At 35.7% G+C, this 112,176-nt stretch overlaps 45 non-coding genes across 45 annotated transcripts; all 45 read right to left on the bottom strand.

Annotated features, from left to right (window-relative positions):
* Positions 1–1,676: 1,676 nt before the first annotated feature.
* On the bottom strand, positions 1,677–1,748 carry TRNAP-CGG (transfer RNA proline (anticodon CGG)). The gene has a single exon. It is a non-coding gene; the product is annotated as a tRNA-Pro (tRNA).
* A 30,272-nt stretch (positions 1,749–32,020) lies between these two features.
* Positions 32,021–32,092, bottom strand: TRNAP-CGG (transfer RNA proline (anticodon CGG)). The gene has a single exon. It is a non-coding gene; the product is annotated as a tRNA-Pro (tRNA).
* A 1,705-nt stretch (positions 32,093–33,797) lies between these two features.
* On the bottom strand, positions 33,798–33,869 carry TRNAP-CGG (transfer RNA proline (anticodon CGG)). The gene has a single exon. It is a non-coding gene; the product is annotated as a tRNA-Pro (tRNA).
* A 1,705-nt stretch (positions 33,870–35,574) lies between these two features.
* TRNAP-CGG (transfer RNA proline (anticodon CGG)) lies at positions 35,575–35,646 on the bottom strand. Its single transcript has one exon. It is a non-coding gene; the product is annotated as a tRNA-Pro (tRNA).
* A 1,704-nt stretch (positions 35,647–37,350) lies between these two features.
* TRNAP-CGG (transfer RNA proline (anticodon CGG)) lies at positions 37,351–37,422 on the bottom strand. Its single transcript has one exon. It is a non-coding gene; the product is annotated as a tRNA-Pro (tRNA).
* A 1,713-nt stretch (positions 37,423–39,135) lies between these two features.
* On the bottom strand, positions 39,136–39,207 carry TRNAP-CGG (transfer RNA proline (anticodon CGG)). Its single transcript has one exon. It is a non-coding gene; the product is annotated as a tRNA-Pro (tRNA).
* Positions 39,208–40,914: 1,707 nt separating this feature from the next.
* On the bottom strand, positions 40,915–40,986 carry TRNAP-CGG (transfer RNA proline (anticodon CGG)). Its single transcript has one exon. It is a non-coding gene; the product is annotated as a tRNA-Pro (tRNA).
* Positions 40,987–42,699: 1,713 nt separating this feature from the next.
* Positions 42,700–42,771, bottom strand: TRNAP-CGG (transfer RNA proline (anticodon CGG)). The gene has a single exon. It is a non-coding gene; the product is annotated as a tRNA-Pro (tRNA).
* Positions 42,772–44,476: 1,705 nt separating this feature from the next.
* On the bottom strand, positions 44,477–44,548 carry TRNAP-CGG (transfer RNA proline (anticodon CGG)). Its single transcript has one exon. It is a non-coding gene; the product is annotated as a tRNA-Pro (tRNA).
* Positions 44,549–46,252: 1,704 nt separating this feature from the next.
* On the bottom strand, positions 46,253–46,324 carry TRNAP-CGG (transfer RNA proline (anticodon CGG)). Its single transcript has one exon. It is a non-coding gene; the product is annotated as a tRNA-Pro (tRNA).
* A 1,704-nt stretch (positions 46,325–48,028) lies between these two features.
* Positions 48,029–48,100, bottom strand: TRNAP-CGG (transfer RNA proline (anticodon CGG)). Its single transcript has one exon. It is a non-coding gene; the product is annotated as a tRNA-Pro (tRNA).
* Positions 48,101–49,814: 1,714 nt separating this feature from the next.
* TRNAP-CGG (transfer RNA proline (anticodon CGG)) lies at positions 49,815–49,886 on the bottom strand. Its single transcript has one exon. It is a non-coding gene; the product is annotated as a tRNA-Pro (tRNA).
* Positions 49,887–51,600: 1,714 nt separating this feature from the next.
* On the bottom strand, positions 51,601–51,672 carry TRNAP-CGG (transfer RNA proline (anticodon CGG)). The gene has a single exon. It is a non-coding gene; the product is annotated as a tRNA-Pro (tRNA).
* Positions 51,673–53,377: 1,705 nt separating this feature from the next.
* TRNAP-CGG (transfer RNA proline (anticodon CGG)) lies at positions 53,378–53,449 on the bottom strand. The gene has a single exon. It is a non-coding gene; the product is annotated as a tRNA-Pro (tRNA).
* A 1,701-nt stretch (positions 53,450–55,150) lies between these two features.
* Positions 55,151–55,222, bottom strand: TRNAP-CGG (transfer RNA proline (anticodon CGG)). The gene has a single exon. It is a non-coding gene; the product is annotated as a tRNA-Pro (tRNA).
* Positions 55,223–56,935: 1,713 nt separating this feature from the next.
* On the bottom strand, positions 56,936–57,007 carry TRNAP-CGG (transfer RNA proline (anticodon CGG)). The gene has a single exon. It is a non-coding gene; the product is annotated as a tRNA-Pro (tRNA).
* Positions 57,008–58,708: 1,701 nt separating this feature from the next.
* Positions 58,709–58,780, bottom strand: TRNAP-CGG (transfer RNA proline (anticodon CGG)). The gene has a single exon. It is a non-coding gene; the product is annotated as a tRNA-Pro (tRNA).
* Positions 58,781–60,484: 1,704 nt separating this feature from the next.
* Positions 60,485–60,556, bottom strand: TRNAP-CGG (transfer RNA proline (anticodon CGG)). Its single transcript has one exon. It is a non-coding gene; the product is annotated as a tRNA-Pro (tRNA).
* A 1,705-nt stretch (positions 60,557–62,261) lies between these two features.
* Positions 62,262–62,333, bottom strand: TRNAP-CGG (transfer RNA proline (anticodon CGG)). The gene has a single exon. It is a non-coding gene; the product is annotated as a tRNA-Pro (tRNA).
* A 1,892-nt stretch (positions 62,334–64,225) lies between these two features.
* On the bottom strand, positions 64,226–64,297 carry TRNAP-CGG (transfer RNA proline (anticodon CGG)). The gene has a single exon. It is a non-coding gene; the product is annotated as a tRNA-Pro (tRNA).
* A 1,714-nt stretch (positions 64,298–66,011) lies between these two features.
* On the bottom strand, positions 66,012–66,083 carry TRNAP-CGG (transfer RNA proline (anticodon CGG)). Its single transcript has one exon. It is a non-coding gene; the product is annotated as a tRNA-Pro (tRNA).
* A 1,894-nt stretch (positions 66,084–67,977) lies between these two features.
* On the bottom strand, positions 67,978–68,049 carry TRNAP-CGG (transfer RNA proline (anticodon CGG)). The gene has a single exon. It is a non-coding gene; the product is annotated as a tRNA-Pro (tRNA).
* A 752-nt stretch (positions 68,050–68,801) lies between these two features.
* On the bottom strand, positions 68,802–68,873 carry TRNAP-CGG (transfer RNA proline (anticodon CGG)). The gene has a single exon. It is a non-coding gene; the product is annotated as a tRNA-Pro (tRNA).
* Positions 68,874–70,765: 1,892 nt separating this feature from the next.
* On the bottom strand, positions 70,766–70,837 carry TRNAP-CGG (transfer RNA proline (anticodon CGG)). The gene has a single exon. It is a non-coding gene; the product is annotated as a tRNA-Pro (tRNA).
* A 1,714-nt stretch (positions 70,838–72,551) lies between these two features.
* Positions 72,552–72,623, bottom strand: TRNAP-CGG (transfer RNA proline (anticodon CGG)). The gene has a single exon. It is a non-coding gene; the product is annotated as a tRNA-Pro (tRNA).
* A 1,894-nt stretch (positions 72,624–74,517) lies between these two features.
* Positions 74,518–74,589, bottom strand: TRNAP-CGG (transfer RNA proline (anticodon CGG)). The gene has a single exon. It is a non-coding gene; the product is annotated as a tRNA-Pro (tRNA).
* Positions 74,590–76,290: 1,701 nt separating this feature from the next.
* Positions 76,291–76,362, bottom strand: TRNAP-CGG (transfer RNA proline (anticodon CGG)). The gene has a single exon. It is a non-coding gene; the product is annotated as a tRNA-Pro (tRNA).
* Positions 76,363–78,256: 1,894 nt separating this feature from the next.
* TRNAP-CGG (transfer RNA proline (anticodon CGG)) lies at positions 78,257–78,328 on the bottom strand. Its single transcript has one exon. It is a non-coding gene; the product is annotated as a tRNA-Pro (tRNA).
* Positions 78,329–80,031: 1,703 nt separating this feature from the next.
* TRNAP-CGG (transfer RNA proline (anticodon CGG)) lies at positions 80,032–80,103 on the bottom strand. The gene has a single exon. It is a non-coding gene; the product is annotated as a tRNA-Pro (tRNA).
* Positions 80,104–81,808: 1,705 nt separating this feature from the next.
* TRNAP-CGG (transfer RNA proline (anticodon CGG)) lies at positions 81,809–81,880 on the bottom strand. The gene has a single exon. It is a non-coding gene; the product is annotated as a tRNA-Pro (tRNA).
* A 1,706-nt stretch (positions 81,881–83,586) lies between these two features.
* On the bottom strand, positions 83,587–83,658 carry TRNAP-CGG (transfer RNA proline (anticodon CGG)). Its single transcript has one exon. It is a non-coding gene; the product is annotated as a tRNA-Pro (tRNA).
* Positions 83,659–85,372: 1,714 nt separating this feature from the next.
* On the bottom strand, positions 85,373–85,444 carry TRNAP-CGG (transfer RNA proline (anticodon CGG)). Its single transcript has one exon. It is a non-coding gene; the product is annotated as a tRNA-Pro (tRNA).
* A 1,704-nt stretch (positions 85,445–87,148) lies between these two features.
* Positions 87,149–87,220, bottom strand: TRNAP-CGG (transfer RNA proline (anticodon CGG)). The gene has a single exon. It is a non-coding gene; the product is annotated as a tRNA-Pro (tRNA).
* A 3,474-nt stretch (positions 87,221–90,694) lies between these two features.
* Positions 90,695–90,766, bottom strand: TRNAP-CGG (transfer RNA proline (anticodon CGG)). The gene has a single exon. It is a non-coding gene; the product is annotated as a tRNA-Pro (tRNA).
* A 1,714-nt stretch (positions 90,767–92,480) lies between these two features.
* Positions 92,481–92,552, bottom strand: TRNAP-CGG (transfer RNA proline (anticodon CGG)). The gene has a single exon. It is a non-coding gene; the product is annotated as a tRNA-Pro (tRNA).
* Positions 92,553–96,042: 3,490 nt separating this feature from the next.
* On the bottom strand, positions 96,043–96,114 carry TRNAP-CGG (transfer RNA proline (anticodon CGG)). Its single transcript has one exon. It is a non-coding gene; the product is annotated as a tRNA-Pro (tRNA).
* Positions 96,115–97,818: 1,704 nt separating this feature from the next.
* Positions 97,819–97,890, bottom strand: TRNAP-CGG (transfer RNA proline (anticodon CGG)). Its single transcript has one exon. It is a non-coding gene; the product is annotated as a tRNA-Pro (tRNA).
* A 1,706-nt stretch (positions 97,891–99,596) lies between these two features.
* Positions 99,597–99,668, bottom strand: TRNAP-CGG (transfer RNA proline (anticodon CGG)). The gene has a single exon. It is a non-coding gene; the product is annotated as a tRNA-Pro (tRNA).
* A 1,706-nt stretch (positions 99,669–101,374) lies between these two features.
* On the bottom strand, positions 101,375–101,446 carry TRNAP-CGG (transfer RNA proline (anticodon CGG)). Its single transcript has one exon. It is a non-coding gene; the product is annotated as a tRNA-Pro (tRNA).
* A 1,715-nt stretch (positions 101,447–103,161) lies between these two features.
* Positions 103,162–103,233, bottom strand: TRNAP-CGG (transfer RNA proline (anticodon CGG)). The gene has a single exon. It is a non-coding gene; the product is annotated as a tRNA-Pro (tRNA).
* A 1,705-nt stretch (positions 103,234–104,938) lies between these two features.
* On the bottom strand, positions 104,939–105,010 carry TRNAP-CGG (transfer RNA proline (anticodon CGG)). Its single transcript has one exon. It is a non-coding gene; the product is annotated as a tRNA-Pro (tRNA).
* A 1,706-nt stretch (positions 105,011–106,716) lies between these two features.
* Positions 106,717–106,788, bottom strand: TRNAP-CGG (transfer RNA proline (anticodon CGG)). Its single transcript has one exon. It is a non-coding gene; the product is annotated as a tRNA-Pro (tRNA).
* Positions 106,789–108,503: 1,715 nt separating this feature from the next.
* On the bottom strand, positions 108,504–108,575 carry TRNAP-CGG (transfer RNA proline (anticodon CGG)). The gene has a single exon. It is a non-coding gene; the product is annotated as a tRNA-Pro (tRNA).
* Positions 108,576–110,279: 1,704 nt separating this feature from the next.
* On the bottom strand, positions 110,280–110,351 carry TRNAP-CGG (transfer RNA proline (anticodon CGG)). The gene has a single exon. It is a non-coding gene; the product is annotated as a tRNA-Pro (tRNA).
* A 1,715-nt stretch (positions 110,352–112,066) lies between these two features.
* TRNAP-CGG (transfer RNA proline (anticodon CGG)) lies at positions 112,067–112,138 on the bottom strand. Its single transcript has one exon. It is a non-coding gene; the product is annotated as a tRNA-Pro (tRNA).
* Between the last annotated feature and the right edge of the window lie 38 nt (positions 112,139–112,176).

Here is a 112,176-nt window from a genome sequence, read left to right as displayed (position 1 = left end):
TACCATTTTAAAGCAAAACTCAAATTATTTAATAAAAAAAATGCAATAAGCTGGAAAAAAGATGTTACATTTTAAAAATACCATAACATTTTAAAAAAATTATTTGTAGCATAGCTAAAATGTTTCCTTAAGGTCAATTTTTGGTCCAAGTATGCATATTTGGAAATTTCAGTGCCAAGATTTATGGGTTCCTATAGAGTTTTAACTTTTCTAATAGCTGGAACCTAAGACTTGTTTCATACTGTGTGCAACTTAAGCATACAGACCAAGAAGAAATAAAAAAACAAAAACCTGCAATTAATTGTTGACCTTTTTGTTTGTCAAAAAGAGACTATTCTTTTAAGCCACTCATTGTTTCTTAGAAAAAAGCAAGGTAAGAGAAAAACCTGGAATTTTTATTTTGACTGTTTTTTATTTGTCAAAATGAGACTTCTTTGAAGCCACTCAAAGTTACTTAGACAAAATGGAATCTACAGTTTACCCAATATACCACCAAATGGTTGACAGTTTACTAAATATGCATAAGTATATACTTTTTTTTATGGATTGGCAAAAGAAAAATTCACTTGATGCTTTTGACTCAGGCAATTGACATCAATCAGATAATGGAACCATGGTATTTAAAAGAACCTGAGAAGATGGGCTCGTCTGCGATTTAATCCCAGGACCTCTCGCACCCTAAGCGAGAATCCTACCCCTATACCAACGAGCCTACTGTTCATGTATTTTCATGTAAACTAATGAAATTGGAAGTGAAACTGTTGGAATACATTAGTATTTTAAAATACTATCAGATAATTGAACTAAGCACTTTTAAAGAACCTGAGAAAACAGGCTCATCCAGGATATGAACCTGGGACCTTTTGCACCCGAAGCAAGAATCATACACCCTGACCAACAAGCCACTAGCCAAATAATTTCTTATTCAGTTTTTAACATTTTTAAAGTAAAACTCTAATTATTTAAGAAAAAATGCAAATAACTGGAGAAAACACACAATTTCATTTAATGAAGATGAAACATTTTAAAAATAACATAACAACTTAAAACAAAAAATGTGTATGTAGCATTGCAAAAATAATAACTTAAGGTTACTTGTTATCCAAGTATGTATATTAGAAATGTGCAGTGCCAATATTTAGAGGTCCCAATAGAGTTTGGACTTTTTTTGATAGTTGGAATCTAAGACTTGTCACATACTGTGTGCAACTCAAGCATGCAGACCCAGAAGAAAGACAAAATAAACACCTGCAATTTATTGTTGATCTTTTTGTTAGTCATAATGATACTATTCTTTTAAGCCACTCAGGGTTATTTAGTAAAAAGAAAGGTAAGAGAAAAACCTGTAATTTCATTTTGACAGTTTTTTGTTTGTCAAAATTAGACTTTTAAGCCACTCAAGGTTACTTAGACAAAATGGAATCTATAGTTTACCCAATATACCACCAAATGGTTGACATTTTACTAAGTATGCATAAGTATATACCTTTAAAAGATGGGGTCATCCGGGATTTGTACCGGGGATCTCTCGCACCCTAAGCAAGAATCAACGAGCCCACTGTGCATGTCTTTTTTATGTATATTAATGAAATTGTAAGTAAAACTGTTTGTATACATTAGTGAGTATTTTAAAATGCTATTAAATACTATCAGATATTAAAAGTACATGAAGAGATGGGCTCGTCCAGGATTTGAACCCGGGACCTCTCGCACCCGAAGCGAGAATCATACCCCTAGACCAACGAGCCATCTGCCTAAGGTCTTCTCATTCAGATTTTACCATTTTTAAAGTAAAACTCAAATTATTTAATAAAAAAATGCAATAAGCTGGAAAAAAAGATGTTACATTTTAAAAATACCATAACTGTTTAAAAAAATTATTTATAGCATAGCTAAAATGTTTCCTTAAGGTCAATTTTTGGTCCAAGTATGCATATTTGGAAATTTCAGTGCCAAGATTTATGGGTTCCTATAGAGTTTTAACTTTTCTAATAGCTGGAAATAAAGACTTGTCTCATACTGTGTGCAACTTAAGCATACAGACCAAGAAGAAAGAAAAAAACAAAAACCTGCAATTAATTGTTGACCTTTTTGTTTGTCAAAAAGAGACTATTCTTTTAAGCCACTCATTGTTTCTTAGAAAAAAGCAAGGTACAGATGTAGCCACCTTTATCTTGAGTGGCCGCGGCGGTTGGCCCGTTCGACCATACGCAGCGCACTGTGGCGTAGCGAGGCGCGCATAGCCACAGAGAGGCTATCTAATCGCACGGAGACAGACATTTGACGTTTGGCGTTACCTTTACGTGTAATACCTGCGATCAGCCACCAGATGTCGCTTTTTACAATCACCACTGCGCATGCGTGTGGTCTCCCGTAAAATACAATACTGACATACATAATAAGGACTACTTTACTAAGGCGTCTCATTACGCTGCATACAGCAAATACTGTACTCATTACGCTGCATTATTTAATACAGTACTGTACAGTATATACAGTACGACACCGACGCAAATACAGTAGTACAGCATACAGTATATGATCCATCTACAATACTTTATGAATACTGTATGTGAGCGTCCGAGTCCCGCAGACAAAACACAGTACTGTAAAACCAGTAGTGTACACTGTCGCAAATGGATGTGTGTTACAAGTTCACTATTGCCTCTCAAGATTAGGAATTTTCTACAGTATGTTATCGTCTTAATCCCGTAGCCATTACAGCATAATCAAAACCAACGGATTTATACATTTGTCTGCGGCGAAGTGGTGAAGTGTTTTGCTTCCTATACTCAGAGTCCAGGGTTCGATTCCTTAAGTACTAATGCATGTTACTGTAGTTTTTTTCACACTTTATTATTTTTTTTATTCACCCCCACCTCGTGGCAGGCAGCAGTTGGGTATGGAATGAGAAATGGCATAAGCTGTGCAGGCTACGGGGCGATGCTGAAGGAGCGTCACAATCCCCTAGCCAAAATACACAGATACTGTAAGCGTATACTGTAAGATACTGTAAGCGTGAGATACTGTATTGAGCTAGGGGATTGTGACGCTCCTTCAGCATTGCCCCCTGAACTGTGAAATGTACAGTATGCCATATTGTATCTCACTACATATCCGAGCGCTGCCACGTGCTGGGAGTTCACGGTCGGCGGCCATTTTGTCAGGTTGCTAAGCGATCCAGCTCGGTATACCGTAATGTGCATAGACCTCGCTTATCCCAATGTAATTGAGCTAGGGGATTGTGACGCTCCTTCAGCATCGCCCCGTAGCCTGCACAGCTTATGCCATTTCTCATTCCATACCCAACTGCTGCCTGCCACGAGGTGGGGGTTCAGGAGGTGGGGGTTCATGGGTAGTGGTCGTTTTGACAGTGTGCTATGCGATTGAGTCCGGTGTACCGTAATACTGTATGCAATCCTACAGTAGCTTATCCCTCCCCTGTGTATTTTGGCTAGGGGATTGTGACGCTCCTTCAGCATTGCCCCCTGAACTGTGAAATGTATGCCATATTGTATCTCACTACATATCCGAGCGCTGCCACGTGCTGGGAGTTCACGGTCGGCGGCCATTTTGTCAGGTTGCTAAGCGATCCAGCTCGGTATACCGTAATGTGCATAGACCTCGCTTATCCCAATGTAATTGAGCTAGGGGATTGTGACGCTCCTTCAGCATTGCCCCCTGAACTGTGAAATGTATGCCATATTGTATCTCACTACATATCCGAGCGCTGCCACGTGCTGGGGGTTCACGGTCGGTGGCCATTTTTAGTGTGCATAGAACTCGCTTATCCACATAGGCCCCTGTGTTTTTAACTACTATATTGAGATGCACATTTCTAGGCCTACAGTATTTAATATACAGTAAGCAGCATTGTTGTTAGGCAATAATTGAAGAATTTACATACAGTACTGACATGTACTGTATGTAATGCTTGTACATCATGTCAGTCGACCCTTATGCTGTACACTACTGTAAGTCTCACAGGGCCCATGCACTTCCAAGGAGGGTTATTTACTGTACTGTATCTGTTTCATACAGGAAACTAATTGCAGTCCATAACACTAATATTAAGCCCACTCCATTATCCACTCCTCCCCTGTGTATTAAACACCCCCTACCACCCTGGAAGTCATGTACCAGGGCCCCTTCATTCAGCACAATGCCCCCTTCTACAGTTTAGTGTTCTCCTTCCTGCCCCATCTGTGCAGTAAAGGAATAATTAGCAGAAATTATTTCTCCAGGTCCTACTGTACATACTGAGCGAAAGATAGAACCCCCCTATCCCCCGCGGAGCATCAAAGCTGCCGCTGATAGCTCCCCCCACCCCTTCCGCTGGTGAGTGGGTAGGGTCCCCAGTGCATTGCTGTGTCCAGGGGCCCACACTGCTGTTAAGATGGCTCTAGTAATTGAGCTAGGGGATTGTGACGCTCCTTCAGCATTGCCCCTGGACTGTACCATACTGTATCTCACTCCATATCCAAGCGCTGCCATGTGCTGGGAGTTCACGGTCGGTGGCCATTTTGTCAGGTTGCTAAGCGATCCAGCTCGGTATAACGTAATGTGCATAGACCTCGCTTATCCCGGTGTACTATGTGCAGTAGTACTGAATGATTGCTATCACTTGTGGTGAAACACCTATCTTATCAAATACAGTAACTACTGTACAGTATAGTTGTTCGCACAGGTGATGGTAATCATACTGTATATTTAAACTGAAGTCCGTAACAGAGCATTCTGTCCCTCCTGCAGAGGTTCTTGTTGGGAGGCACAGGGAAAAAAGGCAAATACTGTACAGTACTGTATTTGCACTTTACTGTTGTGCACTTTATTTGAAAATGTACAGTTGTTTGCTATTTTTAGCATGCTGTGCTTTACATGTTTTCTTATTGTGGTTTTTATATTTTTAGACAAAAGACAAAGAATGCAGACTACCAGATTTTACGGGAGTGCCAAAACCCACCCATCAGTGGCACAGAAACTTGCTGCAGTAGTCCCACAAAAGAAGAAGAAAACTGCCAAGGCGGCTCAGAAAGAAAATGTGGTGAAACCACGAAAAAATGCCAAGGCAAAGAATAATACGTTGGAGCTGATATGTGGTGTGGCAAATGATGTAATTGTTCCATCTCCTGCAGATCACAGTGTTCAGCCAATGAATCTGGAAATACCGGTGCTAGAGGACGTGACAAACACGCTGCATCAGGAAGCTTCTTTTTTGGACCATGTAGCCACCCCTGGACAAGAAGACATGACACATTCACCACGAAGAAGGTTGCATTTCACAGATGTGAACACCAAAGTGCAGGACTGCCAGTGTACCTGTCCTGTTTTACTAAAGGAGCTACTCAGTAAGGTGACCAATATGGAGTCAGAAGTTGGTGGACAGGTCAATCAGCTGCAGACCGATGTGGCTGGCCTTAAAGAAGGCATAAAGGAACAGATGGTAGAAGCCATGAAGAAAGTCATTGAACAAACGAGGGAAGAATGGCAAGTTGGAGTTTGCCGCACCATCATTGCAACACACCACCAAGCGGTTCAAGTCAGCGGCCTGGACGACCGAGGCCTGGAGGACCGCAGAGGAGGCCTGGAGGACCGCAGAGGAGGCCTGGAGGACCGCAGCGGACTGGACGAAGTCAGCGGCATGGACGACCACAGAGGCCCTAGGCTACGGAGCAAGTAATAGTCCAGATTGTACAGACTATGGGGCAATGCTGAAGGAGCGTCACAATCCCCTAGCTAAAATACACAGTATGCATATTATGGTACACCGGACTCGATGACATACTGTAGCACACTGGCAAAATGGCCGCCGCCCCTGAACCCTTGTGCAGGTTATGGGGCAATGCTGAAGGAGCGTCACAATCCCCTAGCCAAAATACACAGGGGAGGGATAAGCTACTGTAGGATTGCATACAGTATTACGGTACACCGGACTCAATCGCATAGCACACTGTCAAAACGACCACTTTGTGCAGGGTACGGGGCAATGCTGAAGGAGCGTCACAATCCCCTAGCTACAATACACAGGGGTGATAGAGATAATCGAGTGGCTGGAGGGGGGTCCCCTTGATTTAAGGGGCCCCCACTCCTCCAGGGTACTCCGGCCAGGTGTGACTAGTTGGGTATTTAATTCCATGGCCGCAGGGACCGGTATAAAAGTCTCCCCCGGCTGTGCATTATCTGTCCAGCTAGTGGAGCCCAGTGCTGATTCAAAAAATATGGGGAACCCCTACGCTTTTTTTGTCCCCCTTATTTTTTGCACCAGGACCAGGCGCAGAGCCCGGTGCTGGTTCTAAAAAGATGGGGGATCCCGTGTCCATTTTTTCCGTATTCCTGCCGGAATTCGACTGCAATTGCATATACAGTACTGTACCCCTTAATGTCACTGCTTACAGTATACAGTATTTAGACATGAGCTTGTGTACAGTATCTGTCATGAGGTGCTTTTTTCACTGACACTATAACTTTTTTCTATTGTGATATACTGTACAGAGGCGGCAAACTAGCGAAACGGGAATAATCAGCTTCTGCAGAATAAAATGAGATGCTACAGTACATGCCTATATTCTGTGAGTGACTGCGGCTCTATGAAATTAAATCAGAAAATTTAAATATGAAATGTATTACTAATGTGTGGCATTACTGTACTGTATGTGTACTGTATAAGGTGTACTACAATATTTTCTGGTGTAACATAAGGAAAGGGCACTACTGCATGGTCTAATGCAGTGGTTCTCAAACTTGGTCCTCAGGACCCCACACAGTGCATGTTTTGCAGGTAAACCAGCAAGTGCACAGATGTATTCATTACTAACTGACACATTTTAGAAGGTCCATACAGTAGGTGGAGCTAATTTTTTCACTTGTGATTCTGTGAGACCTGCAAAACCTGCACTGTGTGGGGTCCTGAGGACTGAGTTTGAGAACCTGTGGTCTAATGTAAATAAAGATGAATGTGGTGGGGTGTAATGTGAATAAGGGGCATTACTGTTAGGAGTAATGTGGTACTATGATATGATGTCATGAGAATAAGAGACACCACTGCATGATATAATGTGAATAAAGTTGCAGTACTGTGTTGTGTCATTTCATCTTCGGGTATTATTGTGTTACCATGCCCCTTCCCAGCAAGAACATACTGTACACTGTTTTGGGCTGGCACTAAATGTGCACATTGTTCTTATTTAGATTATAGGGGGTAGGAGCGCCAAAATGGGTGATGGTGCTGGGAAAGGGGTGCAGGGTTAGAGGCGGAACTACGTAGCATCTGTGCAAGAGGGCATCAGCCAAAATCTAGCCTAGGGCATCATGTTGGTCAGGTTTGGCTCTGATAATACTGTATACTGTACTCTTACTGTACTTTGCATTCAATACAGATACTGTTTGCACACAGGTTTTACATGAATCATTGGCAATGCTGCAGGAGTGTCTCATTAGGCAATCTAAAATATACCACGAGTATGGGTGGGGATACAGTAGGGAAGTTCTGTCACCATAAGCTGTCTGCTGTGTATAGCATATTTCCATCTGAGATGCATTTGTGTGTTTGTAATAAGAAAAAAACATTTTACTGTACATTTAGTGGATACAGTATTTCTCCCCCATAATGACGTATCATACTGTACAGGTACCCTCATGTACTGTACCGTACCATACTGTAAAATTGAATATTTATTGGAAAAACATCAATATTAATGTAAAAATAAAGTATTACAACATCCGATTCCATGTACTGCACTGATCAAAATGTACAGTACTCTTATTCAGGACTTATAAAACTGAAAATAACTGTTCATACAGTACACATCAATAACATTACTACTGTGTAATATTCTACATTAGTTTATGCAATAATCAGACAAAGGCAATTTTATCATTTTTTTTAATAATGCACCAATTTAAAATTTTAAACAGAAAATACAGAACTACATATTTGTGGCTTGACCATTTCTTTCAACTACAACAGGTAATACTTTATACAGGTGATTTATATAATTATTACAATGTTCAGGTGTGAGTACTTCTAGCCAAAATTTCTTTATCCCATCCACCAGTTGCTGTTTTGTTGTTGGCTTTGCAACACTCCTAACGTACCTCTTCAATTGAGCCCACACTAATTCGATTGGGTTCATGTCTGGTGATCTAATTAAAAAAAAAAAAAGCGTATAGAAAAAATTAATTACATTACAGTAAATAGAGAAAATTAAACATACAATATTGTACTGTTTATTAAACAAAATTTTTTTTTACAGTACTAGAGTGCTATCCAAAATTTTACTTGTACACTGTTGAAATAATACTCACTCTGGTGGTGTGCGTTCCCAATTCATACCTTTCTCTTCCATAAATTTGGCTGAGGCGGAGTGTTTAGGATCATTGTCTTGGAATATCCTATGGTGAGTTGGGTAATATTTATTCACAAATGGCACCATACATTTCTCTACTATTGTTTCTTGGAAATATTTCTTATCCATGATTCCTACAGAAATCAAAAAATGTTGTTCATTAATAAGCAACTCCTTTTATTGTGCAGTTACACGTACTCTACAGTACAACATGTATTTTTACAGAACACAGGCACAGAATAAAGTATAGTACTGTACTGTACCTTCGAAAAATAATAGGGGACCAGCTCCTAATCGTGATATGCCTCCCCATACATGGATTTTCAATGGATGCTTTGGGCGTGGTTTTAAAGAGATATGGTTACGTTTCCTGAATGACATTCTGGAGAACCGCTCAAGGGCAACAGACGATTCATCTGTGAAAATGACATCATCAAATGTTTCACCACTCTCAATCCATCGCCGTGCCTGTTCCACTCTCTTTTCTTTATTCACATCTCTTATCATTGGAGATATCCTGTGAAGAGCCAAAAATAATGAAATCAGATACAGTTATGAAATTACAGATTTACAGATTACTGTATATACAGTAGACTGTATGTGCAGTATACTGTATTATATACCTACTGTATACATTAAACTGTACATACAGTACATTAAGTTACATACAGAGTAATATATATATACATACTGTACATACACACAAACACAGTATACAGTATACAGTATGTAATCATCACAATAAGCCGGCAATGCTTCATTGCTGTCTCTGAGTGCCTATACAGTAGGTATCTCTTTTGGGATAGAATACTGTATATACAGTATATACACACACACATACTGTATATAGTATAAAGTACACACTCTGTATAATGATTTATGGCATTATTATATCACGTATCAAGGGATTATTAACAGTGCATTTACTGTATGGTTTATACTGCTTTCAGTATTTTACCTTGTTGCGCCAAAGGTCCATCCCATTTTCCGTCGCATCCTTCTGATGCTGGTGGCCGATATGTCCAGGTCATACTTGGAATGGAGAATTCGTTTTATTTGCAGAGCAGTACGCTCATCATCCTCACGAGTTAGTTCCTCCACAATTTGTTGCACTCTCCTACAGTACAATACAGTATGAAAAATATGAATTCATGAACAGCACAATCACAGTTACAATTGATGAAGTTTTTATTTTATTTCAAAAAAAATTTTATGGTATAAAGCAAGTCATTTAAACATTACAGTAGTGTACAGTACGTACCATGTGCATTTTGTAGGAAATACAAATCTGGGCGTTGTTCTCTCGAATGCATGATAGCGCACTGTTTCTAAAGTGACTATAATGCCACTTTCCTTGAGCCATGCATGGATCTCTTTGATGGTTTTATTTTCTTTTTTCATGTTGGCGATTATCTTGCTCATCGTTTTGTTGATAGTTACTGGCATGTTGTCCAACTATAATTCCTGTATGGAGAGAAAACATTTGTGAATACTGTAGTCTAAAATTTACACATCTGAAAATGCATAAGAGTTTTATGATAGAAGTTAATACTGTACATGTTTACTATCCAGTACCTGATGTTCAAATTTAAGTATTGTATACTGTACAGTACTGAAAATACAACTTCAGTGTTATGGACTGCAATTAGTTTCCTGTATGAAACAGATACAGTACAGTAAATAACCCTCCTTGGAAGTGCATGGGCCCTGTGAGACTTACAGTAGTGTACAGCATAAGGGTCGACTGACATGATGTACAAGCATTACATACAGTACATGTCAGTACTGTATGTAAATTCTTCAATTATTGCCTAACAACAATGCTGCTTACTGTATATTAAATACTGTAGGCCTAGAAATGTGCATCTCAATATAGTAGTTAAAAACACAGGGGCCTATGTGGATAAGCGAGTTCTATGCACACTAAAAATGGCCACCGACCGTGAACCCCCAGCACGTGGCAGCGCTCGGATATGTAGTGAGATACAATATGGCATACATTTCACAGTTCAGGGGGCAATGCTGAAGGAGCGTCACAATCCCCTAGCTCAATTACATTGGGATAAGCGAGGTCTATGCACATTACGGTATACCGAGCTGGATCGCTTAGCAACCTGACAAAATGGCCGCCGACCGTGAACTCCCAGCACGTGGCAGCGCTCGGATATGTAGTGAGATACAATATGGCATACATTTCACAGTTCAGGGGGCAATGCTGAAGGAGCGTCACAATCCCCTAGCCAAAATACACAGGGGAGGGATAAGCTACTGTAGGATTGCATACAGTATTACGGTACACCGGACTCAATCGCATAGCACACTGTCAAAACGACCACTACCCATGAACCCCCACCTCCTGAACCCCCACCTCGTGGCAGGCAGCAGTTGGGTATGGAATGAGAAATGGCATAAGCTGTGCAGGCTACGGGGCGATGCTGAAGGAGCGTCACAATCCCCTAGCTCAATTACATTGGGATAAGCGAGGTCTATGCACATTACGGTATACCGAGCTGGATCGCTTAGCAACCTGACAAAATGGCCGCCGCCCGTGAACTCCCAGCACGTGGCAGCGCTCGGATATGTAGTGAGATACAGTATGGCATACATTTCACACTCCAGGGGGCAATGCTGAAGGAGCGTCACAATCCCCTAGCTCAATTACATTGGGATAAGCGAGGTCTATGCACATTACGGTATACCGAGCTGGATCGCTTAGCAACCTGACAAAATGGCCGCCGACCGTGAACTCCCAGCACGTGGCAGCGCTCAAATATGGAGTGAGAGATGGTATACATTTTAAAATACACCGGGATAAGTTGTACAGGCCATGGAGCAATGTACAGGGACATTCATCATTTACGTATATAAATAATTGTAAACCGTAAATGAAAGAATTACCGGTCAAATACTGTATGACGAAACTGTGTCAATGAGCTGGAACAGTATGGCCTGTGAAGAAGTTTTCGAAGGCAGAAACGGAGAGCAAATTATCAGGAGATTTCTGAAAGGTCGGAGAAGATCCACACAGCAAGTCTGCTTACGAGGAAACAGCTTTGCAAAGTGGGTAGCTGGGCGGTGACTGAGACGCTCTTTTATTCACATTCACACAAAAGGAATTCTTATCGCTGTGATTGGTGCCAATATAGGCGCATTCATCCTTACACCAATCACAGAGCATACTGTACTTTTGAATGTGAATAAAAGAGCGTCTCAGTCACCGCCCGCTACCCACTTTGCAAATCTGTTTCCTCGTAGGCAGACTTGCTGTGTGGATCTTCTCCGACCTTTCAGAAATCTCCTGATAAGTTGCTCTCCGTTTCTGCCTTCAAAAACTTCTTCACAGGCCATACTGTTCCAGCTCATTGACACAGTTTCGTCATACAGTATTTGACCGGTAATTCTTTCATTTACGGTTTACAATTATTTATATACTGTACGTAAATGATGAATGTCCCTGTACATTGCTCCATGGCCTGTACAACTTATCCCGGTGTATTTTAAAATGTATACCATCTCTCACTCCATATTTGAGCGCTGCCACGTGCTGGGAGTTCACGGTCGGCGGCCATTTTGTCAGGTTGCTAAGCGATCCAGCTCGGTATACCGTAATGTGCATAGACCTCGCTTATCCCAATGTAATTGAGCTAGGGGATTGTGACGCTCCTTCAGCATTGCCCCCTGAACTGTGAAATGTATGCCATATTGTATCTCACTACATATCCGAGCGCTGCCACGTGCTGGGAGTTCACGGTCGGCGGCCATGTTGTCAGGTTGCTAAGCGATCCAGCTCGGTATACCGTAATGTGCATAGACCTCGCTTATCCCAATGTAATTGAGCTAGGGGATTGTGACGCTCCTTCAGCATTGCCCCCTGAACTGTGAAATGTATGCCATATTGTATCTCACTACATATCCGAGCGCTGCCACGTGCTGGGAGTTCACGGTCGGCGGCCATGTTGTCAGGTTGCTAAGCGATCCAGCTCGGTATACCGTAATGTGCATAGACCTCGCTTATCCCAATGTAATTGAGCTAGGGGATTGTGACGCTCCTTCAGCATTGCCCCCTGAACTGTGAAATGTATGCCATATTGTATCTCACTACATATCCGAGCGCTGCCACGTGCTGGGAGTTCACGGTCGGCGGCCATGTTGTCAGGTTGCTAAGCGATCCAGCTCGGTATACCGTAATGTGCATAGACCTCGCTTATCCCAATGTAATTGAGCTAGGGGATTGTGACGCTCCTTCAGCATTGCCCCCTGAACTGTGAAATGTATGCCATATTGTATCTCACTACATATCCGAGCGCTGCCACGTGCTGGGAGTTCACGGTCGGCGGCCATGTTGTCAGGTTGCTAAGCGATCCAGCTCGGTATACCGTAATGTGCATAGACCTCGCTTATCCCAATGTAATTGAGCTAGGGGATTGTGACGCTCCTTCAGCATTGCCCCCTGAACTGTGAAATGTATGCCATATTGTATCTCACTACATATCCGAGCGCTGCCACGTGCTGGGAGTTCACGGTCGGCGGCCATGTTGTCAGGTTGCTAAGCGATCCAGCTCGGTATACCGTAATGTGCATAGACCTCGCTTATCCCAATGTACTGTAATTGAGCTAGGGGATTGTGACGCTCCTTCAGCATTGCCCCCTGAACTGTGAAATGTATGCCATATTATATCTCACTACATATCCGAGCGCTGCCACGTGCTGGGAGTTCACGGTCGGTGGCCATTTTTAGTGTGCATAGAACTCGCTTATCCACATAGGCCCCTGTGTTTTTAACTACTATATTGAGATGCACATTTCTAGGCCTACAGTATTTAATATACAGTAAGCAGCATTGTTGTTAGGCTTTACGCTACCCACTTTGCAAATCTGTTTCCTCGTAGGCAGACTTGCTGTGTGGATCTTCTCCGACCTTTCAGAAATCTCCTGATAATTTGCTCTCCGTTTCTGCCTTCGAAAACTTCTTCACAGGCCATACTGTTCCAGCTCATTGACACAGTTTCGTCATACAGTATTTGACCGGTAATTCTTTCATTTACGGTTTACAATTATTTATATACTGTACGTAAATGATGAATGTCCCTGTGCATTGCTCCATGGCCTGTACAACTTATCCCGGTGTACTGTATTTTAAAATGTATACCATCTCTCACTACATATCCGAGCGCTGCCACGTGCTGGGAGTTCACGGTCGGTGGCCATTTTTAGTGTGCATAGAACTCGCTTATCCACATAGGCCCCTGTGTTTTTAACTACTATATTGAGATGCACATTTCTAGGCCTACAGTATTTAATATACAGTAAGCAGCATTGTTGTTAGGCAGTAATTGAAGAATTTACATACAGTACTGACATGTACTGTATGTAATGCTTGTACATCATGTCAGTCGACCCTTATGCTGTACACTACTGTAAGTCTCACAGGGCCCATGCACTTCCAAGGACGGTTATTTACTGTACTGTATCTGTTTCATACAGGAAACTAATTGCAGTCCATAACACTAATATTAAGCCCACTCCATTATCCACTCCTCCCCTGTGTATTAAACACCCCCTACCACCCTGGAAGTCATGTACCAGGGCCCCTTCATTCAGCACAATGCCCCCTTCTACAGTTTAGTGTTCTCCTTCCTGCCCCATCTGTGCAGTAAAGGAATAATTAGCAGAAATTATTTCTCCAGGTCCTACTGTACATACTGAGCGAAAGATAGAACCCCCCCTATCCCCCGCGGAGCATCAAAGCTGCCGCTGATAGCTCCCCCCACCCCTTCCGCTGGTGAGTGGGTAGGGGCCCCAGTGCATTGCTGTGTCCAGGGGCCCACACTGCTGTTAAGATGGCTCTAGTAATTGAGCTAGGGGATTGTGACGCTCCTTCAGCATTGCCCCTGGACTGTACCATACTGTATCTCACTCCATATCCAAGCGCTGCCACGTGCTGGGAGTTCACGGTCGGTGGCCATTTTGTCAGGTTGCTAAGCGATCCAGCTCGGTATAACGTAATGTACATAGACCTTGCTTATCCCGGTGTACTACAGGTATGTGCAGTAGTACTGAATGATTGCTATCACTTGTGGTGAAACACCTATCTTATCAAATACAGTAACTACTGTACAGTATAGTTGTTCGCACAGGTGATGGTAATCATACTGTATATTTAAACTGAAGTCCGTAACAGAGCATTCTGTCCCTCCTGCAGAGGTTCTTGTTGGGAGGCACAGGGAAAAAAGGCAAATACTGTACAGTACTGTATTTGCACTTTACTGTTGTGCACTTTATTTGAAAATGTACAGTTGTTTGCTATTTTTAGCATGCTGTGCTTTACATGTTTTCTTATTGTGGTTTTTATATTTTTAGACAAAAGACAAAGAATGCAGACTACCAGATTTTACGGGAGTGCCAAAACCCACCCATCAGTGGCACAGAAACTTGCTGCAGTAGTCCCACAAAAGAAGAAGAAAACTGCCAAGGCGGCTCAGAAAGAAAATGTGGTGAAACCACGAAAAAATGCCAAGGCAAAGAATAATACGTTGGAGATGATATGTGGTGTGGCAAATGATGTAATTGTTCCATCTCCTGCAGATCACAGTGTTCAGCCAATGAATCTGGAAATACCGGTGCTAGAGGACGTGACAAACACGCTGCATCAGGAAGCTTCTTTTTTGGACCATGTAGCCACCCCTGGACAAGAAGACATGACACATTCACCACGAAGAAGGTTGCATTTCACAGATGTGAACACCAAAGTGCAGGACTGCCAGTGTACCTGTCCTGTTTTACTAAAGGAGCTACTCAGTAAGGTGACCAATATGGAGTCAGAAGTTGGTGGACAGATCAATCAGCTGCAGACCGATGTGGCTGGCCTTAAAGAAGGCATAAAGGAACAGATGGTAGAAGCCATGAAGAAAGTCATTGAACAAACGAGGGAAGAATGGCAAGTTGGAGTTTGCCGCACCATCATTGCAACACACCACCAAGCGGTTCAAGTCAGCGGCCTGGACGACCGAGGCCTGGAGGACCGCAGAGGAGGCCTGGAGGACCGCAGAGGAGGCCTGGAGGACCGCAGAGGAGGCCTGGACGACCGCAGAGGAGGCCTGGACGACCGCAGAGGAGGCCTGGACGACCGCAGCGGACTGGACGAAGTCAGCGGCATGGAGGACCGCAGAGGAGGCCTGGAGGACCGCAGAGGAGGCCTGGAGGACCACAGAGGAGGCCTGGAGGACCGCAGAGGCCTGGACCACAGCAGCGGACTGGACGAAGTCAGCGACTTGGACGACCGCAGAGGAGGCCTGGAGGACCGCAGAAGAGACCTGGAGGACCGCAGAAGAGACCAGGAGGACCGCAGAAGAGACCTGGAGGACCGCAGAGGAGGCCTGGAGGACCGCAGAGGAGGCCTGGAGGACCGCAGAGGAGGCCTGGAGGACCGCAGAGGGCTGGACGACCGCAGAGGAGGCCTGGAGGACCGCAGAAGAGACCTGGACGACCGCAGCGGACTGGACGAAGTCAGCGGCATGGAGGACCGCAGAGGCCTGGACCACAGCAGCGGACTGGACGAAGTCAGCGACTTGGACGACCGCAGAGGAGGCCTGGAGGACCGCAGAAGAGACCTGGAGGACCGCAGAAGAGACCAGGAGGACCGCAGAAGAGACCTGGAGGACCGCAGAGGAGGCCTGGAGGACCGCAGAGGAGGCCTGGAGGACCGCAGAGGAGGCCTGGAGGACCGCAGAGGGCTGGACGACCGCAGAGGAGGCCTGGAGGACCGCAGAAGAGACCTGGACGACCGCAGCGGACTGGACGAAGTCAGCGGCATGGAGGACCGCAGAGGAGGCCTGGACGACCGCAGCGGACTGGACGAAGTCAGCGGCATGGAGGACCGCAGAGGAGGCCTGGAGGACCGCAGAAGAGACCTGGAGGACCGCAGAGGCCTGGACCACAGCAGCGGACTGGACGAAGTCAGCGACTTGGGCGAACGCAGAGGAGGCCTGGAGGACCGCAGAAGAGACCTGGAGGACCGCAGAGGAAACATGGAGGACCGCAGAGGAGGCCTGGAGGACCGCAGAAGAGACCTGGAGGACCGCAGAGGAGGCCTGGAGGACCGCAGAGGAGGCCTGGAGGACCGCAGAGGAGGCCTGGAGGACCGCAGAGGAGGCCTGGAGGACCGCAGAGGAGGCCTGGAGGACCGCAGAAGAGACCTGGAGGACCGCAGAGGAGGCCTGGAGGACCGCAGAGGAGACCTGGTGGACCGCAGAGGAGGCCTGGAGGACCGCAGAGGAGGCCTGGAGGACCGCAGAGGAGGCCTGGAGGACCGCAGAGGAGGCCTGGAGGACCGCAGAGGAGGCCTGGACGACCGCAGAGGAGGCCTGGACGACCGCAGCGGACTGGACGAAGTCAGCGGCATGGAGGACCGCAGAGGAGGCCTGGAGGACCGCAGAGGAGGCCTGGAGGACCGCAGAGGAGGCCTGGAGGACCGCAGAGGAGGCCTGGAGGACCGCAGAGGAGGCCTGGACGACCGCAGAGGAGGCCTGGACGACCGCAGCGGACTGGACGAAGTCAGCGGCATGGAGGACCGCAGAGGAGGCCTGGAGGACCGCAGAGGAGGCATGGAGGACCGCAGAGGAGGCCTGGAGGACCGCAGAGGAGGCCTGGAGGACCGCAGAAGAGACCTGGAGGACCGCAGAGGAGGCCTGGAGGACCGCAGAGGAGGCCTGGAGGACCGCAGAGGAGGCCTGGAGGACCGCAGAGGAGGCCTGGAGGACCGCAGAGGCCTGGACCACAGCAGCGGACTGGACGAAGTCAGCGACTTGGACGACCGCAGAGGAGGCCTGGAGGACCGCAGAAGAGACCTGGAGGACCGCAGAAGAGACCTGGAGGACCGCAGAGGAGGCCTGGAGGACCGCAGAGGAGGCCTGGAGGACCGCAGAGGAGGCCTGGAGGACCGCAGAGGCCTGGACCACAGCAGCGGACTGGACGAAGTCAGCGACTTGGACGACCGCAGAGGAGGCCTGGAGGACCGCAGAAGAGACCTGGAGGACCGCAGAAGAGACCTGGAGGACCGCAGAAGAGACCTGGAGGACCGCAGAGGAGGCCTGGAGGACCGCAGAGGAGGCCTGGAGGACCGCAGAGGGCTGGACGACCGCAGAGGCCTGGATTCAAGTGTGCTGTTGCCAGGAACACCAATGATGACCAGCACACCTGCTCACAGGCCACTTCGCAATACATTCGGAGGCTCTCTGAACAATATTGCCCTGGCTGTCATCTCAACTTCCCTGGACGACCATCTGTACAGAGCTTCAAATGGACATATTCAGAAATATGCATATTCTCTGTTCCAGCACCATGTACGGTACGACAAATACTTGACGTGGGCCAATCGTGTGAACTTTGATGGTTCCAAGGGCAAACTTCCGCTGCCCAAAAATCTGGTACATGACATCATGGCTAGGTGTGAACGCCGCGTGAGGATTGGTGATCCAGAAAAGAGGAAGATAAGGGATACCATAAACTCTGTGCTGAGAACGAAGAGGAAAATGACTTGGAAGCTCGACTATGATGAAACCAGATCATTACCTAACTCCTAGCTTCTGCACATCAGCTTCACACAGCTGAAGTTAAAAAATTGTGTCAATGTACCTGTATTACCTGTACATTTTCTGGGGCTGCATGCACTGTGCTGAATCCACTTGGAGCAGCTCGGTTACTCAAAGGGGAGTGCATGAACTTGGCTCACCACATTCCTGGTAATGTAAGGGCCTGTTACAAGTTGCCCCTTTTATTCCTGTTGATTTTTTCGGCGCTGCTGTATCTATCCAGTAGCAGCCGAGTCCATTGTGCTGTGTCCATCTGGGGCCTTGGGCTGCGTTTCCATCCAGGGGCTGCTGTTGTCAGTCCTCTATTCTGGTGTCCGTATGCGACAGTGTTAAAAAGCAAAAGACAAAAACGAAAAATAATTCAAAAAAGCAAAACCTAAAAATAAAGTACAAAAACCATTACCCCGCACCACCACCACAAAAAAATAAATTATAAAAATGTTAAAGTTGATATTGTTACTGTATTTGTGCTGTTACCTTTTGATTAAAGTACCGTACAGTATGTGTGATGTTGGCTTTATTACAATACAGTACAGTATGTGTGATGTTACATGTTCCAAATGACTTTGTCCGTAAATAAAGTGTTTCTTAAAATAAACATGACGTGGTTTCCAATGTTTGTATTCCCAACTTCCTGTACTGTATAAATTAGTACTACTGTATGATGGGAATTCAATTAAGAGTGGTATACTGTATGTAAAACAACTTGGTTAGGCATCTTGCATTTCATATTTTAATAAAAACCACAGGAAACTTCTATTTTTAAAAGTTTATTGAAGAAAAAAAAGGTGTTTTTTTTTTAAATAAAGTTTGAAAGTTAATTAAAACAAAAAAGTAGTTTGTTCTTCGTTACATTCTTTTCTTGTGTATATAGATATCTGTGGGGAAAAAAAAAAAAAAAGTATTAAAGTAAAGACACTCATGTTCATTTGTTTTCCAAGAAAATTTGTGGAACCACACAGCCCAGCAATAAGTCATGCTGGGCTGTGTGGTTCCACAAAAGGCATGCGGTACAAAGTGAAATAGTGGTGTCAGTGGTCAGCACTTTGACACGCTAACATTTGTGGAACCACACAGCAATGGCTGACACACACAAAATGGCTGACACACACAAAATGCCTGACACACACAAAATGCCTGACACACACAAAATGCCTGACACACACAAAATGCCTGACACACACAAAATGCCTGACACACACATGCTGGAGTGAAAACACATGTTTGCCAAACAGTCGACAGCACATGTCGGCAAGATGTCCGACCAAACTTGCTCCAAATCACCCCAAACTGGCCAGAAAGCACCCCAGCACACTCAGGAGGTACTGTACACCACAGCTAAATTAGGAGAGAATTTCATTACAAACAGCCAGATCTTGCAGATTATCTGCCAGATAATTGTATGGTGTACAGTATGCCTATCTTATACAGTAGAAAAAGATACTATACAATGGAGTACAAGAACAAAATTTTTTATTAAATAAAATTAAATAAAACTTAATAAAATATTAAAATAGTGGTCCACTAGGAGGTGGACCACCACCCGCTGGAGCTGGATGGCACGCCGCAACTGTTCTGTGGGAAAAAAAGGACAGTATTACAAAACAAATACTGAATACTTTACAGTGTAGTAATGGCAATACAGTACTGTACTTTACTCTATATTAGACAATATTGTTATTTACAATGTACAGTACTGTATTGTCAGTACAGTAAATCAAACACTACTGTATGCTGTCGAGGTAATTTAAACATTGCTTTAGTTTACCTCTTGTATAAGTGGGCTGCTGCCTGCCCGCTTCTGGGCCAGCCCACCTATCTTGCCCCTGTCTGGGGCCCCCATAAATAATTGGCACTATATTGGAGAAAAAAAAACATTTAGTCACATTCAAATAGTAAACAATTATTACTGTATACTGTAGGTACAGTATTATACTGTATTGCTGGTATTCAAAATATAAAGTACTGTACAAGAGTTTAGCTTCAATAGGTCATAAACAAATTGTCAAAGGAATTAAACACCACAGTACAAATACTGTAGACATTTACTGTATGTATTAGCAGTCATGACATTTCATGACCGCTTCAGAAAAAAGAGGGTTACAGTACTGTAGGTGGTGTTGTAGGGAGTACTATCCATAATAGTGGACTGTACTCAGAGCCAGCCATAAATAATATGATTCCCTAGTCAAGTTTTTGGATGCTGCCCCCTTGCACAGATGCTATTTCCGCCTCTGAGCCTGTACCCCTTTCCCAGCACCATCACCCCTCAACCATAGCAGTCGTCATTTTGGTGCTCCTCCAACTTACTGTACTGTATGTTTAAAATAGCAACAGTGTGCACATTCGGTGTGCATCCCAAAACGGTGCATGTTCTTGCTGGGAAGGGGCAAGGCCACACAGTAATTCCCCAATCTGAAATGACGCCACACAGTACTGCAACTTTATTCACAACATATCATGCAATAGTGTCTCTTTTTCTCGTTACATCATATGATAGTACCACATTACTCCTCAAAGTATTCCCACTTATTCACATTGCATCACATCATATTGCTCTTTGTTCACATTAGACCACACAGTAGTGCCCTTGCTACAGTATATGTTACACAACAAAGTACTGTATACACATAATGCTGCACATTAGTAATGCATTTTGTATGCACAGAATATACTGTAGGCATGCTGCATATCATATTAATCAGCAGAAGCTGCTTGTGCCCCTGGGCATTTGGCAAGTATGCCTATGCCTAGGGCAGGCTCAGACTGGAGATCAGTACGTAATCCCGCTGGACGGGATCCCGGCAGTCAAAATACAGACGCCGGAATCCCGACCACACAATCCCGACAGGGGCGGCGAGCGGAAAGCAGCCCCTTGCATGCTTGCTTCGCTCGCCACGCGGTGGGCACGGTGCCTCGCTACGCTCTACACACTATTATATCAGTAGTCAGGAAACGCAGCATGCATTTGTGGAGTGAAGAGGGTGAAAAAGGAGAGAAAGTACAGTTTGTACTGTAAGGTTATGTCAGAGGGTGTGAAGATGATCAGCTCAGTGTTATACATGTTACAGTAAGTTAGAATACAGTACAGTGCATTATGTATTTCTATTTTATTACCAGGTGTCTCCTCCACTGGTTGGCGACGGACTGTAAAAAGATAAAATACAGTTAGTCATATCAGTTGGACTTAAAGTAATGTTGGAGAAAAAAAATACTGTAATTGCAGTACCAACTATTGCTACTGTACAGTATATTTATTTACCAAAATGGTATTCTGGCTCGTCGTCTGTGGGTAAAAGAGAAGAATATTATAAGATACAGTATACAGTAAAAAGTATAGTAATAGTAAACTAGTGTCCAGGCCTAGTGACAGGTGGGTAAAAAAAAGGTATGCTTGTGACAGGCATGGTGATTCCAAGGGACCCCACCGAGACCATCAGAAAATTTGTGAGTGGCCCGTATGCCGGTGATTATGACTAGACTAAGGTAGCAACTCTTTTTTGCTTTGAATTATGCATACTGTACAGTACTGTACTGTATGTGCATATTGTACAGTACACTTAAAATATTTAGCAGTTACTGTAGTGGTAATTTGTAGTGGCAAATATGAGAATTCTAACTACAGTATATGAAGATACTTCTCTGACAATTACAAATATTACCTACTGTACTGCATTATCGTCTGTAAGTGTAACTACTGTAGATAAATGTTAATGTGGAATGTGATTGGTTGCTACTGTATGGGCAATATCACCAGTTCAAACAAAAACAATCATCTAAAGTCCCCCATCCACTATTCCGATTTGTGCAATTTTTATCCGATTTCTACGCATTTTCCAGAAAAATCTGATGAAAAGTGCTACTCTGGTGGAATCAAATCAATGTCAGTGATAATTCTTACCACTAAATGCCGCCTCATCATATGCATCATCCTCCTCGGCGGCCTGTTCCAGTGTAGGAACTATGAAAAAACATTAATGCGAAAAAAAAGGTTCATTCCAGGAAATACACTACTTTACACCTAACCGCTAGAATCCTGACTGCTGGTCATGCAAACCCAACCCATTGGTTTAACACAATGTACAGTACAGTACAATACTTTAGTTTACTTACCAAGTTGGGGAGAGGGCTTTTTCTCCCCTTCCTCATCCCCTTCCTCATCACTGTCAATAATCACTGAGTGGAAAATAAAAAAATATTATAAACAAAATACAGTAGAGTACAGTTACTACAAAATTGCACAGTAGTACAGTGCTACAGGAGGCAGAGATATATTCATAATACAGTAGGAGCAGAATGACTGTCCAGTGGTAGGGGACATACAGTACTGTACTGTGCCTGTATTTAACTCGTGTTGGAGGAGAGGCGATTTCGCACACAGAGGCGAAAAGGGGTCTTCACAGTGAGGGAAATACTGTACAGTACATGTTTGGAATTCCCTGCCTGAAAAGTAATAAAAGTGGACTTGGTCAATACTTTTAAGAATGGGCTTGTGAAAATCCTACTGTACTTACTATACTGTGGCGGCTCCGACGACTCAGAGTCCACGTAAGTGACATCTGTGTTGAATATAAAAAAAACAAAAAGAAAAGTCAATGGGATTTCTGCAATCAGGATACCGCTGTCGGTCACTTGACTGCTGGAATCCTGACCACTGGTCACGCAAACCCAAGCCATTGGTACTGTTAATAAATCAATGAATGTAGAATGTAGAGTACTGTACAGTAGATTACAATTCTTACCAGGCTGGCCTGAAGGCTCCCCCATTTCCTCCTCCTCTGTATCAATAACGAGGCGGTCTGTGTGTACAAGATAACAAGTATTGTAAAATAAAAAAATTACAGTAATACTGTAGGAAACTAGTGTGTCTGTAACAAAAATAATGATTACCACTTCCAGAGCTCTGCTGGTCAGACGGTGTTGGTGGTGGTGGTGGTGGTGGTGGTGGTGGTGGTGGTACTGTGAGAAAAAACAACAGTGCTGTAAGTGAAGGTGTCAATTTGAAACATGTACTGTACAGTATCCAGGACACATGTACAGTAGTGTAACAACGATGACAGTAGCACCAGAATTCTCGTTACACAATACCTGGCAGCGCAGCAGCAGGTGGTGGTGGTGGTGGTGGTGGTGGTGGTGGTACTGTGGGAAAAAAAATAACAGTACTGTAAGTGAAGCTGTCAATTGGAAACATGTACTGCACAGTATCCAGGACACATGTACAGTAGTGTAACAACGATGACAGTAGCACCAGAATTCTCGTTACACAATACCTGGCAGCGCAGCAGCAGGTGGTGGTGGTGGTGGTGGTGGTGGTGGTACTGTGGGAAAAAAAATAACAGTACTGTAAGTGAAGCTGTCAATTGGAAACATGTACTGCACAGTATCCAGGACACATGTACAGTAGTGTAACAATGATGACAGTAGCACCAGAATTCTCGTTACACAATACCTGGCAGCGCAGCAGCAGGTGGTGGTGGTGGTGGTGGTGGTGGTGGTGGTGGTACTGTGGGAAAAAAAATAACAGTACTGTAAGTGAAGCTGTCAATTGGAAACATGTACTGCACAGTATCCAGGACACATGTACAGTAGTGTAACAACGATGACAGTAGCACCAGAATTCTCGTTACACAATACCTGGCAGCGCAGCAGCAGGTGGTGGTGGTGGTGGTGGTGGTGGTGGTGGTACTGTGGGAAAAAAAATAACAGTACTGTAAGTGAAGCTGTCAATTGGAAACATGTACTGCACAGTATCCAGGACACATGTACAGTAGTGTAACAACGATGACAGTAGCACCAGAATTCTCGTTACACAATACCTGGCAGCGCAGCAGCAGGTGGTGGTGGTGGTGGTGGTGGTGGTGGTGGTACTGTGGGAAAAAAAATAACAGTACTGTAAGTGAAGCTGTCAATTTGAAACATGTACTGCACAGTATCCAGGACCAAAAAGGGGTCCGGCCAATAAACAATCTGCATCAGAGAAGCAAGATACAGTATGCTTAAAGTATACAGTACTATATACTACAGTAGATCGCCAACAAACGTAAATTAACAAACAACTATCACTGGAATTTACCATCCTCATCCCGTAGCGAAGCACGGGTATTCAGCTATCTACAATGTTATTTATACTTTGTGTTTAATATTTACATTTAGTTTTGTAAACAGACATTCTTAACATTAACGGATTGCAGCGAGTTATCTGTGATGGTCAGGACAGGGGGTTGGGACTATAGAAATCACTATGTACTGTACACTACTGTATTTGACAATACTTACCAGCTTGGCGGCGCCTGTCCCGCCTCCTGTGACGTCGTGCTACCAGCCCTGTAAAAATATATATACAGTATAATGGCAGCATACTGTACAGCCAATGAAATTCAACATTGACAGCATCTTTATGACATCACAATAAATGGAATTGTTCATTCTAGTACCCTGCACCTAATCACTCAGGAGGGCATAGTGTACTGTACTGTCTTCAAAACTTAAGGGGCACATTTCTAAATGTGACAAACAGTACACTTACAGTATCGCTACAGTACAGTAGGTCCAGGGTATTAGACAGAACACTACCTTTATAGACATTGTAACACACATAAGCATTGCCCTTATAAACATTACAGTATGACACACATCAGCATGCAGCCCTCCCACCCTTAACCATCTCAGTACTGTTCATTACATTACAAATTGATTTCATGACAGATGATGCAGTACTCACCTGAATTCATCTTATTCACGTCATGTCACAGTAGTGCAGTTTATTCACGTCACAGTACTGTCCTTGATTCACGTTGTGTCACACAGTAGAGCACCGTATTCACGTCACAGTACTGTCCTTGATTCACGTTGTGTCACACAGTAGAGCACCGTATTCACGTCACAGTACTGTCCTTGATTCACGTTGTGTCACACAGTAGAGCACCTTATTCACGTCACAGTACTGTCCTTGATTCACGTTGTGTCACACAGTAGAGCACCGTATTCACGTCACAGTACTGTCCTTGATTCACGTTGTGTCACACAGTAGAGCACCTTATTCACGTTACTGTACGTCACAGTAGTGCAGTAGTATATCCACATTACGTCACAAAGTAGAGATCTGCCAGTCATGAACCTTATGCAAGAGTAATGCACGTCAGAACACATTAGGCCACTGTAACATCCCTTAGAATAATTTCTGCCAAAGTAACATCCCTTAGAACACTGTACTACATATCTGAAACACAAATTTCGGCACACTGCAATTAAACCACACAATGCACTGCACGACTGCGTGATATGACAAACTGCACATTTCCCTGCAAAATATGATACAATGTACACTACACAAAAAACTGCAATTACCACATGTGTATACAGTACACTGCACGACAGTGCTGGCCCTAGCCAGGTACAGATACAGCCGCAGTCACGCAAAATATAGGCATGCCGCATATCATTTTAATCAGCAGAAGCTGCTGGTGCCCCTAAGCATAGCAAATGCCCTAGGCATTTGCCTACTGTAGTTTGCCTATGCCTAAGGCCTGCTCTGCTGCACGATGTGATTCACTATGTATTACACTCACTGCACAATACCATATTCTGAATGTACACTGCATGACACGCTGCAATTACGCAGCACGATACACTGTGATACATTGCATATACTGTACACTGCATGATACTGTACACTGCACAATCGTAGACCACCTGGATTGTAAAGAACTACTGTACTGTATATACACAAGTTTAAAAAAATAACAATTGTTTTTGTAAAACGCATGTCGATCTTTTTCCATGTCAACTTAACGACCATGTCAACCTACAGTAACTGGTGTCAACCAATTTCAAAAGCCGCACCATCTAGGTCGACGCAAAAAAACAAATTGACCTTTTGACCCGGGTTAACGTTTGGTCCTTGTTTAACCATTTGTTTACCACAAATACTGTACAGTGCTGTATAGACCGGATACCTGCTGCTACAGCAGCCCCTGCTATAATGTACTGTACCTGTAACTACAGTAACTTAAAGTACAGTAATCTACAGTAATGTACTGTACTTACAATCCCTTATGGCCTGCAGGCGTCGTGGGGTCCGCCTCACGAGGTCACTCCACCTCCTCTGGAGAGACCTCACCGTTCTCCTCCGGTTGTAGGTCCGGAGGATATCCCTGCTGGCCCTCCGGTATGCCCTCACTTTCTCCTCGTTGCTGGCGAGAGTTCTGTCCCGCCAGCGAACGAGGAGACGCAGCTCACCAAGAGCATAGGGACGGTCCCGTGCAGCAGCCATAACCGTCCTTATGCTCAATGAGCGTCTCAGACGTCGTGCGCCTCAGACGTCGTGCGTCTCAGACGTCGTGCGGTCCAGGCATTCAACGTACAGTACTGTAGTTACTGTACTTTGTGACAGTTTCCCTTAGTTTTAAATATGCCCTTTCTTTGACCACAGTATTTTCCACTGTCTTGCCCTACGCCCTTCCCTCCTGGGAGCCTTCACAGTTCTTATGCAATACACAAATACCGAAGATGCACAGTCCGTCAGAATACACTCATTTCATTCCCGCTGTTTAGGTGCATTTAGCGTAAAGAATCGCTCCTGCAGATGTACTTTGATTTATGTGAAACCTGTGTGCATCCTTCCATTGACTGTCTTACAATGTAAATAAAATAATACAGTGCATTATTACAGAAAAAAAAAAAAAAAAGAAAGAAAGCACATCAGGTCTCGAACCCTGGACTCCCAGCGAGGGAGGTGGGAGCCTTCACCCCTAGCCCACGACGCCTCATGAGAGATTTCCAATTTCATGTGTGAAAGTACTGCAAACAGCGCCCGGCCCCCGCCCCATTGCTGTTGGTTTATGCCTTAGAGGACTCGGACGCTCGCATTTGTAAAGCACGGTGTTTTCCTCCGCCTCCTGCTAGCCTGTTGCCCTTCCCCCATGGGAGCCTGCACAGATCATGCAGTAGACAGGGAGGGAATGCAGGTCATGTGCAATACACAAACGCCCACTGTAGTACTATTTTGCTCACTTACAGTACCGTACTGTACTGTAGGTTGCATTTAGCGTAAAGAATCGCTCCTGCAGATGTACTTTGATTTATGTGAAACCTGTGTGCATCCTTCCATTGGATGTACTGTATTGGAGATAATTTTTTTTTTTTTAAAGTGAATGTCACGGGAACACATTAAAAATAAGGTTGGCACTTCCTTCCCATTGGTGTTGGTTTACAGTATGCCGTAGTGTACTCGGACGCTCATGTAATTGCATTTCAAAGGCACAGTATTTTCCATCGTCTCCCCCCTACCCCCATCGCCCTTCCCCCCTGGGGGCCTGCACAGGGAGGAAATTCAGGTCCTGTGCAATACACAAACGCTGAAGATCTACTGTACAGTACTGTTTTGCTCAGTTGGTAGCGTCAGAATACACTCATTTCATTCCCGCTGTTTAGGTGCATTTAGCGTAAAGAATCGCTCCTGCAGATGTACTTTGATTTATGTGAAACCTGTGTGCATCCTTCCATTGACTGTCTTACAATGTAAATAAAATAATACAGTGCATTATTACAGAAAAAAAAAAAAAAAAGAAAGAAAGCACATCAGGTCTCGAACCCTGGACTCCCAGCGAGGGAGGTGGGAGCCTTCACCCCTAGCCCACGACGCCTCATGAGAGATTTCCAATTTCATGTGTGAAAGTACTGCAAACAGCGCCCGGCCCCCGCCCCATTGCTGTTGGTTTATGCCTTAGAGGACTCGGACGCTCGCATTTGTAAAGCACGGTGTTTTCCTCCGCCTCCTGCTAGCCTGTTGCCCTTCCCCCATGGGAGCCTGCACAGATCATGCAGTAGACAGGGAGGGAATGCAGGTCATGTGCAATACACAAACGCCCACTGTAGTACTATTTTGCTCACTTACAGTACCGTACTGTACTGTAGGTTGCATTTAGCGTAAAGAATCGCTCCTGCAGATGTACTTTGATTTATGTGAAACCTGTGTGCATCCTTCCATTGGATGTACTGTATTGGAGATAATTTTTTTTTTTTTAAAGTGAATGTCACGGGAACACATTAAAAATAAGGTTGGCACTTCCTTCCCATTGGTGTTGGTTTACAGTATGCCGTAGTGTACTCGGACGCTCATGTAATTGCATTTCAAAGGCACAGTATTTTCCATCGTCTCCCCCCTACCCCCATCGCCCTTCCCCCCTGGGGGCCTGCACAGGGAGGAAATTCAGGTCCTGTGCAATACACAAACGCTGAAGATCTACTGTACAGTACTGTTTTGCTCAGTTGGTAGCGTCAGAATACACTCATTTCATTCCCGCTGTTTAGGTGCATTTAGCGTAAAGAATCGCTCCTGCAGATGTACTTTGATTTATGTGAAACCTGTGTGCATCCTTCCATTGACTGTCTTACAATGTAAATAAAATAATACAGTGCATTATTACAGAAAAAAAAAAAAAAAAGAAAGAAAGCACATCAGGTCTCGAACCCTGGACTCCCAGCGAGGGAGGTGGGAGCCTTCACCCCTAGCCCACGACGCCTCATGAGAGATTTCCAATTTCATGTGTGAAAGTACTGCAAACAGCGCCCGGCCCCCGCCCCATTGCTGTTGGTTTATGCCTTAGAGGACTCGGACGCTCGCATTTGTAAAGCACGGTGTTTTCCTCCGCCTCCTGCTAGCCTGTTGCCCTTCCCCCATGGGAGCCTGCACAGATCATGCAGTAGACAGGGAGGGAATGCAGGTCATGTGCAATACACAAACGCCCACTGTAGTACTATTTTGCTCACTTACAGTACCGTACTGTACTGTAGGTTGCATTTAGCGTAAAGAATCGCTCCTGCAGATGTACTTTGATTTATGTGAAACCTGTGTGCATCCTTCCATTGGATGTACTGTATTGGAGATAATTTTTTTTTTTTTAAAGTGAATGTCACGGGAACACATTAAAAATAAGGTTGGCACTTCCTTCCCATTGGTGTTGGTTTACAGTATGCCGTAGTGTACTCGGACGCTCATGTAATTGCATTTCAAAGGCACAGTATTTTCCATCGTCTCCCCCCTACCCCCATCGCCCTTCCCCCCTGGGGGCCTGCACAGGGAGGAAATTCAGGTCCTGTGCAATACACAAACGCTGAAGATCTACTGTACAGTACTGTTTTGCTCAGTTGGTAGCGTCAGAATACACTCATTTCATTCCCGCTGTTTAGGTGCATTTAGCGTAAAGAATCGCTCCTGCAGATGTACTTTGATTTATGTGAAACCTGTGTGCATCCTTCCATTGACTGTCTTACAATGTAAATAAAATAATACAGTGCATTATTACAGAAAAAAAAAAAAAAAAGAAAGAAAGCACATCAGGTCTCGAACCCTGGACTCCCAGCGAGGGAGGTGGGAGCCTTCACCCCTAGCCCACGACGCCTCATGAGAGATTTCCAATTTCATGTGTGAAAGTACTGCAAACAGCGCCCGGCCCCCGCCCCATTGCTGTTGGTTTATGCCTTAGAGGACTCGGACGCTCGCATTTGTAAAGCACGGTGTTTTCCTCCGCCTCCTGCTAGCCTGTTGCCCTTCCCCCATGGGAGCCTGCACAGATCATGCAGTAGACAGGGAGGGAATGCAGGTCATGTGCAATACACAAACGCCCACTGTAGTACTATTTTGCTCACTTACAGTACCGTACTGTACTGTAGGTTGCATTTAGCGTAAAGAATCGCTCCTGCAGATGTACTTTGATTTATGTGAAACCTGTGTGCATCCTTCCATTGGATGTACTGTATTGGAGATAATTTTTTTTTTTTTAAAGTGAATGTCACGGGAACACATTAAAAATAAGGTTGGCACTTCCTTCCCATTGGTGTTGGTTTACAGTATGCCGTAGTGTACTCGGACGCTCATGTAATTGCATTTCAAAGGCACAGTATTTTCCATCGTCTCCCCCCTACCCCCATCGCCCTTCCCCCCTGGGGGCCTGCACAGGGAGGAAATTCAGGTCCTGTGCAATACACAAACGCTGAAGATCTACTGTACAGTACTGTTTTGCTCAGTTGGTAGCGTCAGAATACACTCATTTCATTCCCGCTGTTTAGGTGCATTTAGCGTAAAGAATCGCTCCTGCAGATGTACTTTGATTTATGTGAAACCTGTGTGCATCCTTCCATTGACTGTCTTACAATGTAAATAAAATAATACAGTGCATTATTACAGAAAAAAAAAAAAAAAAAAGAAAGAAAGCACATCAGGTCTCGAACCCTGGACTCCCAGCGAGGGAGGTGGGAGCCTTCACCCCTAGCCCACGACGCCTCATGAGAGATTTCCAATTTCATGTGTGAAAGTACTGCAAACAGCGCCCGGCCCCCGCCCCATTGCTGTTGGTTTATGCCTTAGAGGACTCGGACGCTCGCATTTGCTAGTCCTCCATTCCCATTATGCATTAGCGAACTCAGACGCTCATATATTTTAAAAGCACGGTGTTTATACATTGTACTGTACATTCTTCCTTTTACACAATTACTGTAGTTGCGTCTCCATACACATACTGTACAGTACTCCATACTTTTTTCCACCGCCTCCCGTTACGCCTACAGTATTGCCAGAGCTGTAGATCAATCCGCCGCTATACTGTACGATCGAAAGTACTGGATTAGTGGAGCATTAGCGACACAGTGGTGGAGATGTGTAATGCATGATGAGTATCTAGATCGTCTCAACGCGCCTGCCTGTGATGAAACTCAGCTATCGCATTAGCGTGGCTAGACGCCCGTCTCGGCGGAGAAACAGTCAAGATAAAGGTGGCTACATCTGTAAGAGAAAAACCTGGAATTTTTATTTTGACTGTTTTTTATTTGTCAAAATGAGACTTCTTTGAAGCCACTCAAAGTTACTTAGACAAAATGGAATCTACAGTTTACCCAATATACCACCAAATGGTTGACAGTTTACTAAATATGCATAAGTATATACTTTTTTTTATGGATTGGCAAAAGAAAAATTCACTTGATGCTTTTGACTCAGGCAATAGACATCAATCAGATAATGGAACCATGGTATTTAAAAGAACCTGAGAAGATGGGCTCGTCTGCGATTTAATCCCAGTACCTCTCGCACCCTAAGCGAGAATCATACCCCTATACCAACGAGCCTACTGTTCATGTATTTTCATGTATACTAATGAAATTGGAAGTGAAACTGTTGGAATACATTAGTATTTTAAAATACTATCAGATAATTGAACTAAGCACTTTTAAAGAACCTGAGAAAACAGGCTCATCCAGGATATGAACCTGGGACCTTTTGCACCCGAAGCAAGAATCATACACCCTGACCAACAAGCCACTAGCCGAATAATTTCTTATACAGTTTTTAACATTTTTAAAGTAAAACTCTAATTATTTAAGAAAAAATGCAAATAACTGGAGAAAACACACAATTTCATTTAATGAAGATGAAACATTTTAAAAATAACATAACAACTTAAAACAAAAATGTGTATGTAGCATTGCAAAAATAATAACTTAAGGTTACTTGTTATCCAAGTATGTATATTAGAAATGTGCAGTGCCAATATTTAGAGGTCCCAATAGAGTTTGGAGTTTTTTTGATAGTTGGAACCTAAGACTTGTCACATACTGTGTGCAACTCAAGCATGCAGACCCAGAAGAAAGACAAAATAAACACCTGCAATTTATTGTTGATCTTTTTGTTAGTCATAATGATACTATTCTTTTAAGCCACTCAGGGTTATTTAGAAAAAAGAAAGGTAAGAGAAAAACCTGTAATTTCATTTTGACAGTTTTTTGTTTGTCAAAATTAGACTTTTAAGCCACTCAAGGTTACTTAGACAAAATGGAATCTATAGTTTGCCTAATATACCACCAAATGGTTGACATTTTACTAAGTATGCATAAGTATATACCTTTAAAAGATGGGCTCGTCCGGGATTTGTACCGGGGATCTCTCGCACCCTAAGCAAGAATCAACGAGCCCACTGTGCATGTCTTTTTTATGTATATTAATGAAATTGTAAGTAAAACTGTTTGTATACATTAGTGAGTATTTTAAAATGCTATTAAATACTATCAGATATTAAAAGTACATGAAGAGATGGGCTCGTCCGGGATTTGAACCCGGGACCTGTCGCACCCGAAGCGAAAATCATACCCCTAGACCAACGAGCCATCTGCCTAAGGTCTTCTCATTCAGATTTTACCATTTTTAAAGTAAAACTCAAATTATTTAATAAAAAAATGCAATAAGCAGGAAAAAAAGATGTTACATTTTAAAAATACCATAACTATTTAAAAAAATTATTTATAGCATAGCTAAAATGTTTCCTTAAGGTCAATTTTTGGTCCAAGTATGCATATTTGGAAATTTCAGTGCCAAGATTTATGGGTTCCTATAGAGTTTTAACTTTTCTAATAGCTGGAACCTAAGACTTGTCTCATACTGTGTGCAACTTAAGCATACAGACCAAGAAGAAAGAAAAAAACAAAAACCTGCAATTAATTGTTGACCTTTTTGTTTGTCAAAAAGAGACTATTCTTTTAAGACACTCATTGTTTCTTAGAAAAAAGCAAGGTAAGAGAAAAACCTGTAATTTCATTTTGACTGTTTTTTATTTGTCAAAATGAGACTTCTTTGAAGCCACTCAAAGTTACTTAGACAAAATGGAATCTACAGTTTACCCAATATACCACCAAATGGTTGACAGTTTACTAAATATGCATAAGTATATACTTTTTTTATGGATTGGCAAAAGAAAAATTCACTTGATGCTTTTGACTCAGGCAATTGACATCAATCAGATAATGGAACCATGGTATTTAAAAGAACCTGAGAAGATGGGCTCATCTGCGATTTAATCCCAGTACCTCTCGCACCCTAAGCGAGAATCATACCCCTATACCAACGAGCCTACTGTTCATGTATTTTCATGTATACTAATGAAATTGGAAGTGAAACTGTTGGAATACATTAGTATTTTAAAATACTATCAGATAATTGAACTAAGCACTTTTAAAGAACCTGAGAAAACAGGCTCATCCAGGATATGAACCTTGGACCTTTTGCACCCGAAGCAAGAATCATACACCCTGACCAACAAGCCACTAGCCAAATAATTTCTTATTCAGTTTTTAACATTTTTAAAGTAAAACTCTAATTATTTAAGAAAAAATGCAAATAACTGGAGAAAACACACAATTTCATTTAATGAAGATGAAACATTTTAAAAATAACATAACAACTTAAAACAAAAAATGTGTATGTAGCATTGCAAAAATAATAACTTAAGGTTACTTGTTATCCAAGTATGTATATTAGAAATGTGCAGTGCCAATATTTAGAGGTCCCAATAGAGTTTGGAGTTTTTTTGATAGTTGGAACCTAAGACTTGTCACATACTGTGTGCAACTCAAGCATGCAGACCCAGAAGAAAGACAAAATAAACACCTGCAATTTATTGTTGATCTTTTTGTTAGTCATAATGATACTATTCTTTTAAGCCACTCAGGGTTATTTAGAAAAAAGAAAGGTAAGAGAAAAACCTGTAATTTCATTTTGACAGTTTTTTGTTTGTCAAAATTAGACTTTTAAGCCACTCAAGGTTACTTAGACAAAATGGAATCTATAGTTTACCCAATATACCACCAAATGGTTGACATTTTACTAAGTATGCATAAGTATATACCTTTAAAAGATGGGCTCATCCGGAATTTGTTTCGGGGATCTCTCGCACCCTAAGCAAGAATCAACTGTGCATGTCTTTTTTATGTATATTAATGAAATTGTAAGTAAAACTGTTTGTATACATTAGTGAGTATTTTAAAATTCTATTAAATACTATCAGATATTAAGGACTTTAAAAGTACATGAAGAGATGGGCTCGTCCGGGATTTGAACCCGGGACCTCTCGCACCCGAAGCGAGAATCATACCCCTAGACCAACAAGCCATCTGCCTAAGGTCTTCTCATTCAGATTTTACAATTTTTAAAGTAAAACTCAAATTATTTAATAAAAAAATGCAAAAAGCTGGAAAAAAAGATGTTACATTTTAAAAATACCATAACTATTTAAATAAATTATTTGTAGCATAGCTAAAATGTTTCCTTAAGGTCAATTTTTGGTCCAAGTATGCATATTTGGAAATTTCAGTGCCAAGATTTATGGGTTCCTATAGAGTTTTAACTTTTCTAATAGCTGGAACCTAAGACTTGTCTCATACTGTGTGCAACTTAAGCATACAGACCAAGAAGAAAGAAAAAAACAAAAACCTGCAATTAATTGTTGACCTTTTTGTTTGTCAAAAAGAGACTATTCTTTTAAGCCACTCATTGTTTCTTAGAAAAAAGCAAGGTAAGAGAAAAACCTGTAATTTCATTTTGACTGTTTTTTATTTGTCAAAATGAGACTTCTTTGAAGCCACTCAAAGTTACTTAGACAAAATGGAATCTACAGTTTACCCAATATACCACCAAATGGTTGACAGTTTACTAAATATGCATAAGTATATACTTTTTTTATGGATTGGCAAAAGAAAAATTCACTTGATGCTTTTGACTCAGGCAATTGACATCAATCAGATAATGGAACCATGGTATTTAAAAGAACCTGAGAAGATGGGCTCATCTGCGATTTAATCCCAGTACCTCTCGCACCCTAAGCGAGAATCATACCCCTATACCAACGAGCCTACTGTTCATGTATTTTCATGTATACTAATGAAATTGGAAGTGAAACTGTTGGAATACATTAGTATTTTAAAATACTATCAGATAATTGAACTAAGCACTTTTAAAGAACCTGAGAAAACAGGCTCATCCAGGATATGAACCTTGGACCTTTTGCACCCGAAGCAAGAATCATACACCCTGACCAACAAGCCACTAGCCAAATAATTTCTTATTCAGTTTTTAACATTTTTAAAGTAAAACTCTAATTATTTAAGAAAAAATGCAAATAACTGGAGAAAACACACAATTTCATTTAATGAAGATGAAACATTTTAAAAATAACATAACAACTTAAAACAAAAAATGTGTATGTAGCATTGCAAAAATAATAACTTAAGGTTACTTGTTATCCAAGTATGTATATTAGAAATGTGCAGTGCCAGTATTTAGAGGTCCCAATAGAGTTTGGAGTTTTTTTGATAGTTGGAACCTAAGACTTGTCACATACTGTGTGCAACTCAAGCATGCAGACCCAGAAGAAAGACAAAATAAACACCTGCAATTTATTGTTGATCTTTTTGTTAGTCATAATGATACTATTCTTTTAAGCCACTCAGGGTTATTTAGAAAAAAGAAAGGTAAGAGAAAAACCTGTAATTTCATTTTGACAGTTTTTTGTTTGTCAAAATTAGACTTTTAAGCCACTCAAGGTTACTTAGACAAAATGGAATCTATAGTTTACCCAATATACCACCAAATGGTTGACATTTTACTAAGTATGCATAAGTATATACCTTTAAAAGATGGGCTCATCCGGAATTTGTTTCGGGGATCTCTCGCACCCTAAGCAAGAATCAACTGTGCATGTCTTTTTTATGTATATTAATGAAATTGTAAGTAAAACTGTTTGTATACATTAGTGAGTATTTTAAAATTCTATTAAATACTATCAGATATTAAGGACTTTAAAAGTACATGAAGAGATGGGCTCATCCGGGATTTGAACCCGGGACCTCTCGCACCCGAAGCGAGAATCATACCCCTAGACCAACGAGCCATCTGCCTAAGGTCTTCTCATTCAGATTTTACAATTTTTAAAGTAAAACTCAAATTATTTAATAAAAAAATGCAATAAGCTGGAAAAAAAGATGTTACATTTTAAAAATACCATAACTATTTAAAAAAATTATTTGTAGCATAGCTAAAATGTTTCCTTAAGGTCAATTTTTGGTCCAAGTATGCATATTTGGAAATTTCAGTGCCAAGATTTATGGGTTCCTATAGAGTTTTAACTTTTCTAATAGCTGGAACCTAAGACTTGTCTCATACTGTGTGCAACTTAAGCATACAGACCAAGAAGAAAGAAAAAAACAAAAACCTGCAATTAATTGTTGACCTTTTTGTTTGTCAAAAAGGACTATTCTTTTAAGCCACTCATTGTTTCTTAGAAAAAAGCAAGGTAAGAGAAAAACCTGTAATTTCATATTGACTGTTTTTTATTTGTCAAAATGAGACTTCTTTGAAGCCACTCAAAGTTACTTAGACAAAATGGAATCTACAGTTTACCCAATATACCACCAAATGGTTGACAGTTTACTAAATATGCATAAGTATATACTTTTTTTATGGATTGGCAAAAGAAAAATTCACTTGATGCTTTTGACTCAGGCAATTGACATCAATCAGATAATGGAACCATGGTATTTAAAAGAACCTGAGAAGATGGGCTCATCTGCGATTTAATCCCAGTACCTCTCGCACCCTAAGCGAGAATCATACCCCTATACCAACGAGCCTACTGTTCATGTATTTTCATGTATACTAATGAAATTGGAAGTGAAACTGTTGGAATACATTAGTATTTTAAAATACTATCAGATAATTGAACTAAGCACTTTTAAAGAACCTGAGAAAACAGGCTCATCCAGGATATGAACCTGGGACCTTTTGCACCCAAAGCAAGAATTATACACCTTGACCAACAAGCCACTAAACAAATAATTTCTTATTCAGTTTTTAACATTTTTAAAGTAAAACTCTAATTATTTAAGAAAAAATGCAAATAACTGGAGAAAACACACAATTTCATTTAATGAAGATGAAACATTTTAAAAATAACATAACAACTTAAAACAAAAAATGTGTATGTAGCATTGCAAAAATAATAACTTAAGGTTACTTGTTATCCAAGTATGTATATTAGAAATGTGCAGTGCCAATATTTAGAGGTCCCAATAGAGTTTGGAGTTTTTTTGATAGTTGGAACCTAAGACTTGTCACATACTGTGTGCACCTCAAGCATGCAGACCCAGAAGAAAGACAAAATAAACACCTGCAATTTATTGTTGATCTTTTTGTTAGTCATAATGATACTATTCTTTTAAGCCACTCAGGGTTATTTAAAAAAAAGAAAGGTAAGAGAAAAACCTGTAATTTCATTTTGACAGTTTTTTGTTTGTCAAAATTAGACTTTTAAGCCACTCAAGGTTACTTAGACAAAATGGAATCTATAGTTTACCCAATATACCACCAAATGGTTGACATTTTACTAAGTATGCATAAGTATATACCTTTAAAAGATGGGCTCATCCGGAATTTGTTTCGGGGATCTCTCGCACCCTAAGCAAGAATCAACTGTGCATGTCTATTTTATGTATATTAATGAAATTGTAAGTAAAACTGTTTGTATACATTAGTGAGTATTTTAAAATGCTATTAAATACTATCAGATATTAAGGACTTTAAAAGTACATGAAGAGATGGGCTCGTCCGGGATTTGAACCCGGGACCTCTCGCACCCGAAGCGAGAATCATACCCCTAGACCAACGAGCCATCTGTCTAAAGTTTTCTCATTCAGATTTTACCATTTTAAAGCAAAACTCAAATTATTTAATAAAAAAAATGCAATAAGCTGGAAAAAAGATGTTACATTTTAAAAATACCATAACATTTTAAAAAAATTATTTGTAGCATAGCTAAAATGTTTCCTTAAGGTCAATTTTTGGTCCAAGTATGCATATTTGGAAATTTCAGTGCCAAGATTTATGGGTTCCTATAGAGTTTTAACTTTTCTAATAGCTGGAACCTAAGACTTGTTTCATACTGTGTGCAACTTAAGCATACAGACCAAGAAGAAATAAAAAAACAAAAACCTGCAATTAATTGTTGACCTTTTTGTTTGTCAAAAAGAGACTATTCTTTTAAGCCACTCATTGTTTCTTAGAAAAAAGCAAGGTAAGAGAAAAACCTGGAATTTTTATTTTGACTGTTTTTTATTTGTCAAAATGAGACTTCTTTGAAGCCACTCAAAGTTACTTAGACAAAATGGAATCTACAGTTTACCCAATATACCACCAAATGGTTGACAGTTTACTAAATATGCATAAGTATATACTTTTTTTTATGGATTGGCAAAAGAAAAATTCACTTGATGCTTTTGACTCAGGCAATTGACATCAATCAGATAATGGAACCATGGTATTTAAAAGAACCTGAGAAGATGGGCTCGTCTGCGATTTAATCCCAGGACCTCTCGCACCCTAAGCGAGAATCCTACCCCTATACCAACGAGCCTACTGTTCATGTATTTTCATGTATACTAATGAAATTGGAAGTGAAACTGTTGGAATACATTAGTATTTTAAAATACTATCAGATAATTGAACTAAGCACTTTTAAAGAACCTGAGAAAACAGGCTCATCCAGGATATGAACCTGGGACCTTTTGCACCCGAAGCAAGAATCATACACCCTGACCAACAAGCCACTAGCCAAATAATTTCTTATTCAGTTTTTAACATTTTTAAAGTAAAACTCTAATTATTTAAGAAAAAATGCAAATAACTGGAGAAAACACACAATTTCATTTAATGAAGATGAAACATTTTAAAAATAACATAACAACTTAAAACAAAAAATGTGTAGTAGCATTGCAAAAATAATAATTTAAGGTTTCTTGTTATCCAAGTATGTATATTAGAAATGTGCAGTGCCAATATTTAGAGGTCCCAATAGAGTTTGGACTTTTTTTGATAGTTGGAACCTAAGACTTGTCACATACTGTGTGCAACTCAAGCATGCAGACCCAGAAGAAAGACAAAATAAACACCTGCAATTTATTGTTGATCTTTTTGTTAGTCATAATGATACTATTCTTTTAAGCCACTCAGGGTTATTTAGAAAAAAGAAAGGTAAGAGAAAAACCTGTAATTTCATTTTGACAGTTTTTTGTTTGTCAAAATTAGACTTTTAAGCCACTCAAGGTTACTTAGACAAAATGGAATCTATAGTTTACCCAATATACCACCAAATGGTTGACATTTTACTAAGTATGCATAAGTATATACCTTTAAAAGATGGGGTCATCCGGGATTTGTACCGGGGATCTCTCGCACCCTAAGCAAGAATCAACGAGCCCACTGTGCATGTCTTTTTTATGTATATTAATGAAATTGTAAGTAAAACTGTTTGTATACATTAGTGAGTATTTGTATACATTAGTGAGTATTTTAAAATGCTATTAAATACTATCAGATATGAAGAGATGGGCTCGTCCGGGATTTGAACCCGGGACCTCTCGCACCCGAAGCGAGAATCATACCCCTAGACCAACGAGCCATCTGCCTAAGGTGTTCTCATTCAGATTTTACCATTTTTAAAGTAAAACTCAAATTATTTAATAAAAAAATGCAATAAGCTGGAAAAAAAGATGTTACATTTTAAAAATACCATAACTATTTAAAAAAATTATTTGTAGCATAGCTAAAATGTTTCCTTAAGGTCAATTTTTGGTCCAAGTATGCATATTTGGAAATTTCAGTGCCAAGATTTATGGGTTCCTATAGAGTTTTAACTTTTCTAATAGCTGGAACCTAAGACTTGTCTCATACTGTGTGCAACTTAAGCATAAAGACCAAGAAGAAAGAAAAAAACAAAAACCTGCAATTAATTGTTGACCTTTTTGTTTGTCAAAAAGAGACTATTCTTTTAAGCCACTCATTGTTTCTTAGAAAAAAGCAAGGTAAGAGAAAAACCTGTAATTTCATTTTGACTGTTTTTTATTTGTCAAAATGAGACTTCTTTGAAGCCACTCAAAGTTACTTAGACAAAATGGAATCTACAGTTTACCCAATATACCACCAAATGGTTGACAGTTTACTAAGTATGCATAAGTATATACTTTTTTTTATGGATTGGCAAAAGAAAAATTCACTTGATGCTTTTGACTCAGGCAATTGACATCAATCAGATAATGGAACCATGGTATTTAAAAGAACCTGAGAAGATGGGCTCGTCTGCGATTTAATCCCAGGACCTCTCGCACCCTAAGCGAGAATCCTACCCCTATACCAACGAGCCTACTGTTCATGTATTTTCATGTATACTAATGAAATTGGAAGTGAAACTGTTGGAATACATTAGTATTTTAAAATACTATCAGATAATTGAACTAAGCACTTTTAAAGAACCTGAGAAAACAGGCTCATCCAGGATATGAACCTGGGACCTTTTGCACCCGAAGCAAGAATCATACACCCTGACCAACAAGCCACTAGCCAAATAATTTCTTATTCAGTTTTTAACATTTTTAAAGTAAAACTCTAATTATTTAAGAAAAAAATGCAAATAACTGGAGAAAACACACAATTTCATTTAATGAAGATGAAACATTTTAAAAATAACATAACAACTTAAAACAAAAAATGTGTATGTAGCATTGCAAAAATAATAACTTAAGGTTACTTGTTATCCAAGTATGTATATTAGAAATGTGCAGTGCCAATATTTAGAGGTCCCAATAGAGTTTGGACTTTTTTTGATAGTTGGAACCTAAGACTTGTCACATACTGTGTGCAACTCAAGCATGCAGACCCAGAAGAAAGACAAAATAAACACCTGCAATTTATTGTTGATCTTTTTGTTAGTCATAATGATACTATTCTTTTAAGCCACTCAGGGTTATTTAGAAAAAAGAAAGGTAAGAGAAAAACCTGTAATTTCATTTTGACAGTTTTTTGTTTGTCAAAATTAGACTTTTAAGCCACTCAAGGTTACTTAGACAAAATGGAATCTATAGTTTACCCAATATACCACCAAATGGTTGACATTTTACTAAGTATGCATAAGTATATACCTTTAAAAGATGGGGTCATCCGGGATTTGTACCGGGGATCTCTCGCACCCTAAGCAAGAATCAACGAGCCCACTGTGCATGTCTTTTTTATGTATATTAATGAAATTGTAAGTTTGTATACATTAGTGAGTATTTGTATACATTAGTGAGTATTTTAAAATGCTATTAAATACTATCAGATATGAAGAGATGGGCTCGTACGGGATTTGAACCCGGGACCTCTCGCACCCGAAGCGAGAATCATACCCCTAGACCAACGAGCCATCTGCCTAAGGTCTTCTCATTCAGATTTTACCATTTTTAAAGTAAAACTCAAATTATTTAATAAAAAAATGCAATAAGCTGGAAAAAAAGATGTTACATTTTAAAAATACCATAACTATTTAAAAAAATTATTTGTAGCATAGCTAAAATGTTTCCTTAAGGTCAATTTTTGGTCCAAGTATGCATATTTGGAAATTTCAGTGCCAAGATTTATGGGTTCCTATAGAGTTTTAACTTTTCTAATAGCTGGAACCTAAGACTTGTCTCATACTGTGTGCAACTTAAGCATAAAGACCAAGAAGAAAGAAAAAAACAAAAACCTGCAATTAATTGTTGACCTTTTTGTTTGTCAAAAAGAGACTATTCTTTTAAGCCACTCATTGTTTCTTAGAAAAAAGCAAGGTAAGAGAAAAACCTGTAATTTCATTTTGACTGTTTTTTATTTGTCAAAATGAGACTTCTTTGAAGCCACTCAAAGTTACTTAGACAAAATGGAATCTACAGTTTACCCAATATACCACCAAATGGTTGACAGTTTACTAAATATGCATAAGTATATACTTTTTTTATGGATTGGCAAAAGAAAAATTCACTTGATGCTTTTGACTCAGGCAATTGACATCAATCAGATAATGGAACCATGGTATTTAAAAGAACCTGAGAAGATGGGCTCGTCTGCGATTTAATCCCAGGACCTCTCGCACCCTAAGCGAGAATCATACCCCTATAACAACGAGCCTACTGTTCATGTATTTTCATGTATACTAATGAAATTGGAAGTGAAACTGTTGGAATACATTAGTATTTTAAAATACTATCAGATAATTGAACTAAGCACTTTTAAAGAACCTGAGAAAACAGGCTCATCCAGGATATGAACCTGGGACCTTTTGCACCCGAAGCAAGAATCATACACCCTGACCAACAAGCCACTAGCCAAATAATTTCTTATTCAGTTTTTAACATTTTTAAAGTAAAACTCTAATTATTTAAGAAAAAATGCAAATAACTGGAGAAAACACACAATTTCATTTAATGAAGAAGAAACATTTTAAAAATAACATAACAACTTAAAACAAAAAATGTGTATGTAGCATTGCAAAAATAATAACTTAAGGTTACTTGTTATCCAAGTATGTATATTAGAAATGTGCAGTGCCAATATTTAGAGGTCCCAATAGAGTTTGGAGTTTTTTTGATAGTTGGAACCTAAGACTTGTCACATACTGTGTGCAACTCAAGCATGCAGACCCAGAAGAAAGACAAAATAAACACCTGCAATTTATTGTTGATCTTTTTGTTAGTCATAATGATACTATTCTTTTAAGCCACTCAGGGTTATTTAGAAAAAAGAACGGTAAGAGAAAAACCTGTAATTTCATTTTGACAGTTTTTTGTTTGTCAAAATTAGACTTTTAAGCCACTCAAGGTTACTTAGACAAAATGGAATCTATAGTTTACCCAATATACCACCAAATGGTTGACATTTTACTAAGTATGCATAAGTATATACCTTTAAAAGATGGGGTCATCCGGGATTTGTACCGGGGATCTCTCGCACCCTAAGCAAGAATCAACGAGCCCACTGTGCATGTCTTTTTTATGTATATTAATGAAATTGTAAGTAAAACTGTTTGTATACATTAGTGAGTATTTGTATACATTAGTGAGTATTTTAAAATGCTATTAAATACTATCAGATATGAAGAGATGGGCTCGTCCGGGATTTGAATCCGGGACCTCTCGCACCCGAAGCGAGAATCATACCCCTAGACCAACGAGCCATCTGCCTAAGGTCTTCTCATTCAGATTTTACCATTTTTAAAGTAAAACTCAAATTATTTAATAAAAAAATGCAATAAGCTGGAAAAAAAGATGTTACATTTTAAAAATACCATAACTATTTAAAAAAATTATTTGTAGCATAGCTAAAATGATTCCTTAAGGTCAATTTTTGGTCCAAGTATGCATATTTGGAAATTTCAGTGCCAAGATTTATGGGTTCCTATAGAGTTTTAACTTTTCTAATAGCTGGAACCTAAGACTTGTCTCATACTGTGTGCAACTTAAGCATAAAGACCAAGAAGAAAGAAAAAAACAAAAACCTGCAATTAATTGTTGACCTTTTTGTTTGTCAAAAAGAGACTATTCTTTTAAGCCACTCATTGTTTCTTAGAAAAAAGCAAGGTAAGAGAAAAACCTGTAATTTCATTTTGACTGTTTTTTATTTGTCAAAATGAGACTTCTTTGAAGCCACTCAAAGTTACTTAGACAAAATGGAATCTACAGTTTACCCAATATACCACCAAATGGTTGACAGTTTACTAAATATGCATAAGTATATACTTTTTTTATGGATTGGCAAAAGAAAAATTCACTTGATGCTTTTGACTCAGGCAATTGACATCAATCAGATAATGGAACCATGGTATTTAAAAGAACCTGAGAAGATGGGCTCGTCTGCGATTTAATCCCAGGACCTCTCGCACCCTAAGCGAGAATCATACCCCTATAACAACGAGCCTACTGTTCATGTATTTTCATGTATACTAATGAAATTGGAAGTGAAACTGTTGGAATACATTAGTATTTTAAAATACTATCAGATAATTGAACTAAGCACTTTTAAAGAACCTGAGAAAACAGGCTCATCCAGGATATGAACCTGGGACCTTTTGCACCCGAAGCAAGAATCATACACCCTGACCAACAAGCCACTAGCCAAATAATTTCTTATTCAGTTTTTAACATTTTTAAAGTAAAACTCTAATTATTTAAGAAAAAATGCAAATAACTGGAGAAAACACACAATTTCATTTAATGAAGATGAAACATTTTAAAAATAACATAACAACTTAAAACAAAAAATGTGTATGTAGCATTGCAAAAATAATAACTTAAGGTTACTTGTTATCCAAGTATGTATATTAGAAATGTGCAGTGCCAATATTTAGAGGTCCCAATAGAGTTTGGAGTTTTTTTGATAGTTGGAACCTAAGACTTGTCACATACTGTGTGCAACTCAAGCATGCAGACCCAGAAGAAAGACAAAATAAACACCTGCAATTTATTGTTGATCTTTTTGTTAGTCATAATGATACTATTCTTTTAAGCCACTCAGGGTTATTTAGAAAAAAGAAAGGTAAGAGAAAAACCTGTAATTTCATTTTGACAGTTTTTTGTTTGTCAAAATTAGACTTTTAAGCCACTCAAGGTTACTTAGACAAAATGGAATCTATAGTTTACCCAATATACCACCAAATGGTTGACATTTTACTAAGTATGCATAAGTATATACCTTTAAAAGATGGGCTCATCCGGAATTTGTTTCGGGGATCTCTCGCACCCTAAGCAAGAATCAACTGTGCATGTCTTTTTTATGTATATTAATGAAATTGTAAGTAAAACTGTTTGTATACATTAGTGAGTATTTTAAAATTCTATTAAATACTATCAGATATTAAGGACTTTAAAAGTACATGAAGAGATGGGCTCGTCCGGGATTTGAACCCGGGACCTCTCGCACCCGAAGCGAGAATCATACCCCTAGACCAACGAGCCATCTGCCTAAGGTATTCTCATTCAGATTTTACAATTTTTAAAGTAAAACTCAAATTATTTAATAAAAAAATGCAATAAGCTGGAAAAAAAGATGTTACATTTTAAAAATACCATAACTATTTAAAAAAATTATTTATAGCATAGCTAAAATGTTTCCTTAAGGTCAATTTTTGGTCCAAGTATGCATATTTGGAAATTTCAGTGCCAAGATTTATGGGTTCCTATAGAGTTTTAACTTTTCTAATAGCTGGAACCTAAGACTTGTCTCATACTGTGTGCAACTTAAGCATACAGACCAAGAAGAAAGAAAAAAACAAAAACCTGCAATTAATTGTTGACCTTTTTGTTTGTCAAAAAGAGACTATTCTTTTAAGCCACTCATTGTTTCTTAGAAAAAAGCAAGGTAAGAGAAAAACCTGTAATTTCATTTTGACTGTTTTTTATTTGTCAAAATTAGACTTCTTTGAAGCCACTCAAAGTTACTTAGACAAAATGGAATCTACAGTTTACCCAATATACCACCAAATGGTTGACAGTTTACTAAATATGCATAAGTATATACTTTTTTATGGATTGGCAAAAGAAAAATTCACTTGATGCTTTTGACTCAGGCAATTGACATCAATCAGATAATGGAACCATGGTATTTAAAAGAACCTGAGAAGATGGGCTCATCTGCGATTTAATCCCAGTACCTCTCGCACCCTAAGCGAGAATCATACCCCTATACCAACGAGCCTACTGTTCATGTATTTTCATGTATACTAATGAAATTGGAAGTGAAACTGTTGGAATACATTAGTATTTTAAAATACTATCAGATAATTGAACTAAGCACTTTTAAAGAACCTGAGAAAACAGGCTCATCCAGGATATGAACCTGGGACCTTTTGCACCCAAAGCAAGAATTATACACCTTGACCAACAAGCCACTAACCAAATAATTTCTTATTCAGTTTTTAACATTTTTAAAGTAAAACTCTAATTATTTAAGAAAAAATGCAAATAACTGGAGAAAACACACAATTTCATTTAATGAAGATGAAACATTTTAAAAATAACATAACAACTTAAAACAAAAAATGTCTATGTAGCATTGCAAAAATAATAACTTAAGGTTACTTGTTATCCAAGTATGTATATTAGAAATGTGCAGTGCCAATATTTAGAGGTCCCAATAGAGTTTGGAGTTTTTTTGATAGTTGGAACCTAAGACTTGTCACATACTGTGTGCACCTCAAGCATGCAGACCCAGAAGAAAGACAAAATAAACACCTGCAATTTATTGTTGATCTTTTTGTTAGTCATAATGATACTATTCTTTTAAGCCACTCAGGGTTATTTAAAAAAAAGAAAGGTAAGAGAAAAACCTGTAATTTCATTTTGACAGTTTTTTGTTTGTCAAAATTAGACTTTTAAGCCACTCAAGGTTACTTAGACAAAATGGAATCTATAGTTTACCCAATATACCACCAAATGGTTGACATTTTACTAAGTATGCATAAGTATATACCTTTAAAAGATGGGCTCATCCGGAATTTGTTTCGGGGATCTCTCGCACCCTAAGCAAGAATCAACTGTGCATGTCTATTTTATGTATATTAATGAAATTGTAAGTAAAACTGTTTGTATACATTAGTGAGTATTTTAAAATGCTATTAAATACTATCAGATATTAAGGACTTTAAAAGTACATGAAGAGATGGGCTCGTCCGGGATTTGAACCCGGGACCTCTCGCACCCGAAGCGAGAATCATACCCCTAGACCAACGAGCCATCTGTCTAAAGTTTTCTCATTCAGATTTTACCATTTTAAAGCAAAACTCAAATTATTTAATAAAAAAATGCAATAAGCTGGAAAAAAAGATGTTACATTTTAAAAATACCATAACTATTTAAAAAAATTATTTGTAGCATAGCTAAAATGTTTCCTTAAGGTCAATTGTTGGTCCAAGTATGCATATTTGGAAATTTCAGTGCCAAGATTTATGGGTTCCTATAGAGTTTTAACTTTTCTAATAGCTGGAACCTAAGACTTGTCTCATACTGTGTGCAACTTAAGCATAAAGACCAAGAAGAAAGAAAAAAACAAAAACCTGCAATTAATTGTTGACCTTTTTGTTTGTCAAAAAGAGACTATTCTTTTAAGCCACTCATTGTTTCTTAGAAAAAAGCAAGGTAAGAGAAAAACCTGTAATTTCATTTTGACTGTTTTTTATTTGTCAAAATGAGACTTCTTTGAAGCCACTCAAAGTTACTTAGACAAAATGGAATCTACAGTTTACCCAATATACCACCAAATGGTTGACAGTTTACTAAATATGCATAAGTATATACTTTTTTTATGGATTGGCAAAAGAAAAATTCACTTGATGCTTTTGACTCAGGCAATTGACATCAATCAGATAATGGAACCATGGTATTTAAAAGAACCTGAGAAGATGGGCTCGTCTGCGATTTAATCCCAGGACCTCTCGCACCCTAAGCGAGAATCATACCCCTATAACAACGAGCCTACTGTTCATGTATTTTCATGTATACTAATGAAATTGGAAGTGAAACTGTTGGAATACATTAGTATTTTAAAATACTATCAGATAATTGAACTAAGCACTTTTAAAGAACCTGAGAAAACAGGCTCATCCAGGATATGAACCTGGGACCTTTTGCACCCGAAGCAAGAATCATACACCCTGACCAACAAGCCACTAGCCAAATAATTTCTTATTCAGTTTTTAACATTTTTAAAGTAAAACTCTAATTATTTAAGAAAAAATGCAAATAACTGGAGAAAACACACAATTTCATTTAATGAAGATGAAACATTTTAAAAATAACATAACAACTTAAAACAAAAAATGTGTATGTAGCATTGCAAAAATAATAACTTAAGGTTACTTGTTATCCAAGTATGTATATTAGAAATGTGCAGTGCCAATATTTAGAGGTCCCAATAGAGTTTGGAGTTTTTTTGATAGTTGGAACCTAAGACTTGTCACATACTGTGTGCACCTCAAGCATGCAGACCCAGAAGAAAGACAAAATAAACACCTGCAATTTATTGTTGATCTTTTTGTTAGTCATAATGATACTATTCTTTTAAGCCACTCAGGGTTATTTAAAAAAAAGAAAGGTAAGAGAAAAACCTGTATTTTCATTTTGACAGTTTTTTGTTTGTCAAAATTAGACTTTTAAGCCACTCAAGGTTACTTAGACAAAATGGAATCTATAGTTTACCCAATATACCACCAAATGGTTGACATTTTACTAAGTATGCATAAGTATATACCTTTAAAAGATGGGCTCATCCGGAATTTGTTTCGGGGATCTCTCGCACCCTAAGCAAGAATCAACTGTGCATGTCTATTTTATGTATATTAATGAAATTGTAAGTAAAACTGTTTGTATACATTAGTGAGTATTTTAAAATGCTATTAAATACTATCAGATATTAAGGACTTTAAAAGTACATGAAGAGATGGGCTCGTCCGGGATTTGAACCCGGGACCTCTCGCACCCGAAGCGAGAATCATACCCCTAGACCAACGAGCCATCTGTCTAAAGTTTTCTCATTCAGATTTTACCATTTTAAAGCAAAACTCAAATTATTTAATAAAAAAAATGCAATAAGCTGGAAAAAAGATGTTACATTTTAAAAATACCATAACATTTTAAAAAAATTATTTGTAGCATAGCTAAAATGTTTCCTTAAGGTCAATTTTTGGTCCAAGTATGCATATTTGGAAATTTCAGTGCCAAGATTTATGGGTTCCTATAGAGTTTTAACTTTTCTAATAGCTGGAACCTAAGACTTGTTTCATACTGTGTGCAACTTAAGCATACAGACCAAGAAGAAATAAAAAAACAAAAACCTGCAATTAATTGTTGACCTTTTTGTTTGTCAAAAAGAGACTATTCTTTTAAGCAACTCATTGTTTCTTAGAAAAAAGCAAGGTAAGAGAAAAACCTGGAATTTTTATTTTGACTGTTTTTTATTTGTCAAAATGAGACTTCTTTGAAGCCACTCAAAGTTACTTAGACAAAATGGAATCTACAGTTTACCCAATATACCACCAAATGGTTGACAGTTTACTAAATATGCATAAGTATATACTTTTTTTTATGGATTGGCAAAAGAAAAATTCACTTGATGCTTTTGACTCAGGCAATTGACATCAATCAGATAATGGAACCATGGTATTTAAAAGAACCTGAGAAGATGGGCTCGTCTGCGATTTAATCCCAGGACCTCTCGCACCCTAAGCGAGAATCCTACCCCTATACCAACGAGCCTACTGTTCATGTATTTTCATGTATACTAATGAAATTGGAAGTGAAACTGTTGGAATACATTAGTATTTTAAAATACTATCAGATAATTGAACTAAGCACTTTTAAAGAACCTGAGAAAACAGGCTCATCCAGGATATGAACCTGGGACCTTTTCCACCCGAAGCAAGAATCATACACCCTGACCAACAAGCCACTAGCCAAATAATTTCTTATTCAGTTTTTAACATTTTTAAAGTAAAACTCTAATTATTTAAGAAAAAATGCAAATAACTGGAGAAAACACACAATTTCATTTAATGAAGATGAAACATTTTAAAAATAACATAACAACTTAAAACAAAAAATGTGTATGTAGCATTGCAAAAATAATAACTTAAGGTTACTTGTTATCCAAGTATGTATATTAGAAATGTGCAGTGCCAATATTTAGAGGTCCCAATAGAGTTTGGACTTTTTTTGATAGTTGGAACCTAAGACTTGTCACATACTGTGTGCAACTCAAGCATGCAGACCCAGAAGAAAGACAAAATAAACACCTGCAATTTATTGTTGATCTTTTTGTTAGTCATAATGATACTATTCTTTTAAGCCACTCAGGGTTATTTAGAAAAAAGAAAGGTAAGAGAAAAACCTGTAATTTCATTTTGACAGTTTTTTGTTTGTCAAAATTAGACTTTTAAGCCACTCAAGGTTACTTAGACAAAATGGAATCTATAGTTTACCCAATATACCACCAAATGGTTGACATTTTACTAAGTATGCATAAGTATATACCTTTAAAAGATGGGGTCATCCGGGATTTGTACCGGGGATCTCTCGCACCCTAAGCAAGAATCAACGAGCCCACTGTGCATGTCTTTTTTATGTATATTAATGAAATTGTAAGTAAAACTGTTTGTATACATTAGTGAGTATTTGTATACATTAGTGAGTATTTTAAAATGCTATTAAATACTATCAGATATGAAGAGATGGGCTCGTCCGGGATTTGAACCCGGGACCTCTCACACCCGAAGCGAGAATCATACCCCTAGACCAACGAGCCATCTGCCTAAGGTCTTCTCATTCAGATTTTACCATTTTTAAAGTAAAACTCAAATTATTTAATAAAAAAATGCAATAAGCTGGAAAAAAAGATGTTACATTTTAAAAATACCATAACTATTTAAAAAAATTATTTGTAGCATAGCTAAAATGTTTCCTTAAGGTCAATTTTTGGTCCAAGTATGCATATTTGGAAATTTCAGTGCCAAGATTTATGGGTTCCTATAGAGTTTTAACTTTTCTAATAGCTGGAACCTAAGACTTGTCTCATACTGTGTGCAACTTAAGCATAAAGACCAAGAAGAAAGAAAAAAACAAAAACCTGCAATTAATTGTTGACCTTTTTGTTTGTCAAAAAGAGACTATTCTTTTAAGCCACTCATTGTTTCTTAGAAAAAAGCAAGGTAAGAGAAAAACCTGTAATTTCATTTTGACTGTTTTTTATTTGTCAAAATGAGACTTCTTTGAAGCCACTCAAAGTTACTTAGACAAAATGGAATCTACAGTTTACCCAATATACCACCAAATGGTTGACAGTTTACTAAATATGCATAAGTATATACTTTTTTTTATGGATTGGCAAAAGAAAAATTCACTTGATGCTTTTGACTCAGGCAATTGACATCAATCAGATAATGGAACCATGGTATTTAAAAGAACCTGAGAAGATGGGCTCGTCTGCGATTTAATCCCAGGACCTCTCGCACCCTAAGCGAGAATCCTACCCCTATACCAACGAGCCTACTGTTCATGTATTTTCATGTATACTAATGAAATTGGAAGTGAAACTGTTGGAATACATTAGTATTTTAAAATACTATCAGATAATTGAACTAAGCACTTTTAAAGAACCTGAGAAAACAGGCTCATCCAGGATATGAACCTGGGACCTTTTGCACCCGAAGCAAGAATCATACACCCTGACCAACAAGCCACTAGCCAAATAATTTCTTATTCAGTTTTTAACATTTTTAAAGTAAAACTCTAATTATTTAAGAAAAAATGCAAATAACTGGAGAAAACACACAATTTCATTTAATGAAGATGAAACATTTTAAAAATAACATAACAACTTAAAACAAAAAATGTGTATGTAGCATTGCAAAAATAATAACTTAAGGTTACTTGTTATCCAAGTATGTATATTAGAAATGTGCAGTGCCAATATTTAGAGGTCCCAATAGAGTTTGGACTTTTTTTGATAGTTGGAACCTAAGACTTGTCACATACTGTGTGCAACTCAAGCATGCAGACCCAGAAGAAAGACAAAATAAACACCTGCAATTTATTGTTGATCTTTTTGTTAGTCATAATGATACTATTCTTTTAAGCCACTCAGGGTTATTTAGAAAAAAGAAAGGTAAGAGAAAAACCTGTAATTTCATTTTGACAGTTTTTTGTTTGTCAAAATTAGACTTTTAAGCCACTCAAGGTTACTTAGACAAAATGGAATCTATAGTTTACCCAATATACCACCAAATGGTTGACATTTTACTAAGTATGCATAAGTATATACCTTTAAAAGATGGGGTCATCCGGGATTTGTACCGGGGATCTCTCGCACCCTAAGCAAGAATCAACGAGCCCACTGTGCATGTCTTTTTTATGTATATTAATGAAATTGTAAGTAAAACTGTTTGTATACATTAGTGAGTATTTGTATACATTAGTGAGTATTTTAAAATGCTATTAAATACTATGAGATATGAAGAGATGGGCTCGTCCGGGATTTGAACCCGGGACCTCTCGCACCCGAAGCGAGAATCATACCCCTAGACCAACGAGCCATCTGCCTAAGGTATTCTCATTCAGATTTTACCATTTTTAAAGTAAAACTCAAATTATTTAATAAAAAAATGCAATAAGCTGGAAAAAAAGATGTTACATTTTAAAAATACCATAACTATTTAAAAAAATTATTTGTAGCATAGCTAAAATGTTTCCTTAAGGTCAATTTTTGGTCCAAGTATGCATATTTGGAAATTTCAGTGCCAAGATTTATGGGTTCCTATAGAGTTTTAACTTTTCTAATAGCTGGAACCTAAGACTTGTCTCATACTTTGTGCAACTTAAGCATAAAGACCAAGAAGAAAGAAAAAAACAAAAACCTGCAATTAATTGTTGACCTTTTTGTTTGTCAAAAAGAGACTATTCTTTTAAGCCACTCATTGTTTCTTAGAAAAAAGCAAGGTAAGAGAAAAACCTGTAATTTCATTTTGACTGTTTTTTATTTGTCAAAATGAGACTTCTTTGAAGCCACTCAAAGTTACTTAGACAAAATGGAATCTACAGTTTACCCAATATACCACCAAATGGTTGACAGTTTACTAAATATGCATAAGTATATACTTTTTTTATGGATTGGCAAAAGAAAAATTCACTTGATGCTTTTGACTCAGGCAATTGACATCAATCAGATAATGGAACCATGGTATTTAAAAGAACCTGAGAAGATGGGCTCGTCTGCGATTTAATCCCAGGACCTCTCGCACCCTAAGCGAGAATCATACCCCTATAACAACGAGCCTACTGTTCATGTATTTTCATGTATACTAATGAAATTGGAAGTGAAACTGTTGGAATACATTAGTATTTTAAAATACTATCAGATAATTGAACTAAGCACTTTTAAAGAACCTGAGAAAACAGGCTCATCCAGGATATGAACCTGGGACCTTTTGCACCCGAAGCAAGAATCATACACCCTGACCAACAAGCCACTAGCCAAATAATTTCTTATTCAGTTTTTAACATTTTTAAAGTAAAACTCTAATTATTTAAGAAAAAATGCAAATAACTGGAGAAAACACACAATTTCATTTAATGAAGATGAAACATTTTAAAAATAACATAACAACTTAAAACAAAAAATGTGTATGTAGCATTGCAAAAATAATAACTTAAGGTTACTTGTTATCCAAGTATGTATATTAGAAATGTGCAGTGCCAATATTTAGAGGTCCCAATAGAGTTTGGAGTTTTTTTGATAGTTGGAACCTAAGACTTGTCACATACTGTGTGCAACTCAAGCATGCAGACCCAGAAGAAAGACAAAATAAACACCTGCAATTTATTGTTGATCTTTTTGTTAGTCATAATGATACTATTCTTTTAAGCCACTCAGGGTTATTTAGAAAAAAGAAAGGTAAGAGAAAAACCTGTAATTTCATTTTGACAGTTTTTTGTTTGTCAAAATTAGACTTTTAAGCCACTCAAGGTTACTTAGACAAAATGGAATCTATAGTTTACCCAATATACCACCAAATGGTTGACATTTTACTAAGTATGCATAAGTATATACCTTTAAAAGATGGGCTCATCCGGAATTTGTTTCGGGGATCTCTCGCACCCTAAGCAAGAATCAACTGTGCATGTCTTTTTTATGTATATTAATGAAATTGTAAGTAAAACTGTTTGTATACATTAGTGAGTATTTTAAAATTCTATTAAATACTATCAGATATTAAGGACTTTAAAAGTACATGAAGAGATGGGCTCGTCCGGGATTTGAACCCGGGACCTCTCGCACCCGAAGCGAGAATCATACCCCAAGACCAACGAGCCATCTGCCTAAGGTCTTCTCATTCAGATTTTACAATTTTTAAAGTAAAACTCAAATTATTTAATAAAAAAATGCAATAAGCTGGAAAAAAAGATGTTACATTTTAAAAATACCATAACTATTTAAAAAAATTATTTATAGCATAGCTAAAATGTTTCCTTAAGGTCAATTTTTGGTCCAAGTATGCATATTTGGAAATTTCAGTGCCAAGATTTATGGGTTCCTATAGAGTTTTAACTTTTCTAATAGCTGGAACCTAAGACTTGTCTCATACTGTGTGCAACTTAAGCATACAGACCAAGAAGAAAGAAAAAAACAAAAACATGCAATTAATTGTTGACCTTTTTGTTTGTCAAAAAGAGACTATTCTTTTAAGCCACTCATTGTTTCTTAGAAAAAAGCAAGGTAAGAGAAAAACCTGTAATTTCATTTTGACTGTTTTTTATTTGTCAAAATGAGACTTCTTTGAAGCCACTCAAAGTTACTTAGACAAAATGGAATCTACAGTTTACCCAATATACCACCAAATGGTTGACAGTTTACTAAATATGCATAAGTATATACTTTTTTTATGGATTGGCAAAAGAAAAATTCACTTGATGCTTTTGACTCAGGCAATTGACATCAATCAGATAATGGAACCATGGTATTTAAAAGAACCTGAGAAGATGGGCTCATCTGCGATTTAATCCCAGTACCTCTCGCACCCTAAGCGAGAATCATACCCCTATACCAACGAGCCTACTGTTCATGTATTTTCATGTATACTAATGAAATTGGAAGTGAAACTGTTGGAATACATTAGTATTTTAAAATACTATCAGATAATTGAACTAAGCACTTTTAAAGAACCTGAGAAAACAGGCTCATCCAGGATATGAACCTGGGACCTTTTGCACCCAAAGCAAGAATTATACACCTTGACCAACAAGCCACTAACCAAATAATTTCTTATTCAGTTTTTAACATTTTTAAAGTAAAACTCTAATTATTTAAGAAAAAATGCAAATAACTGGAGAAAACACACAATTTCATTTAATGAAGATGAAACATTTTAAAAATAACATAACAACTTAAAACAAAAAATGTGTATGTAGCATTGCAAAAATAATAACTTAAGGTTACTTGTTATCCAAGTATGTATATTAGAAATGTGCAGTGCCAATATTTAGAGGTCCCAATAGAGTTTGGAGTTTTTTTGATAGTTGGAACCTAAGACTTGTCACATACTGTGTGCACCTCAAGCATGCAGACCCAGAAGAAAGACAAAATAAACACCTGCAATTTATTGTTGATCTTTTTGTTAGTCATAATGATACTATTCTTTTAAGCCACTCAGGGTTATTTAAAAAAAAGAAAGGTAAGAGAAAAACCTGTAATTTCATTTTGACAGTTTTTTGTTTGTCAAAATTAGACTTTTAAGCCACTCAAGGTTACTTAGACAAAATGGAATCTATAGTTTACCCAATATACCACCAAATGGTTGACATTTTACTAAGTATGCATAAGTATATTTAAAAGATGGGCTCATCCGGAATTTGTTTCGGGGATCTCTCGCACCCTAAGCAAGAATCAACTGTGCATGTCTATTTTATGTATATTAATGAAATTGTAAGTAAAACTGTTTGTATACATTAGTGAGTATTTTAAAATGCTATTAAATACTATCAGATATTAAGGACTTTAAAAGTACATGAAGAGATGGGCTCGTCCGGGATTTGAACCCGGGACCTCTCGCACCCGAAGCGAGAATCATACCCCTAGACCAACGAGCCATCTGTCTAAAGTTTTCTCATTCAGATTTTACCATTTTAAAGCAAAACTCAAATTATTTAATAAAAAAATGCAATAAGCTGGAAAAAAGATGTTACATTTTAAAAATACCATAACATTTTAAAATAATTGTTTGTAGCATAGCTAAAATGTTTCCTTAAGGTCAATTTTTGGTCCAAGTATGCATATTTGGAAATTTCAGTGCCAAGATTTATGGGTTCCTATAGAGTTTTAACTTTTCTAATAGCTGGAACCTAAGACTTGTTTCATACTGTGTGCAACTTAAGCATACAGACCAAGAAGAAATAAAAAAACAAAAACCTGCAATTAATTGTTGACCTTTTTGTTTGTCAAAAAGAGACTATTCTTTTAAGCCACTCATTGTTTCTTAGAAAAAAGCAAGGTAAGAGAAAAACCTGGAATTTTTATTTTGACTGTTTTTTATTTGTCAAAATGAGACTTCTTTGAAGCCACTCAAAGTTACTTAGACAAAATGGAATCTACAGTTTACCCAATATACCACCAAATGGTTGACAGTTTACTAAATATGCATAAGTATATACTTTTTTTTATGGATTGGCAAAAGAAAAATTCACTTGATGCTTTTGACTCAGGCAATTGACATCAATCAGATAATGGAACCATGGTATTTAAAAGAACCTGAGAAGATGGGCTCGTCTGCGATTTAATCCCAGGACCTCTCGCACCCTAAGCGAGAATCCTACCCCTATACCAACGAGCCTACTGTTCATGTATTTTCATGTATACTAATGAAATTGGAAGTGAAACTGTTGGAATACATTAGTATTTTAAAATACTATCAGATAATTGAACTAAGCACTTTTAAAGAACCTGAGAAAACAGGCTCATCCAGGATATGAACCTGGGACCTTTTGCACCCGAAGCAAGAATCATACACCCTGACCAACAAGCCACTAGCCAAATAATTTCTTATTCAGTTTTTAACATTTTTAAAGTAAAACTCTAATTATTTAAGAAAAAATGCAAATAACTGGAGAAAACACACAATTTCATTTAATGAAGATGAAACATTTTAAAAATAACATAACAACTTAAAACAAAAAATGTGTATGTAGCATTGCAAAAATAATAACTTAAGGTTACTTGTTATCCAAGTATGTATATTAGAAATGTGCAGTGCCAATATTTAGAGGTCCCAATAGAGTTTGGACTTTTTTTGATAGTTGGAACCTAAGACTTGTCACATACTGTGTGCAACTCAAGCATGCAGACCCAGAAGAAAGACAAAATAAACACCTGCAATTTATTGTTGATCTTTTTGTTAGTCATAATGATACTATTCTTTTAAGCCACTCAGGGTTATTTAGAAAAAAGAAAGGTAAGAGAAAAACCTGTAATTTCATTTTGACAGTTTTTTGTTTGTCAAAATTAGACTTTTAAGCCACTCAAGGTTACTTAGACAAAATGGAATCTATAGTTTACCCAATATACCACCAAATGGTTGACATTTTACTAAGTATGCATAAGTATATACCTTTAAAAGATGGGGTCATCCGGGATTTGTACCGGGGATCTCTCGCACCCTAAGCAAGAATCAACGAGCCCACTGTGCATGTCTTTTTTATGTATATTAATGAAATTGTAAGTAAAACTGTTTGTATACATTAGTGAGTATTTGTATACATTAGTGAGTATTTTAAAATGCTATTAAATACTATGAGATATGAAGAGATGGGCTCGTCTGGGATTTGAACCCGGGACCTCTCGCACCCGAAGCGAGAATCATACCCCTAGACCAACGAGCCATCTGCCTAAGGTCTTCTCATTCAGATTTTACCATTTTTAAAGTAAAACTCAAATTATTTAATAAAAAAATGCAATAAGCTGGAAAAAAAGATGTTACATTTTAAAAATACCATAACTATTTAAAAAAATTATTTGTAGCATAGCTAAAATGTTTCCTTAAGGTCAATTTTTGGTCCAAGTATGCATATTTGGAAATTTCAGTGCCAAGATTTATGGGTTCCTATAGAGTTTTAACTTTTCTAATAGCTGGAACCTAAGACTTGTCTCATACTGTGTGCAACTTAAGCATAAAGACCAAGAAGAAAGAAAAAAAACAAAAACCTGCAATTGTTGACCTTTTTGTTTGTCAAAAAGAGACTATTCTTTTAAGCCACTCATTGTTTCTTAGAAAAAAGCAAGGTAAGAGAAAAACCTGTAATTTCATTTTGACTGTTTTTTATTTGTCAAAATGAGACTTCTTTGAAGCCACTCAAAGTTACTTAGACAAAATGGAATCTACAGTTTACCCAATATACCACCAAATGGTTGACAGTTTACTAAATATGCATAAGTATATACTTTTTTTATGGATTGGCAAAAGAAAAATTCACTTGATGCTTTTGACTCAGGCAATTGACATCAATCAGATAATGGAACCATGGTATTTAAAAGAACCTGAGAAGATGGGCTCGTCTGCGATTTAATCCCAGGACCTCTCGCACCCTAAGCGAGAATCATACCCCTATAACAACGAGCCTACTGTTCATGTATTTTCATGTATACTAATGAAATTGGAAGTGAAACTGTTGGAATACATTAGTATTTTAAAATACTATCAGATAATTGAACTAAGCACTTTTAAAGAACCTGAGAAAACAGGCTCATCCAGGATATGAACCTGGGACCTTTTGCACCCGAAGCAAGAATCATACACCCTGACCAACAAGCCACTAGCCAAATTATTTCTTATTCAGTTTTTAACATTTTTAAAGTAAAACTCTAATTATTTAAGAAAAAATGCAAATAACTGGAGAAAACACACAATTTCATTTAATGAAGATGAAACATTTTAAAAATAACATAACAACTTAAAACAAAAAATGTGTATGTAGCATTGCAAAAATAATAACTTAAGGTTACTTGTTATCCAAGTATGTATATTAGAAATGTGCAGTGCCAATATTTAGAGGTCCCAATAGAGTTTGGACTTTTTTTGATAGTTGGAACCTAAGACTTGTCACATACTGTGTGCAACTCAAGCATGCAGACCCAGAAGAAAGACAAAATAAACACCTGCAATTTATTGTTGATCTTTTTGTTAGTCATAATGATACTATTCTTTTAAGCCACTCAGGGTTATTTAGAAAAAAGAAAGGTAAGAGAAAAACCTGTAATTTCATTTTGACAGTTTTTTGTTTGTCAAAATTAGACTTTTAAGCCACTCAAGGTTACTTAGACAAAATGGAATCTATAGTTTACCTAATATACCACCAAATGGTTGACATTTTACTAAGTATGCATAAGTATATACCTTTAAAAGATGGGCTCGTCCGGGATTTGTACCGGGGATCTCTCGCACCCTAAGCAAGAATCAACGAGCCCACTGTGCATGTCTTTTTTATGTATATTAATGAAATTGTAAGTAAAACTGTTTGTATACATTAGTGAGTATTTTAAAATGCTATTAAATACTATCAGATATTAAAAGTACATGAAGAGATGGGCTCGTCCGGGATTTGAACCCGGGACCTCTCGCACCCGAAGCGAGAATCATACCCCTAGACCAACGAGCCATCTGCCTAAGGTATTCTCATTCAGATTTTACCATTTTTAAAGTAAAACTCAAATTATTTAATAAAAAAATGCAATAAGCTGGAAAAAAAGATGTTACATTTTAAAAATACCATAACTGTTTAAAAAAATTATTTATAGCATAGCTAAAATGTTTCCTTAAGGTCAATTTTTGGTCCAAGTATGCATATTTGGAAATTTCAGTGCCAAGATTTATGGGTTCCTATAGAGTTTTAACTTTTCTAATAGCTGGAAATAAAGACTTGTCTCATACTGTGTGCAACTTAAGCATACAGACCAAGAAGAAAGAAAAAAACAAAAACCTGCAATTAATTGTTGACCTTTTTGTTTGTCAAAAAGAGACTATTCTTTTAAGCCACTCATTGTTTCTTAGAAAAAAGCAAGGTAAGAGAAAAACCAGTAATTTCATTTTGACTGTTTTTTATTTGTCAAAATGAGACTTCTTTGAAGCCACTCAAAGTTACTTAGACAAAATGGAATCTACAGTTTACCCAATATACCACCAAATGGTTGACAGTTTACTAAATATGCATAAGTATATACTTTTTTTATGGATTGGCAAAAGAAAAATTCACTTGATGCTTTTGACTCAGGCAATTGACATCAATCAGATAATGGAACCATGGTATTTAAAAGAACCTGAGAAGATGGGCTCGTCTGCGATTTAATCCCAGGACCTCTCGCACCCTAAGCGAGAATCATACCCCTATACCAACGAGCCTACTGTTCATGTATTTTCATGTATACTAATGAAATTGGAAGTGAAACTGTTGGAATACATTAGTATTTTAAAATACTATCAGATAATTGAACTAAGCACTTTTAAAGAACCTGAGAAAACAGGCTCATCCAGGATATGAACCTGGGACCTTTTGCACCCGAAGCAAGAATCATACACCCTGACCAACAAGCCACTAGCCAAATAATTTCTTATTCAGTTTTTAACATTTTTAAAGTAAAACTCTAATTATTTAAGAAAAAATGCAAATAACTGGAGAAAACACACAATTTCATTTAATGAAGATGAAACATTTTAAAAATAACATAACAACTTAAAACAAAAAATGTGTATGTAGCATTGCAAAAATAATAACTTAAGGTTACTTGTTATCCAAGTATGTATATTAGAAATGTGCAGTGCCAATATTTAGAGGTCCCAATAGAATTTGGACTTTTTTTGATAGTTGGAACCTAAGACTTGTCACATACTGTGTGCAACTCAAGCATGCAGACCCAGAAGAAAGACAAAATAAACACCTGCAATTTATTGTTGATCTTTTTGTTAGTCATAATGATACTATTCTTTTAAGCCACTCAGGGTTATTTAGAAAAAAGAAAGGTAAGAGAAAAACCTGTAATTTCATTTTGACAGTTTTTTGTTTGTCAAAATTAGACTTTTAAGCCACTCAAGGTTACTTAGACAAAATGGAATCTATAGTTTACCTAATATACCACCAAATGGTTGACATTTTACTAAGTATGCATAAGTATATACCTTTAAAAGATGGGCTCGTCCGGGATTTGTACCGGGGATCTCTCGCACCCTAAGCAAGAATCAACGAGCCCACTGTGCATGTCTTTTTTATGTATATTAATGAAATTGTAAGTAAAACTGTTTGTATACATTAGTGAGTATTTTAAAATGCTATTAAATACTATCAGATATTAAAAGTACATGAAGAGATGGGCTCGTCCGGGATTTGAACCCGGGACCTCTCGCACCCGAAGCGAGAATCATACCCCTAGACCAACGAGCCATCTGCCTAAGGTCTTCTCATTCAGATTTTACCATTTTTAAAGTAAAACTCAAATTATTTAATAAAAAAATGCAATAAGCTGGAAAAAAAGATGTTACATTTTAAAAATACCATAACTGTTTAAAAAAATTATTTATAGCATAGCTAAAATGTTTCCTTAAGGTCAATTTTTGGTCCAAGTATGCATATTTGGAAATTTCAGTGCCAAGATTTATGGGTTCCTATAGAGTTTTAACTTTTCTAATAGCTGGAAATAAAGACTTGTCTCATACTGTGTGCAACTTAAGCATACAGACCAAGAAGAAAGAAAAAAACAAAAACCTGCAATTAATTGTTGACCTTTTTGTTTGTCAAAAAGAGACTATTCTTTTAAGACACTCATTGTTTCTTAGAAAAAAGCAAGGTAAGAGAAAAACCTGTAATTTCATTTTGACTGTTTTTTATTTGTCAAAATGAGACTTCTTTGAAGCCACTCAAAGTTACTTAGACAAAATGGAATCTACAGTTTACCCAATATACCACCAAATGGTTGACAGTTTACTAAATATGCATAAGTATATACTTTTTTTTATGGATTGGCAAAAGAAAAATTCACTTGATGCTTTTGACTCAGGCAATAGACATCAATCAGATAATGGAACCATGGTATTTAAAAGAACCTGAGAAGATGGGCTCGTCTGCGATTTAATCCCAGTACCTCTCGCACCCTAAGCGAGAATCATACCCCTATACCAACGAGCCTACTGTTCATGTATTTTCATGTATACTAATGAAATTGGAAGTGAAACTGTTGGAATACAGTAGTATTTTAAAATACTATCAGATAATTGAACTAAGCACTTTTAAAGAACCTGAGAAAACAGGCTCATCCAGGATATGAACCTGGGACCTTTTGCACCCGAAGCAAGAATCATACACCCTGACCAACAAGCCACTAGCCGAATAATTTCTTATACAGTTTTTAACATTTTTAAAGTAAAACTCTAATTATTTAAGAAAAAATGCAAATAACTGGAGAAAACACACAATTTCATTTAATGAAGATGAAACATTTTAAAAATAACATAACAACTTAAAACAAAAATGTGTATGTAGCATTGCAAAAATAATAACTTAAGGTTACTTGTTATCCAAGTATGTATATTAGAAATGTGCAGTGCCAATATTTAGAGGTCCCAATAGAGTTTGGAGTTTTTTTGATAGTTGGAACCTAAGACTTGTCACATACTGTGTGCAACTCAAGCATGCAGACCCAGAAGAAAGACAAAATAAACACCTGCAATTTATTGTTGATCTTTTTGTTAGTCATAATGATACTATTCTTTTAAGCCACTCAGGGTTATTTAGAAAAAAGAAAGGTAAGAGAAAAACCTGTAATTTCATTTTGACAGTTTTTTGTTTGTCAAAATTAGACTTTTAAGCCACTCAAGGTTACTTAGACAAAATGGAATCTATAGTTTGCCTAATATACCACCAAATGGTTGACATTTTACTAAGTATGCATAAGTATATACCTTTAAAAGATGGGCTCATCCGGAATTTGTTTCGGGGATCTCTCGCACCCTAAGCAAGAATCAACTGTGCATGTCTTTTTTATGTATATTAATGAAATTGTAAGTAAAACTTTTTGTATACATTAGTGAGTATTTTAAAATGCTATTAAATACTATCAGATATTAAGGACTTTAAAAGTACATGAAGAGATGGGCTCGTCCAGGATTTGAACCCGGGACCTCTCGCACCCGAAGCGAGAATCATACCCCTAGACCAACGAGCCATCTGCCTAAGGTCTTCTCATTCAGATTTTACCATTTTTAAAGTAAAACTCAAATTATTTAATAAAAAAATGCAATAAGCTGGAAAAAAGATGTTACATTTTAAAAATACCATAACTATTAAAAAAAATTATTTGTAGCATAGCTAAAATGTTTCCTTAAGGTCAATTTTTGGTCCAAGTATGCATATTTGGAAATTTCAGTGCCAAGATTTATGGGTTCCTATAGAGTTTTAACTTTTCTAATAGCTGGAACCTAAGACTTGTCTCATACTGTGTGCAATTTAAGCATACAGACCAAGAAGAAAGAAAAAAACAAAAACCTGCAATTAATTGTTGACCTTTTTGTTTGTCAAAAAGAGACTATTCTTTTAAGCCACTCATTGTTTCTTAGAAAAAAGCAAGGTAAGAGAAAAACCTGTAATTTCATTTTGACTGTTTTTTATTTGTCAAAATGAGACTTCTTTGAAGCCACTCAAAGTTACTTAGACAAAATGGAATCTACAGTTTACCCAATATACCACCAAATGGTTGACAGTTTACTAAATATGCATAAGTATATACTTTTTTTATGGATTGGCAAAAGAAAAATTCACTTGATGCTTTTGACTCAGGCAATTGACATCAATCAGATAATGGAACCATGGTATTTAAAAGAACCTGAGAAGATGGGCTCATCTGCGATTTAATCCCAGTACCTCTCGCACCCTAAGCGAGAATCATACCCCTATACCAACGAGCCTACTGTTCATGTATTTTCATGTATACTAATGAAATTGGAAGTGAAACTGTTGGAATACATTAGTATTTTAAAATACTATCAGATAATTGAACTAAGCACTTTTAAAGAACCTGAGAAAACAGGCTCATCCAGGATATGAACCTGGGACCTTTTGCACCCAAAGCAAGAATTATACACCTTGACCAACAAGCCACTAACCAAATAATTTCTTATTCAGTTTTTAACATTTTTAAAGTAAAACTCTAATTATTTAAGAAAAAATGCAAATAACTGGAGAAAACACACAATTTCATTTAATGAAGATGAAACATTTTAAAAATAACATAACAACTTAAAACAAAAAATGTGTATGTAGTATTGCAAAAATAATAACTTAAGGTTACTTGTTATCCAAGTATGTATATTAGAAATGTGCAGTGCCAATATTTAGAGGTCCCAATAGAGTTTGGAGTTTTTTTGATAGTTGGAACCTAAGACTTGTCACATACTGTGTGCACCTCAAGCATGCAGACCCAGAAGAAAGACAAAATAAACACCTGCAATTTATTGTTGATCTTTTTGTTAGTCATAATGATACTATTCTTTTAAGCCACTCAGGGTTATTTAAAAAAAAGAAAGGTAAGAGAAAAACCTGTAATTTCATTTTGACAGTTTTTTGTTTGTCAAAATTAGACTTTTAAGCCACTCAAGGTTACTTAGACAAAATGGAATCTATAGTTTACCCAATATACCACCAAATGGTTGACATTTTACTAAGTATGCATAAGTATATACCTTTAAAAGATGGGCTCATCCGGAATTTGTTTCGGGGATCTCTCGCACCCTAAGCAAGAATCAACTGTGCATGTCTATTTTATGTATATTAATGAAATTGTAAGTAAAACTGTTTGTATACATTAGTGAGTATTTTAAAATGCTATTAAATACTATCAGATATTAAGGACTTTAAAAGTACATGAAGAGATGGGCTCGTCCGGGATTTGAACCGGGGATCTCTCGCACCCTAAGCAAGAATCAACGAGCCCACTGTGCATGTCTTTTTTATGTATATTAATGAAATTGTAAGTAAAACTGTTTGTATACATTAGTGAGTATTTGTATACATTAGTGAGTATTTTAAAATGCTATTAAATACTATCAGATATGAAGAGATGGGCTCGTCCGGGATTTGAACCCGGGACCTCTCGCACCCGAAGCGAGAATCATACCCCTAGACCAACGAGCCATCTGTCTAAAGTTTTCTCATTCAGATTTTACCATTTTAAAGCAAAACTCAAATTATTTAATAAAAAAAATGCAATAAGCTGGAAAAAAGATGTTACATTTTAAAAATACCATAACATTTTAAAAAAATTATTTGTAGCATAGCTAAAATGTTTCCTTAAGGTCAATTTTTGGTCCAAGTATGCATATTTGGAAATTTCAGTGCCAAGATTTATGGGTTCCTATAGAGTTTTAACTTTTCTAATAGCTGGAACCTAAGACTTGTTTCATACTGTGTGCAACTTAAGCATACAGACCAAGAAGAAATAAAAAAACAAAAACCTGCAATTAATTGTTGACCTTTTTGTTTGTCAAAAAGAGACTATTCTTTTAAGCCACTCATTGTTTCTTAGAAAAAAGCAAGGTAAGAGAAAAACCTGGAATTTTTATTTTGACTGTTTTTTATTTGTCAAAATGAGACTTCTTTGAAGCCACTCAAAGTTACTTAGACAAAATGGAATCTACAGTTTACCCAATATACCACCAAATGGTTGACAGTTTACTAAATATGCATAAGTATATACTTTTTTTTATGGATTGGCAAAAGAAAAATTCACTTGATGCTTTTGACTCAGGCAATTGACATCAATCAGATAATGGAACCATGGTATTTAAAAGAACCTGAGAAGATGGGCTCGTCTGCGATTTAATCCCAGAACCTCTCGCACCCTAAGCGAGAATCCTACCCCTTTACCAACGAGCCTACTGTTCATGTATTTTCATGTATACTAATGAAATTGGAAGTGAAACTGTTGGAATACATTAGTATTTTAAAATACTATCAGATAATTGAACTAAGCACTTTTAAAGAACCTGAGAAAACAGGCTCATCCAGGATATGAACCTGGGACCTTTTGCACCCGAAGCAAGAATCATACACCCTGACCAACAAGCCACTAGCCAAATAATTTCTTATTCAGTTTTTAACATTTTTAAAGTAAAACTCTAATTATTTAAGAAAAAATGCAAATAACTGGAGAAAACACACAAATTCATTTAATGAAGATGAAACATTTTAAAAATAACATAACAACTTAAAACAAAAAATGTGTATGTAGCATTGCAAAAATAATAACTTAAGGTTACTTGTTATCCAAGTATGTATATTAGAAATGTGCAGTGCCAATATTTAGAGGTCCCAATATAGTTTGGACTTTTTTTGATAGTTGGAACCTAAGACTTGTTACATACTGTGTGCAACTCAAGCATGCAGACCCAGAAGAAAGACAAAATAAACACCTGCAATTTATTGTTGATCTTTTTGTTAGTCATAATTATACTATTCTTTTAAGCCACTCAGGGTTATTTAGAAAAAAGAAAGGTAAGAGAAAAACCTGTAATTTCATTTTGACAGTTTTTTGTTTGTCAAAATTAGACTTTTAAGCCACTCAAGGTTACTTAGACAAAATGGAATCTATAGTTTACCCAATATACCACCAAATGGTTGACATTTTACTAAGTATGCATAAGTATATACCTTTTAAAGATGGGGTCATCCGGGATTTGTACCGGGGATCTCTCGCACCCTAAGCAAGAATCAACGAGCCCACTGTGCATGTCTTTTTTATGTATATTAATGAAATTGTAAGTAAAACTGTTTGTATACATTAGTAAGTATTTGTATACATTAGTGAGTATTTTAAAATGCTATTAAATACTATCAGATATGAAGAGATGGGCTCGTCCGGGATTTGAACCCGGGACCTCTCGCACCCGAAGCGAGAATCATACCCCTAGACCAACGAGCCATCTGCCTAAGGTCTTCTCATTCAGATTTTACCATTTTTAAAGTAAAACTCAAATTATTTAATAAAAAAATGCAATAAGCTGGAAACAAAGATGTTACATTTTAAAAATACCATAACTATTTAAAAAAATTATTTGTAGCATAGCTAAAATGTTTCCTTAAGGTCAATTTTTGGTCCAAGTATGCATATTTGGAAATTTCAGTGCCAAGATTTATGGGTTCCTATAGAGTTTTAACTTTTCTAATAGCTGGAACCTAAGACTTGTCTCATACTGTGTGCAACTTAAGCATACAGACCAAGAAGAAAGAAAAAAACAAAAACCTGCAATTAATTGTTGACTTTTTTGTTTGTCAAAAAGAGACTATTCTTTTAAGCCACTCATTGTTTCTTAGAAAAAAGCAAGGTAAGAGAAAAACCTGTAATTTCATTTTGACTGTTTTTTATTTGTCAAAATTAGACTTCTTTGAAGCCACTCAAAGTTACTTAGACAAAATGGAATCTACAGTTTACCCAATATACCACCAAATGGTTGACAGTTTACTAAATATGCATAAGTATATACTTTTTTTTATGGATTGGCAAAAGAAAAATTCACTTGATGCTTTTGACTCAGGCAATTGACATCAATCAGATAATGGAACCATGGTATTTAAAAGAACCTGAGAAGATGGGCTCGTCTGTGATTTAATCCCAGGACCTCTCGCACCCTAAGCGAGAATCATACCCCTATACCAACGAGCCTACTGTTCATGTATTTTCATGTATACTAATGAAATTGGAAGTGAAACTGTTGGAATACATTAGTATTTTAAAATACTATCAGATAATTGAACTAAGCACTTTTAAAGAACCTGAGAAAACAGGCTCATCCAGGATATGAACCTGGGACCTTTTGCACCCAAAGCAAGAATTATACACCTTGACCAACAAGCCACTAACCAAATAATTTCTTATTCAGTTTTTAACATTTTTAAAGTAAAACTCTAATTATTTAAGAAAAAATGCAAATAACTGGAGAAAACACACAATTTCATTTAATGAAGATGAAACATTTTAAAAATAACATAACAACTTAAAACAAAAAATGTGTATGTAGTATTGCAAAAATAATAACTTAAGGTTACTTGTTATCCAAGTATGTATATTAGAAATGTGCAGTGCCAATATTTAGAGGTCCCAATAGAGTTTGGAGTTTTTTTGATAGTTGGAACCTAAGACTTGTCACATACTGTGTGCACCTCAAGCATGCAGACCCAGAAGAAAGACAAAATAAACACCTGCAATTTATTGTTGATCTTTTTGTTAGTCATAATGATACTATTCTTTTAAGCCACTCAGGGTTATTTAAAAAAAAGAAAGGTAAGAGAAAAACCTGTAATTTCATTTTGACAGTTTTTTGTTTGTCAAAATTAGACTTTTAAGCCACTCAAGGTTACTTAGACAAAATGGAATCTATAGTTTACCCAATATACCACCAAATGGTTGACATTTTACTAAGTATGCATAAGTATATACCTTTAAAAGATGGGCTCATCCGGAATTTGTTTCGGGGATCTCTCGCACCCTAAGCAAGAATCAACTGTGCATGTCTATTTTATGTATATTAATGAAATTGTAAGTAAAACTGTTTGTATACATTAGTGAGTATTTTAAAATGCTATTAAATACTATCAGATATTAAGGACTTTAAAAGTACATGAAGAGATGGGCTCGTCCGGGATTTGAACCGGGGATCTCTCGCACCCTAAGCAAGAATCAACGAGCCCACTGTGCATGTCTTTTTTATGTATATTAATGAAATTGTAAGTAAAACTGTTTGTATACATTAGTGAGTATTTGTATACATTAGTGAGTATTTTAAAATGCTATTAAATACTATCAGATATGAAGAGATGGGCTCGTCCGGGATTTGAACCCGGGACCTCTCGCACCCGAAGCGAGAATCATACCCCTAGACCAACGAGCCATCTGTCTAAAGTTTTCTCATTCAGATTTTACCATTTTAAAGCAAAACTCAAATTATTTAATAAAAAAAATGCAATAAGCTGGAAAAAAGATGTTACATTTTAAAAATACCATAACATTTTAAAAAAATTATTTGTAGCATAGCTAAAATGTTTCCTTAAGGTCAATTTTTGGTCCAAGTATGCATATTTGGAAATTTCAGTGCCAAGATTTATGGGTTCCTATAGAGTTTTAACTTTTCTAATAGCTGGAACCTAAGACTTGTCTCATACTGTGTGCAATTTAAGCATACAGACCAAGAAGAAAGAAAAAAACAAAAACCTGCAATTAATTGTTGACCTTTTTGTTTGTCAAAAAGAGACTATTCTTTTAAGCCACTCATTGTTTCTTAGAAAAAAGCAAGGTAAGAGAAAAACCTGTAATTTCATTTTGACTGTTTTTTATTTGTCAAAATGAGACTTCTTTGAAGCCACTCAAAGTTACTTAGACAAAATGGAATCTATAGTTTGCCTAATATACCACCAAATGGTTGACATTTTACTAAGTATGCATAAGTATATACCTTTAAAAGATGGGCTCATCCGGAATTTGTTTCGGGGATCTCTCGCACCCTAAGCAAGAATCAACTGTGCATGTCTTTTTTATGTATATTAATGAAATTGTAAGTAAAACTTTTTGTATACATTAGTGAGTATTTTAAAATGCTATTAAATACTATCAGATATTAAGGACTTTAAAAGTACATGAAGAGATGGGCTCGTCCGGGATTTGAACCCGGGACCTCTCGCACCCGAAGCGAGAATCATACCCCTAGACCAACGAGCCATCTGCCTAAGGTCTTCTCATTCAGATTTTACCATTTTTAAAGTAAAACTCAAATTATTTAATAAAAAAATGCAATAAGCTGGAAAAAAGATGTTACATTTTAAAAATACCATAACTATTAAAAAAAATTATTTGTAGCATAGCTAAAATGTTTCCTTAAGGTCAATTTTTGGTCCAAGTATGCATATTTGGAAATTTCAGTGCCAAGATTTATGGGTTCCTATAGAGTTTTAACTTTTCTAATAGCTGGAACCTAAGACTTGTCTCATACTGTGTGCAATTTAAGCATACAGACCAAGAAGAAAGAAAAAAACAAAAACCTGCAATTAATTGTTGACCTTTTTGTTTGTCAAAAAGAGACTATTCTTTTAAGCCACTCATTGTTTCTTAGAAAAAAGCAAGGTAAGAGAAAAACCTGTAATTTCATTTTGACTGTTTTTTATTTGTCAAAATGAGACTTCTTTGAAGCCACTCAAAGTTACTTAGACAAAATGGAATCTACAGTTTACCCAATATACCACCAAATGGTTGACAGTTTACTAAATATGCATAAGTATATACTTTTTTTATGGATTGGCAAAAGAAAAATTCACTTGATGCTTTTGACTCAGGCAATTGACATCAATCAGATAATGGAACCATGGTATTTAAAAGAACCTGAGAAGATGGGCTCATCTGCGATTTAATCCCAGTACCTCTCGCACCCTAAGCGAGAATCATACCCCTATACCAACGAGCCTACTGTTCATGTATTTTCATGTATACTAATGAAATTGGAAGTGAAACTGTTGGAATACATTAGTATTTTAAAATACTATCAGATAATTGAACTAAGCACTTTTAAAGAACCTGAGAAAACAGGCTCATCCAGGATATGAACCTGGGACCTTTTGCACCCAAAGCAAGAATTATACACCTTGACCAACAAGCCACTAACCAAATAATTTCTTATTCAGTTTTTAACATTTTTAAAGTAAAACTCTAATTATTTAAGAAAAAATGCAAATAACTGGAGAAAACACACAATTTCATTTAATGAAGATGAAACATTTTAAAAATAACATAACAACTTAAAACAAAAAATGTGTATGTAGTATTGCAAAAATAATAACTTAAGGTTACTTGTTATCCAAGTATGTATATTAGAAATGTGCAGTGCCAATATTTAGAGGTCCCAATAGAGTTTGGAGTTTTTTTGATAGTTGGAACCTAAGACTTGTCACATACTGTGTGCACCTCAAGCATGCAGACCCAGAAGAAAGACAAAATAAACACCTGCAATTTATTGTTGATCTTTTTGTTAGTCATAATGATACTATTCTTTTAAGCCACTCAGGGTTATTTAAAAAAAAGAAAGGTAAGAGAAAAACCTGTAATTTCATTTTGACAGTTTTTTGTTTGTCAAAATTAGACTTTTAAGCCACTCAAGGTTACTTAGACAAAATGGAATCTATAGTTTACCCAATATACCACCAAATGGTTGACATTTTACTAAGTATGCATAAGTATATACCTTTAAAAGATGGGCTCATCCGGAATTTGTTTCGGGGATCTCTCGCACCCTAAGCAAGAATCAACTGTGCATGTCTATTTTATGTATATTAATGAAATTGTAAGTAAAACTGTTTGTATACATTAGTGAGTATTTTAAAATGCTATTAAATACTATCAGATATTAAGGACTTTAAAAGTACATGAAGAGATGGGCTCGTCCGGGATTTGAACCGGGGATCTCTCGCACCCTAAGCAAGAATCAACGAGCCCACTGTGCATGTCTTTTTTATGTATATTAATGAAATTGTAAGTAAAACTGTTTGTATACATTAGTGAGTATTTGTATACATTAGTGAGTATTTTAAAATGCTATTAAATACTATCAGATATGAAGAGATGGGCTCGTCCGGGATTTGAACCCGGGACCTCTCGCACCCGAAGCGAGAATCATACCCCTAGACCAACGAGCCATCTGTCTAAAGTTTTCTCATTCAGATTTTACCATTTTAAAGCAAAACTCAAATTATTTAATAAAAAAAATGCAATAAGCTGGAAAAAAGATGTTACATTTTAAAAATACCATAACATTTAAAAAAAATTATTTGTAGCATAGCTAAAATGTTTCCTTAAGGTCAATTTTTGGTCCAAGTATGCATATTTGGAAATTTCAGTGCCAAGATTTATGGGTTCCTATAGAGTTTTAACTTTTCTAATAGCTGGAACCTAAGACTTGTTTCATACTGTGTGCAACTTAAGCATACAGACCAAGAAGAAATAAAAAAACAAAAACCTGCAATTAATTGTTGACCTTTTTGTTTGTCAAAAAGAGACTATTCTTTTAAGCCACTCATTGTTTCTTAGAAAAAAGCAAGGTAAGAGAAAAACCTGGAATTTTTATTTTGACTGTTTTTTATTTGTCAAAATGAGACTTCTTTGAAGCCACTCAAAGTTACTTAGACAAAATGGAATCTACAGTTTACCCAATATACCACCAAATGGTTGACAGTTTACTAAATATGCATAAGTATATACTTTTTTTTATGGATTGGCAAAAGAAAAATTCACTTGATGCTTTTGACTCAGGCAATTGACATCAATCAGATAATGGAACCATGGTATTTAAAAGAACCTGAGAAGATGGGCTCGTCTGCGATTTAATCCCAGAACCTCTCGCACCCTAAGCGAGAATCCTACCCCTATACCAACGAGCCTACTGTTCATGTATTTTCATGTATACTAATGAAATTGGAAGTGAAACTGTTGGAATACATTAGTATTTTAAAATACTATCAGATAATTGAACTAAGCACTTTTAAAGAACCTGAGAAAACAGGCTCATCCAGGATATGAACCTGGGACCTTTTGCACCCGAAGCAAGAATCATACACCCTGACCAACAAGCCACTAGCCAAATAATTTCTTATTCAGTTTTTAACATTTTTAAAGTAAAACTCTAATTATTTAAGAAAAAATGCAAATAACTGGAGAAAACACACAAATTCATTTAATGAAGATGAAACATTTTAAAAATAACATAACAACTTAAAACAAAAAATGTGTATGTAGCATTGCAAAAATAATAACTTAAGGTTACTTGTTATCCAAGTATGTATATTAGAAATGTGCAGTGCCAATATTTAGAGGTCCCAATATAGTTTGGACTTTTTTTGATAGTTGGAACCTAAGACTTGTTACATACTGTGTGCAACTCAAGCATGCAGACCCAGAAGAAAGACAAAATAAACACCTGCAATTTATTGTTGATCTTTTTGTTAGTCATAATTATACTATTCTTTTAAGCCACTCAGGGTTATTTAGAAAAAAGAAAGGTAAGAGAAAAACCTGTAATTTCATTTTGACAGTTTTTTGTTTGTCAAAATTAGACTTTTAAGCCACTCAAGGTTACTTAGACAAAATGGAATCTATAGTTTACCCAATATACCACCAAATGGTTGACATTTTACTAAGTATGCATAAGTATATACCTTTTAAAGATGGGGTCATCCGGGATTTGTACCGGGGATCTCTCGCACCCTAAGCAAGAATCAACGAGCCCACTGTGCATGTCTTTTTTATGTATATTAATGAAATTGTAAGTAAAACTGTTTGTATACATTAGTAAGTATTTGTATACATTAGTGAGTATTTTAAAATGCTATTAAATACTATCAGATATGAAGAGATGGGCTCGTCCGGGATTTGAACCCGGGACCTCTCGCACCCGAAGCGAGAATCATACCCCTAGACCAACGAGCCATCTGCCTAAGGTCTTCTCATTCAGATTTTACCATTTTTAAAGTAAAACTCAAATTATTTAATAAAAAAATGCAATAAGCTGGAAACAAAGATGTTACATTTTAAAAATACCATAACTATTTAAAAAAATTATTTGTAGCATAGCTAAAATGTTTCCTTAAGGTCAATTTTTGGTCCAAGTATGCATATTTGGAAATTTCAGTGCCAAGATTTATGGGTTCCTATAGAGTTTTAACTTTTCTAATAGCTGGAACCTAAGACTTGTCTCATACTGTGTGCAACTTAAGCATACAGACCAAGAAGAAAGAAAAAAACAAAAACCTGCAATTAATTGTTGACTTTTTTGTTTGTCAAAAAGAGACTATTCTTTTAAGCCACTCATTGTTTCTTAGAAAAAAGCAAGGTAAGAGAAAAACCTGTAATTTCATTTTGACTGTTTTTTATTTGTCAAAATTAGACTTCTTTGAAGCCACTCAAAGTTACTTAGACAAAATGGAATCTACAGTTTACCCAATATACCACCAAATGGTTGACAGTTTACTAAATATGCATAAGTATATACTTTTTTTTATGGATTGGCAAAAGAAAAATTCACTTGATGCTTTTGACTCAGGCAATTGACATCAATCAGATAATGGAACCATGGTATTTAAAAGAACCTGAGAAGATGGGCTCGTCTGTGATTTAATCCCAGGACCTCTCGCACCCTAAGCGAGAATCATACCCCTATACCAACGAGCCTACTGTTCATGTATTTTCATGTATACTAATGAAATTGGAAGTGAAACTGTTGGAATACATTAGTATTTTAAAATACTATCAGATAATTGAACTAAGCACTTTTAAAGAACCTGAGAAAACAGGCTCATCCAGGATATGAACCTGGGACCTTTTGCACCCAAAGCAAGAATTATACACCTTGACCAACAAGCCACTAACCAAATAATTTCTTATTCAGTTTTTAACATTTTTAAAGTAAAACTCTAATTATTTAAGAAAAAATGCAAATAACTGGAGAAAACACACAATTTCATTTAATGAAGATGAAACATTTTAAAAATAACATAACAACTTAAAACAAAAAATGTGTATGTAGTATTGCAAAAATAATAACTTAAGGTTACTTGTTATCCAAGTATGTATATTAGAAATGTGCAGTGCCAATATTTAGAGGTCCCAATAGAGTTTGGAGTTTTTTTGATAGTTGGAACCTAAGACTTGTCACATACTGTGTGCACCTCAAGCATGCAGACCCAGAAGAAAGACAAAATAAACACCTGCAATTTATTGTTGATCTTTTTGTTAGTCATAATGATACTATTCTTTTAAGCCACTCAGGGTTATTTAAAAAAAAGAAAGGTAAGAGAAAAACCTGTAATTTCATTTTGACAGTTTTTTGTTTGTCAAAATTAGACTTTTAAGCCACTCAAGGTTACTTAGACAAAATGGAATCTATAGTTTACCCAATATACCACCAAATGGTTGACATTTTACTAAGTATGCATAAGTATATACCTTTAAAAGATGGGCTCATCCGGAATTTGTTTCGGGGATCTCTCGCACCCTAAGCAAGAATCAACTGTGCATGTCTATTTTATGTATATTAATGAAATTGTAAGTAAAACTGTTTGTATACATTAGTGAGTATTTTAAAATGCTATTAAATACTATCAGATATTAAGGACTTTAAAAGTACATGAAGAGATGGGCTCGTCCGGGATTTGAACCGGGGATCTCTCGCACCCTAAGCAAGAATCAACGAGCCCACTGTGCATGTCTTTTTTATGTATATTAATGAAATTGTAAGTAAAACTGTTTGTATACATTAGTGAGTATTTGTATACATTAGTGAGTATTTTAAAATGCTATTAAATACTATCAGATATGAAGAGATGGGCTCGTCCGGGATTTGAACCCGGGACCTCTCGCACCCGAAGCGAGAATCATACCCCTAGACCAACGAGCCATCTGTCTAAAGTTTTCTCATTCAGATTTTACCATTTTAAAGCAAAACTCAAATTATTTAATAAAAAAAATGCAATAAGCTGGAAAAAAGATGTTACATTTTAAAAATACCATAACATTTTAAAAAAATTATTTGTAGCATAGCTAAAATGTTTCCTTAAGGTCAATTTTTGGTCCAAGTATGCATATTTGGAAATTTCAGTGCCAAGATTTATGGGTTCCTATAGAGTTTTAACTTTTCTAATAGCTGGAACCTAAGACTTGTCTCATACTGTGTGCAATTTAAGCATACAGACCAAGAAGAAAGAAAAAAACAAAAACCTGCAATTAATTGTTGACCTTTTTGTTTGTCAAAAAGAGACTATTCTTTTAAGCCACTCATTGTTTCTTAGAAAAAAGCAAGGTAAGAGAAAAACCTGTAATTTCATTTTGACTGTTTTTTATTTGTCAAAATGAGACTTCTTTGAAGCCACTCAAAGTTACTTAGACAAAATGGAATCTACAGTTTACCCAATATACCACCAAATGGTTGACAGTTTACTAAATATGCATAAGTATATACTTTTTTTATGGATTGGCAAAAGAAAAATTCACTTGATGCTTTTGACTCAGGCAATTGACATCAATCAGATAATGGAACCATGGTATTTAAAAGAACCTGAGAAGATGGGCTCATCTGCGATTTAATCCCAGTACCTCTCGCACCCTAAGCGAGAATCATACCCCTATACCAACGAGCCTACTGTTCATGTATTTTCATGTATACTAATGAAATTGGAAGTGAAACTGTTGGAATACATTAGTATTTTAAAATACTATCAGATAATTGAACTAAGCACTTTTAAAGAACCTGAGAAAACAGGCTCATCCAGGATATGAACCTGGGACCTTTTGCACCCAAAGCAAGAATTATACACCTTGACCAACAAGCCACTAACCAAATAATTTCTTATTCAGTTTTTAACATTTTTAAAGTAAAACTCTAATTATTTAAGAAAAATGCAAATAACTGGAGAAAACACACAATTTCATTTAATGAAGATGAAACATTTTAAAAATAACATAACAACTTAAAACAAAAAATGTGTATGTAGCATTGCAAAAATAATAACTTAAGGTTACTTGTTATCCAAGTATGTATATTAGAAATGTGCAGTGCCAATATTTAGAGGTCCCAATAGAGTTTGGAGTTTTTTTGATAGTTGGAACCTAAGACTTGTCACATACTGTGTGCAACTCAAGCATGCAGACCCAGAAGAAAGACAAAATAAACACCTGCAATTTATTGTTGATCTTTTTGTTAGTCATAATGATACTATTCTTTTAAGCCACTCAGGGTTATTTAGAAAAAAGAAAGGTAAGAGAAAAACCTGTAATTTCATTTTGACAGTTTTTTGTTTGTCAAAATTAGACTTTTAAGCCACTCAAGGTTACTTAGACAAAATGGAATCTATAGTTTACCCAATATACCACCAAATGGTTGACATTTTACTAAGTATGCATAAGTATATACCTTTTAAAGATGGGGTCATCCGGGATTTGTACCGGGGATCTCTCGCACCCTAAGCAAGAATCAACGAGCCCACTGTGCATGTCTTTTTTATGTATATTAATGAAATTGTAAGTAAAACTGTTTGTATACATTAGTAAGTATTTGTATACATTAGTGAGTATTTTAAAATGCTATCAGATATGAAGAGATGGGCTCGTCCGGGATTTGAACCCGGGACCTCTCGCACCCGAAGCGAGAATCATACCCCTAGACCAACGAGCCATCTGCCTAAGGTCTTCTCATTCAGATTTTACCATTTTTAAAGTAAAACTCAAATTATTTAATAAAAAAATGCAATAAGCTGGAAACAAAGATGTTACATTTTAAAAATACCATAAATATTTAAAAAAATTATTTGTAGCATAGCTAAAATGTTTCCTTAAGGTCAATTTTTGGTCCAAGTATGCATATTTGGAAATTTCAGTGCCAAGATTTATGGGTTCCTATAGAGTTTTAACTTTTCTAATAGCTGGAACCTAAGACTTGTCTCATACTGTGTGCAACTTAAGCATACAGACCAAGAAGAAAGAAAAAAACAAAAACCTGCAATTAATTGTTGACTTTTTTGTTTGTCAAAAAGAGACTATTCTTTTAAGCCACTCATTGTTTCTTAGAAAAAAGCAAGGTAAGAGAAAAACCTGTAATTTCATTTTGACTGTTTTTTATTTGTCAAAATTAGACTTCTTTGAAGCCACTCAAAGTTACTTAGACAAAATGGAATCTACAGTTTACCCAATATACCACCAAATGGTTGACAGTTTACTAAATATGCATAAGTATATACTTTTTTTTATGGATTGGCAAAAGAAAAATTCACTTGATGCTTTTGACTAAGGCAATTGACATCAATCAGATAATGGAACCATGGTATTTAAAAGAACCTGAGAAGATGGGCTCGTCTGTGATTTAATCCCAGGACCTCTCGCACCCTAAGCGAGAATCATACCCCTATACCAACGAGCCTACTGTTCATGTATTTTCATGTATACTAATGAAATTGGAAGTGAAACTGTTGGAATACATTAGTATTTTAAAATACTATCAGATAATTGAACTAAGCACTTTTAAAGAACCTGAGAAATCAGGCTCATCCAGGATATGAACCTGGGACCTTTTGCACCCAAAGCAAGAATTATACACCTTGACCAACAAGCCACTAACCAAATAATTTCTTATTCAGTTTTTAACATTTTTAAAGTAAAACTCTAATTATTTAAGAAAAAATGCAAATAACTGGAGAAAACACACAATTTCATTTAATGAAGATGAAACATTTTAAAAATAACATAACAACTTAAAACAAAAAATGTGTATGTAGTATTGCAAAAATAATAACTTAAGGTTACTTGTTATCCAAGTATGTATATTAGAAATGTGCAGTGCCAATATTTAGAGGTCCCAATAGAGTTTGGAGTTTTTTTGATAGTTGGAACCTAAGACTTGTCACATACTGTGTGCACCTCAAGCATGCAGACCCAGAAGAAAGACAAAATAAACACCTGCAATTTATTGTTGATCTTTTTGTTAGTCATAATGATACTATTCTTTTAAGCCACTCAGGGTTATTTAAAAAAAAGAAAGGTAAGAGAAAAACCTGTAATTTCATTTTGACAGTTTTTTGTTTGTCAAAATTAGACTTTTAAGCCACTCAAGGTTACTTAGACAAAATGGAATCTATAGTTTACCCAATATACCACCAAATGGTTGACATTTTACTAAGTATGCATAAGTATATACCTTTAAAAGATGGGCTCATCCGGAATTTGTTTCGGGGATCTCTCGCACCCTAAGCAAGAATCAACTGTGCATGTCTATTTTATGTATATTAATGAAATTGTAAGTAAAACTGTTTGTATACATTAGTGAGTATTTTAAAATGCTATTAAATACTATCAGATATTAAGGACTTTAAAAGTACATGAAGAGATGGGCTCGTCCGGGATTTGAACCGGGGATCTCTCGCACCCTAAGCAAGAATCAACAAGCCCACTGTGCATGTCTTTTTTATGTATATTAATGAAATTGTAAGTAAAACTGTTTGTATACATTAGTGAGTATTTGTATACATTAGTGAGTATTTTAAAATGCTATTAAATACTATCAGATATGAAGAGATGGGCTCGTCCGGGATTTGAACCCGGGACCTCTCGCACCCGAAGCGAGAATCATACCCCTAGACCAACGAGCCATCTGTCTAAAGTTTTCTCATTCAGATTTTACCATTTTAAAGCAAAACTCAAATTATTTAATAAAAAAAATGCAATAAGCTGGAAAAAAGATGTTACATTTTAAAAATACCATAACATTTAAAAAAAATTATTTGTAGCATAGCTAAAATGTTTCCTTAAGGTCAATTTTTGGTCCAAGTATGCATATTTGGAAATTTCAGTGCCAAGATTTATGGGTTCCTATAGAGTTTTAACTTTTCTAATAGCTGGAACCTAAGACTTGTCTCATACTGTGTGCAATTTAAGCATACAGACCAAGAAGAAAGAAAAAAACAAAAACCTGCAATTAATTGTTGACCTTTTTGTTTGTCAAAAAGAGACTATTCTTTTAAGCCACTCATTGTTTCTTAGAAAAAAGCAAGGTAAGAGAAAAACCTGTAATTTCATTTTGACTGTTTTTTATTTGTCAAAATGAGACTTCTTTGAAGCCACTCAAAGTTACTTAGACAAAATGGAATCTACAGTTTACCCAATATACCACCAAATGGTTGACAGTTTACTAAATATGCATAAGTATATACTTTTTTTATGGATTGGCAAAAGAAAAATTCACTTGATGCTTTTGACTCAGGCAATTGACATCAATCAGATAATGGAACCATGGTATTTAAAAGAACCTGAGAAGATGGGCTCATCTGCGATTTAATCCCAGTACCTCTCGCACCCTAAGCGAGAATCATACCCCTATACCAACGAGCCTACTGTTCATGTATTTTCATGTATACTAATGAAATTGGAAGTGAAACTGTTGGAATACATTAGTATTTTAAAATACTATCAGATAATTGAACTAAGCACTTTTAAAGAACCTGAGAAAACAGGCTCATCCAGGATATGAACCTGGGACCTTTTGCACCCAAAGCAAGAATTATACACCTTGACCAACAAGCCACTAACCAAATAATTTCTTATTCAGTTTTTAACATTTTTAAAGTAAAACTCTAATTATTTAAGAAAAATGCAAATAACTGGAGAAAACACACAATTTCATTTAATGAAGATGAAACATTTTAAAAATAACATAACAACTTAAAACAAAAAATGTGTATGTAGCATTGCAAAAATAATAACTTAAGGTTACTTGTTATCCAAGTATGTATATTAGAAATGTGCAGTGCCAATATTTAGAGGTCCCAATAGAGTTTGGAGTTTTTTTGATAGTTGGAACCTAAGACTTGTCACATACTGTGTGCACCTCAAGCATGCAGACCCAGAAGAAAGACAAAATAAACACCTGCAATTTATTGTTGATCTTTTTGTTAGTCATAATGATACTATTCTTTTAAGCCACTCAGGGTTATTTAAAAAAAAGAAAGGTAAGAGAAAAACCTGTAATTTCATTTTGACAGTTTTTTGTTTGTCAAAATTAGACTTTTAAGCCACTCAAGGTTACTTAGACAAAATGGAATCTATAGTTTACCCAATATACCACCAAATGGTTGACATTTTACTAAGTATGCATAAGTATATACCTTTAAAAGATGGGCTCATCCGGAATTTGTTTCGGGGATCTCTCGCACCCTAAGCAAGAATCAACTGTGCATGTCTTTTTTATGTATATTAATGAAATTGTAAGTAAAACTGTTTGTATACATTAGTGAGTATTTTAAAATTCTATTAAATACTATCAGATATTAATGACTTTAAAAGTACATGAAGAGATGGGCTCGTCCGGGATTTGAACCCGGGACCTCTCGCACCCGAAGCGAGAATCATACCCCTAGACCAACGAGCCATCTGCCTAAGGTCTTCTCATTCAGATTTTACCATTTTTAAAGTAAAACTCAAATTATTTAATAAAAAAATGCAATAAGCTGGAAAAAAAGATGTTACATTTTAAAAATACCATAACTATTTTAAAAAAATTATTTGTAGCATAGCTAAAATGTTTCCTTAAGGTCAATTTTTGGTCCAAGTATGCATATTTGGAAATTTCAGTGCCAAGATTTATGGGTTCCTATAGAGTTTTAACTTTTCTAATAGCTGGAACCTAAGACTTGTCTCATACTGTGTGCAATTTAAGCATACAGACCAAGAAGAAAGAAAAAAACAAAAACCTGCAATTAATTGTTGACCTTTTTGTTTGTCAAAAAGAGACTATTCTTTTAAGCCACTCATTGTTTCTTAGAAAAAAGCAAGGTAAGAGAAAAACCTGTAATTTCATTTTGACTGTTTTTTATTTGTCAAAATGAGACTTCTTTGAAGCCACTCAAAGTTACTTAGACAAAATGGAATCTACAGTTTACCCAATATACCACCAAATGGTTGACAGTTTACTAAATATGCATAAGTATATACTTTTTTTATGGATTGGCAAAAGAAAAATTCACTTGATGCTTTTGACTCAGGCAATTGACATCAATCAGATAATGGAACCATGGTATTTAAAAGAACCTGAGAAGATGGGCTCATCTGCGATTTAATCCCAGTACCTCTCGCACCCTAAGCGAGAATCATACCCCTATACCAACGAGCCTACTGTTCATGTATTTTCATGTATACTAATGAAATTGGAAGTGAAACTGTTGGAATACATTAGTATTTTAAAATACTATCAGATAATTGAACTAAGCACTTTTAAAGAACCTGAGAAAACAGGCTCATCCAGGATATGAACCTGGGACCTTTTGCACCCAAAGCAAGAATTATACACCTTGACCAACAAGCCACTAACCAAATAATTTCTTATTCAGTTTTTAACATTTTTAAAGTAAAACTCTAATTATTTAAGAAAAATGCAAATAACTGGAGAAAACACACAATTTCATTTAATGAAGAAGAAACATTTTAAAAATAACATAACAACTTAAAACAAAAAATGTGTATGTAGCATTGCAAAAATAATAACTTAAGGTTACTTGTTATCCAAGTATGTATATTAGAAATGTGCAGTGCCAATATTTAGAGGTCCCAATAGAGTTTGGAGTTTTTTTGATAGTTGGAACCTAAGACTTGTCACATACTGTGTGCACCTCAAGCATGCAGACCCAGAAGAAAGACAAAATAAACACCTGCAATTTATTGTTGATCTTTTTGTTAGTCATAATGATACTATTCTTTTAAGCCACTCAGGGTTATTTAAAAAAAAGAAAGGTAAGAGAAAAACCTGTAATTTCATTTTGACAGTTTTTTGTTTGTCAAAATTAGACTTTTAAGCCACTCAAGGTTACTTAGACAAAATGGAATCTATAGTTTACCCAATATACCACCAAATGGTTGACATTTTACTAAGTATGCATAAGTATATACCTTTAAAAGATGGGCTCATCCGGAATTTGTTTCGGGGATCTTTCGCACCCTAAGCAAGAATCAACTGTGCATGTCTATTTTATGTATATTAATGAAATTGTAAGTAAAACTGTTTGTATACATTAGTGAGTATTTTAAAATGCTATTAAATACTATCAGATATTAAGGACTTTAAAAGTACATGAAGAGATGGGCTCGTCCGGGATTTGAACCCGGGACCTCTCGCACCCGAAGCGAGAATCATACCCCTAGACCAACGAGCCATCTGTCTAAAGTTTTCTCATTCAGATTTTACCATTTTAAAGCAAAACTCAAATTATTTAATAAAAAAAAATGCAATAAGCAGGAAAAAAAGATGTTACATTTTAAAAATACCATAACTATTTAAAAAAATTATTTGTAGGATAGCTAAAATGTTTCCTTAAGGTCAATTTTTGGTCCAAGTATGCATATTTGGAAATTTCAGTGCCAAGATTTATGGGTTCCTATAGAGTTTTAACTTTTCTAATAGCTGGAACCTAAGACTTGTCTCATACTGTGTGCAATTTAAGCATACAGACCAAGAAGAAAGAAAAAAAACAAAAACCTGCAATTAATTGTTGACCTTTTTGTTTGTCAAAAAGAGACTATTCTTTTAAGCCACTCATTGTTTCTTAGAAAAAAGCAAGGTAAGAGAAAAACCTGTAATTTCATTTTGACTGTTTTTTATTTGTCAAAATGAGACTTCTTTGAAGCCACTCAAAGTTACTTAGACAAAATGGAATCTACAGTTTACCCAATATACCACCAAATGGTTGACAGTTTACTAAATATGCATAAGTATATACTTTTTTTATGGATTGGCAAAAGAAAAATTCACTTGATGCTTTTGACTCAGGCAATTGACATCAATCAGATAATGGAACCATGGTATTTAAAAGAACCTGAGAAGATGGGCTCATCTGCGATTTAATCCCAGTACCTCTCGCACCCTAAGCGAGAATCATACCCCTATACCAACGAGCCTACTGTTCATGTATTTTCATGTATACTAATGAAATTGGAAGTGAAACTGTTGGAATACATTAGTATTTTAAAATACTATCAGATAATTGAACTAAGCACTTTTAAAGAACCTGAGAAAACAGGCTCATCCAGGATATGAACCTGGGACCTTTTGCACCCAAAGCAAGAATTATACACCTTGACCAACAAGCCACTTACCAAATAATTTCTTATTCAGTTTTTAACATTTTTAAAGTAAAACTCTAATTATTTAAGAAAAATGCAAATAACTGGAGAAAACACACAATTTCATTTAATGAAGAAGAAACATTTTAAAAATAACATAACAACTTAAAACAAAAAATGTGTATGTAGCATTGCAAAAATAATAACTTAAGGTTACTTGTTATCCAAGTATGTATATTAGAAATGTGCAGTGCCAATATTTAGAGGTCCCAACAGAGTTTGGAGTTTTTTTGATAGTTGGAACCTAAGACTTGTCACATACTGTGTGCACCTCAAGCATGCAGACCCAGAAGAAAGACAAAATAAACACCTGCAATTTATTGTTGATCTTTTTGTTAGTCATAATGATACTATTCTTTTAAGCCACTCAGGGTTATTTAAAAAAAAGAAAGGTAAGAGAAAAACCTGTAATTTCATTTTGACAGTTTTTTGTTTGTCAAAATTAGACTTTTAAGCCACTCAAGGTTACTTAGACAAAATGGAATCTATAGTTTACCCAATATACCACCAAATGGTTGACATTTTACTAAGTATGCATAAGTATATACCTTTAAAAGATGGGCTCATCCGGAATTTGTTTCGGGGATCTCTCGCACCCTAAGCAAGAATCAACTGTGCATGTCTATTTTATGTATATTAATGAAATTGTAAGTAAAACTGTTTGTATACATTAGTGAGTATTTTAAAATGCTATTAAATACTATCAGATATTAAGGACTTTAAAAGTACATGAAGAGATGGGCTCGTCCGGGATTTGAACCCGGGACCTCTCGCACCCGAAGCGAGAATCATACCCCTAGACCAACGAGCCATCTGTCTAAAGTTTTCTCATTCAGATTTTACCATTTTAAAGCAAAACTCAAATTATTTAATAAAAAAAATGCAATAAGCTGGAAAAAAGATGTTACATTTTAAAAATACCATAACATTTTAAAAAAATTATTTGTAGCATAGCTAAAATGTTTCCTTAAGGTCAATTTTTGGTCCAAGTATGCATATTTGGAAATTTCAGTGCAAAGATTTATGGGTTCCTATAGAGTTTTAACTTTTCTAATAGCTGGAACCTAAGACTTGTTTCATACTGTGTGCAACTTAAGCATACAGACCAAGAAGAAATAAAAAAACAAAAACCTGCAATTAATTGTTGACCTTTTTGTTTGTCAAAAAGAGACTATTCTTTTAAGCCACTCATTGTTTCTTAGAAAAAAGCAAGGTAAGAGAAAAACCTGGAATTTTTATTTTGACTGTTTTTTATTTGTCAAAATGAGACTTCTTTGAAGCCACTCAAAGTTACTTAGACAAAATGGAATCTACAGTTTACCCAATATACCACCAAATGGTTGACAGTTTAGTAAATATGCATAAGTATATACTTTTTTTTATGGATTGGCAAAAGAAAAATTCACTTGATGCTTTTGACTCAGGCAATTGACATCAATCAGATAATGGAACCATGGTATTTAAAAGAACCTGAGAAGATGGGCTCGTCTGCGATTTAATCCCAGGACCTCTCGCACCCTAAGCGAGAATCCTACCCCTATACCAACGAGCCTACTGTTCATGTATTTTCATGTATACTAATGAAATTGGAAGTGAAACTGTTGGAATACATTAGTATTTTAAAATACTATCAGATAATTGAACTAAGCACTTTTAAAGAACCTGAGAAAACAGGCTCATCCAGGATATGAACCTGGGACCTTTTGCACCCGAAGCAAGAATCATACACCCTGACCAACAAGCCACTAGCCAAATAATTTCTTATTCAGTTTTTAACATTTTTAAAGTAAAACTCTAATTATTTAAGAAAAAATGCAAATAACTGGAGAAAACACACAATTTCATTTAATGAAGATGAAACATTTTAAAAATAACATAACAACTTAAAACAAAAAATGTGTATGTAGCATTGCAAAAATAATAACTTAAGGTTACTTGTTATCCAAGTATGTATATTAGAAATGTGCAGTGCCAATATTTAGAGGTCCCAATAGAGTTTGGACTTTTTTTGATAGTTGGAACCTAAGACTTGTCACATACTGTGTGCAACTCAAGCATGCAGACCCAGAAGAAAGACAAAATAAACACCTGCAATTTATTGTTGATCTTTTTGTTAGTCATAATGATACTATTCTTTTAAGCCACTCAGGGTTATTTAGAAAAAAGAAAGGTAAGAGAAAAACCTGTAATTTCATTTTGACAGTTTTTTGTTTGTCAAAATTAGACTTTTAAGCCACTCAAGGTTACTTAGACAAAATGGAATCTATAGTTTACCCAATATACCACCAAATGGTTGACATTTTACTAAGTATGCATAAGTATATACCTTTAAAAGATGGGGTCATCCGGGATTTGTACCGGGGATCTCTCGCACCCTAAGCAAGAATCAACGAGCCCACTGTGCATGTCTTTTTTATGTATATTAATGAAATTGTAAGTAAAACTGTTTGTATACATTAGTGAGTATTTGTATACATTAGTGAGTATTTTAAAATGCTATTAAATACTATCAGATATGAAGAGATGGGCTCGTCCGGGATTTGAACCCGGGACCTCTCGCACCCGAAGCGAGAATCATACCCCTAGACCAACGAGCCATCTGCCTAAGGTCTTCTCATTCAGATTTTACCATTTTTAAAGTAAAACTCAAATTATTTAATAAAAAAATGCAATAAGCTGGAAAAAAAGATGTTACATTTTAAAAATACCATAACTATTTAAAAAAATTATTTGTAGCATAGCTAAAATGTTTCCTTAAGGTCAATTTTTGGTCCAAGTATGCATATTTGGAAATTTCAGTGCCAAGATTTATGGGTTCCTATAGAGTTTTAACTTTTCTAATAGCTGGAACCTAAGACTTGTCTCATACTGTGTGCAACTTAAGCATAAAGACCAAGAAGAAAGAAAAAAACAAAAACCTGCAATTAATTGTTGACCTTTTTGTTTGTCAAAAAGAGACTATTCTTTTAAGCCACTCATTGTTTCTTAGAAAAAAGCAAGGTAAGAGAAAAACCTGTAATTTCATTTTGACTGTTTTTTATTTGTCAAAATGAGACTTCTTTGAAGCCACTCAAAGTTACTTAGACAAAATGGAATCTACAGTTTACCCAATATACCACCAAATGGTTGACAGTTTACTAAATATGCATAAGTATATACTTTTTTTATGGATTGGCAAAAGAAAAATTCACTTGATGCTTTTGACTCAGGCAATTGACATCAATCAGATAATGGAACCATGGTATTTAAAAGAACCTGAGAAGATGGGCTCGTCTGCAATTTAATCCCAGGACCTCTCGCACCCTAAGCGAGAATCATACCCCTATAACAACGAGCCTACTGTTCATGTATTTTCATGTATACTAATGAAATTGGAAGTGAAACTGTTGGAATACATTAGTATTTTAAAATACTATCAGATAATTGAACTAAGCACTTTTAAAGAACCTGAGAAAACAGGCTCATCCAGGATATGAACCTGGGACCTTTTGCACCCGAAGCAAGAATCATACACCCTGACCAACAAGCCACTAGCCAAATAATTTCTTATTCAGTTTTTAACATTTTTAAAGTAAAACTCTAATTATTTAAGAAAAAATGCAAATAACTGGAGAAAACACACAATTTCATTTAATGAAGATGAAACATTTTAAAAATAACATAACAACTTAAAACAAAAAATGTGTATGTAGCATTGCAAAAATAATAACTTAAGGTTACTTGTTATCCAAGTATGTATATTAGAAATGTGCAGTGCCAATATTTAGAGGTCCCAATAGAGTTTGGACTTTTTTTGATAGTTGGAACCTAAGACTTGTCACATACTGTGTGCAACTCAAGCATGCAGACCCAGAAGAAAGACAAAATAAACACCTGCAATTTATTGTTGATCTTTTTGTTAGTCATAATGATACTATTCTTTTAAGCCACTCAGGGTTATTTAGAAAAAAGAAAGGTAAGAGAAAAACCTGTAATTTCATTTTGACAGTTTTTTGTTTGTCAAAATTAGACTTTTAAGCCACTCAAGGTTACTTAGACAAAATGGAATCTATAGTTTACCTAATATACCACCAAATGGTTGACATTTTACTAAGTATGCATAAGTATATACCTTTAAAAGATGGGCTCGTCCGGGATTTGTACAGGGGATCTCTCGCACCCTAAGCAAGAATCAACGAGCCCACTGTGCATGTCTTTTTTATGTATATTAATGAAATTGTAAGTAAAACTGTTTGTATACATTAGTGAGTATTTTAAAATGCTATTAAATACTATCAGATATTAAAAGTACATGAAGAGATGGGCTCGTCCGGGATTTGAACCCGGGACCTCTCGCACCCGAAGCGAGAATCATACCCCTAGACCAACGAGCCATCTGCCTAAGGTCTTCTCATTCAGATTTTACCATTTTTAAAGTAAAACTCAAATTATTTAATAAAAAAATGCAATAAGCAGGAAAAAAAGATGTTACATTTTAAAAATACCATAACTATTTAAAAAAATTATTTATAGCATAGCTAAAATGTTTCCTTAAGGTCAATTTTTGGTCCAAGTATGCATATTTGGAAATTTCAGTGCCAAGATTTATGGGTTCCTATAGAGTTTAACTTTTCTAATAGCTGGAACCTAAGACTTGTCTCATACTGTGTGCAACTTAAGCATACAGACCAAGAAGAAAGAAAAAAACAAAAACCTGCAATTAATTGTTGACCTTTTTGTTTGTCAAAAAGAGACTATTCTTTTAAGACACTCATTGTTTCTTAGAAAAAAGCAAGGTAAGAGAAAAACCTGTAATTTCATTTTGACTGTTTTTTATTTGTCAAAATGAGACTTCTTTGAAGCCACTCAAAGTTACTTAGACAAAATGGAATCTACAGTTTACCCAATATACCACCAAATGGTTGACAGTTTACTAAATATGCATAAGTATATACTTTTTTTATGGATTGGCAAAAGAAAAATTCACTTGATGCTTTTGACTCAGGCAATTGACATCAATCAGATAATGGAACCATGGTATTTAAAAGAACCTGAGAAGATGGGCTCGTCTGCGATTTAATCCCAGGACCTCTCGCACCCTAAGCGAGAATCATACCCCTATACCAACGAACCTACTGTTCATGTATTTTCATGTATACTAAGGAAATTGGAAGTGAAACTGTTGGAATACATTAGTATTTTAAAATACTATCAGATAATTGAACTAAGCACTTTTAAAGAACCTGAGAAAACAGGCTCATCCAGGATATGAACCTGGGACCTTTTGCACCCGAAGCAAGAATCATACACCCTGACCAACAAGCCACTAGCCAAATAATTTCTTATTCAGTTTTTAACATTTTTAAAGTAAAACTCTAATTATTTAAGAAAAAATGCAAATAACTGGAGAAAACACACAATTTCATTTAATGAAGATGAAACATTTTAAAAATAACATAACAACTTAAAACAAAAAATGTGTATGTAGCATTGCAAAAATAATAACTTAAGGTTACTTGTTATCCAAGTATGTATATTAGAAATGTGCAGTGCCAATATTTAGAGGTACCAATAGAGTTTGGACTTTTTTTGATAGTTGGAACCTAAGACTTGTCACATACTGTGTGCAACTCAAGCATGCAGACCCAGAAGAAAGACAAAATAAACACCTGCAATTTATTGTTGATCTTTTTGTTAGTCATAATGATACTATTCTTTTAAGCCACTCAGGGTTATTTAGAAAAAAGAAAGGTAAGAGAAAAACCTGTAATTTCATTTTGACAGTTTTTTGTTTGTCAAAATTAGACTTTTAAGCCACTCAAGGTTACTTAGACAAAATGGAATCTATAGTTTACCCAATATACCACCAAATGGTTGACATTTTACTAAGTATGCATAAGTATATACCTTTAAAAGATGGGCTCATCCGGGATTTGTACCGGGGATCTCTCGCACCCTAAGCAAGAATCAATGAGCCCACTGTGCATGTCTTTTTTATGTATATTAATGAAATTGTAAGTAAAACTGTTTGCATATTAAATGCTATTAAATACTATCAGATATTAAGGACTTTAAAAGTACATGAAGAGATGGGCTCATCCAGGATTTGAACCAGGGACTTCTCGCACCCGAAGCGAGAACCATACCCCTAGACCAACGAGCCATCTGCCTAAGGTGTTCTCATTCAGATTTTACCATTTTTAAAGTAAAACTCAAATTATTTAATAAAAAAATGCAATAAGCTGGAAAAAAGATGTTACATTTTAAAAATACCATAACTATTAAAAAAAATTATTTGTAGCATAGCTAAAATGTTTCCTTAAGGTCAATTTTTGGTCCAAGTATGCATATTTGGAAATTTCAGTGCCAAGATTTATGGGTTCCTATAGAGTTTTAACTTTTCTAATAGCTGGAACCTAAGACTTGTCTCATACTGTGTGCAATTTAAGCATACAGACCAAGAAGAAAGAAAAAAACAAAAACCTGCAATTAATTGTTGACCTTTTTGTTTGTCAAAAAGAGACTATTCTTTTAAGCCACTCATTGTTTCTTAGAAAAAAGCAAGGTAAGAGAAAAACCTGTAATTTCATTTTGACTGTTTTTTATTTGTCAAAATGAGACTTCTTTGAAGCCACTCAAAGTTACTTAGACAAAATGGAATCTACAGTTTACCCAATATACCACCAAATGGTTGACAGTTTACTAAATATGCATAAGTATATACTTTTTTTATGGATTGGCAAAAGAAAAATTCACTTGATGCTTTTGACTCAGGCAATTGACATCAATCAGATAATGGAACCATGGTATTTAAAAGAACCTGAGAAGATGGGCTCATCTGCGATTTAATCCCAGTACCTCTCGCACCCTAAGCGAGAATCATACCCCTATACCAACGAGCCTACTGTTCATGTATTTTCATGTATACTAATGAAATTGGAAGTGAAACTGTTGGAATACATTAGTATTTTAAAATACTATCAGATAATTGAACTAAGCACTTTTAAAGAACCTGAGAAAACAGGCTCATCCAGGATATGAACCTGGGACCTTTTGCACCCAAAGCAAGAATTATACACCCTGACCAACAAGCCACTAACCAAATAATTTCTTATTCAGTTTTTAACATTTTTAAAGTAAAACTCTAATTATTTAAGAAAAAATGCAAATAACTGGAGAAAACACACAATTTCATTTAATGAAGATGAAACATTTTAAAAATAACATAACAACTTAAAACAAAAAAATGTGTATGTAGCATTGCAAAAATAATAACTTAAGGTTACTTGTTATCCAAGTATGTATATTAGAAATGTGCAGTGCCAATATTTAGAGGTACCAATAGAGTTTGGAGTTTTTTTGATAGTTGGAACCTAAGACTTGTCACATACTGTGTGCAACTCAAGCATGCAGACCCAGAAGAAAGACAAAATAAACACCTGCAATTTATTGTTGATATTTTTGTTAGTCATAATGATACTATTCTTTTAAGCCACTCAGTGTTATTTAGAAAAAAGAAAGGTAAGAGAAAAACCTGTAATTTCATTTTGACAGTTTTTTGTTTGTCAAAATTAGACTTTTAAGCCACTCAAGGTTACTTAGACAAAATGGAATCTATAGTTTACCCAATATACCACCAAATGGTTGACATTTTACTAAGTATGCATAAGTATATACCTTTAAAAGATGGGCTCATCCGGAATTTGTTTCGGGGATCTCTCGCACCCTAAGCAAGAATCAACTGTGCATGTCTTTTTTATGTATATTAATGAAATTGTAAGTAAAACTGTTTGTATACATTAGTGAGTATTTTTAAATGCTATTAAATACTATCAGATATTAAGGACTTTAAAAGTACATGAAGAGATGGGCTCGTCCGGGATTTGAACCCGGGACCTCTCGCACCCGAAGCGAGAATCATACCCCTAGACCAACGAGCCATCTGCCTAAGGTCTTCTCATTCAGATTTTACCATTTTTAAAGTAAAACTCAAATTATTTAATAAAAAAATGCAATAAGCTGGAAAAAAGATGTTACATTTTAAAAATACCATAACTATTAAAAAAAAATTTTTGTAGCATAGCTAAAATGTTTCCTTAAGGTCAATTTTTGGTCCAAGTATGCATATTTGGAAATTTCAGTGCCAAGATTTATGGGTTCCTATAGAGTTTTAACTTTTCTAATAGCTGGAACCTAAGACTTGTCTCATACTGTGTGCAATTTAAGCATACAGACCAAGAAGAAAGAAAAAAACAAAAACCTGCAATTAATTGTTGACCTTTTTGTTTGTCAAAAAGAGACTATTCTTTTAAGCCACTCATTGTTTCTTAGAAAAAAGCAAGGTAAGAGAAAAACCTGGAATTTTTATTTTGACTGTTTTTTATTTGTCAAAATGAGACTTCTTTGAAGCCACTCAAAGTTACTTAGACAAAATGGAATCTACAGTTTACCCAATATACCACCAAATGGTTGACAGTTTACTAAATATGCATAAGTATATACTTTTTTTTATGGATTGGCAAAAGAAAAATTCACTTGATGCTTTTGACTCAGGCAATTGACATCAATCAGATAATGGAACCATGGTATTTAAAAGAACCTGAGAAGATGGGCTCGTCTGCGATTTAATCCCAGGACCTCTCGCACCCTAAGCGAGAATCCTACCCCTATACCAACGAGCCTACTGTTCATGTATTTTCATGTATACTAATGAAATTGGAAGTGAAACTGTTGGAATACATTAGTATTTTAAAATACTATCAGATAATTGAACTAAGCACTTTTAAAGAACCTGAGAAAACAGGCTCATCCAGGATATGAACCTGGGACCTTTTGCACCCAAAGGAAGAATTATACACCTTGACCAACAAGCCACTAACGAAATAATTTCTTATTCAGTTTTTAACATTTTTAAAGTAAAACTCTAATTATTTAAGAAAAAATGCAAATAACTGGAGAAAACACACAATTTCATTTAATGAAGATGAAACATTTTAAAAATAACATAACAACTTAAAACAAAAAATGTGTATGTAGCATTGCAAAAATAATAACTTAAGGTTACTTGTTATCCAAGTATGTATATTAGAAATGTGCAGTGCCAATATTTAGAGGTCCCAATAGAGTTTGGACTTTTTTTGATAGTTGGAACCTAAGACTTGTCACATACTGTGTGCAACTCAAGCATGCAGACCCAGAAGAAAGACAAAATAAACACCTGCAATTTATTGTTGATCTTTTTGTTAGTCATAATGATACTATTCTTTTAAGCCACTCAGGGTTATTTAGAAAAAAGAAAGGTAAGAGAAAAACCTGTAATTTCATTTTGACAGTTTTTTGTTTGTCAAAATTAGACTTTTAAGCCACTCAAGGTTACTTAGACAAAATGGAATCTATAGTTTACCCAATATACCACCAAATGGTTGACATTTTACTAAGTATGCATAAGTATATACCTTTAAAAGATGGGCTCATCCGGGATTTGTACCGGGGATCTTTCGCACCCTAAGCAAGAATCAACGAGCCCACTGTGCATGTCTTTTTTATGTATATTAATGAAATTGTAAGTAAAACTGTTTGTATACATTAGTGAGTATTTTAAAATGCTATTAAATACTATCAGATATTAAGGACTTTAAAAGTACATGAAGAGATGGGCTCGTCCGGGATTTGAACCCGGGACCTCTCGCACCCGAAGCGAGAATCATACCCCTAGACCAACGAGCCATCTGCCTAAGGTCTTCTCATTCAGATTTTACCATTTTTAAAGTAAAACTCAAATTATTTAATAAAAAAATGCAATAAGCTGGAAAAAAAGATGTTACATTTTAAAAATACCATAACTATTTAAAAAAATGATTTGTAGCATAGCTAAAATGTTTCCTTAAGGTCAATTTTTGGTCCAAGTATGCATATTTGGAAATTTCAGTGCCAAGATTTATGGGTTCCTATAGAGTTTTAACTTTTCTAATAGCTGGAACCTAAGACTTGTCTCATACTGTGTGCAACTTAAGCATAAAGACCAAGAAGAAAGAAAAAAACAAAAACCTGCAATTAATTGTTGACCTTTTTGTTTGTCAAAAAGAGACTATTCTTTTAAGCCACTCATTGTTTCTTAGAAAATAGCAAGGTAAGAGAAAAACCTGTAATTTCATTTTGACTGTTTTTTATTTGTCAAAATGAGACTTCTTTGAAGCCACTCAAAGTTACTTAGACAAAATGGAATCTACAGTTTACCCAATATACCACCAAATGGTTGACAGTTTACTAAATATGCATAAGTATATACTTTTTTTATGGATTGGCAAAAGAAAAATTCACTTGATGCTTTTGACTCAGGCAATTGACATCAATCAGATAATGGAACCATGGTATTTAAAAGAACCTGAGAAGATGGGCTCGTCTGCGATTTAATCCCAGTACCTCTCGCACCCTAAGCGACAATCATACCCCTATAACAACGAGCCTACTGTTCATGTATTTTCATGTATACTAATGAAATTGGAAGTGAAACTGTTGGAATACATTAGTATTTTAAAATACTATCAGATAATTGAACTAAGCACTTTTAAAGAACCTGAGAAAACAGGCTCATCCAGGATATGAACCTGGCACCTTTTGCACCCGAAGCAAGAATCATACACCCTGACCAACAAGCCACTAGCCAAATAATTTCTTATTCAGTTTTTAACATTTTTAAAGTAAAACTCTAATTATTTAAGAAAAAATGCAAATAACTGGAGAAAACACACAATTTCATTTAATGAAGATGAAACATTTTAAAAATAACATAACAACTTAAAACAAAAAATGTGTATGTAGCATTGCAAAAATAATAACTTAAGGTTACTTGTTATCCAAGTATGTATATTAGAAATGTGCAGTGCCAATATTTAGAGGTCCCAATAGAGTTTGGACTTTTTTTGATAGCTGGAACCTAAGACTTGTCACATACTGTGTGCAACTCAAGCATGCAGACCCAGAAGAAAGACAAAATAAACACCTGCAATTTATTGTTGATCTTTTTGTTAGTCATAATGATACTATTCTTTTAAGCCACTCAGGGTTATTTAGAAAAAAGAAAGGTAAGAGAAAAACCTGTAATTTCATTTTGACAGTTTTTTGTTTGTCAAAATTAGACTTTTAAGCCACTCAAGGTTACTTAGACAAAATGGAATCTATAGTTTACCTAATACACCACCAAATGGTTGACATTTTACTAAGTATGCATAAGTATATACCTTTAAAAGATGGGCTCGTCCGGGATTTGTACCGGGGATCTCTCGCACCCTAAGCAAGAATCAACGAGCCCACTGTGCATGTCTTTTTTATGTATATTAATGAAATTGTAAGTAAAACTGTTTGTATACATTAGTGAGTATTTTAAAATGCTATTAAATACTATCAGATATTAAAAGTACATGAAGAGATGGGCTCGTCCAGGATTTGAACCCGGGACCTCTCGCACCCGAAGCTAGAATCATACCCCTAGACAAACGAGCCATCTGCCTAAGATCTTCTCATTCAGATTTTACCATTTTTAAAGTAAAACTCAAATTATTTAATAAAAAAATGCAATAAGCTGGAAAAAAAGATGTTACATTTTAAAAATACCATAACTATTCAAAAAAATTATTTGTAGCATAGCTAAAATGTTTCCTTAAGGTCAATTTTTGGTCCAAGTATGCATATTTGGAAATTTCAGTGCCAAGATTTATGGGTTCCTATAGAGTTTTAACTTTTCTAATAGCTGGAACCTAAGACTTGTCTCATACTGTGTGCAACTTAAGCATACAGACCAAGAAGAAATAAAAAAACAAAAACCTGCAATTAATTGTTGACCTTTTTGTTTGTCAAAAAGAGACTATTCTTTTAAGCCACTCATTGTTTCTTAGAAAAAAGCAAGGTAAGAGAAAAACCTGTAATTTCATTTTGACTGTTTTTTATTTGTCAAAATGAGACTTCTTTGAAGCCACTCAAAGTTACTTAGACAAAATGGAATCTACAGTTTACCCAATATACCACCAAATGGTTGACAGTTTACTAAATATGCATAAGTATATACTTTTTTTTATGGATTGGCAAAAGAAAAATTCACTTGATGCTTTTGACTCAGGCAATTGACATCAATCAGATAATGGAACCATGGTATTTAAAAGAACCTGAGAAGATGGACTCGTCTGCGATTTAATCCCAGGACCTCTCGCACCCTAAGCAAGAATCATACCCCTATAACAACGAGCCTACTATTCATGTATTTTCATGTATACTAATGAAATTGGAAGTGAAACTGTTGGAATACATTAGTATTTTAAAATACTATCAGATAATTGAACTAAGCACTTTTAAAGAACCTGAGAAAACAGGCTCATTCAGGATATGAACCTGGCACCTTTTGCAACCGAAGCAAGAATCATACACCCTGACCAACAAGCCACTAGCCAAATAATTTCTTATTCAGTTTTTAACATTTTTAAAGTAAAACTCTAATTATTTAAGAAAAAATGCAAATAACTGGAGAAAACACACAATTTCATTTAATGAAGATGAAACATTTTAAAAATAACATAACAACTTAAAACAAAAAATGTGTATGTAGCATTGCAAAAATAATAACTTAAGGTTACTTGTTATCCAAGTATGTATATTAGAAATGTGCAGTGCCAATATTTAGAGGTCCCAATAGAGTTAGGACTTTTTTTGATAGTTGGAACCTAAGACTTGTCACATACTGTGTGCAACTCAAGCATGCAGACCCAGAAGAAAGACAAAATAAACACCTGCAATTTATTGTTGATCTTTTTGTTAGTCATAATGATACTATTCTTTTAAGCCACTCAGGGTTATTTAGAAAAAAGAAAGGTAAGAGAAAAACCTGTAATTTCATTTTGACAGTTTTTTGTTTGTCAAAATTAGACTTTTAAGCCACTCAAGGTTACTTAGACAAAATGTAATCTATAGTTTACCCAATATACCACCAAATGGTTGACATTTTACTAAGTATGCATAAGTATATACCTTTAAAAGATGGGCTCATCCGGGATTTGTACCGGGGATCTCTCGCACCCTAAGCAAGAATCAACGAGCCCACTGTGCATGTCTTTTTTATGTTTATTAATGAAATTGTAAGTAAAACTGTTTGTATACATTAGTGAGTATTTTAAAATGCTATTAAATACTATCAGATATTAAGGACTTTAAAAGTACATGAAGAGATGGGCTCGTCCGGGATTTGAACCCGGGACCTCTCGCACCCGAAGCGAGAATCATACCCCTAGACCAACGAGCCATCTGCCTAAGGTCTTCTCATTCAGATTTTACCATTTTTAAAGTCAAACTCAAATTATTTAATAAAAAAATGCAATAAGCTGGAAAAAAAGATGTTACATTTTAAAAATACCATAACTATTTAAAAAAATTATTTGTAGCATAGCTAAAATGTTTCCTTAAGGTCAATTTTTGGTCCAAGTATGCATATTTGGAAATTTCAGTGCCAAGATTTATGGGTTCCTATAGAGTTTTAACTTTTCTAATAGCTGGAACCTAAGACTTGTCTCATACTGTGTGCAACTTAAGCATAAAGACCAAGAAGAAAGAAAAAAACAAAAACCTGCAATTAATTGTTGACCTTTTTGTTTGTCAAAAAGAGACTATTCTTTTAAGCCACTCATTGTTTCTTAGAAAATAGCAAGGTAAGAGAAAAACCTGTAATTTCATTTTGACTGTTTTTTATTTGTCAAAATGAGACTTCTTTGAAGCCACTCAAAGTTACTTAGACAAAATGGAATCTACAGTTTACCCAATATACCACCAAATGGTTGACAGTTTACTAAATATGCATAAGTATATACTTTTTTTATGGATTGGCAAAAGAAAAATTCACTTGATGCTTTTGACTCAGGCAATTGACATCAATCAGATAATGGAACCATGGTATTTAAAAGAACCTGAGAAGATGGGCTCGTCTGCGATTTAATCCAAGGACCTCTCGCACCCTAAGCGACAATCATACCCCTATAACAACGAGCCTACTGTTCATGTATTTTCATGTATACTAATGAAATTGGAAGTGAAACTGTTGGAATACATTAGTATTTTAAAATACTATCAGATAATTGAACTAAGCACTTTTAAAGAACCTGAGAAAACAGGCTCAACCAGGATATGAACCTGGGACCTTTTGCACCCGAAGCAAGAATCATACACCCTGACCAACAAGCCACTAGCCAAATAATTTCTTATTCAGTTTTTAACATTTTTAAAGTAAAACTCTAATTATTTAAGAAAAAATGCAAATAACTGGAGAAAACACACAATTTCATTTAATGAAGATGAAACATTTTAAAAATAACATAACAACTTAAAACAAAAAATGTGTATGTAGCATTGCAAAAATAATAACTTAAGGTTACTTGTTATCCAAGTATGTATATTAGAAATGTGCAGTGCCAATATTTATAGGTCCCAATAGAGTTTGGACTTTTTTTGACAGTTGGAACCTAAGACTTGTCACATACTGTGTGCAACTCAAGCATGCAGACCCAGAAGAAAGACAAAATAAACACCTGCAATTTATTGTTGATCTTTTTGTTAGTCATAATGATACTATTCTTTTAAGCCACTCAGGGTTATTTAGAAAAAAGAAAGGTAAGAGAAAAACCTGTAATTTCATTTTGACAGTTTTTTGTTTGTCAAAATTAGACTTTTAAGCCACTCAAGGTTACTTAGACAAAATGGAATCTATAGTTTACCTAATACACCACCAAATGGTTGACATTTTACTAAGTATGCATAAGTATATACCTTTAAAAGATGGGCTCGTCCGGGATTTGTACCGGGGATCTCTCGCACCCTAAGCAAGAATCAACGAGCCCACTGTGCATGTCTTTTTTATGTATATTAATGAAATTGTAAGTAAAACTGTTTGTATACATTAGTGAGTATTTTAAAATGCTATTAAATACTATCAGATATTAAAAGTACATGAAGAGATGGGCTCGTCCGGGATTTGAACCCGGGACCTCTCGCACCCGAAGCGAGAATCATAACCCTAGACCAACGAGCCATCTGCCTAAGGTCTTCTCATTCAGATTTTACCATTTTTAAAGTAAAACTCAAATTATTTAATAAAAAAATGCAATAAGCTGGAAAAAAAGATGTTACATTTTAAAAATACCATAACTATTTAAAAAAATTATTTGTAGCATAGCTAAAATGTTTCCTTAAGGTCAATTTTTGGTCCAAGTATGCATATTTGGAAATTTCAGTGCCAAGATTTATGGGTTCCTATAGAGTTTTAACTTTTCCTATAGCTGGAACCTAAGACTTGTCTCATACTGTGTGCAACTTAAGCATAAAGACCAAGAAGAAAGAAAAAAAACAAAAAACCTGCAATTAATTGTTGACCCTTTTGTTTGTCAAAAAGAGACTATTCTTTTAAGCCACTCATTGTTTCTTAGAAAAAAGCAAGGTAAGAGAAAAACCTGTAATTTCATTTTGACTGTTTTTTATTTGTCAAAATGAGACTTCTTTGAAGCCACTCAAAGTTAGTTAGACAAAATGGAATCTACAGTTTACCCAATATACCACCAAATGGTTGACAGTTTACTAAATATGCATAAGTATATACTTTTTTTATGGATTGGCAAAAGAAAAATTCACTTGATGCTTTTGACTCAGGCAATTGACATCAATCAGATAATGGAACCATGGTATTTAAAAGAACCTGAGAAGATGGGCTCGTCTGCGATTTAATCCCAGGACCTCTCGCACCCTAAGCGAGAATCATACCCCTATAACAACGAGCCTACTATTCATGTATTTTCATGTATACTAATGAAATTGGAAGTGAAACTGTTGGAATACATTAGTATTTTAAAATACTATCAGATAATTGAACTAAGCACTTTAAAAGAACCTGAGAAAACAGGCTCATCCAGGATATGAACCTGGGACCTTTTGCACCCGAAGCAAGAATCATACACCCTGACCAACAAGCCACTAGCCAAATAATTTCTTATTCAGTTTTTAACATTTTTAAAGTAAAACTCTAATTATTTAAGAAAAAATGCAAACAACTGGAGAAAACACACAATTTCATTTAATGAAGATGAAACATTTTAAAAATAACATAACAACTTAAAACAAAATAATGTGTATGTAGCATTGCAAAAATAATAACTTAAGGTTACTTGTTATCCAAGTATGTATATTAGAAATGTGCAGTGCCAATATTTAGAGGTCCCAATAGAGTTTGGACTTTTTTTGATAGTTGGAACCTAAGACTTGTCACATACTGTGTGCAACTCAAGCATGCAGACCCAGAAGAAAGACAAAATAAACACCTGCAATTTATTGTTGATCTTTTTGTTAGTCATAATGATACTATTCTTTTAAGCCACTCAGGGTTATTTAGAAAAAAGAAAGGTAAGAGAAAAACCTGTAATTTCATTTTGACAGTTTTTGTTTGTCAAAATTAGACTTTTAAGCCACTCAAGGTTACTTAGACAAAATGGAATCTATAGTTTACCTAATACACCACTAAATGGTTGACATTTTACTAAGTATGCATAAGTATATACCTTTAAAAGATGGGCTCGTCCGGGATTTGTACCGGGGATCGTTCGCACCCTAAGCAAGAATCAACGAGCCCACTGTGCATGTCTTTTTTATGTATATTAATGAAATTGTAAGTAAAACTGTTTGTATACATTAGTGAGTATTTTAAAATGCTATTAAATACTATCAGATATTAAAAGTACATGAAGAGATGGGCTCGTCCGGGATTTGAACCCGGGACCTCTCGCACCCGAAGCGAGAATCATACCCCTAGACCAACGAGCCATCTGCCTAAAGTCTTCTCATTCAGATTTTACCATTTTTAAAGTAAAACTCAAATTATTTAATAAAAAAATGCAATAAGCTGGAAAAAAAGATGTTACATTTTAAAAATACCATAACTATTTAAAAAAATTATTTGTAGCATAGCTAAAATGTTTCCTTAAGGTCAATTTTTGGTCCAAGTATGCATATTTGGAAATTTCAGTGCCAAGATTTATGGGTTCCTATAGAGTTTTAACTTTTCTAATAGCTGGAACCTAAGACTTGTCTCATACTGTGTGCAACTTAAGCATACAGACCAAGAAGAAAGAAAAAAACAAAAACCTGCAATTAATTGTTGACCTTTTTGTTTGTCAAAAAGAGACTATTCTTTTAAGCCACTCATTGTTTCTTAGAAAAAAGCAAGGTAAGAGAAAAACCTGTAATTTCATTTTGACTGTTTTTTATTTGTCAAAATGAGACTTCTTTGAAGCCACTCAAAGTTACTTAGACAAAATGGAATCTACAGTTTACCCAATATACCACCAAATGGTTGACAGTTTACTAAATATGCATAAGTATATACTTTTTTTTATGGATTGGCAAAAGAAAAATTCACTTGATGCTTTTGACTCAGGCAATTGACATCAATCAGATAATGGAACCATGGTATTTAAAAGAACCTGAGAAGATGGGCTCGTCTGCGATTTAATCCCAGGACCTCTCGCACCCTAAGCGAGAATCATACCCCTATAACAACGAGCCTACTATTCATGTATTTTCATGTATACTAATGAAATTGGAAGTGAAACTGTTGGAATACATTAGTATTTTAAAATACTATCAGATAATTGAACTAAGCACTTTTAAAGAACCTGAGAAAACAGGCTCATCCAGGATATGAACCTGGGACCTTTTGCACCCGAAGCAAGAATCATACACCCTGACCAACAAGCCACTAGCCAAATAATTTCTTATTCAGTTTTTAACATTTTTAAAGTAAAACTCTAATTATTTAAGAAAAAATGCAAATAACTGGAGAAAACACACAATTTCATTTAATGAAGATGAAACATTTTAAAAATAACATAACAACTTAAAACAAAAAAATGTGTATGTAGCATTGCAAAAATAATAACTTAAGGTTACTTGTTATCCAAGTATGTATATTAGAAATGTGCAGTGCCAATATTTAGAGGTCCCAATAGAGTTTGGACTTTTTTTGATAGTTGGAACCTAAGACTTGTCACATACTGTGTGCAACTCAAGCATGCAGACCCAGAAGAAAGACAAAATAAACACCTGCAATTTATTGTTGATCTTTTTGTTAGTCATAATGATACTATTCTTTTAAGCCACTCAGGGTTATTTAGAAAAAAGAAAGGTAAGAGAAAAACCTGTAATTTCATTTTGACAGTTTTTTGTTTGTCAAAATTAGACTTTTAAGCCACTCAAGGTTACTTAGACAAAATGGAATCTATAGTTTACCTAATACACCACCAAATGGTTGACATTTTACTAAGTATGCATAAGTATATACCTTTAAAAGATGGGCTCGTCCGGGATTTGTACCGGGGATCTCTCGCACCCTAAGCAAGAATCAACGAGCCCACTGTGCATGTCTTTTTTATGTATATTAATGAAATTGTAAGTAAAACTGTTTGTATACATTAGTGAGTATTTTAAAATGCTATTAAAAACTGTCAGATATTAAAAGTACATGAAGAGATGGGCTCGTTCGGGATTTGAACCCGGGACCTCTCGCACCCGAAGCGAGAATCATACCCCTAGACCAACGAGCCATCTGCCTAAGGTCTTCTCATTCAGATTTTACCATTCTTAAAGTAAAACTCAAATTATTTAATAAAAAAATGCAATAAGCTGGAAAAAAAGATGTTACATTTTAAAAATACCATAACTATTTAAAAAAATTATTTGTAGCATAGCTAAAATGTTTCCTTAAGGTCAATTGTTGGTCCAAGTATGCTTATTTGGAAATTTCAGTGCCAAGATTTATGGGTTCCTATAGAGTTTTAACTTTTCTAATAGCTGGAACCTAAGACTTGTCTCATACTGTGTGCAACTTAAGCATACAGACCAAGAAGAAAGAAAAAAACAAAAACCTGCAATTAATTGTTGACCTTTTTGTTTGTCAAAAAGAGACTATTCTTTTAAGCCACTCATTGTTTATTAGAAAAAAGCAAGGTAAGAGAAAAACCTGTAATTTCATTTTGACTGTTTTTTATTTGTCAAAATGAGACTTCTTTGAAGCCACTCAAAGTTACTTAGACAAAATGGAATCTACAGTTTACCCAATATACCATCAAATGGTTGACAGTTTACTAAATATGCATAAGTATATACTTTTTTTTATGGATTGGCAAAAGAAAAATTCACTTGATGCTTTTGACTCAGGCAATTGACATCAATCAGATAATGGAACCATGGTATTTAAAAGAACCTGAGAAGATGGGCTCGTCTGCGATTTAATCCCAGGACCTCTCGCACCCTAAGCGAGAATCATACCCCTATAACAACGAGCCTACTATTCATGTATTTTCATGTATACTAATGAAATTGGAAGTGAAACTGTTGGAATACATTAGTATTTTAAAATACTATCAGATAATTGAACTAAGCACTTTTAAAGAACCTGAGAAAACAGGCTCATCCAGGATATGAACCTGGGACCTTTTGCACCCGAAGCAAGAATCATACACCCTGACCAACAAGCCACTAGCCAAATAATTTCTTATTCAGTTTTTAACATTTTTAAAGTAAAACTCTAATTATTTAAGAAAAAATGCAAATAACTGGAGAAAACACACAATTTCATTTAATGAAGATGAAACATTTTAAAAATAACATAACAACTTAAAACAAAAAAATGTGTATGTAGCATTGCAAAAATAATAACTTAAGGTTACTTGTTATCCAAGTATGTATATTAGAAATGTGCAGTGCCAATATTTAGAGGTCCCAATAGAGTTTGGACTTTTTTTGATAGTTGGAACCTAAGACTTGTCACATACTGTGTGCAACTCAAGCATGCAGACCCAGAAGAAAGACAAAATAAACACCTGCAATTTATTGTTGATCTTTTTGTTAGTCATAATGATACTATTCTTTTAAGCCACTCAGGGTTATTTAGAAAAAAGAAAGGTAAGAGAAAAACCTGTAATTTCATTTTGACAGTTTTTTGTTTGTCAAAATTAGACTTTTAAGCCACTCAAGGTTACTTAGACAAAATGGAATCTATAGTTTACCTAATACACCACCAAATGGTTGACATTTTACTAAGTATGCATAAGTATATACCTTTAAAAGATGGGCTCGTCCGGGATTTGTACCGGGGATCTCTCGCACCCTAAGCAAGAATCAACGAGCCCACTGTGCATGTCTTTTTTATGTATATTAATGAAATTGTAAGTAAAACTGTTTGTATACATTAGTGAGTATTTGTATACATTAGTGAGTATTTTAAAATGCTATTAAATACTATCAGATATGAAGAGATGGGCTCGTCCGGGATTTGAACCCGGGACCTCTCGCACCCGAAGCGAGAATCATACCCCTAGACCAACGAGCCATCTGCCTAAGGTCTTCTCATTCAGATTTTACCATTTTTAAAGTAAAACTCAAATTATTTAATAAAAAAATGCAATAAGCTGGAAAAAAAGATGTTACATTTTAAAAATACCATAACTATTTAAAAAAAATTATTTGTAGCATAGCTAAAATGTTTCCTTAAGGTCAATTTTTGGTCCAAGTATGCATATTTGGAAATTTCAGTGCCAAGATTTATGGGTTCCTATAGAGTTTTAACTTTTCTAATAGCTGGAACCTAAGACTTGTCTCATACTGTGAGCAACTTAAGCATACAGACCAAGAAGAAAGAAAAAAACAAAAACCTGCAATTAATTGTTGACCTTTTTGCTTGTCAAAAAGAGACTATTCTTTTAAGCCACTCATTGTTTCTTAGAAAAAAGCAAGGTAAGAGAAAAACCTGTAATTTCATTTTGACTGTTTTTTATTTGTCAAAATGAGACTTCTTTGAAGCCACTCAAAGTTACTTAGACAAAATGGAATCTACAGTTTACCCAATATACCACCAAATGGTTGACAGTTTACTAAATATGCATAAGTATATACTTTTTTTATGGATTGGCAAAAGAAAAATTCACTTGATGCTTTTGACTCAGGCAATTGACATCAATCAGATAATGGAACCATGGTATTTAAAAGAACCTGAGAAGATGGGCTCGTCTGCGATTTAATCCCAGGACCTCTCACACCCTAAGCGAGAATCATACCCCTATACCAACGAGCCTACTGTTCATGTATTTTCATGTATACTAATGAAATTGGAAGTGAAACTGTTGGAATACATTAGTATTTTAAAATACTATCAGATAATTGAACTAAGCACTTTTAAAGAACCTGAGAAAACAGGCTCATCCAGGATATGAACCTGAGACCTTTTGCACCCGAAGCAAGAATCATACACCCTGACCAACAAGCCACTAGCCAAATAATTTCTTATTCAGTTTTTAACATTTTTAAAGTAAAACTCTAATTATTTAAGAAAAAATGCAAATAACTGGAGAAAACACACAATTTCATTTAATGAAGATGAAACATTTTAAAAATAACATAACAACTTAAAACAAAAAAATGTGTATGTAGCATTGCAAAAATAATAACTTAAGGTTACTTGTTATCCAAGTATGTATATTAGAAATGTGCAGTGCCAATATTTAGAGGTCCCAATAGAGTTTGGACTTTTTTTGATAGTTGGAACCTAAGACTTGTCACATACTGTGTGCAACTCAAGCATGCAGACCCAGAAGAAAGACAAAATAAACACCTGCAATTTATTGTTGATCTTTTTGTTAGTCATAATGATACTATTCTTTTAAGCCACTCAGGGTTATTTAGAAAAAAGAAAGGTAAGAGAAAAACCTGTAATTTCATTTTGACAGTTTTTGTTTGTCAAAATTAGACTTTTAAGCCACTCAAGGTTACTTAGACAAAATGGAATCTATAGTTTACCTAATACACCACTAAATGGTTGACATTTTACTAAGTATGCATAAGTATATACCTTTAAAAGATGGGCTCGTCCGGGATTTGTACCGGGGATCGTTCGCACCCTAAGCAAGAATCAACGAGCCCACTGTGCATGTCTTTTTTATGTATATTAATGAAATTGTAAGTAAAACTGTTTGTATACATTAGTGAGTATTTTAAAATGCTATTAAATACTATCAGATATTAAAAGTACATGAAGAGATGGGCTCGTCCGGGATTTGAACCCGGGACCTCTCGCACCCGAAGCGAGAATCATACCCCTAGACCAACGAGCCATCTGCCTAAAGTCTTCTCATTCAGATTTTACCATTTTTAAAGTAAAACTCAAATTATTTAATAAAAAAATGCAATAAGCTGGAAAAAAAGATGTTACATTTTAAAAATACCATAACTATTTAAAAAAATTATTTGTAGCATAGCTAAAATGTTTCCTTAAGGTCAATTTTTGGTCCAAGTATGCATATTTGGAAATTTCAGTGCCAAGATTTATGGGTTCCTATAGAGTTTTAACTTTTCTAATAGCTGGAACCTAAGACTTGTCTCATACTGTGTGCAACTTAAGCATACAGACCAAGAAGAAAGAAAAAAACAAAAACCTGCAATTAATTGTTGACCTTTTTGTTTGTCAAAAAGAGACTATTCTTTTAAGCCACTCATTGTTTCTTAGAAAAAAGCAAGGTAAGAGAAAAACCTGTAATTTCATTTTGACTGTTTTTTATTTGTCAAAATGAGACTTCTTTGAAGCCACTCAAAGTTACTTAGACAAAATGGAATCTACAGTTTACCCAATATACCACCAAATGGTTGACAGTTTACTAAATATGCATAAGTATATACTTTTTTTTATGGATTGGCAAAAGAAAAATTCACTTGATGCTTTTGACTCAGGCAATTGACATCAATCAGATAATGGAACCATGGTATTTAAAAGAACCTGAGAAGATGGGCTCGTCTGCGATTTAATCCCAGGACCTCTCGCACCCTAAGCGAGAATCATACCCCTATAACAACGAGCCTACTATTCATGTATTTTCATGTATACTAATGAAATTGGAAGTGAAACTGTTGGAATACATTAGTATTTTAAAATACTATCAGATAATTGAACTAAGCACTTTTAAAGAACCTGAGAAAACAGGCTCATCCAGGATATGAACCTGGGACCTTTTGCACCCGAAGCAAGAATCATACACCCTGACCAACAAGCCACTAGCCAAATAATTTCTTATTCAGTTTTTAACATTTTTAAAGTAAAACTCTAATTATTTAAGAAAAAATGCAAATAACTGGAGAAAACACACAATTTCATTTAATGAAGATGAAACATTTTAAAAATAACATAACAACTTAAAACAAAAAAATGTGTATGTAGCATTGCAAAAATAATAACTTAAGGTTACTTGTTATCCAAGTATGTTTATTAGAAATGTGCAGTGCCAATATTTAGAGGTCCCAATAGAGTTTGGACTTTTTTTGATAGTTGGAACCTAAGACTTGTCACATACTGTGTGCAACTCAAGCATGCAGACCCAGAAGAAAGACAAAATAAACACCTGCAATTTATTGTTGATCTTTTTGTTAGTCATAATGATACTATTCTTTTAAGCCACTCAGGGTTATTTAGAAAAAAGAAAGGTAAGAGAAAAACCTGTAATTTCATTTTGACAGTTTTTTGTTTGTCAAAATTAGACTTTTAAGCCACTCAAGGTTACTTAGACAAAATGGAATCTATAGTTTACCTAATACACCACCAAATGGTTGACATTTTACTAAGTATGCATAAGTATATACCTTTAAAAGATGGGCTCGTCCGGGATTTGTACCGGGGATCTCTCGCACCCTAAGCAAGAATCAACGAGCCCACTGTGCATGTCTTTTTTATGTATATTAATGAAATTGTAAGTAAAACTGTTTGTATACATTAGTGAGTATTTTAAAATGCTATTAAAAACTGTCAGATATTAAAAGTACATGAAGAGATGGGCTCGTTCGGGATTTGAACCCGGGACCTCTCGCACCCGAAGCGAGAATCATACCCCTAGACCAACGAGCCATCTGCCTAAGGTCTTCTCATTCAGATTTTACCATTCTTAAAGTAAAACTCAAATTATTTAATAAAAAAATGCAATAAGCTGGAAAAAAAGATGTTACATTTTAAAAATACCATAACTATTTAAAAAAATTATTTGTAGCATAGCTAAAATGTTTCCTTAAGGTCAATTGTTGGTCCAAGTATGCTTATTTGGAAATTTCAGTGCCAAGATTTATGGGTTCCTATAGAGTTTTAACTTTTCTAATAGCTGGAACCTAAGACTTGTCTCATACTGTGTGCAACTTAAGCATACAGACCAAGAAGAAAGAAAAAAACAAAAACCTGCAATTAATTGTTGACCTTTTTGTTTGTCAAAAAGAGACTATTCTTTTAAGCCACTCATTGTTTATTAGAAAAAAGCAAGGTAAGAGAAAAACCTGTAATTTCATTTTGACTGTTTTTTATTTGTCAAAATGAGACTTCTTTGAAGCCACTCAAAGTTACTTAGACAAAATGGAATCTACAGTTTACCCAATATACCATCAAATGGTTGACAGTTTACTAAATATGCATAAGTATATACTTTTTTTTATGGATTGGCAAAAGAAAAATTCACTTGATGCTTTTGACTCAGGCAATTGACATCAATCAGATAATGGAACCATGGTATTTAAAAGAACCTGAGAAGATGGGCTCGTCTGCGATTTAATCCCAGGACCTCTCGCACCCTAAGCGAGAATCATACCCCTATAACAACGAGCCTACTATTCATGTATTTTCATGTATACTAATGAAATTGGAAGTGAAACTGTTGGAATACATTAGTATTTTAAAATACTATCAGATAATTGAACTAAGCACTTTTAAAGAACCTGAGAAAACAGGCTCATCCAGGATATGAACCTGGGACCTTTTGCACCCGAAGCAAGAATCATACACCCTGACCAACAAGCCACTAGCCAAATAATTTCTTATTCAGTTTTTAACATTTTTAAAGTAAAACTCTAATTATTTAAGAAAAAATGCAAATAACTGGAGAAAACACACAATTTCATTTAATGAAGATGAAACATTTTAAAAATAACATAACAACTTAAAACAAAAAAATGTGTATGTAGCATTGCAAAAATAATAACTTAAGGTTACTTGTTATCCAAGTATGTATATTAGAAATGTGCAGTGCCAATATTTAGAGGTCCCAATAGAGTTTGGACTTTTTTTGATAGTTGGAACCTAAGACTTGTCACATACTGTGTGCAACTCAAGCATGCAGACCCAGAAGAAAGACAAAATAAACACCTGCAATTTATTGTTGATCTTTTTGTTAGTCATAATGATACTATTCTTTTAAGCCACTCAGGGTTATTTAGAAAAAAGAAAGGTAAGAGAAAAACCTGTAATTTCATTTTGACAGTTTTTTGTTTGTCAAAATTAGACTTTTAAGCCACTCAAGGTTACTTAGACAAAATGGAATCTATAGTTTACCTAATACACCACCAAATGGTTGACATTTTACTAAGTATGCATAAGTATATACCTTTAAAAGATGGGCTCGTCCGGGATTTGTACCGGGGATCTCTCGCACCCTAAGCAAGAATCAACGAGCCCACTGTGCATGTCTTTTTTATGTATATTAATGAAATTGTAAGTAAAACTGTTTGTATACATTAGTGAGTATTTGTATACATTAGTGAGTATTTTAAAATGCTATTAAATACTATCAGATATGAAGAGATGGGCTCGTCCGGGATTTGAACCCGGGACCTCTCGCACCCGAAGCGAGAATCATACCCCTAGACCAACGAGCCATCTGCCTAAGGTCTTCTCATTCAGATTTTACCATTTTTAAAGTAAAACTCAAATTATTTAATAAAAAAATGCAATAAGCTGGAAAAAAAGATGTTACATTTTAAAAATACCATAACTATTTAAAAAAAATTATTTGTAGCATAGCTAAAATGTTTCCTTAAGGTCAATTTTTGGTCCAAGTATGCATATTTGGAAATTTCAGTGCCAAGATTTATGGGTTCCTATAGAGTTTTAACTTTTCTAATAGCTGGAACCTAAGACTTGTCTCATACTGTGAGCAACTTAAGCATACAGACCAAGAAGAAAGAAAAAAACAAAAACCTGCAATTAATTGTTGACCTTTTTGCTTGTCAAAAAGAGACTATTCTTTTAAGCCACTCATTGTTTCTTAGAAAAAAGCAAGGTAAGAGAAAAACCTGTAATTTCATTTTGACTGTTTTTTATTTGTCAAAATGAGACTTCTTTGAAGCCACTCAAAGTTACTTAGACAAAATGGAATCTACAGTTTACCCAATATACCACCAAATGGTTGACAGTTTACTAAATATGCATAAGTATATACTTTTTTTATGGATTGGCAAAAGAAAAATTCACTTGATGCTTTTGACTCAGGCAATTGACATCAATCAGATAATGGAACCATGGTATTTAAAAGAACCTGAGAAGATGGGCTCGTCTGCGATTTAATCCCAGGACCTCTCACACCCTAAGCGAGAATCATACCCCTATACCAACGAGCCTACTGTTCATGTATTTTCATGTATACTAATGAAATTGGAAGTGAAACTGTTGGAATACATTAGTATTTTAAAATACTATCAGATAATTGAACTAAGCACTTTTAAAGAACCTGAGAAAACAGGCTCATCCAGGATATGAACCTGAGACCTTTTGCACCCGAAGCAAGAATCATACACCCTGACCAACAAGCCACTAGCCAAATAATTTCTTATTCAGTTTTTAACATTTTTTAAGTAAAACTCTAATTATTTAAGAAAAAATGCAAATAACTGGAGAAAACACACAATTTCATTTAATGAAGATGAAACATTTTAAAAATAACATAACAACTTAAAACAAAAAATGTGTATGTAGCATTGCAAAAATAATAACTTAAGGTTACTTGTTATCCAAGTATGTATATTAGAAATGTGCAGTGCCAATATTTAGAGGTCCCAATAGAGTTTGGACTTTTTTTGATAGTTGGAACCTAAGACTTGTCACATACTGTGTGCAACTCAAGCATGCAGACCCAGAAGAAAGACAAAATAAACACCTGCAATTTATTGTTGATCTTTTTGTTAGTCATAATGATACTATTCTTTTAAGCCACTCAGGGTTATTTAGAAAAAAGAAAGGTAAGAGAAAAACCTGTAATTTCATTTTGACAGTTTTTTGTTTGTCAAAATTAGACTTTTAAGCCACTCAAGGTTACTTAGACAAAATGGAATCTATAGTTTACCCAATATACCACCAAATGGTTGACATTTTACTAAGTATGCATAAGTATATACCTTTAAAAGATGGGCTCATCCGGGATTTGTACCGGGGATCTCTCGCACCCTAAGCAAGAATCAACGAGCCCACTGTGCATGTCTTTTTTATGTATATTAATGAAATTGTAAGTAAAACTGTTTGTATACATTAGTGAATATTTGTATACATTAGTGAGTATTTTAAAATGCTATCAGATATGAAGAGATGGGCTCGTCCGGGATTTGAACCCGGGATCTCTCGCACCCGAAGCGAGAATCATACTCTTAGACCAACGAGCCATCTGCCTAAGGTCTTCTCATTCAGATTTTACCATTTTTAAAGTAAAACTCAAATTATTTAATAAAAAAATGCAATAAGCTGGAAAAAAAGATGTTACATTTTAAAAATACCATAACTATTTAAAAAAAATTATTTGTAGCATAGCTAAAATGTTTCCTTAAGGTCAATTTTTGGTCCAAGTATGCATATTTGGAAATTTCAGTGCCAAGATGTATGGGTTCCTATAGAGTTTTAACTTTTCTAATAGCTGGAACCTAAGACTTGTCTCATACTGTGTGCAACTTAAGCATACAGACCAAGAAGAAAGAAAAAAACAAAAACCTGCAATTAATTGTTGACCTTTTTGTTTGTCAAAAAGAGACTATTCTTTTAAGCCACTCATTGTTTCTTAGAAAAAAGCAAGGTAAGAGAAAAACCTGTAATTTCATTTTGACTGTTTTTTATTTGTCAAAATGAGACTTCTTTGAAGCCACTCAAAGTTACTTAGACAAAATGGAATCTACAGTTTACCCAATATACCACCAAATGGTTGACAGTTTACTAAATATGCATAAGTATATACTTTTTTTTATGGATTGGCAAAAGAAAAATACACTTGATGCTTTTGACTCAGGCAATTGACATCAATCAGATAATGGAACCATGGTATTTAAAAGAACCTGAGAAGATGGGCTCGTCTGCGATTTAATCCCAGGACCTCTCGCACCCTAAGCGAGAATCATACCCCTATAACAACGAGCCTACTGTTCATGTATTTTCATGTATACTAATGAAATTGGAAGTGAAACTGTTGGAATACATTAGTATTTTAAAATACTATCAGATAATTGAACTAAGCACTTTTAAAGAACCTGAGAAAACAGGCTCATCCAGGATATGAACCTGGGACCTTTTGCACCCGAAGCAAGAATCATACACCCTGACCAACAAGCCACTAGCCAAATAATTTCTTATTCAGTTTTTAACATTTTTAAAGTAAAACTCTAATTATTTAAGAAAAAATGCAAATAACTGGAGAAAACACACAATTTCATTTAATGAAGATGAAACATTTTAAAAATAACATAACAACTTAAAACAAAAAATGTGTATGTAGCATTGCAAAAATAATAACTTAAGGTTACTTGTTATCCAAGGATGTATATTAGAAATGTGCAGTGCCAATATTTAGAGGTCCCAATAGAGTTTGGACTTTTTTTGATAGTTGGAACCTCAGACTTGTCACATACTGTGTGCAACTCAAGCATGCAGACCCAGAAGAAAGACAAAATAAACACCTGCAATTTATTGTTGATCTTTTTGTTAGTCATAATGATACTATTATTTTAAGCCACTCAGGGTTATTTAGAAAAAAGAAAGGTAAGAGAAAAACCTGTAATTTCATTTTGACAGTTTTTTGTTTGTCAAAATTAGACTTTTAAGCCACTCAAGGTTACTTAGACAAAATGGAATCTATAGTTTACCCAATATACCACCAAATGGTTGACATTTTACTAAGTATGCATAAGTATATACCTTTAAAAGATGGGCTCATCCGGGATTTGTACCGGGGATCTCTCGCACCCTAAGCAAGAATCAACGAGCCCACTGTGCATGTCTTTTTTATGTATATTAATGAAATTGTAAGTAAAACTGTTTGTATACATTAGTGAGTATTTGTATACATTAGTGAGTATTTTAAAATGCTATTAAATACTATCAGATATGAAGAGATGGGCTCGTCCGGGATTTGAACCCGGGACCTCTCGCACCCGAAACGAGAATCATACCCCTAGACCAACGAGCCATCTGCCTAAGGTCTTCTCATTCAGATTTTACCATTTT

The sequence above is a fragment of the Pseudophryne corroboree genome, unplaced genomic scaffold, assembly GCF_028390025.1.
Source record: "Pseudophryne corroboree isolate aPseCor3 unplaced genomic scaffold, aPseCor3.hap2 scaffold_1611, whole genome shotgun sequence".
NCBI classification, from domain to species: domain Eukaryota; kingdom Metazoa; phylum Chordata; class Amphibia; order Anura; family Myobatrachidae; genus Pseudophryne; species Pseudophryne corroboree.
Note: the sequence above shows the minus strand (reverse complement) of the source record. Positions and strands in the feature narration are given on the sequence as shown.